The sequence below is a fragment of the Myotis nattereri genome (genome assembly GCF_964212035.1).
Source record: "Myotis nattereri genome assembly, chromosome: 9".
Lineage (NCBI taxonomy): Eukaryota > Metazoa > Chordata > Mammalia > Chiroptera > Vespertilionidae > Myotis > Myotis nattereri.
Window position 1 is genome coordinate 71,028,224 of NC_138084.1, and position 127,968 is coordinate 71,156,191.

Consider the following 127,968-nt stretch of genomic DNA (forward strand, 5'->3'; position numbering starts at 1 on the left):
AATTTTCTATAATAAATATGTTGAGGAAAATAAGACACTGCTTATATATTAAATAATTATGATTTTAGCCAGTTCCTAAATGTGTGAATATTGTGCTTGAGAATTGAGATTCTAGGTAAAGCCGGTCAGCCATGTTGACTAACTAGGAAGATAAAAATTCTTAAAATGTATCACTTATTCTTTTTGCTAATTGGAATATTTTTCTATTCTCTGAGATTTTAAAAAGAAAACCAGGAGAAGTTCTTTCTTTGCATCAGTCCCTTCGTTGCTTTTCTGCTTTGAAATAGCAACCTCCACTGTCAGTCAAGAATTGCCTGAGCAGTAAGGCCATTGTTCTTGCCAGGACATTAAGTCAACTCACAAAATGTTTTCCATGGAAGTGGGCAGAGAGTATGTTACTTCTCTTTGGACTGCCCATTTTCAGTGGCTGCCACATGCCTGGCTCCATCTGTGTAGTTTGTCTGCTCTTGAAGCCGAAGAGGAAATGTCAAGGTACAATCTTTCTGGCCTCCCTAAGGAAAAACAGTAAGCCAAAGGCAATACCAGATTCCTGAAGAGCTTGCAAGACATGAAGGATGCAAGGGTAGTGATTCATTTTTTCTTTTTTAATATATTTTTATTGATTTCAGAGTGGGAGGGAGGGAGGGAGAGAGAGAGAGAGAGAGAGAGAGAGAGAGAGAGAGAGAGAGAAACATCGATGATGAGAGAGAATCATCGATCGGCTGCCTCCTGCACACCCCCTACTGGGGATGGAGCCTGCGACCTAGGCATATGTCCTTGGCCAAAATCGAACCTGGGACCCTTCAGTCTGCAGGCTGACGCTCTATCCACTGAGCCAAACCAGCTAGGGCAAGGGTGGTGATTCTTACCATATGCTCATAAATTCACCGTTTGGGCTGGTGTAGAAAACATGGATCTTAGAGAATGTGGATTATTGTAAACTTAATCAGATGGTGACTGCAATTGCAGCTGCTATTTTTTTTTAATTAAAAAATGTTTAATTAAATGTTAAATAAAACCACTGCCACAGTGGTTTTATTTTGTCACTGACAAAAGGCACAACACTGTGATTGTGTCACTACTTTATTTGGTGTAAATATCACCTAACTATGCATTAAAAATATATGTTTACATTTAAGAAATGTAACATTAAAGAAGTCCTCTGGATACTAAATCCTCAATATATTTCCCAGTTTTGTTTCATACATAAATAACTTAATCTACAATGTCATAAATAAAACTATTAACTCTCATGGCCTAAAAGTATACACAAATTTTGGAGCTTGACAACAGTGTCTTATGATTTTATAAATAACAACATGCAGTTACTATTTATTATTATCAAATAAATGACTCATCATCACACATTCTTAATGTCTCCCAACCAGGTCCAATAATAGACCTTCCAGTGCACTTGGTAAAGATACCATGCATTTATTTATTTTATTTTTTTTAAATATATTTTATTGATTTTTTACAGACAGGAAGAGAGAGGGATAGAGAGTCAGAAACATTGACGAGAGAGAAACATTGATCAGCTGCCTCCTGCACACTCCCCACTGGGGATGTGCCTGCAACCAAGGTACATGCCCTTGACCAGAATCGAACCTGGGACCCTTCAGTCCCCAGGTCGACGGTCTATCCAGTGAGCCAAACTGGCTAGGGCGATACCATGCATTTAAAAATTCAAAATAGTCTAGATGTTTAAAATGGTACAGAAGGTGCCATTTAAATATTACTAAACCTTACTAAAATCACTTCAGTTTGTCTGAAGAATAAAAAATGCTGCTAAAAAGTAAATGTTTGCACTATCATTTAAATGGAAGCTAACAACATCTCAAATAAAACAGATTACGTTTGTATTAGTATTGGTGAAAATATTCCATTGAGACTTTGTTATAGAAACAGAATCAATACTATTTTAAATGTTCTTATATTTATTTTGAACCAAATTTTTATTAGTTAAAAGTTTCAGGGTAAAAATAATGACACAAAGATAATCTTAGACATTATGGAACATTTCATTATTTGGTTCTTCTTTAATGACTGGAAATCTTTACTCCTTCATAAAATAGTAACACATTTGTTGAATGACATCTGTTTAGTGCTTAAATAACCACTAGTTAGCTACTGAGTTATTAGATAAACTCTCAAGATATATTAGATAAGCACTTAAATTATTTTTATGTGATAAAAATGAAAATAATTAGGCATTATTTTTTCGGCTGTCATTTATAGAGTATAAAACTTAGAAAAACATTATTAGTATGCTCAAACTTAAATGATTCAAATGACAAATAATACTAAGTACTATCATTACTTTTGAAATCTGAGTTCATAAAAATTTAATTTTTCTATCAATTCAAAATTGACCTGGTTCACACTATTTACTGCCAGACAAACTTTATCTTTAAAAAACTATTCCTTGTTAACGAAGGTTTTTTATGCTCTTGTAAGAGACAAGATTCTGGCATACGTAATGAATCTAAATAAAAACTCACAAATGGTGGTTGAAATTCTGTCAACTCTGAGCCCAATGCAATATAAATCCAGTCATTTTGCATAAACGGTTCAAAATTAAAGTTTATAATGGAAACGTCAACACGTCACAACTAGTACATCACCACTGATGGGTTCCACTGTGCTGCAGCCAAACAGCAGATGTGCACAGCGACAGACAGACTGCTGAGAAAATTGGAGCTCTCGAGCTGCACATAGGAATGCATAACCATGAGCACTGCAGTGCCAAAGCATTAGCGCCTCTTAAAAAAGGAAGACGTGACGTAAACACGTCTGATAGTCCTCTCCGAAGGCTGCTTTTCATTCATCTGTAAAGCTGTGGTTTCATCGTTCTTTCAAAAAGGGAATTGTTGCTACACTGCTGGGGGCAGTAATTCCATGGGTCCTCTTGCTGAGCTCAACAGCTCATCAGTTCTCCAGAAAGGCGGCTTGTCATATTTCCGCAGCCTCGGGACCTTAATAACCGGCAGTAATGCTTCTGGATTAATTAATTCCTGCTCACAAAGCCATGCACAGTCTCCATATCCAAGCCAGGGTTCCACGTTCTTGAGACCTTGGGCAGAACGTTCATGGTCTGCCTCACCGCACTCAGATTCCGCGCAGCCACTACTGGTTTAGGTGTGGTTGAATTCCTTGGACAAATAACCCACCCCCCGGTACCTGGTTTGTAGCTGAATTAACTACCAACATACATTTCCAACTCGTTTTACTTGTTCATAGATTACTCTAGCTAAATACTGTATTCTTTGAGTAGCTCGAAATACTTAATTACTTCGCTCTTTAAATAACGAGGAGCAGGCCAGATTTTGAATTCTCTGTCTGTACTTGGATAAAAAGCTCAGTTCTTTCACACTGAAACTGTGATTTACTTGGCAAGCAGCAACCTCTCAAGGACTCACAGAAGGCACGACTTCATAACTAGGTATTCAAAAATCTTCCCAGCTTCTCCAGCTCTTATAATTATCCCCTGCCCTGAACTCCATACCACATACAGCCTGCACCTCAGAATTTATCACGGTGAATGATCTGCTTCGTGGTGTGCACAATCATTTCTTACATTTTAGGTCTACAAGTCCTGCTGATGACTGCTTCTAAACGTTTCACGCATTGATTTCTTCACCCCTGTCTTAAGCCTCACCTCTGACTTTCTTTTTTCTCTTTGAAATCTTTATTGTTCAAAGTATTACATATATCCCCTTTTTACCCCCATTGACCCCTTCTAGCCCACCCTCACCCGCTGCCCCAGACCTTCACCACCCTATTGTCTTTGTTCAGGGTTATGCATCTATGCACACAAGTTCTTTAGTTGATCTCTTCCCACCCACGCCTTCCCTCTGAGATTCTGATTTTCTGCACTGCTACCAAAGTGAGTTTCATGAAACTTGCAAATTGGTCTCCTTAACTGAATTTCATCCGTGACCTTCAGCAATGAAATCCAAACTCCTTAGAAGTGCGACTCTTTCAAACTGTTGTCTGCTAGTTCTCTCTCCTCAAACCTCTCTGCTCCCACCTCACACCCAGGGCTCCATCAATACCAAATTATTTGCTCCTTCTCGTGCATGCTTCACATTTTCGCTGTATTGATCTGTAACCACCTAACTTGAAAAGAAGATAATTATTTTTAGTACTCAGAAATTGGAGGCTTACTGGTGTCCCCCCTCCCTTCCTTCTAACAGATTAAAGATCTTTGGCACCTTTTAATTGTTTCAAATGCTTCTTACACATTCAGATAATTATACTTCAGAAAACAACAATAAATTTGAAAATTAAAGGTGAATTTTAAGTGTATTAGTTGATTTTTTAATTGTAAAAACTTACTAAGCTTTTCTTAAAGGGGGAGGGTATTCATGATTCTGAGTTCCATCCATCGTCTTTGTGGTGTTCAATGAACAATTTATCACAGTAGAGATAAAGGTTATTTCAGAAGCATTCCTGAATCTTAAACAGCACAGAAACTTGTTTGACTAACTGCCTTTGACAATGAAATGATAAGAAACTAAAGTGGTTGGGTAGCAATGGGAAGGAAAAGAAAGGAATGGTTATGAAAAGCCTCTGAAACAGCGGTTCTCAACCTGTGGGTTGCGACCCCTTTGGTGGTCGAATGACCCTTTCACAGGGGTCGCCTAAGACCATCCTGCATATCAGATATTTACATGACGATTCATAACAGTAGCAACATTACAGTTATGAAGTAGCAACAAAAATAATTTTATGGTTGGGTGACAACGTGAGGAACTGTATTTAAAGGGCCAGAAGGTTGAGAACCACTGCTATGAAAGAAGTCCAGATATTTGAAAGAGACGTTGGGTACCTAGAAAGATAAATCCAGTGTTAGTTACTCCACAGTTTGAGGTGCCACCCTCCCTTCCTCATTTCCACCTGTGCTCTTCTTCCTTCTTGGGTCAGATAGAGAAGTGAATTTTATTGCCCCATAGGGAAATAACCAGTTTTGTATCTAATTTAGCAATCTTATTTCAGCATTTCTTCCCTAACAGACTAAAATTTCCGTTGTTCACATGCTTCTGCAAGCAGCGGAGATATCTCGTCCTCCTGCTGGTTCTTTCATTAATGGGTTGAGTAAAACTTTGACATGTGCTAAAAAGTAATTTTGTCTGAGTATTTTGTATTATGGTGTCTAACTGTTGGTAAACCCAATCTGTAAGTATAATCACATTTGGAAGACCTGTTTGGTGTAAGCCAAGCTTTTGTTTATGAAGCAGAATCCATGGGTCATAAACATACCAAGGTGTTTGGCTGCTGCTGGGCTCCTACAGCTCACTGAATGACAGAAAGAAATTGCAAGCTATTGTCACCCTCCCCCCGCCCCTCCTGATCACCATGAGTGACGTCATTATTCTTCAATGCGAGCGCTGTGGAGGCAGGCAGGGAGCTTTCCAGTGGTTCTCTAACACAGGTAATTTTCTGAAGTCCTATTTCTTTCAGAGCGGCATTGTCCAATATGGTGGCCACTTAACCACATGTGGCTACTAAAATTTCATGAATTAAAATGAAATAAGCCCGAGCTGGTTTGGCTCAGTGGATAGAGTGTCAGTCTGTGGACTGAAGGGTTCTGGGTTCGATTCCAGTCAAGTGCACTTACTGGTTGTGGCTTGATTCCCTGCCCTGATAAGGGCACATGCGGGAGGCAACCAATCGATGTGTCTCTCTCACATCGGTGTTTCTGTCTCTCCTCCTCGTTTCCACTCTCTCTAAATATAAATGGAAAAATATCCTTGGGTGAGGATTAACAAAAAAAAAAAAGAAGAAGAAGATTTAAAATTCAGTTTCTCAGTTGGACCAGTAGCATGCAAGTGCTTGGCAGCCACATGTAGCTTTGGCTACCATTTTGGAGAGTGCAGATATGGAACATTTACATCGTTGCAAAAAGTTCTATTGGACGGTGCTGGTATAGGAAATTTCACCCTTAAGTGAAAAGGTACAATAAAGCAGGCTGTCCCAGTCCCAGGCGCACTTCTCCGGAATTCTGGCTTGAGGGATGACATATGTAAAAAGGCATCGCTATTCTACACCATGCCATGATGTGCTTTTCACATCCTCCCTCCTTTGGTAAGTGCTAGCCTTTCCAGGGGCACGGATTCATGAATGCAATTTGTCAGCTGCAGCATGAGCTCTGCATGTGCACCGGAACCACTTCATGTGAGCTGAGGCACTTTGAAGGGAAAATGTGCTATAACCTAGCAAATGGGATGGGGCTTCCTACTGATATGATTGTGCTTCTTACATTTATTCTACTTATTTTCTAGACATACACTGACACTGGAATGTACAGGTTTTTGTGGTCTGTGGGAAATAGCCCCAGAATAACTTAGGTGAAAGGAAAATAATGCGGACCTTTGGGTGTTCCTTCAAGATGGTAAGTCATGATGAAACATTAGCCAGAATTCGAGGAAATACGCAGAAGCCATAGTGAACTGGCAGCACTCAAACCTCTGCAGCCTAACCCTCCTAGCATATGGCTCTATATGGCACCATTGGTAGCTTTGGGGAGTTGCCCTTTTAGATTACAAACTGCCTGGGGAATGACCATGTTTACTTTGTGAGACATTTAGCACCTGATAAATGGCACTCAATTAACATAACCTAATATAAAGTAGAGAATTATAACAGTTGTTGCAGTTTCAGAACGATGAGGAGACTTGCTGCCACTCAGGGCCTCCTACTTGAGGTGGAAGGGATGCTGGTGATGACCATAGCCTAGGCTTTGGCTTCAGGTTTGCAGGTCCAGAGACTGAATTTTGATAGGGAGGCCAGAGTTGATCAGGAGCTCAGTGCCCAAGGTCGTAAGACAGTGATCAAGTCCCTTTGGTTCCTATATAATGGAGGACATTTCTTTCCAGAGACTAAACTTTAACAAAGGGTTCTGTAGAAACCATAGAATAAAATGCAAATGATGTCCCCTGGATTTGTGTCATGCGGCAGCCTGGGAATCCTAGCACAGATAATTGAAGAGTTTTGAGGTCGATATTTTTTACTCTGTGATAAGAATGGACAAAACAACAGATCACATCTCTCTGGTGATTGGCTTGTCAAAGTCTTCTCGGTGCTTCCCTCTTCGAGAATGTGGCCAGTGCTTGTTCTTAGCTTTTTCCTTTTCTAGGCTCCCCTAGACTGTTCACTTTCTAGCATATGATTTTTGCTCAGATGTAGTTCACCTCAGCCCCAAGCAGGGACACTTTTAAAAACCATAACATGCTTTGCCCTGTTGTTGTAAATAATCAAGATTGGACTCAAGTGGATGTAGATGTAGAAATATGAATACGTTTTGAACTATCTACCCCTACTTTCCATTTAACTCCCCAAATCATCTTTATCCAAGATTAAAAGGGCTTAATCAGTGCAAGAAATGTTTTTTTCTTAGATGTTCTATTAAAGTTACACTTAACATCACTGCTTTCTATTGTGAAGGGCAGTGGAAAATAAAACGTGGGTACTGATATTGTTGAAATCAGATTGCCTGGGGCTCTTAGGTAACTTAACCGCTCTGTATTGCCCGGCTGTAAAATGAGAATAACAGTGGTGCCTTTTTATAGGGTTATTGCAAGGACTGACTTGAAAGAACTATGGCATGTAAGTTGCTTAGAACAGTTCTTGGCAGGGACAACACACTTGGCAGATGTGAGCTTTTCTCCTCCCTCTCCCTGTCTTCATCCTCACTCTCCATCCTCTCTCAAAGTTTTGATTAACTATTTTAGTATAAAATTATTTTTACTATGAAGTACACAACGATGGCTCTGAAACATGTGAACACTGCATCGTGTTGTAATTGAATAAGTGTATTCTCAAATTTTTTCCTTTCTGTCTTTGTTCTCCTATTAGTGTTTGGTTACCATAACTACCTGCATGTTTAATGCCTCACTCCAAATTATACCCCACTTCCACCCTAATCCCAGCAAGATCTTGTTACCTGATGTGTAAGCTCACAATGACTGGCTCTTTAACAGATGCATGGGATTTTTCTATACTAAGCAGCTAATCAAAACATCTAAGCCGAGACTGACTGGCTCCGGCCACCAAACAGTCTTTTGTGATGCCTCCTCCTATGATTATAAGGCACAGTGCTTAGGGAAAGCAGACTCATTTTAATAAAATTACAGGCACAGCATAACTAGCAAAGTAAATCTGCTGGGAAAAATAATTGTGCTCCGAAGCATACGTGATTTAGGACAATGCTGCATAGAAATATGTCATTACTCCCTTCCACTACTATGGATAATTGAGTTGATTGCTACTTAAAACACAGTGAACTTTCTGCATCTAAAAACAGAAATTCGTAGTTTGTTATTCCCTACTTTCCTTGCTTAGAGAACTAAAAATCAGCCATCCCAAGTCCCGAACCAGTGAAAGCCTCAACTGGCAAAACAGTGGGGTCTCAAACCTAATGAAATGGGAGGAATCAATTATCTTTTTGTTTTAAAATTTTTTAATATATATATTTTATTTTAATCCTCACCCCAGGACATGCTTAGAGAATGGAGCAGAGATAGAAAAAGAGAGAAACACAGATCTGAGAGAAAAACACCGATTGGTTCCCTTCCTTACATTTCCCAACTGGGGATTGAACCCACAACCCAGGTATGTGCCCTGACCAGGAACCGAACTGGCAACCTTTTGGTGCACAGGATGACGCTCAACCAACTGAGCCATTCTGGCCGGGCAGATCAATTATCTTGACTCCTTGCCACACAACATATCAGTGTTTCTATTGAATGGGGAGTGCAAGTCAAATGCTTTCAAGAGCTGGGAGACACTAACAGGGGCAGAGGATATGGCTGCCTCCATGAAAAACCACACTGCTATCAAAATCAAGGAAGTTTAAGCAATTCTGCTCTGGTTAGGGCAGGTGTTACTATCCAAATGATTCAGGCCAAGGGGAGCATGGGGTTTTGTAGTAATCTGGTAGCAATCAGAATCATATAGGTTGGGAGGTCCTTTCAAAATAGTGCGAGAGATAACAAAAGCAGGGCCTCGCCCCAGGAAAGAAGCTGTCAGGTAGGGGAGATCCCAAAGCTCCCTTCCAACTGAGCTGGGGCGCAGGACCAGGTTTCAGCCTTACAATCCAGCCCCAGTTATACCCCAATGGAGGGAAAACTGGAGACAGGAGCGGACTAGTCATGTAGATAGACCACACAGAGTGGGATGTGAACGGAGAGCATCCACTGGGCTAGATTCAACCACAACCACCAGATGCTCTGTGAAACAGCGGTCACCTGATTCCTTAGTACACAAAGTGCTTCCAATATCCTCTTTTTATTTATTTAGCCTCACCTGAGGGTATTTTTAAAAAATATTTAGTATTTTGCCAAACCGGTTTGGCTCAGTGGATAGAGCGTCGGCCTGCAGACTGAAAGGTCCCAGGTTCGATTCCGGTCAAGGGCATGTACCTTGGTTGCGGGCACATCCCCAGTGGGAGGTGTGCAGGAGGCAGCTGGTCGATGTTTCTCTCTCATCGATGTTTCTAACTCTCTATCCCTCTCCCTTCCTCTCTGTAAAAAATCAATAAAATATATTTAAAAAAAAATTTAGTATTGAAAGTATTACATATGTCACCTTCTCCCCTCCCCCCATTGACTCCTTCTAGCCAGCCCCAGGCTTTCACTACCCTATTGTCTGTGTCCATGGTTTATGCATATACACATACAAATTCTTTGGTTGATCTTTTCCCACCCACCCATCCACCCACCTGCACCTTCCCTCTGAGATTCATCAGTCTGTTCTATGCTTCTATGTCTCTGGATCTATTTTGTTCATCAGTTTAAATTAGGTCATTAGATTCCACATATGAGTGAGATCCTGTGATACTTGTCTTTCTCTGACTGGCTTATTTCACTTAGCATGATACTCTCCAGGTCCCTCCATGCTGTCTCAAAGGGTAAGAGATCCATTGTTTTTACTGCTGCTTAGGATTCCATAGTGTAAATGTACCACAGCTTTTTTTATCCATTCATCTGCTGATGGGCACTTGGGCAGCTTCCAGATCTTAGCTATTATAAATTATGCTGCTATGAACATAGGAGTGAATACATTCTTTCTGATTGGTGTTTCAGGTTTCTTAGGACATAGTCCCAGAAGTGTGACCACTGGGTCAAATGGCAGTTCCATTTTTAATTTTTTCCCCCACATTGTTTTCCACAGTGGCTGCACCAGTTTGCATTCCCACCAGCAGTGTACTATTGTTCCCTTTTCTCCACATCCTTTCCAGCACTTGTCATTTGTTGATTTGTTGATCATAGCCATTTGACGTGTGTGGGGTGATACCTCATTGCCATTTTAATTTGCAACTCTTTGATGATCAGTGACTTTGGGCATTTTTTCATGTCTCTTGGACATCTCTATGTCCACTTTGGAGAAATGTCTATTTGGGTCCTTTGCCCCTTTTGAAATTGGATTGTTTGTTTTCCTTTTGTTAAGTTGTATGAGTTCCTATACATTTAGGATACTAACCCTTTATCAGATGTATCATTGCCAAATATGTTCTTTCATACAGTGTGTTCCCTTTTCATTTTCTTGATGGTTTCTTTTGCTGTGTAGAAGCTTTTAATTTTGATGCAGTCCCATTTATTTATTTTCTCCTTATTTTCCCTTGCCCTAGGAGATGTATCAGTAAACATATTGCTACAAGAGATGTCTGAGGGTTTGCTGCTTATGGTTTCTTCTAGGATTTTTATGGTTTCACATCTTACATTTAAGTCTTTTATCCATTTTGAGTTTATTCTTGTGTATTAAGTAAGTTGGTGGTCTAGTTTAATTTTTTTTTTTGCATGCATCTATCCAATTTTCCCCACACCATTTGTTGAAGAGACTATCTTGACTCCATTGTATGTTTTTGCCTCCTTTCTCAAATATTGAGTATAATGGCTTGGGTCAATTTCTGGGGTCTCTGTTCTGTTCCATTGATCTATATGCCCTTTTGTGCCAGTACCAGGATGTCTTGATTACAGTGGCTTTGTAGTATAACTTGATATCTGGTATTGTGATCTCTCCAAGTTTGTTCTTTTTTCTCAAAATTGCTGCAGCTATTCATGGTCTTGTTTGGTTGCATATAAATTTTTGGACTATTTGTTTTAGATCTTTGAAATATGCCATTGGTATTTTAATATGAATTGCATCAAATCTGTAGATTGCTTTGGACAGTATGGAGATTTTAATAAAGTTGATTCTACCAATCCATGAACATGGTATATTCTTCCACTTGTTTATATATTCCTCTATCTCATTTTTTTTTAAAAGTTATTTATTTATTTTTTATTGTCTAAAGTTTTACATATGTCTTCTTTTTCCCAATTGACCTCCCCCCCACCCTAGCCATTCCCACCCCGGGGATGCCACCACCACACCAGTGTCTGTGTCCATTGGTTATGCTAATATGCCTGCATACAAGTCCCTTGGTTGCTCTCTAACCACCCCCTCCCCTACCATTTGTCTATAAATCAATTCTTCATCAAATTATGTTGATCATTATACCCCACATATGAGTGAGATCATGTGATATTTATCTTTCTCTGCAACAAACTTGAACCAGCTACCTGCAGGCTCTTTATTACAATACCCCTCATTTAATTAAACCATGGATTTCTATCAGGTGTGGCCACATGCAAACTCGTCAAAACAACTTGCTGTTCCCCCATTTTTCTTGTCAACCTGTCTAGTTCCACTCCCTGACCCCAACATTTTTTTGTTGGTATTTTTATTGGTATTGCATTATATTTAGAAATTGATTTATGGGCAATTGTTTTGTTTTTTTTTTATGATGTTGAGCCTTCTTCAAGCACATGGTATATGTCTTCATTTGTTCTAGTCTTTTTGCCTTGAGTAGGATTTAAAAGTTTTTGTCATATAATTTTGCATATTGTGTTATAATTGTCATTTATTTTTGTTTGCCTCATAATAATTGATGCAAGGGGGCAACAGATATTTTTCTGAAACCCCCCCAAAACCTGAAAAAGATTTTTAATATCATTTGAGTTATGATAAAAATCAGTCAGTGTAGTTAGTGGATTAAATATTCCAAAGTCAACTAGTAAATTAAAATCCACTTTTCTATAACAAAAATGAGTACATTCTTATTTTATATATCAAACAAACAAAGATTACATGTTCAAGGTTAAGATTGCCATAGATTAGTGAGGCAGAAACTCCTGAGAAAGTTTTTCGTAAACACAAATTCAATTTTACAAAACCTGGAAAAAAAAAGTATATTTACCTAATCTGGATTTATCTTTATATTTTAATATCTTTAAGGTATCTACTTTCTAATTATTCTCCATCCTTCTTTACCTTTACGATTATAAATATAATCTCAAAGCCCTTGGTCAATATTTCAGAATGCCTTCGTAATGCAACTTAAAGTTTGGGAGACACGAACATTAAACCACGAATACTACACAAATAAATAGGTAATGCACACTGTAATGAAAAATGCTGGATGAATAAGTGTGAGCAAATAATATGAGGTCAGAGGGAAAAAATAGTGTAAAATTTATAACGGTTTAAATAGTTTAAATAAGCAGCGATAAATTAAGGAACGCAATGCAAAGTTCACATGACTTTCTCATATGGGATGTGTGCGTTGTGGGGAAGCCACCAAAGCAAAATAGTTAATCTTCCAAGTAATTGAGCCCCGCCGGCCACCTCTCAGGCCAGTCTCCCCGCAGCCCATTGCTCCAGCCGGGGAAGTTCTTTGGCGGAAAGGGCGCTTTTGTGGACAGGCTGAGAGATGTACGGACTGAACCTCTGTGAGTTTCTACCTTACTCGGGTGATTTTAAGAGGAAACAGGTGGGAAAGCTGTTGGCATCGTGCATGCAGCACAGTGACATTAATCCTGGTCCGGGGGACCCCAAGAAGCGAAGGAGGGCGGCTCCTCAGCGCAGTCGTCCCGTGCCCCCCGGAACCTGGGCTGGAGCACCCGTCGGCTAACGCAGGCGCACTCAGCCCCGCGCATGCTCTCTCGGCGGAGCACGCCCATTCCTTCCCAGGTAGGAAGTCCTGCTTGTGTATTAAATTACGACAGCCGTAAACCGAGATTTTGCGACGGCTTCCGAGCTTTACGACGTCAACAACGATGGCGGCTGCCGGAGGTCGGTTTGAAAGTGCGAGGAGTATCGAAGAGCGTAAGGAGCAGACCCGGATCGCCAGGGCCGAGGTGTTGCGCCAGGTACGTGGGTTTTGGGGCTTTTGGAACCATCTGGAGTGGAGGGAATGGCGGTCTCTGGGAGCGAGGCCCGGCCCTCCCCCTACTCTACCTCCTCTCACCGCCTGTGTCATCTATCTGGGCGGAAGGGGTTCTCCCTGTGGGACGCGCGAGCTTTTGGCACCTCCCGCGTCCTGGAAGCGCTGGCAGGTCCGGTTGCTCCTGTTCTCTCCGGGAAGCCCTGTGTCTGTCCTCTTGCGTGTCCTTCCCTTTTCCAGGGTTCTTCCTGGACGTGTCTGGCGCCAGGGACCCCGCTGCTAGGGACCAGCCTCCCCGGCGCATGTCCCCGCCCCAGCCCTCGCTCCTGCTGTGGGTGAAACGAACATTCCCATTTTCAGGAACACATGCGAGACGCATTGGGGTAAATTGTGTTTGGCCGTTTCATGCTGTCGCACTGTTGGTGTCAGTTCCTGGCGTGTCCTATACCCTTACTGACCCGAGCGAGGGCTGACAGCAGAGACCCAGGAAACTTAGAGGAACACTGTATTTCTCATTCAGGTGGAGAGAACGGAGGCAGTGAGTGGTATTGCATGATCTGAAAAGGGGTAAGAAGTGTGGCAATGAAGGGAAAATGAAGGGGAGATCATCATAGAGTACAAGTGAGGGTTTTCATTTTTATTTGTTTGGAGATAGAAGGTTTGAAAGGGCTTCCAGTGCTGATGAGAAGGAGCAGGTAGAGGAGACAGGAAGAGAAGGCATAATGACAGCCAGATTCGAAAGGGGGGGAAGAGTGGATGGTTAATCTTGGACAAGTGAAAGGCCAGTGTTCTTTGGTTTCAGCATATGTAACATGTACAAATTCTATACTAATAAGAGGGTAATATGCTAATTAGACCGGGAGACCTTCTGTACGGCTTTCCGGACAAAGCCATGGTGGTGGGGGAGGCAGAGGCAGTTAGAGGCGAGCAGGCCAGCTTGGGGGGGGGGCGGCAGTTGGGGTTGATCAGGCCGGCAGGCAGAGTGGTTAGGGGCAATCAGGCAGGCAGGCAGGTGAGCAGTTAGGAACCAGCAGTCCCGGATTGTGAGAGGGATGTCCGACTGCCGGTTTAGGGATGTCCTACACCCTCAGTCGGACATCCCTCAAGGGGGTCCGAGATTGGAGAGGGTACAGGCCAGGCTCTGGTATTTCAGACAGTTTTTGGAAGGAGTAGTGTTTGTAAGCTGTGATAAATTTTATAATAGAGAGATACTAGAGGTTGAAAGTCCCCAGCTTTGGACTTTGGGGAGAGAATCAAAGGGCAGGAACAACCTCCCAGGAAGAACTTACTTTGACTATTGTTGAAGGATGAATAAAAATTAGTAATCTGATCATTTGTTTTTAGAAAGATGATTCTTCCTGAAGTACTTTTTTGGGGTTGTGGCCAGAGGGTTATGGGCATTGCAGATGCGGTAGAAGTTGGGAGGTCAGTCACGTAGTGACAGAAGTCTCAGGCAGTAGCACTTGGATGGTGAAGGGGAAAGAGATGCGAGTCAGACTTTAGGTTGGGAGCTTAAGGAAAGGGAGGGTCTAGATTAGGTCCCAGGATTCTGTCTTTGATTGATGGCTCAATTCAGTAAAGATTGGTAATTTGATTGGTAATGTGGAAAGAGAGTTGTTTTTTTTTACCAAAATATTTTCTACATTTTGTTAGAAGCAAATTCCTGACAAGGGAAAGTTGATTCATGAGAACATGTATGAAAGTGAGAGAAGATTTTGTTTTTATGAGAAGCAGTTGACTCAGTGTTAATTCCCCCCCTCTCCCTCTCACTTTCCACTCCCCTCCATCATTTTAGGCTAAAGCCAATTTTGAGAAGGAAGAAAGGCGTAAAGAACTTAAACGACTTCGGGGTGAGGATACATGGATGCTACCTGATGTGAATGAGCGGATTGAACACTTCTCACAGGTGAATACTAACAGGTTTACATCAAGTACATGTCTGACTTTTTTTGCATTTACTCAAATTAATATTGGAGGAGCAGCTTTATAGACTATTTCAAAAGTTGCAGAATGAATATCACACAATGGGCATTACAGAATAGTTTTATCTCTTAATATTTTGGACATTATGACATTGGACAGATTTTGTTACTTGAATTGGCTGATAGAATGCTTAGCTTCAAATTTCTGACCCTCTTGTAGCAAGCTAACGCATTTTAAACTTAATTTCATGTGTTGTTGTTTTTTTTGTCTCAATACTTGTTTTCTCTTTCCATAATTTTAATTTATGCCATCTTGTTATATTTTAAATGGCCTAATAATCTTCTATAAATCTTTTGGAGCAGTAGAAGGATATATGCATACATATGCATACATAACATAGATATGTTTGCGTATATATGTTTATTTGATTATATCTGTCTGTGAAATGAATCTGCACATAAATTAAAACTTCACTTATTTTTGATAAGATATCTCAGCTTTATGATTTATTGGTAGTGCATATATTATAGAAGCATGTTAAGGTTTCTTTGACTATTTTATTCATTTTGTCATGTTTCTTGTCTCATTTTCTGAAAACTTAAAGTTTTTTAGAACATAGAATTTTTTTCCCTTAAAATACTTCCTTTTAAGGTAAGATAAAATTTAATTCCCTTCTTACTTTTTCAAAATGATTATTTATAGGAACACTCTGTGAAGAAAAAGAAGAAAAAAGACAAGCATTCAAAAAAAGTAAAGAAAGAGAAGAAAAAGAAGAGCAAGGAACAGAAGTATGAAAAAAACAATGAGTCATCTGATAGTTCATCAGTAAGTATATGCTAAAACTAAGCAGGCATCTACTTGAGAAAATTTTCTTTAAAGAAATAATATATGGAAACTTAAAATATATGAGAACTTAAAAAAAATACTACTAGTAAGGATATGAAAATGCCTGGGAAACATCTACGTGGAAATGTTCAGGAGATAGAAAGGTAAGAAGATGGAGATGAGGTTTGGGAGTCACTGCTTATTGAAGCCATTAGAATAAATGAATTGCCTACGGCCATGGTCGGCAAACCATGGCTCGCAAGCCACATGTGGCTTTTTGGCCCCTTCAGTGTGGCTCTTCCACAAAATACCACGTGCGGCCGTGCACGTTCAGTGTGATTGAAACTTTGTGGCCCACGCGCAGAAGTCGGTATTTTGTGGAAGAGCCGGTATCTTGTGGAAGAGCCACACTGAAGGGGCCAAAGAGCCGCATGTGGCTCGTGAGCCGCGGTTTGCTGAGCTGCGGTTTGCTGACCACTGGCCTAGGGAAACTGAAAAGAAAGAAGAACAGCACCGAGGAGCCAAGAAAGGACACTCAGCAGAAGCGGTGGGAACCAGGAGAAGCAGGGGAGTACTGGGCAAGTAAGGGAAGGCGTTCCGAGGCATTGAGAGTCTGTTATCCCTGTTTGTTTTTTCATGGAAGTTAATATTTAAGTCTTAAAAGTAGAATATGTTTATATATTTTCTTTGGGGCCAAAAGAAAGATAATGCTGGATCTACTCTGTCTCTAGCCAGTCCTGGATGACAGAGAGGACTCACAAAGGAAAGGAAAGCAGGCCAAACTCTTCACACTTGTTTTCAGGAAGAAAGAGGTATATTGTGCTTACAGAGATCATTAGAGATGATTGATCTCTTAGGAATGATCTTCACAGGTTAAACTCTGAGGTGAATCACCATATTTCAAAGTCTGGCCCTCTTGTAATTTCAGAAAGTAAATTTTTGGCAGTATACACTGAGATTAGAATTGGCTCATGAAATCCTATCTTACATGAGAATGAGGTACATTGCATAGTGAGAAATACAGCTGAATAGTTTTGTCAAGTAGCCAGTATATCCTATGTAATAAAGAGCTAATATGCAAATGGTCGTCACACCTTCATGCCGTCACGCCATAACAGCCTAGACACTCAACACTGAGGAGAGAGGAATGGGGACCAGCCAGGCTGCGGCCCGGGAGAGGGACAAGCCACCCGCGCCGCGGTCCCGGGTGCCAGCGGTTGTGCCTGCGGCCTGGGAGAGAGACAAGCCACACTCCCAAGGTCCCGGGTGCCAGAGGCTGGGGCTGCGGCTTGGGAGAGGGACAAGCCACCTCCCCGCAGTCCCCGGGTGCCTGTGGTTGCGGCCGGCCTGGGCGAAGCCGGCCCGGGTCCTGGGTGCCTGCGGCTGGCCAGAGGGAGGGAAGCCCGGGTCCTGGGTGCCTGTGACTGGCTGGAGGAGGGAAACCTGGGTCCCAGGTGTGGGGCGAGGCAGAGGTGGTTAGGGCTGATCAGGCCAGCAGGGGAGCGGCTAGGGGTGATCAGGCAAGCAGGCAGAGGTGGTTAGGGCTGATCAGGCCAGCAGGGGAGCAGTTAGGGGTGATCAGGCAAGCAGGCAGGCAGGCAGGCAAGCGAGCGATTAGGAGCCAGTGGTCCTGGATTGTGAGAGGCAGTTGGACATCCATCCCCTGAGGGGTCCCGGATTGAAGAGGGTGCAGGCCAGGCTGAGGAGACCCTCCCCCCTCCGTGCACGAATTTTGTGCACTGGGCCTCTCTGTGGTATATAAAAATGCCATCGATTTCTGGGTGTTAATTTGTATCCTGTTACGTTGCCAAATTCATTTATTAAATCTAGCAGCTTTTTGGTGGAGTCTTTAGGGTTTTCTATGTACAATATCATGTCATCGTCTGCGATTAGTGAGAGTTTTACTTCCTCCTTTCCAATTTGGATGCCTTTTTTTTCTTCTTGTCTGATTGCTGTGGCTAGGACTTCTAGTACTATGTTGAAGAAGAGTGATGAAAGCAGACATCCCTGTCTTTTTCTTGTTCTTAGAAGAATTGGTTTTAGTTTTTGTCCATTGATTGTGATGTTGACTGTAGGTGTGTCATATATGGCCTTTATTATGTTGAGATATGATCCCTCTATTCCAACTTTGCTGAGAGTTTTTAAGAAAAACGGGTGTTGTAATTTGTCTAATGCTTTTTCAGTGTCAATTGATTTGATCATGTGATTTTTGTCTTCCAATTTGTTTATGTTAAATTCTCTTTTTAATGGCTAACATGAAGTGGTAAGAACCAGGTCTTTCTAAATTGATTTGACAATATGAATATGAGTAGACCAGAAATATATTTATATTGGTTATCCTAAAACATGTAACTCTATCTATCTATCTATCTATCTATCTATCTATCTATCTATCTGTAAATAAGTAGTTTTGTGGTTTCTCTCTAAATCGAAAACAATACGTGAATGAATGAATAAATTAATAAAATCTGCTCTGCTTTGGTAAACATTTGGCAGTTGAAATGCCAGAGACAAATATGTGTGCACCATGTGGATTTTAGCTTTCACAAGACATATTTTTTCGTTCTCTAGTTAGGTAATTTTTAGGAACTTTGTGGAATGAAGGAATACTGGTTTCATTCAGGAAACCCACTGTTTCCTCGTTGGCTCCGAGTTTCTCTGCTGTGCACTAACAGGCGGTTTGCACGGGGTGATTTCTAGGATCTGTCCTACACTTGAGTTGTACAGTTCTGAAGAATGGATTCTAGAGCCAGACAGACCTACATTTCTATCTTGGTTTTCCTATTTGGATGCCATGGAACCTGGGAAAGTTATTTAATTTCTTGTCTGTAAAACCAAAATAATATTTCATGTTGGGTTGTTTTAAGGAGTTAAAATGATAACATATGTAAAACACTTATTCTGGCACTTAACATGGAAGAGTTGATGGATATATTTGTTGAAAACAAACCCCAAAACCTGTTGAGCACTTAGATTGTGTTGACTAAATGCCACTTAATTTAACAATCTGTTACTTACCCTCAGTAAGCAAAATGCTTTCCAGCCTAGCTGTTAACTGAGATCTGAGCATTTTTAGATCTAGAGAACTCTCAACAGTTGAGACTTTGAGGCAAACTCATTTAGTTGGGTGTTGTTTCCTTTGTTCTACTTAAGCAAAGATGTTAGTTCTACTTGATGTGGTAGGCACTGCAGTTCTGTGTTGAAGTGAGTTCTTTATCCAGCATTCTGATCTCTGTGTTTGGCTTTCCTTTGGCTTAATAATATACTACTAAGAACTTAGAAATGATCTGATTGGTGCTTCATGAGCACATTCCTAAATAGTTAACATGTTCTTTCTTCAAATTTTCAATGTAATTGTTCAAAGGGGAATTATAGTATATGAATTTTCTCTAGGAAACTGAATTTCTGCTATTTAACAGCACACAATTTTCATATGAAAGTGTGGACATTTGAAAATTTACTTATATGCTAAATATTCTTAGAGCTCTGAAGATGAGTGGGTTGAGGCTGTTCCACCCCAGACTTCTGGCAAGGAAAAGGCCTGGAAACTGAAAGGTGAAAAGTCAGAAAAAGAAGACAACCAAGGTATTCAGGTAAGCCACCTGATTTTAAACAAAGAAGTGTGAACTTGTAAGAATAGATTAGTATTAAATGAAAGATGATTATAATTTATTAAGTAGAAAAATTAGACTTTGAAAACCATATACTTTTATAAATACTTTTGGCAGTAATACTGTTTGCTGAGCCTTTAGACTCCCCTCCTCCTCCTGTGAGAAAGTAAGTGCTCATCTCTGTTCTAATTCCTCTAGAAAGTTTCTTGCCTCTGGTTCTCGATAGAGCAGGGGCTCTTTCTCCTGTGTACTGAGGCCTGTACTGTTATCTTTATCTGACCTTTCTACTGTGAGTAGAGTTTCATCAGTTTTCTTTTCCTTCTCCTCATGTCATAATTTTCATAGCAATACTTAGAATTGGCTAGTTCACAGATTTTGGGTTATTGTTCATTTGCTTGAGGAAGAAATGCTATTTATATACTATCAGCCACAGGGAAGAAAGAATGGTGAAAAGAAACTAATGTTGGAGTGTCTGTTATGTGTCAGACTCTGATCTGGATGCCTTAAACTTGTTTTCTTGTTTATTGAAAAGTAGGAGTTTTATTCTATTTTACAGGGGAGAGAATAAGGCTTAGAGAGACTAAGAAACTTGCTTTAAGTTAAATAGTCATGTAGGATTCAATAGGTTCAACTGTCTCTGTAGTGCTTACTCTTTCTACTAAGTGTTCAGTATTAACTTTTAATTAATTTAGATCAAAATGACTTTCTTTTTTTTTTAACAGAGGGATGAGTGGATGACTGTTGATTTTATGTCTGTTAAAACTGTGTCATCATCATCACTCAAAGCTGAAAAAGAAACAAAAAAGAAAATAGAGCAAGCAAAAACCCAAGCACTTGAACAGGTAAGATACTTAAAATACATTTACTTTCTAATTTGCCTCAATAAACCGATAAAATATTTATATGAATGCAGTTTTACTTGTAAGATATTATTTTTTTGTGGTATTTTATAAAAATTAGTGGGAACAACTGTGAATTATAAGTTCTTTTAAAATAAGTTTCCTGCGTCTATTGATAATGATCATGTGATTTTTTAAAAATATATTTTTATTGATTTCAGAGAGGAATTAATAGGGAAAGAGAGAGAAACATCAATGATGAGAGAGAATCATTGATTGTCTGCCTCCTGCATGCCCCCCACTCGGGATCAAGCCCGCAACCCAGGCATATGTCCTTGACTGAAATCGAACCTGGGACCCTTCAGTCTGCAGGCTGACACTCTATCCACCGAGCCAAACCGGCTAGGCGCAGCGGTTCTCAACCTGTGGGTCGCGAACAATGAAAATTCATCCTGCATATCAGATATTTACATTATGATTCATAACAGTAGCAAAATTACAGTTATGAAGTAGCAATGAAAATAATTTTATGGTTGGGGGTCACCACAACATGAGGAACTGTATTAAAGGGTCGAGGCATTAGGAAGGTTGAGAACCACTGGCTCTAGGGCAAACGTGATTTTTGTCTTTCAATCTGTTTATGTGACGCATTACGTTTATTTATTTATAAATATTGTACCATCCTTGCATCCTGGAATAAGTCCTACTTGTTTGTGGTATATGATATTTTTAATATATTGCTGGATCCGATTTGCTGATATTTTGTTAAGGATTTTAGTATCTATTTTCAGGAGGGATATTGGCCTGTAATTCTCTTTCTTTGTAGTGTCTCTATCTGATTTTGGAATTAGGATAATGCTGGCCTCATAAAAAGAGCTTAGAAGTATTCTTTCCTCTTGGATATTTTGGAATAGTTTGAGGAGTATAAGTGTTAGTTCTTTGAAGGTTTGGTAAAACTCCACTGTGAAGCCATCTGGATCAGAGCTTTTGTTTGCTGGGAGTTTTTTGATTGCTGCTTCTATTTTATCATTTTGTTATTGGCCTATTCAGGTTTTCTGCTTCTTCCTGATTCAATTTTAGGAATTTGATTATTTCATACACATTGTCCAGCTTGTTGGCATACAGTTGTTCATAGTATTTTCCTTTGTATTTCTGTGGTGTCAGTGGTGACTTGTCTGCTTTCATTTCTGATTTTATTTATTTGACTCCTCTTTGTTTCTTGATGAGTCTGGCTAATGGCTCATCACTCTTGTTTATCCTTTCAAAGAACCAGCTCTTGGTTTCATTTGTTGTGCTTATTGTACCAATTTTCCAGCTTTGAGCTTCAGGTTTTCTAAATTAACATACCCTTTCTTACAAATTCTTATATAAACTTTCCTGATTTAATTAAAGCATCTTCTGTTGATCTCATTTGCTGTGTACTTTTTGTCTTTTGCATCTGTGTCATCTTTTTACTTTCTGTTGCTACTGCTATTGTGTGAATGCCACTTTTTAGATGTATGTCTTCCTTCTGTGAGCCTCATTTATCTCATCCATACTGGAGTTGAGTTAATATCTGTAGTGAACTGAGGACAGTCCCTGGAACTAAGAACTGTTTAAGGTTAGATATTATGGTTCAGTCTCTAATTCACTCTTGCCTGGGCAATTACAATAATCTCTCTGTTTTCAGCATCCTACAGCTGATGTCAGGTTAATTTTTTCAAAGTACAGCTTTGATTATGGTATTCTTTTTAGAAGTCTTCAGGGATTCAGTTAAAGATTTGTCTTTGCCATTTCTAATGTTTCCTTCTGATGGAACAAGCTCCACTCGTGGTATTTCATGCCACCCCTTTTCTCATTCTGTCCTTGACAATAGGGAGTAAATGATCTGTTTTGAATTTGGGAAGAATAAACTGGCATACTTTGCTTAGTTCTACCTTTCCTGCTTATGGGACAGGCTGCCTACAGAGAACATGTAGGGATTGTTCAGTGCTGTCAATACTTGGGAAGTCTGCCGGGGTCAGTTAACAGGCCCATTTGGCTTTCTTTCACCAAGAGAAAATTCTCTTCCAATTTAGCCTTTATCAACAATAAAGGTAATTTTTTTTTATCTCCTTTGCTTTCTATTGTAATTTTTAACTTGCTTAGGGCCTGGATGGAAAAGAAAAAAAGGTGCTGCATTTTTTTTTTTGTTCTCTTTTAAAACCCTCCCCCAAAGCTGCCTGCAAATAGAGTCCAAACATATTAGTTTGAGCTTTCTCTTAGGTAATTTGTATCTCAACCAAACTAGGTTAATGACTTTCCTTCATTTCTCTGCAAATTCCTGTCTCTGAATTTTTGTTCATCTGATTCTTTCTGAGTGAATTCCCTCTGTCTCTGATTGTCTGCATCTTGTTTATCCTTCAGTATATACTATGAATTTCTTCCTATATCTCTTAACTGAAATCAGTTTCTTCTTTATGTTTCCATTGCACTGTATTTGTTCCTTTCTTTTGTAATATTGTTGTTTTCTGTAATTTAATAGCCTTAATCCTGTTTCCCTTCTGCTGTTCAATCAATTTGCATATTAGGGTTTTATTATATAGGACTAGAGGCCCGGTGCACAAAAATTTGTGCACTCTGCGGGGAGGGGTCCCTGAGCCCGGCCTGTGCCCTCTCGCAGTCTGGGACCCCTCGGGAGATAACGACCTGCTGGCTTAGGCCTGCTCACGGGTGGCAGAGGGCAGGCCCAATCCCTAGGTGCAGCCCCTGGTTGGGCTCAGAGCAGGGCCGACTGGGGAGTTGGGGCGCCGCCCAGTCATGCACAGAGCAGGGCAGATTGGGAGGTTGCGATGCCACCCTCAGTCACGCTCAGGGTAGGGCTGATTGGGGGGTTGGGGCACCGCCCCCTGTCACACTCAAGGCAGGGTCGATGGGGAGGTTGCGGCGCCACCCCCTGTCACACACAGAGCAGGGCCAATCAGGGGGTTGGGGCGCTGCCCCCTGTCACTCACAGAGCAGGGCCCATCAGGGGGGTTGGGGCTCCGTACCCTGTCACGCACAGAGCAGGGTCGATCAGGGGGTTGGGGAGCTCCCCCCTGTCATGCACAGAGCAGGGCCCATCAGGGGGTTGGGGAGCTCCCCCTGTCACGCACAGAGCAGGGCCGATCAGGGGGTTGGGGAGCTACCCCCTGTCACGAACAGAGCAGGGTGGATAGGGAGGTTGTGGCCCTGCCCCCTGTCACACACAGAGCCGCAGGGCGATCAAGGGGTTTGGGCGCTGCCCCCTGTCACACTGATCCCGGTGCCAGGAGGCCTCGCGGCTTCGCTGATCCCGGTGCTGAGAGGCATATTACCCTTTTACTATATAGAATAGAGGCCTGGTGCACGTGTGGGGGCCGGCTGGTTTGCCCTGAAGGGTGTCCTGGATCAGGGTGGGGGTCCCCACTGGGGTGCCTGGCCAGCCTGGGTGAGGGGATGATGGCTGTTTGCAGCTGGTTACACACCCTTCAGGGTTGTTTAAAGTATTACATAAGTCTCCTTTTTCCCCCACTGACCTTTCTCTGGCTGGCCCTCCCCCCCAACACATACCCCCCCCCCCCCCGCCTTTCTAATTGGGTTTCTGTTTTCTTGGGATATATTCCTAGAAGTGGGATTACTAGGTCAAATGGAATTTCCATTTTTAATTTTTTGAGGAAATGCCATACTGTTTTCCATAGTGGCTGTATCAGCAGTACAAGAGGGTTCCTTTTTCTTCCTGTCCTCTCCAGCACTTGTCATTTGTTGATTTGTTGATGATAGCCATTTTGACAGGTGTGAGATGCTACCTCTAATCTTGCCCTTCACTCTCTCCTCTGCTCTGAAATGAGTTTGCTCTCTGTGTAACAAAGCCAGTCTCCTTCATGGCTCACTGTTGCCCCAGCATAAAACCTTAATAGCAGTTTAAAATGGTCTATGTGGCCTAGTCCCTGATTATTGTACAACCTAATCTCTTAACCATTGTTTGTTTATGAGTCTCAATTTTAGTCAGTCTGAATTACTTTAAGTTCCCTCAAAGTGCTATATTTTCACTTTTCTCTGGGGTTTTGTGAGCATGCTGTTGTTCCTTTTATCTGGAGTGTCTCTGTGCCTTTTCCTCCCACAAAAGAAAATGTGGCTTATTTCTGCTCATCCTTAGTCTAAGATTGCACATATTAACTTACTAGGAAGTCTCTAATCCTTCATTGTGAGAGGTGTTTTAATTATGTGTGGCTTTAGTGCTCTGTATTTTTATCTTCAAAGCATTTGTCAGTTACTTGTTCATTGTCTGTATTCCTATTTTATAAGCTAGCAAGGGCAGGGTTAGGCATATTGATTGTTATATCTTCTGTTTCCAGCACAGTTGTAATTCATAGTAGGCTCTTTTTTTCATCCTCACCCAAGGATATGTTTTTATTGATTTTTAGACAGAGGAAGGGGCGGAGAGAGAGGAGAGAGAGAGAGAAACACCGATGAAAGAGAAACACTGACCAGTTGCTTCCAATACATGCATTGGTTGGGGATCAAACCTGCATCATTTTGCTGTATAGGATGATGCTCCAGCCAACTGAGCCACCCAATCAGGGCCAAAGGAGGCATTTAATAGTAGCATCGGGTGAATGTTACTTTAGACATTATTTCCTGAAAGTTGCAGAAGAGCGTCTTAAGAATGTTTTAAATATTTGTCCAGGGTTGCAACTGAGTCTCAGATATGTTATTTATGGTGGGATTATTTTTAAATTATGACCTCTGGAAATAATTTTGTTTTAGTCCAGACTGCTGGAAAGAGAATTGAATCCATACTGGAAGGATGGTGGGACCGGTCTTCCACCAGAAGACTGTACTACGTCATCAGTTACTAAAGGTATGTATATTTTTGTAATAGCCACACAGGCATTTCTTATAACTTGGTATTCCTGAAGCAGTGAACTGAGTTTGTTGGTAGGTTGGCAAAATGTATTATGAATTTCAAAAATGCTTAATAGTCCAAATCAGATTTTGAGATTTAGTAAATCTAAAGTTTGTAACGTTATTTTAATATTTTAGCTTGATGCTGTAATTTTGATCAAGTTCATAATTATCTGTTTTTGTTTATATTTGCATAACAACTCTAAGTGTATTGATTATCTGATGTGAAATTTGTATGGTTTCATATTATGAGCATCTATAGATTATTACTAAGTGTTCAGTTTACATATGACAAGCAATGATAAAATATTGCAGTCTTTTTGAGGCTTTATTTAAATTATTAGTAATTGGGAAGCTGATATATTTGGGAGCAAGCTGATTATGTTTTTATATTTATTAATGATTTCAAATTTGAGTTTTTATTTTGAATGGGTTGATACAAAGTATGATTCTGTGAGGAAATAATAATGCTTTGGTTTGCTACATTCTATAACAAAATATAAAAAGTATTAAATTTCATGAAAATAATGTGTAAATATTAAAGATGTGATTGCAGCCCAGCTGGTGTGATTCAGTGGTTGAACATCAACCTATGAACTACAGGGGTCCTCAAACTTTTTAAACAGGGGGCCAGTTCACTGTCCCTCAGACCGTTGGAGGGCTGGACTATAGTTTAAAAAAAAACTATGAACAAATTCCTATGCACATTGCACATATCTTATTTTGAAGTAAAAAAACAAAACGGGAACAAATACAATATTTGTATTTGCATGTGGCCCACGGGCCGTAGTTTGAGGACCCCTGAACTAGGAGGTCACGGTTCAATTCCTTTTCAGGGCACACGCCTGGGTAGTGGGTTCGATCCCCAGTGTGGGGCGTGCGGGAGGCAGCTGATCAATGATTATCTCATAAAGCTTTTAAAAGGTCTTTCTTTCCTCCCCTTCATAACATGCTTTCAACACTTCCCTCTTCCATATTGTACTTACTTAGAAAGGAAAGATGGCAGAAAACTATGTCTGTCAGAGGTTCAGATCCCAAAGTTGAAATTCAGTTTTAAGAAATGATCTGGCCCTAGCTGGTTTGGCTCAGTGGATAGAGCATCAGTCTGCACTGAAGGGTCCTGGGTTCGAATCCAGTCAAGGGCACATGCCTGGGTTGCGGTCTCAATCCCTAGTAGGGGGTGTGCAAGAGGCAGTTGATCAATGATTCTCTCTCATCATTGATGTCTCTCTCTCTCTCTCTGCCTTCCTCTCTGAAATCAGTATATATATACATATATATGTGTATGTATATATATACATATATACATATATACATACATATATATACACATACATACATACATATATATATATTTATTTATGAAATGATCTGCAGATTTTACTGCATATGCAGATAGTGTGGTCTTTCTGTTTAGACCAATGGTAGAGCTGAAATGGTTAGGCACCAAAAAGTTTATAAGTTTAGTATTGAGGTATGTAGAGGTCACATGCTATTATAGGTAAGGACTCAGACTTTGGAATTAGGGTTCTTGGGATTAGAACTGTGTATTTCCACGTACTAGTTTCATGAATTTGGGAAAATTTCCTGATCTCTCTGAGTCCATTGTACTCATGTGTAAGTACCTGTCATATGGTTATTGTGAGGATTAAATGAGAAAATCTGTTAGCATAGATTTAGTAATCTATTATTACTAAATAATAGTAATTACTCAATAATGACAATGTCAAATAGTACTTTTCTGTACAATTAAATGTTCTGGGAACATTTTATCAACAGTATTTTTGTAATGATTGAGGTGCCATATTTTTAATAATTAATGAGTTAATCTTTATTTCTTTTTTTGGACAAAATTAAGTGGAAAAGTATTTTTTTAAAACATTTTTTATTGATTTCAGAGAGGAAGGGAGAGGGGAAAGAGAGGAACATCAATGATGAGAGGGAATTATTGATTGGCTGCTTCCTGTACGCCCCCTACTGGGGATCGAGCCCTTAAGTGGAAAAATAAGTAAACTTTCAGTACCCGTACAATATTATTTTAAATCATATTTTAGTAACAGAAATATCTGTACATTTTAAAGTTTACATGGCACATTTACATATCAGCTTATTTTCATAGCAACGATGTGAAGATAGCAAAGTAGATGCTATTGCCCACTTCTGTAGTTCAGGGAACTAAAGCTTAAAGTGGCCAGGTTATTTGCTCTAGTTCTGTGAGTGGTAGTAGAACCCAGGTTTCTGATATCTAGTCCAGGGTTAGTTACTCTAGATTCTTCATTAGAAGACTATACTTGTTACTATGTAGTTAGTAGAAAACTAGCTTACAAAAACTTGCTTACAAAACTCCTGATATTTTCTGTTCTTATAGATTTCCTCCCTCTTTTTTTTTGGATTCTCTTTTAGAATCTTTTGAGTTGGAAAAAATGTCAAAGGTGGTTTAAATCAGCTGCCTTTATATTACAGAAAAAGAAACAAAGTTCCAAAGAAGATCTTGCTTAAGATCTTTAAACTAGTTAGTAGCAGCAGCAAGACTAAAAATCTAGATTCCCTTGATATTTAGTTTATTGCTATTTTAATATTATCCTGTCTTCTAAGAAAAATGGGGAATGCAGCACAGATTCATTTGGTTATATTTGGTCTATTATAATATAACTTAATTATGATGGAAGCATACATTTTTTCAGTCTTTTAATTTTTGACTTATAAAAATAATTTTATTTTTAAGTGATTTTAGAAGTAATAAATATTAATTCTGTTATACCACATGAAAAGTATAACTGACATTTAGTATTGAAATTTAGTTTCAGTAATAGAAGATGGTGGATTAAGCTGGCTAAGGAAGTCTTATCAAAGAATGAAGGAACAAGCTGAGAAACAGAACAGAAATTTTGAAGACATTGTAGCTGAAAGATATGGGGTGAGTATTCATATTAAGGAGATATGTGTTATTTTTAGAGTTATGTGGGAAATTAAGTTCTTTAACTTAGTCAGTGTTTTGTGCCATGAAACACTTTTGAATTGACTTAGTATTAAAGTTTAAATTTATATACTGTTGAAGCCATTTTCTGCTTTTCATTATTATATAAACTTATGTACCATTTTTATTGACATAATGAATATAAAACTTAAGTACTTAAAATTTAAGTGTGTGCGAGTTTAATGTAAAAATCACATTTTCTCATTATGAAGGAAAATGTAAATAATACAGGAAAGCCTCAATAGTATACCTTTGGAGATAACCATTGTTGAAATTTTGTTATATTTCAGTTTTCCCTCCTAGAGTTTTTACTATATTTCAGCATTTTGGAATACAACTGTTTTTTACAAGTATATACATATGTATATGTGTATGTATGTGTGTATACAGGGGTGGGCAAACATAGGTTTACAATTGTGAGTACATGAAACAGTTTATTCTTGTATTATTTTTAATTATGAATTGTTTTTCATAGGAACAACTGTCCTTTTTTCTTAATGTCCTTTTTCCTTAATTTCGGAAGAAAAGCAGGTTTAAATAGTTGTAAGAATTCGAAAATATAGGCTAGCAAAAAGAAAAATGGAGAGAAAAGTTATTCTTTGTTTAAAATAGGTAATCTTTGTTAATATTTTGACACATACCCTTTTTGAGATAAAATAAATTGTTTTATTAAATTAGGCTTATTGTTTTATTAAATAGCCTTATATATCCTGCTATTTTCTTTTTTTAAAAATATATTTTATTGATTTTTTTACAGAGAGGAAGGGAGAGGGATAGAGAGTTAGAAACATTGATGAGAGAGAAACATTGATCAGCTGCCTCCTGCACACCCCCCACTGGGGCCGTGCTCGCAACCAAGGTACATGCCCTTGACTGGAATTGAACCTGGGACCCTTATGTCCGCAGGCCGACGCTCTATCTGCTGAGCCAAACTGGTTAGGGCTATCCTGCTATTTTCACTTACTAATAAGACATAATTGGATGTCAGTAAATATATTCATTTTAATGACTTCTTAATTTTTAAATATATTTGAATGGTTTTACCTTATTTAATTGTCAGTGAAGAGACATATATATGTTTTTATTTTATTTTCTCCTATTAAATAGCACTGTGCTGACCATCTTTGTACAATCCATTTTATATACTTATCTGGATATCTTCTTAAGATGAATTACTGAAAATGAAATTGCTGTCCTTAAAGGATATAGACACTTAAAGTGAGATATAGGTAATTAATAGCCAAATTTCTCTGCCAAAAGATTGATCAAATTATACTTTTATTACATAAAAGTATAGTAAACATATTTCTCTTTGCTTTTATTTTTATACATTTATTAATGAATTGAAATATTTTAAAATATATTTTCTGGCCATTAGTATTTTTAAGTGAATTGATTATTGGTAGTATTTACCAATTTTGCCTTTAGCATTTAAAACCTTTAAAAATCTGTTTATATTTCTTTCTCTTAGTTTCATGTTTTTTTATGCATTTCTTTACTTTGATGTGATCTCTTTATAAGGCTAGTAGCCACCTGGTGCCATACATCGTTATTACAATACTAGAGGCCCGATGCACGAAATTCCTGCAAGAGCAGGCCTTTCTTCCCCCAGCTGCTGGCACCAGCTTCCCTCTGGTCCCCGGGACCCGGGCTTCCCTCGCAGCCCCGGCTTCGTCTGGTCTGATTAGCATATTACACTTTTGTTATTCTAGGTTGCTCACTGTATTCCCTATGCTGTACTTTACATCTCTGCGACTATTTTTATAACTGCCAATTTGTACTTCTTAATCCCTTTCCCTTTTTCACCCATCTGGCAACCATCAATTTGTTCTCTGTATCGATGAGTCTATTTTTGTTTTGTTTGTTCATTTATTTTGTGTTTAGATACTACACATAAGTTAAATCATATGGTATTTGTCTTTTTCTTTTTGGCTTATTTCACTTAGCATGATACCCTCTAGGGCAGTGATGGCGAACCTTTTGAGCTCGGCGTGTCAGCATTTTGAAAAACCCTAACTTAACTCTGATGCTGTGTCACATATAGAAATTTTTTGATATTTGCAACCACCGTAAAACAACGACTTGTATTTTTGATATTTATTTTATATATTTCAATGCCATTTAACAAAGAAAAATCAACCAAAAAAATGAGTTCGCGTGTCACCTCTGACACGCGTGTCATAGTTTCGCCATCGCTGCTCTAGGTCCACCCATGCTGTCAGAGATGGCAGGATTTCATTCTCCTGTTTGAGGGGGAGGGTCGGGGGGTGGAAGGAGCTATAGGAGCGTCTCTGGCCAGAGACTGAAGCCTCGCGCCGGAGCGAGGAGCAAAGTCTGAAGCCTCCAGCCGCAGCGAAGACTGTGTCCAGAGCGAAGATGGAAGGCGGTGGCCAGAGTGAAGGTCTGGGTCCCGGGTGCCAGAGGAAAACTGGTGCTGGCAGCCAGGGGAAAGAAGGCCTATTGCACGAATCTTAAAATAATTAAAAAATTAAAAATTAATAAAATATTAATTGAAATGTATCTGCATTACATGAAAAATCTCCTAATTGCTTCTAGCATAATTTATTAAATTGTGCTAAAATTTACAAGGGTTCAATTAAAAAATATCTTAATTCTAAACGATATAATAGAAAACATATAATAGTGCAGTTATAAGCACTTATCTGAAAATAAAAATTTAAAGAAGTGAATTTAAAGAAGGGATTAGCCAAAGAAAATATATGCACAACCCATGGACACAGACAACAGTATGGTGATGGCCAGAGAGAAGTGGGGGGCAAGAGCTGGGTAGAGGGGGCAAAAGGGGGGAAATAGGAACATCCTATAAAATAATAATAAAAGGCTAATATGCACATTGAACGGCAGAATGACTGGTTGCTATGATGCGCACTGGCCACCAGGGGGCAGACGCTCAATGCAGGAGCTGCCCCCTGGTGGTCAGTGCACTTCCACATGGGAGTGCCACTCAGCCAGAAGCTGGCTCATGGCTGGCCAGCGCAGTGGTGGTGGCAGGAGCCTCTCCCACCTCCGTGGCAGCACTAAGAATGTCCAACTAACAGTTTAGACCTGATCTCTTGGGGGCCTAAGCCTTTAGTTGGACATCCCCAGAGGGCTCCCTGGCTGCCAGAAGGATGTCTGACTGCAAGCTTAGGCCTGATCCCCCGGGGAGTGGGCCTAAGTCGACAGGTGGACATCCCCCAAGGGGTCCTGGACTGTGAATGGGCGCAGGCCGGGCTGAGGAACCCTCCTCCCCCCACCCCAGTGCACAAATTTTTGTGCACTGGGCCTCTAGTGTAATATAGTAAGCATTGGATAAATTGTGGTAATTGCTGTTTTGTTGTCTTTATTTATCATATTTTATTGACTCTAAGAAGCCACTAATTGTAGATGTCAATGAGGAGGAGCTTTCATTATGAAAACATTTCCCCCACCTTACTGCCAAAATTTCTATTCTGTTTATGTTGTCATTGAATTTAAGGAATAGGTTAAATCTGTATTTTAAAAATAATTAAAAAAAATGTTATGGATTATCTCTGCCTTGTGCAAGGTAATAACTGGACTATAGTTATTCCAATAACCTCTCAGACGTTATTGGAATAATTTGAAATTTTTATTCCAGTTTGTTATAAATTTAAAAATATGCACCTTATTCTTGACAATTGCATTAGACCTCACAACTACAAGAACAATTACTTTGACTACTCATTACATTCGCCATTTGGTTTATAGCATGCCTTCCTTTTTGCAGTGATTCTTCTTACCCTAATTCATTTATGGTTTAGCTTACTGATCCTGAGTAATTTCCCGCCCCCCGCCCCCCCCCCCCCAGTGATTTGCATTCTGATATTTTTGGCAGTTTTTGGAAATGATTTTTTTTTTTGGGGGGGTCAAAACAGGATAGGATAGTTTGTGAATTGAATTCTGTACATAGAATTATTGCCTTATAATTATTTTTAAAATTGATCTTTATTCCATTATTTATAGCATTTAGTTGTAGATGGGAAGTTAACAATCTTACTTTCTTTCCTTTGTAGGTAATGTGTTACTTGTTTACCTACTCCCATCTGTTTATATGCCTATGCTTACTCCTTCTTTCCTCTGTTCTAGTCTTTTTTAAGAATTCTTTTTTATGTGAATTTTGAGACTCGGGAATTAGGGTTTTTAATGCATGAGTCTTTTTTAAAAAAATTCACTTATTGTTGAAAGTATTACATATGTCCCCTTTCTCCCCCATGACCTCTCCCAGCCCGCCCCTGCCCCCCAATATAGGCCTTCACCCTCCTATTGTCTGTGCCCATTGGTTATGCTTACATGCAAGCGTACAAGTCCTTTGGTTGATTTCCTACCCGCCCCTACCCCTGCCTTCCCTCTGAGGTTTGATGGAATGCATGAGTCTTTTTATGCTTCACTTTCTTCCTTCACTATGGATATCGGATGAGCACTTTGGAACTGGAAAATTAGCTAGGGAAATTTTCTTTTATTATTACATTTTGTTAGTATTTTTTTCTATCTCTTTCTTTCTGCAAGTATTAGTACATGCATGTTAAATTACCTTAGAATTAAGTGTCCATGTTTCTTTTTCCCTTATAACGTATCTATTTACCATCTTCTCCTAACTGTAGAGAATTCCCAGGCTAGTGTTGAATTCACTAATTTGGATTCCATGCTTTCTATTTCTCCATGCACTGTATCTGCATGTTTATAGACACAGTTTTTATTTTCAAGTCTTTCTTGTTCTTGAACTCTGCTTTTCACATAGAGTTTGTATGTTTTAGCAGTGTAGCAACCTCTTGAATCTCAGTAACAGTTAGGAATTTTTAAAAAATTATTTCTTAACTATTTCCTGTATTATGTATTTTACTGACTCCTTTTCAGTTCCAAGATTTCTTTTTAATTTGGTAATTTTTCATTGATTAATTATATTTTAAAAGTATTTATTTTTGCGTAGTGTATTCGTTTGCTAAGACTGCCATAACAAAGTTCTGGATGACTTAAATAACAAGTTTATTTTCTCACAGTCTAGGACAGGGTTGAGGAATGTGCCGTCCGTGGGTCGCATAAGGCCCGTGAAATCATTTGGTCTGGCCCTGCCAAGGTATTAGGGATGAGTTAATTAAATGTTTGACCAAATATAGCAGGCTAATTTTTAAGCTGATAATTTTGTATGGCCCACGAATGACCTTATAAATATCCAAATGGTCCTTGGCAGAAAAAGTTTCCTTATCCTTGGTTTAGGTTGGAGCATGGAAGTCCAAGATGTACATGTCAGCAGGTTTGGTTTCTTCTGAGGCCTCTCCTCTTGGCATGTAAATGACTGCCTTCCAGCTGTATCTCACATAGTATTTTCTCTTTGTGTGCATCCTGGGTATCTCTGTGTGTCCACATTTCTTCTTATAAGGACATCAGTCATCTTGGATTAGGGCTTAACCTAATGACCTCATTTTTACTTAGTCATCTTTTTAAAGGCTGTTTTCCAGTGCGGTCAGATTCAGAGGTACTCTTGGTTAGAACTTCAACATGTGACTTTGGGGGGTGGTGGGGGAGGATACAATTTAGCCCACATCAGGTAGGATGACCATATTTTTTTTTTTTACCTCTTTGTTGGATTTTTCTTTCATTGTGCTAAATAACAGCGCATCATGGCCCAGTAGAATCTGGGGTACAAATCATTAAACCTTTTAAAATTTTATATATCTTGTTTACTTTTTCTCCTTTTTAGTCAATGGAAATATTTCAGTCGAAATTAGAAGAAGCTGAAAAAACTGCATCCACAAAAGAAGACTGTAGACGAGAACGCTGGAGGAAGCCAACGTATTCAGATAAAGCACTGAGTAGTCAAGAAAGTAGAAAATCAGACTTGACAAAATATAATAAAAGTTCAAGGGATAGACATAGTTCAACAGATATTACAAAACATAAAGATAAGTTTTATGGTGATGAAAAAAATAATAGATCTGGGTCTTCAGAAACATATAGAAGAGACTCCAATTCAAGGCAAAGTCAAGAGTTTTCTTCTCTTGGAAATTTGAGACCTAAATTTATAAGGCCCTCTGATGATGAACTGTCATTTCATCACATGGGCAGGAATGTTGAATCTAGTTCACCCTCAGCACTGGCCACTCAGGGTTCTGTGCGTTGTGGTTTTCGAAAACCGACAGAGAACAGCGAAGAAAATTTATCATCACGAAGTCGCTCTGATGAGAGAGAAGGAGAGAGGAAACATTCAAATCGAAATCCATTGGAAACCAATCACAGTGTTGACTATCGACATATCTCAGAAGATGGAAGAGAGAAATCACATGATGAAAGCTCGAGGGATGACTCTCCGAGAAAAGAACATCTACAGGACACAAAGTCTTCATTTTCAGGGTATTTTGTCATTTGTTTTTAAACCAATAAATTAATATAAAAGTCCAGAGGATTCAACAGACTGAACTGTATTTATAGAACATCAGTTATTCATTAGATGTGAGTTATGATCTTTTGTTTCTTAAATAAGATGGACAAGATATGTGCATTTAACAATTCAGTAGTTTCGTTTTATGAATTGCATTTCATTTCACAGTTTTATTTAACAAAAAAGCTGGAAGAATTCAGTAGCTATATTTGCTTAAAATTTGTTGCTTTTTTGCAACCGAATTAATCTTTTTAAATGGATATGCTACAGGAAATACTTCGGTGTATTTTGTTACTGTTTCCATATTACTTTCAAAGGAAATTATTCCATTGTTATGAATAATTATAATTCTAAATATCGCATGCCTACTGGAGGTCTGGGAGACTAAAGGAAAATATATTGCTTTAGCCCAAATAAGAAGTGACAAAGGAATATGAAAGATCCTGCACAGGGAAGCATGATTGTATGGTGGTGGTTTTGCAGAGGAAAAAAAAAAGAATCCACTTTTGATACTTGACAGGTTTTAATACAAATGTTAGAGTTTTCAGAGCGAAATATAGGTCAGATAGTGGTTGTATCTGTAATGATTAGGGAAATAGGTAGTATTTACTGGTTTTATTATTCTTGTACATATTATTATGCTTACATTTAGGGCTGGGTTAGTAGAATAGGAAACTCAGGTAGAGTGTAATCAGACCTAGGAAAACTTGATTTAGCATAGAGGTAGGCTTGTAGGAGATAACCATAAATAGAAAATGAATATCCAAGGTTAGTGACTTAATTATATACTCGAATGATCATCAAAATATGTTTTAAAATACCACCTAATGAATGTGACACGAAAGGAAGAGGTTTTAGACAATAAAGAATTCAGTGGTGGCAGTAGTAGGTTTAAGCATTGTGTTCAGGGTCATGAGTGGTAAATCATTTTTGTTAATGGAGGAAAGCAAACTACAGGATATAGAGTTCAAAAGCACAGTTATAAGGTTTTTCAAGAATTTTCTAGAAACCACCAATAAATTTAGTGAGACCCTCGAGGATATGAAAAAGGACCAACTAGAAATTAAGCCTACACTGACTGAAATAAAGAATAATACACAGAGATCCAACAGCTTGGGCGCTGGTTCAAGTTAGAGCTTTGCTCCCAGGAACCAAAGGAGGAATCTAGCTGTGTTGACTTTATAAACATGGCAGGGATAGAGAATGTCTAAGGTTGTGTTCATGTATAATTGTCCAGGCTTTTTTACTCCAGGTTCTCAAGGGGGTAGACTACTCCAGTTTTCAGTTGCTAAGAGGCGCATAAATGCGAAGATACTTATAAGTATAGGTAGTTAACTGTTATAGTATTTACGTGCAAGGAGTGATTGACTCTTCTGGGATCAGATTAGGAGGAATGGAGTCCCAGAAAGTTGTGTAGGGAAAGGTAGTGAGCTCTTGAAGGAAAACTCGTTAGGCAGTAAGTGGGAAAGGGCAACCAACATGGAGGTGGGGGTGGGGAAAACATGGACAGAGATGGAGTGGTATAGTTCAGGATTTGCAAATAGTATTTTGGAAGGTGGATGCAGTAGCTTCCTGAGAGGAGGGTATATCTCTTCGTAGTTTTTGCATCTTTAAATTCTGTTAGAGTGCTTAGCACATATTGGCCTCTCTATTGAATGAGAGGAAATGGTAAGCAGATATTGCAAATATTGCCTGTTTATCCTGTAAATGGCTCCAGAAGCATGTTTATGAATTAGGCAGTATCCTATAGTGATAGGGAAGAAGTATCTCAAGGATTTAAAATAGATCAGATTTGGATTTTAGAAAGATTCCAAGGTGGTGTGAAGGTTAGTTTGGGAAATGGAACAGATTTAAGGCTGATATACTGGTGAGGAGGCTGTGGCTGAGAGACAAGCAGTCATGAGCCAGAGGAGTGAATGTGGAGGAGAGGAGGAGTTTGACTCAGTGATGAAGCTTTTCATTCTGTGGCCTCTTGAAAAGACTTGGTTACTTATCTGTGCACTAGCTCTAGACAGTCTTTGTTAAACTGTTCTTGAAGAGACTTCACATTGGATTTGAAGCATGATGAACAAAGAACTGATGGGAGGATTCCTCTTTGACTCAGTGTTTGGCTTTCATTGGCAAAGGGACTAACCATTCTTGAGCACCAGTTTCAGTGCTGTGTTTGGACTGTTTGTTTCTTTTACTCATTCAAATTTGAAAGAAGTATCTGGTCTGAAGGGGAGGTTATTTTTGTATCCGAGATGTCCCTTGGAACTTAATTAGATAAATTTACAAATTTTTTCTGCTATTATATTTCTGTAATGATATTACTGCAGTTGCAGTAATTTATACATTATTGCATTTAATTCAATAATGTGAAGGTAAATATTAATCATTTTCTCAATCGATAGCCTCTGAGAGGTTAAGACACATGCATGATCATAAAGCTAGTAAATGGCAGAATCCATGTGAATCTGACTGCAGAACTTCTTTTCTCATAATACTAACAGGGATTTCTAATTTTTGAAGGGATGATGGTGCAAGATAATGATTAGTGTTGTAAAGAAAAAGTTTTTAGTGTTTCATGAAAAGCTTGCATTAGGAACTCTTAGAATTTAGTAATCTGTTTTTAGGTATTTAGACGTTTATTTTGACCCATATCTATTAGTAGGCATGAATCTGTTCACATTTGATATAGTTTTTTAACATCCTAAAATCTTTGTCTTCAAAAGGAGATGAACAGATGGATGCCTTTTGGCCTTCATTCTTCTGATCCTATCAAACACGCTTGCTTGGAGGATGGCTTATTTTTCGAAATAACTGAACTCATTAAGAAATCCTATATGTACTATGTCTAGATTATGTGAGCATATACTGGATTAACAGAAAGGGTTAGAGAAATATTGGGGAAACCACCCCCTTACTCATTTTATTTTTCCTCCTTTTTTTAAAAATAAATCTTTATTGTCCAGATTATTACAGTTGTCCCTCTTTTTCCCCCCATAGCTCCCCTCCACTCAGTTCCCACCCTACCCTCTGCCCTTACCCCCGACTGTCCTCATTCATAGGTGTACGATTTTTGTCCAGTCTCTTCCCACACCCCCCACACCCCTTTCTGCCCTGAGAATTGTCAGTCCACTCCCTTTCTATGCCCCTGATTCTATTATATTCACCAGTTTACTCTGTTCATCAGATTTTTTTATTCACTTGATTTTTAGATTCACTTGTTGATAGATATGTATTTGTTGTTCATAATATGTATCTTTACCTTTTTCTTCTTCCTCTTCTTAAAGAAGACCTTTCAGCATTTCATATAATACTGGTTTGGTGGTGATGAACTCCTTTAGCTTTTCTTATCAGTGAAGCTCTTTATCTGACCTTCAATTCTGAATGATAGCTTTGCTGGATAAAGTAATCTTGGTTGTAGGTTCTTGGTATTCATCACTTTGAATATTTCTTGCCACTCCCTTCTGGCCTGCATAGTTTCTGTTGAGAAAACAGCTGACAATCATATGGGTACTCCCTTGTAGGTAACTGACTTTTTTTCTCTTGCTGCTTTTAAGATTCTCTCTTTGTCTTTTGCCCTTGGCATTTTAATTATGATTTGTCTTGTTGTGGTCCTCTTTGGATTCCTTTTGTTTGGGGTTCTCTGCGCTTCCTGGACTTGGAAGTCTATTTCTTTCACCAGGTAGGGGAAGTTTTCTGTCATTATTTCTTCAAATAGGTTTTCAATATCTTGCTCTCTCTCTTCTTCTGGCACCCCTATCATTCGGATGTTGGTACGCTTGAAGTTGTCCCAGAGTCTCCTTACACTACCTTAATATTTTTGGATTATTTTTTCTTTTTGCTTTTCCGATTGGGTATTTTTTGCTTCTTCGTATTTCAAATCTTTGACTTGATTCTTGGGATTCTCTAGTCTTCTGTTGGATCTCTGTATATTATTCTTTATTTCAGTCAGTGTATGCTTAATTTCTAGTTGGTCCTTTTTCATATCCTCGAGGGTCTCAATAAATTTATTGGCGGTTTCTAGAAAATTCTTGAAAACCTTATAATCGTGGTTTTGAACTCTATATCCTGTAGTTTGCTTTCCTCAATTTCTGTAAGTTGTGATCTGTTTCTTTGTCTCCGCATTTTGGCTGCTTCCCTGTGTTGATAGAGTGGCTTTGTGTGCTAGGTGTCCTAAAGGGCCCAGTGGCTCAGCCTCCCCGATTACCTGAGGTGGACACTCTTGGTGCACCCCTTTGTGGGCTGTGTGCACAGTCTTGTTGTAGTTAAGCCTTGATTGTTGTTGGTATCACTGGGAGGAATTGACCTCCAGGCCAATTGTCTGTGAGACCATGGTGTCTACAGAGGGAGAACTTCTGTGCTGAAGACATCCTTCTGGGGCAAGACTTGCTACAGTGGGGCTTTGGTGCTCACTGAGTCTGCCCCCTGAGTGTGTCCCTTATGGATCTGAGGAGTTGTAATCTGGATGGCCCCACTCTGACCACTGGGTACACTGGCTCTTGGGTCTAAGGAGGTGCTAATTTAGCCTCTGCCTAAGGCTACCCAGTAAGAGCTATGGAGAGATCTGCAGATTCCTCTTCCTTGTTTGGGGTTTGGAGGTGCCCAGATGAGGCCCAGCTGTGAAGCAATGCAAGCTGCTGTGGGGCCTTGGGCCTTCTTTTGGATGTTCTGGGTCTCTCTGACCCAGCTGCATTTTTTAGGTAATTTTAGATTTCAAAGGGCCAGCCCATTCATATGCAAAAGTCTCTGCTAGCAGCTTGGGTGGGGCGGGATCTCAGGGAATCAACAGGGCGGAGCAAACAGCTATGGCTGATCCTCAGCCCTGCCCTAAGAGGCACCCGGGTCTCAGTGTCCTGTCTCAGTGTCCTGTGGTAATCGCTGCAAGCACCTCTGAGAGAAAGCTGCCCTCGCCCTCGAGTTCCAGCCACTGCCAGACAGTCCAGTTTCTCCCTGTATGAGTCTGGGTCCCCAGAGACTCACCCAGAACAGGAGTTCAGAGCAGTCAGGAGCTTGAGACCCCCTCCCGATTGAAAAAGACAACGATGTCCTCAGTTGCCAGCCCTTTCCACGTGCACCTCCGTACCTCTGCACTTTACTTCCGCACATCCTGAGTCTCAGTGTGCTTTTCTCTTTCCTTCTAGTTGTAGAATTTCCACTCAGCCAGCCTTCCTGTGGTTCTGGATGATGTCTGTTTTGTCTTTTATTGTAGTTTTGAAGTGGTTGTGCGAGGCAGCAATTTCAGGTGTTTATCTATGCCGCCATCTTGGTTTCTCTTTTCCTCCGTTTTTTTAATTTTCTCAGTTGGCTGGTGTTGAGATGAAAATTAGTGAACTAGAACATAACTTTGTAGGAAGAAAACAAAACAAAATACCTGGTCAGGTACTTAAACACTTTGCAGTGAATAAAGGCAGGAAAAAGGAGGAAAAACATCCAGGAAGTTTCTCACTTAGGAAGCTAGGCAGTTAAAGCAGATGCTGGAGCAAGCTGACTTCATGGGGGAATAATTGCACTGATACTCTTTAGAAAGGGAATGACTGTTATTTAATTTGTTTTATATTATAATACATGCAAAAATTTCAAGTTTCATAAAGGACAGCAATAATAAATTTTCAAAGCAGAGAATTTTAGAAAATTAATTGAATGGGAAAGAATTCAAATTGAGAAAACTGTTCATAAGTAAGTCAAAATTTTTATTGAAATATGATTGGGTTGCTTGAAATGCAAATAAATTAAATTCACAATACAATAGAAATGACTTGTACCTCAGAATTTAATTAAAAAAGTGATTGAAAACTTTTTTCCATACAAAAGGTACAACTAATAATACAAACAGTACCTCAGTCCACAGAAGCATATAAAAAGTGATAAAGTTCTTCTGCTTACACAATGTAGTGCCCCTGCTGTTTGTCTTAATTGCTTTTTGAAATGTAGACTGAAAGAACTTGAGGGGAACAAAAATATGTTATTTTCTAATGGTTATTTACGTGAAGTATTTTAGATTTCTTAGTCTAAGCACCAGAGTATTGCCTCTTTCCTTTCACCACTATGAGAAGAAATGGCTCATACAGGATTTCTGCAGAGATTAATGCCTTTAAAAAAACACAAAACCTCAAGTGTTTTCTATTAAAATACTTTATTTTTTACCCCAAGGGAATAATTTTTATATATGGTTGTTAGGTCAAGTTTTAACTTGGAGGTCTTTTCTATTACTTGTTCAGAGTGTATGTTGGAAGTTCAGGTTAATTTCAGTACAGTATGATGAAATCTAGGAATTTGGGGAAACTAGTAATCCATAGATATGCTTTTTATATTTGAGATTTATGACAGATATTTTTCTTTTTACATTTATTATCACAGCCCTTTGAGGGTTTTAAAAATAATTTTACTGAGGTATAATTGACATATATACTATAAAGTGTACGATTTGGTAAGTTTTGAAATAGTATATTCTAATGAAACCATCATTCTAAAAGGTTTCTTTCATAATCCCTCTCTCCCCATACCTCCCAACCCCCTTAGCCAACTATTCATCTTCTTTATTTCATTAAAGACTTGTTTGTATTTTCTGAAGTCTTATATACATGGTATCATTTGTTATGCACTCTTAGTTTTGTCTGTCTTTAAAAACAATATTTTTATTGATTTCAGAGAGGAAAGGAGAGGGAGAGAGAGAGAGATAGAAACATCAATGATTAGAGAATCATTGATCCGCTGCCTCCCATGCACCTTAGCTTTGAATAGAATATATCTTTAACTTACCTACCCTCTAGTGATATTAGACCACTCCTATATGGTATAGGAACTTTATAATAGTTTGTTTATATTTCTATTCTCCTGTCCTTTCTGTTACTGTTGTCATACATTTTATTTCATAACCTCATATATAATTACTTTTGTTTAAATAGTTATCTTAAGGACATTTAAGTAAGACGAAGAAAAGTATTAAATATCTACTCTTATAGTCATGATATCTGTTGCTCTTCCTTCCTTTGAGTTGATCCACATTTTAGTCTGGTATAATTTTTCTTCTGCCTGAGGCTTCTCTTTAACATTCTTTCAGCTTGTTATTTCTGAAAAAGTCTTTATTTCACTTTTGTTTTTGAAAGTTATTTTCACTTGACATAGAATTCTAGGTTGACAGTTTAAAGTACTTTAAAGATGTTGTTGCTGTCTTGCTTACATTGTTCCTGATGAGAAATCTGTTGTCATACGTACCGTTTTTAAAAAAATATATTTTTATTGATTTTTTATAAAGAGGAAGGGAGAGGGTTAGAGAGTTAGAAGCATCGATGAGAGAGAAACATCAATCAGCTGCCTCCTGCACACCCCCTACTGGGGATGTGCCCACAACAAGGTACATGCCCTTGACCGGAATTGAACCTGGGACCCTTCAGTCCGCAGGCCGATGCTCTATCCACTGAGCCAAACCGGTTAGGGCCGTACCTTTGTTTTTATGTGCATAAATTTGTCTGTTTTTCCCCCCTCTATGCCTGCTTTCAAAATGCTCTTTGTCACTAGTTTTGAACAATTTGACGTAGCTTTTTTTTTTTTTTTTTTTTATACTTGGGATACCTTGAGCTTCTTAGATATGTAAGTTTTTTTAATTTTTAACAAATTTGGTAAGTTTTGGCTATTGTTTCTCCTGTCTCCCATTCCTTTCTTTCAGAACATTAATGACATGGATATTAGGGCATTTAAAATTATCCCACAGCTCTCTGATGCTGTTTTCATTTTAAAATAGTTTTTTTCCTCTATGTGTTTCTAATGTTCAGGTGTACTAATTTTTAAAAAATATATATTTTTTAATTTATTTTTTACAGAGAGGAAGGGAGAGGGATAGAGAGTTAGAAACATCAATGAGAGAGAAACATCCATCAGCTGCCTCCTGCATGCCCCCCACTGGGGATGTGCCCGCAACCAAGGTACATGCCCTTGACCAGAATTGAACCTGGGACCTTTCAGTCCGCAGGCCGACGCTCTATCCCCTGAGCCAAACCGGTTGGGGCAGGTGGGCAGGTTTACTAATTTTTTCTTTTTCAGTCTAACGTTCCATTAATGTTATCCAGGGTATTTTTTAAAAATCTCAGACATTGTAATATTTATCCATAGAAATTCAGTTTAATCTATTTTACATCTTAGTTGTTTCTAACATTTTGAACATATGGAATAGTTATAACTTTAGTGCCCTTGTTTGCTGTTTCTTACATCTGTGTCAGTTCTTGGTTGATTTTGATTGATAGCTTTTTCTACTAATGATGAGTCTAATTTTCTGTCTTTGTATACCCGGCAATTTTGATTGGATACTAGATATTGTGAATTTTATTGTGTTGAGTGCTGATTATATTTGCATTTCTATAAACATTGTTGGGCTTTGTTTGGTGACATGGTGAAGTTAATTGGAAACAGTTTGGTCCTTTGATTCTTGCTTTAACATTTGTGAGGTGAGCCCGGTGCAGCCTATTCTAGGGCTTATTTTCCACTAATGAAGCAAAACCCTTCTCTTAATGCTCTACCTTGTGCTTTCTGAATTGTGAGTTTTTCCTAATCTGACTAGAGCGACCAGGCGTGCTTCCTCTAACCCTTCTGGATGATTCTTTTCTTGGCTGTGGGTAGCTTCTTGCTGAATACTTCAGGGGAACTCCCTGCAGCTCTCTCTTCTTTAGCTGTGTGGGAGTTCTTGGACTCGTAGCTATGTCTCCTTCACTGAAGAGTTAGACTCTTCCTGGGCTTCCCCTTCCTGCACTGTAGTTCAAATCTTTCTTAAGGTAGCAAGCCCAGGCAACTGTATGTGTCAGGAATCTGACATTGGCTTGAAATTTCTCTTCTGTGAAGCTTCCTTACTATAATTTCATACATAATATTATTTGTAAATTAGTTTAAGTTGTGTGACTAATTCTGGGTTGACTTTGCAAAAGAGCACATTATTATTGTTTTTATTCTTTCAATGCAGTTAAATATGTCATTTCCTTGGGTTATAAATAATACCACATTGAATGAAAACTTTCTTCAGATGTGTCGAATTATGGCCTGATTCTAGTGTTTTTATTAATTTTTGTTTCCTTATTTTAGAATGAGTATGGGAATAATAAATAATGAATAGTTGACTTCTATATTATTTTACCTCATTGTTAGTGGGACTTTATTATTTTTATAACTGCCATAGGCTATCATGGCAGTGTAACACAGAATCTTAAACCAGCGGTCGCCAACTTTCCGACCTCACCGACCACCAGTAGTCCACAGACCATCGGTTGGCGACCGCTGCTCCAAAGGTTTCCTTAAACCAGTGGTCGCCAACCTTTCAGACCTCACGGACCACCAGTGGCCCGCGGGCCACCTGTTGGCGACCACTGCCTTAAACTATTAATCTATGGTGTGACATTGATGTATATATATATATATATATATATATATATATATATATATACACACATTATGATCTATTTGTTGAAACTTTGGTGAGGTGTAACATTTGAGTCTTGATGCTGTTATTTGCAGTGTACCTATATGTCATATGCTCTTCATTTGCCTTGTTCAAACAGAAGTCGCCCCAAGGATGAGTCCATCCACATCCTGAGTGTTGATGAGAAGAACAAGTTGGGAGCCAAGATTATCAAGGCAGAGATGATGGGAAATATGGTAAGACTTATTCGTGGTTCTTTTGGAGAACAGTAATTAAATATGTAACTCCTGATGAGTAATTTTTATATGTTGTTCTTTTGGAGAATAGTAATTAAATATTTAACTTCTGATGAGTAAGTTTGGAATTTTCCTTAGCAAAAAGTGGACATAGCACATTTTGAGGATAACTGCTGCTTATTGATTCTTTAAAGAAATTGAACACTTTTAAAAACAGTACTGTTTGTCTACTTCTAAATAAATTACCTACTTTTCTGTCAGATTTCTGAAATTTAAGATCTTAGGAAACTAATGCTTTTTAATTTCTTTTCTACTTTGCTATGTACCTTATTCTTGCATTTCTAACTTACTGAGCTCAGATATTAGGGAAATAAAGATATCATTGACTTTTCCCTCTTTTTTAGTCATGCATTGTTAAGGACATTACTTACAGTTTTTTACATAGGAACCTAAAATATAAATGCTTCAAGAGGATGGTTAATTAATTTATTCAAATTTTAAGGCAATGTGTTTGTGCCTAATAGTGTTTTAGTTACTCTGTATAGGTTAGCTTATTTAACTCCTGTAATAATGTTGTGATTTAAGACTCATTTACCTCAAAATGGAATAGAAATAGGGATGATTTGGTAAGAGCTACATCTATCTATCTATCTATCTATCTATCTATCTATCTATTATATAGCCACATTTCTGTTATACTAATATATGTTATATTGCACATGGCAGATTAGCAAAGTTGGACTTTTTGTCTTGACAGAATAGATTCATGGTCATATGTATGTACTCATCTCAAACGCAAATATAAATAGTCTTTATGTTTATATATTTCCTTCATATTCTTGTTTTCCCTAAAATATGTCCTCGGTATACTATCAGTTCAGTACTCTGTAGTAGAACTAAAGGTGGTCAAACAAGACATATATTTTTATTCAGTTGTGTGTCTGATAAAAGGAATATCTTATGTATGCTGCTCTCCCACTTTGAATCTGGTCCTTGGTAGCACTGAACTTCAACTTGGAACTTTACCAGAAATTGGGAAAAGACAAACCAACAATAACAATAGCAAAAAAATAAAGTTTGAGTTCTGAAAGCACAAAGAATCAGTTAAAATAATGAAGGAGAGGTCACCAAGTTAGGAGGTTAACATGTTAAAGGAATTGTTCCTGTGTTTATGGAACCACTGCAACAGAGTGCTATTTTTTGCTTGTCATATAAATTTGTTTATTTCTTTGTGATTTATTGTTTTATATGTCAGCTATCTACATATATAAAAGCCTAAGCAACCGTTATGCCCAAATGACCAGAATGACAGTTGCTATGATGTGCACTGACCCCCAGGGGGCAGATGCTCAGCGCAGGAGCTGCCCCCTGGTGGTCATTGAGCTCCCACAGCCAGCCTCCTGTGGCGCCTCCCCCTGGCCATCTGGCCCCTCCCCGCCCCCATTAGCCAACCTCCTGCGACCTCTCTCCCTGGCCAGCCACCCTCCTGTGGCCCCTACCCCCAGCCAGCCGGCTCCCCCATCAGCCCTGAGCAGGGGGGGGCAGCCGGCTAACCTCCCACAGCCCCTACCCCTGGCCGGCCATCCTCTCATGTGGTCCCTCCCCCTGTGGAGGCCGTTCCTCCCATAGGCCCTGATCCAGGGGGCCGGCTGGCCAACCTCCTGGAGCCCCTCTCCCCGGCTGGCTGGCCCCCCTATAGGGCTCGATCGCTGGCTAGGCCGAGGGACTCCACCCATGCATGAATTCGTGCATTGGGCCTCTAGTTTTATATACATTTCTATATACTTTCTAGAGTAAAAATGAAATATATTCAGAGTTTTTATCTAAATTACTTTCAACAATAAAGTAGGTAATATTTCAAGTCTTGTGATGTCTCCCTTCTTACAAATAGCTGAGAGTTTGAGGATTGGAAGTTGATAATATATAAGAAACTATAAAATGTCATTCTTAAAGTTATGTATTTCCTTTATCTCCTGATCTTCCCTAAAATATATGTCCTTGTAATTATTTATTTTCAATGTATAAATGCTGCAGGTATTTGAGAAGTTTGTCATGGAGATTGATTTGTTTACGAGTAACGTACTGGGCTCTGGTTTGGTAACTGTTTTTGTTGGTGGCTACATGGCTGTTTACTATGCTGTTTTTCTTTCTATTGTATACATTTATTCACACGTATTTTTCTTGTTTTTCTGTTTGAAGGAGTTAGCTGAGCAACTTAAAGCCCAACTTGAAAAAGCAAATAAATTCAAAGAAACTATATCATCAAAAAAATCTGCGATAGAGGTAAGTATTAAAAGTTAGGTTTGTAGGTATCTGATATCTTGTATAATACTACTCAGCAGTGGTAATATTTTAATATAAAATGTATCTAACTGTGTCTGTGTTTCGTGTGTATGTGTGTGTGTGTGCGCGCGCCCGAGTGAATGCGTATGCTTGTTTCCTTGTTTTTAAAATTTATTTTCATATGAATTGCCTTACATTCTACTAGTGTGCCTGATGGACAAAAGGCTAGGCCAAGGAGACCTGGTTTTATGGTGGACTCTGTCGTTTACTGACTATTTGATTTTGTGCAAGTTACACTGGTTTTTAAATTCTTCCCCTAGAGAATGGGAGACATGAGTTTGGTGTCCATTTTATGTAAAACAAATTATTTTGTTCCATGATTCATTTGTCCATCTATTAGTGAACAAAACAGATAAAAACGCCTGCCTGCATGGAGTTTCATGTGGGTAGGGAGAGAGACAATAAACAATAAAAAAAATAAATTAGCATATAGAAAGTTATACATCCCAGGGAAAAGTGGAGGATCTTGAGTACCTGGTGTGCTGGTAGCTTGGGGTATACAGACAAAGTTCATTTGAAAAGTGACATCCATGCAGAGACTTAAGTGAAGCAGTGAATCTCTGTGTCTGAGTGCAGAGCATTTTGGGCATAAGGAATTTTTAAAGGTCCAAAGATGATAACGTGTCCGATGTGTAGGAAGAACAGGGAGACCAGTGTTGTTGGAGTTGAATGAATGAAAGTGAAGTAGGAGATCTAAATCAGAGAGACTATGGGAGGCCAGTTCATGTTAAACTTGAAAGTCAGAGTGAGTGAATGGCCTTTTATTCTAGGTGAAATGAAAGCTATTAAGGGTTTTGAGCAAATAATATATTTTGACAGGACCAACCTGGCTTCTTTGTTAAAAATAAATTGAAGGAGAATAAGGGCAGAAATTAGAGTCTAGTTCGCTTTTGCAATAATACACATAAGAAATTATACTGTCTTTGACCAGGATAGTAGCTGAGAAGATTGCTAGAAGTGATAAGATTTTTGCATATGCATAAATGTTTTCTATACATATTTTGAAAGGAGAGCTGACAGATTTATGATGGTTTTGATGGTTTTGGGGGAGTATGAGATAAAGGCATATCTTATTCATCTTTTTAGACATATGTATGCCTTTGGATTATATAATATAAAAATAATTCTGAATGTTACGGATTCATTGACTAAATAGAATGAAATGAATATTAAAAAATGAAAAGTCTGGTGTTTTTTTTTTTTATTTATTTTTATTTATTTATTTATTTATTTTTTTAATTTTTTTATTGCTTAAAGTATTACAAAGGGTATTACATATGTGTCCATTTTATCCCCCCGCCCTAGACAGTCCCTCAGCCTCCCCTATCCCCCAGTGTCTTATGTCCATTGAGTCTGGTGTTTTTTATTTGCTATTTATAGCAGTTATGGACATATCTTTTTAGATTGCTCACAGCTTCATTATTAAAGCCAGATAATCTTCAAAATATATTAAATTATCAGTTAAAATTTGGATTTTTTTGTTGGGTCCTTAATAAGATCCTCAAGCATTCTCAGTTAAAAGGTGGGCTAATTTTGTGTGTGTGTGTGTGTGTGTGTGTGTGTGTGAAAGATATTTTCCATAATTAAAAATCAGTTCACCAGTGAAAGAAGCATTGTCAACTTACTTTTTCCTTTCAGAAAGTGACAGTGTTTGGTAATTTTTTACTAATTCATTTTATTAGAGATATGGAGTAATAGGAGCATATAATGGAAAGAGTATATGGATAGAAATTGCATGCAGTTTTGAAGCCAAAGATCTAGAATTGGGCCTGGAGCTTTGTCACTTTTTGTATGTGATCCTTAGTATCCTCATTAGTAAAATGTGGCTTAATAATACATATGTTACAGGGTTGTTAAAATTAAATGAAGTATGTTTTAGAACTTTATACAATTATATCAATATTAACTTTAATCAGGAAAAATTATCTTGGTTTGTTTTTGATTAGGAAAAATATAAGGCAGTTTTTAGATTTCACTGCTATTGTATGAAGTCTATAACATTTGCTGTTCTTAAATTTATATATTTTGTATCTGTCAAAATAACTAATTTTTTTCACATCTGAATGAATTCTATTTATTTTTAAAAATATATTTTAATTTCAGAGAGGAAGGAAGAGGAAGGAGATAGAAACATCAATAATGAGAGAGAATCATTGGTTGGCTGCCTTCTGCAGGCTCCTCACTGGGGATCGAGCCCGCAACCTGGGCATGTGCCCTTAATGGGAATTGAACCTGGGACCCTTTAGTCTGGAGGTTGACACTCTATCCATTGAGCCGAACCGGCTAGGGTGAATTCTATTATTTTAATGTAAGAAAATTCTAAAATGTTAATCAACATTTAAAAAATTTTTAAACCTTCTCCTTGCCTCCGCCCACCCCCATCCTGGCAAATGCAGAAAAGCACCTGATTAGAAATATAATTTAGATTTATATTCTCATAGGTAGCTTCTATGTAAAGATTACAAAGAAGCATTGATGTAAGAAGAAAGAAGACTGAAGAACTGAATTGATTTTTCATATCATGCTAGAGCCAGATATTCTACTGGCTCTAGAAAATATCTGTTTCACAAAATTAAAATCTTTAGTGGCCCTGAATAATCCACTTTTAAAATTATGAAATAACTATAGTCTAGCCTTAAATATTACTCATAATTTTTAATAATTATCTTTACATGAATACTTAATTTTTTCAAGCTTGTACATGTTTCATATCCTGTCAGCAACTTTTTGAGAGAGAGGTTAGGCACGTTAGTATATGCCAATTTGACAAGAAATAAAACTGAGGCTAAAATGAATGTGTACCTTTATTTTAATTCTAGAGCATGCTGTAGAAGAATTTTAGGATTAACAAGATGACTTGAGCAACTTAAAAGATGTGGTTATGAAATATCAGTTTGCTTGGTGGTCTCTATAACCTAAAGAATTTGAAAAATTCTTGAGCAGCATTTCTGAGTTTATGAGTAGGGTAGGTACATTAATGCTTTGAGGCCTTCACTCTATGAAAACATAGCAATCACAGCCAAAATATAAAATGAACAATTTGGAAGAGATATAACATGGCTCAAAAATAAAGATACACTTCTCTGTCAATAGGAAACTGAACAGAAACATAAAGCAATAGGGATCTGGAGCTTGCAGGGATCCACCTTCAGAGCTAGGCAGCGTGGCTGAGAATTGAGCTCATCTGATGTGATAGAGCTTAAAAGATCCCCTCACATGGCGTCTCTGTATCTGCACCAGGTTTCAGGGTTCCTGTAAATGAGTCTGGGAAACACTTTGAATACTTGAGACGGTAGCTCATAGGAAATTGTTTTAAGATGGGAAGTATAGAGAAAGTGGACATAACCTTGCAGCCATGTGAAATATCCCCAATATCAGTGTGAAATATTGTAAGAACTGGGAATCCTGATAGGCTGAGTAGAGACAGTGTCAAAATGACCAGGTAGTGAGAGGTAAGAGTAGACAGAGACAGAAAGGAAGGGAAAACTCCCACGAGATAAGCTTGCATACCAGCATACCAGAAAACATTAGTTTTCCCTTAAAAAGATAGTAAAAAAATAATTGGGATATAAACACTCATTGCCAGTAAGTTTAAAAATGGTAGCACAATCTTAAAATAGTTTTCAAATTAATTATGTTTAGTAGCTGCAGTTATGAGAACATAATCATAAAAGGAATAAGATATTATGAAATAAAAGCAAGCAAAAATAAAACAAGAATAATGGATATGAAGTGAATATTCTACAAATTTTAGGGATGTGATGGGATAAATCCTTGGCAGGACTCAGTCAAAGAAAGAAAGAATTAATTAAATGAAAGGTAGCTAAAAATTAGAGCTAATATTTATCATTTACTTTTATACCTAGGCATTGTTCTAAATACTTGCCTGGTATTAGTTTATTTGATCCTGAAAACACCTTATTATTATGTTTATTTTACAGATGACGAAATTGAGGGATTGAATAACTTGCAAGGTTATAGAATGAAGCAGGATTGGAACATGGGCATTCTGCCTCTAGAGTGCTCACGAGCACACTGTGCTACCTGTGGTGTTAGCCAATAACACAGAAGAGAAAAGAGAAAATATTTCAAAGAGTAGATATGAGATATGATGGGTAGATAAAAGCTGAAATTACTGAGATAGAAAACCAAAAATAAGTGGAAGCGATAGAAAAAACAGCCACATTGAAGAGGTTTATTGTTGTTCTTTTAAAATCCTAATGAAATAGCTAAGCCTCTAAGACTGAACAGCGGAGGGGTAGGGGGAAGCGAGGAGTGGAAATAGAAGACAAAAAATGAACAGTATTAAGAATTGAAAAGAGGAGATATAACTAAAGCTGCTATGAGTCCTTCTGATGCCTTTATGTGATTAAGGTGCCACCTTTGAGCAGATATCTTGGTGTAAATAAAAAAAATAGCCTTGAATCAGGATATATATTTCATGTACCTTGGTGTTCAGTCAGCTCACTGCCCTGGCTGGCCATTTTTGTACATAATGAACACCCTTCTCTCTGTGGACATAACTAGATATTCAGTAGAGACGGTTAAAAAATTATGAAAATACTAAGAACAATATTTACTGCTTATTTCTTGAAATTTTAAAAGATGAAAATGGAAACAAATGCCATATGGCTTTCAATGATGACAAATTTGCAGAATACCAACTGGAGGGAAAATCTGATCTAGTGGAAGACTCTTAACTTCCAAAGTGCTAGAAACGAGAAAAGGCTTTCAAATAAACATTCAGAATTTTTGATACCAGTTTTGAATCAAAGTAATATAGGCTTTTCCCTTTCTTTTTCTTTTTAATCAATGTGTTAATGCAAATAGTGCTAACAGGCCTGTATCAGAGTAGCAATGGCTAGAGCTGTTTCCAGACTTTATCCGATCCTAGAGGCAGCCACTTTTAATTGTTAGCTGTTTATTTCTGGCTTTTACGTCTTTATTTCTAAGCAAATTTGTTTCTTGATTCTATAATAGACACTGCTAAGCCAAATTATATTATGATTGCCTTTATCTAGAAAAATTTTTGTTCTTAATTGGCATTAATATTTTCTTTGTTTGGTTTGCTTTTTTTGGCCTGATTGTTGATCCTGACACAGATTCCTAAATAACCTCCCATATTGTGTATTGACGTAGTAGCAAATATAGGACTTGCCTATTGTTTCTAGTCCTCTTAATGTCTTGGGTACCTAAAGTGGGAGAATTTTGTGTCCATTGTATTAGCATGCCTAAGGAGCAGAAAGTAGAAAAGTGGAAGACGAGGAAAGTTGAAGGGACAGTGGTTTACCTGTGGGAGCATAAGCAGTCTATCTGAGGCAGATAATTCCAATTCTCAAGCATTTGTTGACTCCCAACTGTGCCAGGTGCTGCAGATAACCAGATAGTATATTGCTTGGTCGTTGGCCTAGAAGAGTTGCAGAGACATATCATTATAAACAGATAATTAATTACTTGAAAGACTTATGTTCTAGCAATATAAGTATGCCTAAACTTATTTAAGAAGTAAAAAGTACAATGAATTAACGAAAAGTATGAAGAGCTAAAGAAAAAGTGAATTTGAAAAGGGTTTTAGTATTTGAATTTGAAGGCCTATGTACTATATTAAGGTGCTTGGCGTTTATTCCATTATCTAGTACAGTGTTTGTCAGAACTGTGGTGCAGGATCAGATGTTTTGTGCTTTTAAATTTTCAAGTCCATCGTGGACTAACAGTTTTGTAAAACAATAAATTTGTAGAAAAATTAAATAAAGATATAAAATATATGTCCACAATTTATTTGTATTAAACCAACATAAGATTACTCTTTAAGATTGTTGTAAAAGTTTTAAACACTCATTTTGTGTTTAATTCATTCTGGCTGGTAGTTCTCAGATTGGCACTGGTCAGTGGACCACACTTTGAGTGGTCTTGATTTCCTCGATGATACGGGGTCTTTGCAGGGTTTTCAACAAAGAATGGCATATTTATATTTGTGTTTAATATGTTTTTTTTTGACAGTATAAGTGATAATTAGTTTCAGGCTAGAGGGCTAGAAGCCAAGGAACCCTGGAATCATCCTCATTGAATGGTAGCTTGAAATGGAACAGAAAGTGAAATTTACTTTCTTTATATTGATAATTCATGTAGAGAATAATTCTTTCAAAATGCTATAAGCTTGTAGGCAGGGTCTATATTTCTTTTAGTTACTACATAAAGTAGGTACTTTTAAAAAATGAATGAATGGGTCAGAGAGGTAAGGCAGAATCAGGAAAGTAATGTTTAAAACTGTCATCTTTTAATATTGTCTAGATGAAAACTTTATTTGAAGTTCATTTCTATGATTGCTTTAAAAAACAATAAAATAAACTTTGGATATTTTTTCCCCACCATTTCCCAGTGAAGATTATGGTTATTTTATGTTATAAGGGGTAATGAAAGTCCAGGAGACTTAAGATAATCCATAATATTATGTGAAAACTAGAATTATTTTTATACTTTTATATCCTTGTTGTTATTAAATATAAGCATTCAAGACTCTTTGCAATAATTTTGAAAGTTATCTCTAAATCTTCCCATAGAATGAAGACCAGCAAGAAGTGATTCTTGTCAGAACAGATCAGTCTGGGAGAGTTTGGCCTGTGAACACACCAGAGAAGCCTCTGGAATCTAAAGGAGGAAGAAGGAAGAGACAGATGGTATGTTTCAGATATTTTTTAAAATTCAGGATTCCTTTTTTCCCCTTGGGGCTTTCTTTGCATCAGGCTACGTACTTCAAAATATTTTATGAAAGGTCTCTGTATAATGCAAATATTAGAAGGCAATAAATTATGTTATTACTCTTATTCTTACTTAAATCCCTTTGCCTTTTATAAAATGGAACCTAATTCAACTACAGTTTTCAAATAACTGGTGAACATTGACTGTTTAAGGGAATTTTAACTTCAGTGTACATTTCTTTGACGTTGTTTTTAGTTTCTTTTTATATACTTACCATAGCTTTTACTGGTAGGGAAAACCTTAGTCTCTCAGACCTGTTATCTGTATTAGCTAATTTGAGACCTGGTGGTGGGATATCCATGTCTTAATTATGTAGTTGCTGTGATCCTTTATAAACCTAATTTTCTTTTCCATCTTTTACTCTAGCTATTAGTTTTTAGCACTACATTGACGCGCTTGAGATGGCAAAAGCAATGTATCTAGTTTTCCCAAACTAGGTTTTTTGTTTTAAATTTGTAAGATCAGACAAGTGGTGATTTGGTCTGCAGAAGATTAGTTCATGCAGAATTTTTCTGTCAGGTGTTTATTATTTGCTTGTTGAGTGCCTATGATGCTAGAGGTAGTAATGGACTCATTCAACAAATAGGCCTGGAATAGATAGCTCTTCTAATGAAATGCGAGGTCTAGGGGTTTGAAGGGTTATGTGGCAGGAGAATAGCCAGGGTTTGAATTATATTGAAATGACAGGACTGGCTAGGGGTTCACAGATGCATTGCCAGATAGCATCAAGGGCTCTCTTTTTTTTTTAATATATTTTTTTGATTTTTCAGAGAGAGGGAGAGGGATAGAGAGTTAGAAATATCAATGAGAGAGAAACATAGATCAGCTGCCTCCTGCACACTCCCTACTGGGTATGTGCCCGCAACCAAGGTACATGCCCTTGACCGGAATCGAACCTGGGACCCTTGAGTCCACAGGCCGACGCTCTATCCATTGAGCAAACCAATTAGGACTCAAGGGCTCTTTTTGAGTTGCCTGCTACCAGGCAATCTAGGTATAGGAATAAAGAGGGTAGACATACTCATTCAGGACTGAGGTTTGCTTTTTGGGTATAATGAAAGGATATCAGAGTCAGAAATTAAGGGTCTGGAGCTAGAGAGTGACTGAAGTCATGGATATGAGATTTCAGCTACTGAATACAGGAATAGTTGGGAAAAAATATTGGGGATGTGGTTCCAAGATTTCAAAGAAGTTAAAGAGCAGGTTTTATTTGTATAAAGGAATGTGAAACTAGTATTGGAGAAGGGGGTTGATTTTGGAGGAAATGAATAGTCCTATTATTTTTCACATGTAGGTATAGAAACAACTGATAGGAAAAACTTGGGATTGATTTAGATAAGAATCAGAATACCAGCTTGTTTCTGATAGAGCTGTTTGCAGTGGGTTTGCTAATACCCCTATTTTAAATATGCTTACTTGCAATCTGGATAACTACAGACTCCCTCCACAGGGGTAGGTAGTTGCTACTACAGGGAGAAGAGCAGAGAGGAGAGAAGCGATAAAACAATTCTGCCTTTTCCCCCAAACTCAGAAATCAGAGAATGTCATGCCTCCATTCCTGGGGAAGAGGAAAGAAAAGGGGCAGAAAAGTAGGGATTATTTTTCTAATGGGAATTCTTCCACGTGGAGGCAAATAGACTAGGGATTAACTGGAAGGAAAGATTGTGACACAAAGTGGAATTTGTACATTTAATATGAGATTTATAAGTAATTTATTAAAGTGCTTGAGAAATTCATGTTTTCACTAAGTTAATAATGTTCATTTTGCCATAGGCTTCAACCCATGAGGAAAAAGAAAGGGTCAGATACTTCCATGATGATGATAATTTAAGTCTAAACGATTTAGTCAAGAATGAGAAGATGGGAACAGCAGAAAATCAGAACAGACTTTTTATGAGAATGGCATCTAAGGTAAGCTATATTCCTAGGATACCTTTGAATTTTGAGAAGCTGGTTACTCAGTAATGATCTACGTTTTAGGCAGAGCTGGTTCTTTCTAATCTTGATTTATTTTATTACATTAAAACCTGTGTAAGACATATTAGGGATATGCATTTTGGAATTGATTTGATTGGGAAATATATATTTAGGATTTAGTTTGTTTTTAATTAATAAACTCTGATTTAATTTTTTAATATATTCCCTAAAATGTTTAATTATATATTTGATCGACCATTTTAAGGGAAAGTTTTGGGCCAGAATTTTATGTTGATAGTGTGCAGCTAGCCTGTTTTATCTTAACGTTCCTCCAATTCTTCATAATTATTGCCAGAGGAGTATATTTGGTGTAATATATTATAGATTATAGAGAAGACATCTTGGAATAATTTTGTCTACTTATATGAAAATTTGATATTTACATGAAAATGTATATTAATATCTAATTATGGGTAGTAGGATAAATTTTTGTTTCAAATAGTGTTTTTTTGTTGCAATTTCTATTATAATTCTTACCAAGCACTACCATTAAAATTCTCATATAAAAGAGAAGCATAACCCTGGCTGGGTTGCTCAATTGGTTGGAGCACCATCCCATACACCAAAACATTTCTGGTTCGATTTACGGCCACGGTACATACTTAGGTTGTGGGTTCGCTCCCCATATCGGGGTGGGTGTGGGAGGAAGCCCATTGGTGTTTCTCTATCACATAGATATTTTCTTTTTCTCTCCCTTTTCCCCTCTCTTAAAAATTTTTTTAGTAACAGCATAGCCTCTGGTGAGGATTAAAAAATAAAGAGAGAAATATTTAAACTTAGCCCTATAACAAGGTTTGACCCCACTGGAAAAATTCAGTTCACTGCCTGTATTTGCAAATAAAGTTTTATTGTAACAACTATTCACATTTGTTTACATGTAGTCTATGTTTGTTTACACTCTATAATGGCCAGGTTGAATAGCTGTGACAGAGGCTTTAATAGACAACAAAGCTGATAATATTTACTATCTGGTCCTTTACAGAAAAAATTAGCTCATCCCTGCTTTATGATACCTGTGCTTACTATGTGACGGTAGAAGTTTGAACTAGGTATTTAAAGGACATGAGGGAGACTTTGTACTGTACCTTTTCAGACTTAAAAACAACAACAAAAAAAACGATTGAACATATTACCTGGTGAAAAAAAGTAACTTAATGAAAACTAGAGTGGAGGTGACCAAGGTATCTGAGTGTGTATGTGTCTGTGGCAGGGAGTAAAACAAACTTGGGTTTAAATAGAAATGGTCATTCTTCCCATTACATGAGGATTATTTTCTCTCTATTTTAGAGAAAGTACTAGAAATCGTATAGGGTCTGGAAATTCAATGTGTAAAGAAAGATATCATAAAACTAAAAGAATATTCAGTTCTAGAAAGGGACTTGACTAATCTTGCTAACCTTTCACATTTTACTGATGGTGAAAGTAAGACTCTGAGATAATGAAATGGCATATGCAAGGCTAAGTAACTTTTCCAAGTTCCCATAACTAATGATTTGCAAAAGCCAGCACCGTAAGCCTCAACTATTAACTCCAAGGTCAGCTTTTTTTCATTAAACAGCACTGCCTTTCAAATGACTCAGGCTAATGGATGGTTGTTGATTGTTGCCTAAATTTAATTGTTTTTGTATAATTTTCATGTGTCATTTGTTGGTATTTGGGAATAAGTGGTATGTGCTTTGCTCTTTCTTAAAATACATTCTACTGACTCCAACATTCTTTAAATATAAACTCTTCCATTTAAAATCTAAGACGTCAGTGTTCCCTTGGCAACGTAAACTTGGGCACATCTTTGTGAGATCTATATACATCTTTCCTCATTAATTTTGTTAGCACTGTGGGCAGTAATTTTATACTTTTTGTTCTGATAGTGCAGTAAAAATGGACTGGAGGGGAAGGAAATGGAAGGTACAAGAAAAGGAAGAGAAAGACTTAAAGTAATTAGGGTTTTATCTTGAATTGTAAGAAAACAAGATTTTATTTTCTAATAAAAGATGCTTGTATTTTTATTGATAGTTTTATTTTTCTGAATTTGTGTCATTCAAGGCTTGATATATTTTCTTATGGAAGTAGTCTTTAAAGTTTACAAGTAGATATTTTCATAAAGAACCTAAATCCTTTATTTTTTTATTTTCAATTAACTGAAATATTAATAACAAATCTTGAGATTAAGTGACACACCTTTCTTGAAAGCATGATTATACAAAGGTAAGGAACATCAAAATTGCCAGCTTCTTTCGTTGCTTCAGTTCTCTTATAACCATTCTATTCTCAGAATTTGAGGGGCTGGAATTAGAAGGAAAGTTTCAGTTTTGATAAAAATTTGATTAAAAAATCATAAAAGTTGAAATACTTTTGTAAGAATTAGACTACAATCTCTATCTCATTGTTGGCAATCTTTGTGTAATAATGCAATATTCCTTAAGTAGATTTATTACAAATAAATTGTTTCTGCATAATGCTAAAAAAGCTTTCAGTTTTCATATAATTTTTAAAAAAAAATATGTTTTTATTGATTTTTAGGGAGAGAGGAAGGGAGAGAGATAGAGAAAAACATTGATGAGGGAGAAACATCATTAATTAGCTGCCTCCTGCACACCCCCGTTTGGGGATTGAGCCCATAACCAAGACATGTGCCCTGACTGGGAATCATACCTTGATCTCTTGGTTCCTGGATCAACACTCAACCACTGAGCCACACCGGCTGGGCCAATTTTTCTTAGTATCATATTATCTATATAATAAAAGTCTTAGCAACTGTTACTGCTGAACAACCAGAACAACCAGTCGCACTGACCACCAGGGGGCAGATGCTCAACGCAGGACCTGCTCCCTGGTAGTCAGTGTGCTCCCACAGGGGGAGCACTGCTCAGCCAGAAGCTGAGCTCATGTCTGGTGAGTGCAGTGGGGGTGACAGGAGCCTCTTCTGCCTCTGTGGCAGCGCTAAGGAGCAGCAAGCTGAGTGGTAAGGAGCAGCGAGCAAGGGGTCCCGGACTGTGAGAGGGGTCCTGCCCCCCAGTGCATGAATTTCGTGCACCGGGCCTTTTTAACTCAGACATCAAAATAGGAAAACAAATTAGTTTTCATGGTTAGAAGACATTTAACATTTTTGTATACTTGGTATTTAACCATTAATTCACTAACATCTCCAGTTTCCAGGTTTAATTTGGAAACGTCTACATTAAACAGAATCAAAGTAATAATTTAACTCCCTAATTCACATGGATGGTCATTATAATGAATACAAAGAACTTTCCTTGCTGTGATAATGTGATCACAATCCCTCTGGAACAGTTTCTCAGCTGTGACATTATTGGCATTTTGGGCTGACTAACTCTGTTGTGGGAGGACTCTGTCTATTGTAGAATGTTTGGCAGCATCCTTGGCCTCTACCCAGTAGATGCCAATAGCATCCAAATCCACCCCACGTTGTAACAAACAAAAACGTCTCCAGGTATTTCCAGATGTCCCCCCAGTTGAGAATACTACTTTTGCAGAGAATAACTACTGTTTTTTGAGGTCTTGGTATATATCAGGCTCTTCACATACATTGATGCTTCTAATTATCTGACAGCGTTGGTATTAACCCCATTTAATAAACAAAAACTGATGCTCAGAGATATTCAGTAGTTTGCCTTATCCCTTTCCTGAACCTGGCTCATTTTCCAAGTTTTTCCTTTATCAGTAGATGGTGCTACTATCTAGCCTACATCAGAAAGTTAAGATTTTTCAGCGTTGCCTCTCTTGCCCTCATTTTCCACATCAAATCTGTCACCAATCTTGTCCTCTCCCTACACCTGGTCACTCTGCTTCTCTTCATTCCCACCGCTACACCAGGTCTATGAAAATAGCCTGGTAACTGGTTTGCTGGCATTTCTTATCTTTTTCCAGTTCTTTCTTAACTCTACCTCACTAAAGGCAGACTAAGTGCACCCCCCCCCCCCCCCAACAATGTATATCTGATCCTTTGGCCTCTATGTTAAGACATTTCAAATGGCATTTGGTTGCTATTAGGTTAAAGACCAGATTCTTGTTAATGGCCTAACAAGACCTGGAATGGTCTCTCTTCCTCTCCAGCCTCATCTTGAATCTTGTTTTCTTTGCTTTGCTTCCTCTGTTCCAGCCATGCTGACTTTCACTCAGTCCCTCAAATATGCTTTATTTTCCGCTGCCACAAACATGTTGCACATGCTGTTTCTGCTATACCACCTTCTGTCTACTTGACTCTTCATATATATATATATATTTATATTATATCACCTTTATTATTATTCTTTCAGGAAGGCTTTTTTCATCTCTGCATATTTCATTCCTCTATTAGGATCTCAAATTGCCATCACAGCTCTAACTCGACTTTTCTACTGAGCAACCTTTTAGTAAGTCTATCTTCCTACTACTGTATAGGTCAGTGATGGTGAACCTTTTGAGCTCAGTGTGTCAGCATTTTGAAAAACCCTAACTTAACTCTGGTGCCTTGTCACATATAGAAATTTTCTGATATTTGCAACCATAGTAAAACACTTATATTTTTGATATTTATTTTATATATTTAAATGCCATTTAACAAAGAAAAATCAACCAAAAAAATGAGTTCATGTGTCACCTCTGACACGCGTGTCATAGGTTCTCCATCACTGATATAGGTTCTATATTTTTGGGACTATGTCTGCTTTTGCTCACCATTGTATCTTAGCTATCCATTAGAGTCCTTAGCATATAAGAGCATTAAATAAATATTTGCTGTCCAAAAATCACATACTTGAGACTTGAAGTCGGAAACAAAATCACCTTTTTCACTACTATACTAACTTGCATAGAAAATTAAGATATTTTTTGTTTCTCTCAATACTCCCTGTTGTTTTGATTTTGCAACAATATTACTTTTAAAATGAGCACAATCTTTTACCTCTTAACATTGTTGACCTTTTAATTCTCAACCTTTTCCACATTTCTAGAAATATCAATGTGGTTATAACACTGAATTGCTGAGAAAAAATTATTTAGGTCTTATCAGAGGTATGGTCATAGGGATAGTCAGATGATGGGACAATGTTCCTGGAATGTGTGGTTGATTTATAGTACACAGAATCAAGAATGATATATATTTTTATAAATTTCAAAATTAGTGATGATATTTTTGGAAGCTCAAATGCTTAATAGCCTGATGAGACTATCCTATACAATAAAAGCCGAATGACTGAAACGGTGGAACAACCAGAACGACCACGGCCTCTCACCCCGGCCTGCTGCCCCCCAGCGAGCAGTTAAGGGCGATCAGGCAGGCAGGTGAGCAGTTAGGGGTGATCAGGGAGGCAGGCAGAGGCGGTTAGGGGTGATCAGGCAGGCAGAGTGGTTAGGGGCGATCAGGCAGGCAGAGGTGGTTGGGGTGATCAGGCAGGCAGGCAGAGGGGTTAGGGGCGAGATCAGGCAGGCAGGCTAGTGGTTAGGGGTGATCAGGCAGGCAGGCGATTAGGGGCAATCAGGCAGGCAAGCGATCAGTTAGGGGCATCTGGCAGGCAGGCAGAGTGGTTAGGGGCGATCAGGCAGGCAGAGGTGGTTGGGGTGATCAGGCAGGCAGGCAGAGTGGTTAGGGGCGATCAGGCAGGCAGAGGTGGTTGGGGTGATCAGGCAGGCAGGCAGAGGGGTTAGGGGCGATATCAGGCAGGCAGGCTAGTGGTTAGTGGTGATCAGGCAGGCAGGCGATCAGATAGGGGCATCTGGCAGGCAGGCAGAGTGGTTGGATCTAACCTCTAAGAGAAGGTAACAGGGAAAATGCAAATAATTAGAGGGTGAAGATTCAGTTACATATAAAAGTGCATATTCTTATACTAATATATTTTTAGATAAGATACATACCTATTAGATATTTATGCTCTCTTGGATAAGTATCTTAACACAATTTGGGTATGATTATGCTGGATGAAATTTAAGTTTTCTTCAGATTCTCTGTTCTGCTTCAAAGACTGTTTCAAAGTATACCCATGCTGTGTTTTAAAGTTGGATTTCTTAAGTGGGAGAGGCACGCTTCAGTTTCAGAATTAGATTCACCTATGTTTGGTTCCTCTCTCTATCCATTAATAGCTGTGTGACTTTGATTGTTACTTAGTCTCTCTCAAGCTCTGCTTTGTATGACAATACAAAGGAGAATGACAATTTCTCTGTTGCAGGGATATTTGGATGGGAGAGTACTCAAAGTTTTTATTAATACTTAGCACATAGTTGATCATTGTTATGAAAAAGATCAGTTCTGATATTTTTCATAATGTAGTATGTTATGGTAGAGATATAGTCTGAAGTTAAAATAATGATTTGTAAGTTAGGGCAGTTTACATAAATAGATAAACCTGAAAGAATAAAGAGACATACAAGTATTAATATGGAAAAAAAGAAGATAAAAATAAATTCCTATTATGGACAAGAAAGCTAATGTGCTTTGGGAAATACCTAACTAATAATTGTTTTACCTGATTCTCTCAATGACTTTTTAGAAATTTTCTTCAGTTTATATTTTGTTTCATTTTCTCTAGTTTTTAAGGTAGAAGTTGACATCATTGATTTGAGGCCTTTTTTTGTTTTCTAATATAGGTGTTTAGTGCTTTAATTGTCCCTGGGAATACTGCTTTAGCAATAGCCCACATATTCTCATATGTTGTATTTTTTTTTTCCAGTTTAAAATACTTTTTAGTTTTCTTTTTGTTGTTGTTGATCAACGGGTTATTCCGAGTGTGCTAGTGTCCAAATAGTTGGCAATTTTCCAAATATCTTGATGTTACGAATTCTAATTTAATTACATTGTGTTCAGTGTACATACTTTATGTTACTTGAATCCTTTTAAATTTATTGAGACTGTGTTACAGCCAGGAATGTCATTAGTCTTGGTAAATGTTCTTTGTGCACTTGAATGTGTATCCTGCTGATGTTGGATAGAATTTCTATCAATGTCAGGTTTATAGTTTATTGAAGTTGATAGTTTATTTAAGTCTTTTATATGCTTAGTGATTTTCTACTTGTTCTATAAATTTTTGAAACAGTGGTGTTTAAATTTCTAACCATAGTTATGGATTTTTCTATTTTTCCTGAAATTCTATCAAGTTTTGCTTCATATATTTCTAAACTCTGTTATTAGGTTCATGCACTTCAGGGTTCTTGTGTCCTCTTGATGGTCTGACTCTTTTATCACTATGAAATGCCTTTTATCCTTCACAATATTGTTTGCTTTTAAATCTACTTTCTCTGACATGAATAGAGCCACTTCAGCTTTCTTCAAATATTTTTTTTTTTTAGATATGTTTTTATTGATTTCAGAGAGAGGAAGGGAGTAGGAGAGAGAGAAACATCAGCTATGAGAGAGAATCATTGATCAGCTGTCTCCTGCACTCCCCCTACTGGGGATATAGCCTGAAACCCAGGCATGTGCCCTGACAGGGAATGGAATGGTGACCTCCAGGTTCATGGGTTGACACTCAACCACTGAGCCACACCGACCAGGCTCATATCTTTTAAAATATCTGCCGAGATCCAAGCATCTTGCAATTGCTTTGTAGCCAATAAAAGATGGTTCTCTTTTGTTACTTAGTAGACTGAGTAGAACTTAGAACTGAGTCTAAGGGAAGTAAAACCACAAGTTAATGAGCAATTATGATACAGTGTGGTCATCATAAGACTAATGGGAGTAGAGTATTGGAGTTGCTTAGAAGATCTAGGAAAGTTATTACATGGAGGTGACAACTACATATAAGCCTCAGATTGAAATATGAGTAGGAGTAGAATGGCAAAATTGGTCAGAGAGTGATCCGTGCAAAGCCTGAGCACAGCAGTACTGTGTGGACTGAAATTAGAGTGGCAGAACCTGAGTTTGTGTAGGGATGTAATCAGAGTGACTGGAGAAGTTATCAATTCCAGATCACAGAGGTTTGTAATGGTAATGGTGGCTCACTTTTATGAGTCTTTACTGTGTGCCAGGCATGTATTGTGAAGATTAAGTGAGATAAACCTATTAGATAGATAATCTATACTAATAAAAGGGTAATATGCTAATTAGACCAGGAGACCTTCTGAACGTCCTTCCAGACAAAGCCATTGTGGCAGGGCCTAGGCAGAGGTGGTTAGGAGCGATCACGCCAGCAGGGGAGGGCAGTTAGGGGCGAGCAGGCCCGGGGGGGGGGCAGTTGGGGGCAATCAATCTGGCAGGGGCGGGCAGTTAGGGGTGATCAGGCTGGAAGGGGGTGGCAGTTGGGGTTTATCAGGCCGGCAGCAGAGTGATTAGGGGCGATCAGGCAGGCAGGTGAGTGGTTAAGAGCCAGCAGTCCCGGATTGTGAGAGGGATGTCCGACTGCCAGTTTAGGCCCAGAGGGATCGGGCCTAAACTGGCAGTCGGACATCCCCCAAAGGGTCCCAGATTGGAGAGGGTGCAGGCTGGGCTGAGGGACACTCCCCCCTCCCCTGCACAAATTTTGTGCGCCGGGCCACTAGTATTATTAAAACCATTGTAAAATGAGGAAATAAAGCAGAGAGAGAGAGCACAGACAGGCAGTAGAATTTTACCATGATCATTCTGACTGTAGAGGTCAAGCTTTTATCCATTATGCCTTTCTGTGTTTATGATTTAGTACACCAAACCAGAGTTTGAACTTGATTTTGTTCACAGTGCAGAGCTCTTGGAGGATTTTAATCAGGGACATGGTAAAATTTGTGTTTTGTGTTAAAAGTATCACCCTGGGTACAGTTTATGTTAGGGGAGATGTGGCAAAGGCACCTAGAGATATGGTTGAAAAATATTTTATGTTCTGTATAGAGTATATGCTAATTTTAAAGTGAAAGTGGTTCTCTGTGGTTTAGTTTCTTCATTTATTAAATAGAAATGAGAATGGCCCCCTCTTCCTAGGAGTGTAAAACAGTCAAATTCATAGAATTGCACATAGTAATTACTCTTTAAACTTCAGCTGTGATGATGATATGATGTGATGATGAATTGACCCTTGAAGGTCAAGCTTACATTTTAATCATGTTTTCTTTTTCTCCTTTAAAAAAAAATGTAAGCGTTTTATCATAGAACTTACAAATATGATTTAAGTATGCTTCAGTACAATAAAATCTAACTACTACCTTCTACTTCCCACTACTGTTGTTTTGGTTTTTCAGTTTATGGGAAAGACAGATGGAGACTATTATACTCTGGATGACATGTTTGTCTCCAAAGCAGCTGAAAAAGAACATTTTGGTGAAGAAGCAGAAAACCAGAGGGAAAAAGCTATTGCTGAACACCGGAGTCTTGCTGCACAAATGGAAAGGTGTCTGTATTGTTTTGACAGCTCTCAGTTTCCCAAGCACCTTATTGTTGCAATAGGTATTAAGGTAAGAAATATACAATTTATTGTTCTAAGGAAATGATTTAGTGGTATATGTAGATTTGCCTCTTTCTTCATCCTATCTAATAAAAGAGAAACATGGTAATTAGCCATACCTCCGCTACCCTTCCCATTGGCTAATCAGGGCGATATGCAAATTAACTGCCAGCCAAGATGGTGGCCGGCAGCCAGGCAGCTTGAAGTGAACATGAGGCTTGCTTGCTTCAGTAACGGAGGACTCCAATGTTCCCCACCTGCCGCTGCCAGCCTCTGAGCTTGCAGTTTGAAACATTGTTACAAATATAGAAGCTAAACAAAACCCCAGAAACCTGCTTTTAGCCAGCCGGGATCTCAGAGCTGGAGTTGAAACAGTGTTTCGATTATAGAACCCAAACAAACCAGATACCTGCTTTCAGCAGCGGAGGCCTAAGAGCTGGAGCCAAGCCTCAGAGCTAAAGCTGGCCCAGAATAAAAAAGAAAAAAAAAAGAAAAAAAGGAGCAATTGGGAGCTTCAGTCACCTCCAGCCTGAAAACAGCCCTCAGGCCCTCACCCAGACTGGCCAGGCACCTCAGTGGGGACCCCCACCCTGAAGGGTGTGTGACCAGCTGCAAGCAGCCATCATCTCCTCACCCAGGCTGGCCAGGCACCCCAGTGGGGACCCCCATCCTGATCCAGGACACCCTTCAGGGCAAACCAGCCGGCCCCCACCCGTGCACCAGGCCTCTATGCTAATATAGTAAAAGGGTAATATGCTTCCCAGCACTGGGATCAGCGGAGCCGAGAGGCTTCTCGGCACCGGGATCAGCATGACAGGGGGCAGCGCCCAAACCCCCTGATCGCCCTGCGGCTCTGTGTGTGACAGGGGGCGGGGCCACAACCTCCCTATCTGCCCTGCTCTGTTCATGACAGGGGAAGGCGCCCCAACCCCCTGATCAGCCCTGCTCTGTGCCTGATAGGGGGGAGCTCCCCAACCCCCTGATCGGCCCTGCTCTGTGTGTGACAGGGTGCGGCACCCCAAACCCCCCCCCCCCCCCCGCCACGGGCCCTGCTCTGTGTGTGACGGGGTAGAGCCATAACCTCCCCATCGGCCCTGCCCTGAGTGTGACAGTGGTGGCTCCCCAACCCCCTGATTGGCCCTGCTCTGTGCGTGACGGGGTGGAATCTGTTTTCTCTTAGTCTGTGTTTCAGATATTTTTCTTTTCTAGGGTCCCATGACCCATGATTTTTAAAATCTTTTTTACAGTGAGTATAAATATTTAAGTGACATGGAGCTTGCATTTTGCATGATTCTGCTCTTTAGAGAGGCAGCATTGGGTAGTGGTTAAGGCCCTAGACCAGCCGTGGTCAAACTACGGCCCGCGGGCCGGATCCGGCCCGTTTGAAATGAATAAAACTATTGAAAAAAAGACCATACCCTTTTATGTAATGATGCTTACTTTGAATTTATATTAGTTCACACAAACACTCCATCCATGCTTTTGTTCCGGCCCTCCGGTCCAGTTTAAGAACCCATTGTGGCCCTCGAGTCAAAAAGTTTGCCCACCCCTGCCCTAGACTGTGGAGCCAGACTATGTGAATTCAAATTCTGGCTCTGCCATTATCCTGTGTCTGACCTTATTTTTATGATTGACACTTGATTCTCTGTATTAAAATCCACCTCAGAGATCATCTAAAGTAGCTTCTTCTTTCCTTACTTTCTCATAGAACCTATTTATTTCTTCATAGAATATCTCATCATTTGAAGAAGTTTACTGTATTGTGTTTTACTTGTTTATTGAATATCTTCCCCAAGAGTCTGTGGGTTCCATGAGGATGTAGATAATTTATTCATCATTGTATGCCACCCATGTCTCTTTACAGTCACTTATTTCAACAAATTTAATAGTCACTTATTTAATAAGAGTCGCTTATTTTAATAAATATTTGGTGGTTTAATTCTTATATTAAGTAAATCATTATCATGTCCCTGATATATGGATGCCAGACCCTAATTATTCATTTGGGAAAATTGAGACTCAGATATATTATAGAGCTTGTTTTTCTAGTGAAATTGGAAAGAAAATAAACAAAGTAATAATTTCCCTGATTTAAGAAAGTGTTGTCATATAGCAGATTGAGAAAATGGTATAAAATTATGGGAAGTATTTTTTGAGAAGGTAGTCTTAGAAGGCTTCTCTGAGGAGATATTTTGTGAAGATATGAAAGATGAGAAGGCGCAAGCAAAATGAATGCACATAAGAGTGAATACTGCTTCAGGAAGGGGCATCAGTGAGTGAAAGCTTTGCGGAAAAAATGAATTTCATGTTCATAAAACAGAAAGACTAGTGTAACTGCTGTGGAGTGAGTGAGAGAAGGCGATGGAGAGGAAGTTGAATGGATGAATGCTAGTTTTGGGAAATCCTAGTTTTGGGAACATACATATACATTTTTCTTAATTTAATTAATTTGTTTGTTTTGTAAACACACACACACACACACACACACACACACTCCTATGTATCCAATGGCTTTTCCATTCGAACTCTAGTCTTTAATATCTTTAGATCGTTAAGACAGTCAATGTATCCTTCTTTTTCTTCTCCTTTCTTTCCCTCCATACTTTATGGGAAAGGTAAATGTAAAAATTCCATTCAAACTTTAGTCAATTAAAAATATCCACTTTAACCAGTTACTGGTATTAATTTTTCTAAGTTCTTTTCCAGACTTTTACCTAAGCATTTACATTTTTTAATTATGACACTGTGTATAAATTTTTCATTCTTCTTTAGTCTTATCCCTACCTTAAAAAAATGTAAGCACAAATTAAACACAAAGTACCGTTTAAGTCCTTCCTGCAATGTTTTAGGGGAAGTTTGGGTTATTTTCAGTGACTTCATTTTCCCACTGCACGAAGACGGGCTGAGCCCAGGGAGGCACAGTGTGCAGACCTTAATAGTTACTTTGCTGTTAAGCAGAAATGCTAAATAGTATTTCAGAGCAATTCAGTAATTCTCACTCAGCTTGAATGTCTAATATTTAAAGTTAATGTCTTATATCCAAGTATATTAAGGAAACTATCTTGGTACTCTTAGAGTCAGACAGGTAACGATCTGGTCATCAGCTGTCCCTGCCATCTCTTTCCTTTTTGTAAAATAAAAGTCCTCTAGCCACCTTTCTGTCTTAACACTTTGCTTTACTTTTTAAAAATCGGCTTTATTTTTTTTATTTTACTTTTCTTTTTTGCAATTTTAGAGTGAAAATTTGCAATTTTCAGAGAAAAACTGAAAAGATAGTACAGAGTTCCATATGATTTATACCCAGTTTTCTCTGTTAATACAACTTATGTCAGTATAGTAAATTTGTTACAATTAATGAATCACTACAGATACTGTTTTTAATTGTGATATGGTCCTTTCTCAGCAAAGTTTTAAAAATTTGCATTATTTTATTGAATAAACAAAACAATAAAATTGTCTGCCATACAAAATATTTCTGGCTAAAGCCTAACAAAAAATAACAGAAAATATGATCAAGCAACTATGCAGAATATTATTGATGCTCTTCATGAATATCTTTTGCTCACTATTACACATACTGATTGACCTTTTATTTTTATTATTGTTTTTATTCTCACCTGAGGATCTGTTTATTGATTTTAGAGAGAGGGAGAGATAGACAGACATCAATGTGAGAGAGAAACATTGATCAGTTGCCTCCCGTACTAGGAATCAAACTCGCAACCTAGGTATGTGCCCTGATCAGGAATTGAACTTGCAACCTTTCTGGTGTATGGGGAACAATGCTCCAACCAACTGAGCCACTTGGCCGGGCCTATTAACCCTTTCTAAAAAAAGATAACTTACAATGGAAAAGTAGCTCCAGCTTGTAGCTAATACATGTATGTAAATAAATAGAACTTAGCCAGAGAAGTACAGCCACTCAGAGGCTATTTCCTTTCTCTCTTAGTTGGGTGAATTCTCTTTTCTCAGCCAGTGAGAGTAAGGTCTGAATTAATAAGTGTGAGTTGGACATTTCTGCTATTACCAGGCCGTGTATTTTCTTTTTTTTTATTCTTGCAAAATTATACCAAGGTCTTTGAAAGCAAATACCTTTTTCAGATCAAGGATAAAGTGTCTTTCATTCTGCTCTTGGGTAAGCTTAATCTTTGATGTGTAACAGTTAAAACTGAGACTTATGCTATTAATTTCCAGCTAATTAAAAGCTATCTTGCCATTTGTCTCAGTGATCCCACTTCTAGGAATATATCCTAAAAAATCCAAAACACCAATCAGAAAGAATATATGCACCCTCTGTTCATAGCAGCACAATTTATAATAGCTAATATCTGGAAATAGCCCAAGTGCTCATCAGTAGATGTGTGGATAAAAAAGCTGTGATACATTTATACTGTGGAATACTATGCAGCAGTAAAAAAAAAAAAAGGACAGCATGGAGGGACCTGGAGAGTATTAGCTAAGTGAAATAAGCCAGTCAGAGAAAAACAAGTATCACATGATCTCACTTATATATGGGATCTAATGAACAAAATAAACTGATGAACAAAATAGATCCTAAGACATAGAAGCATAGGACATACTGCAGAATCTCAGAGGGAAGGTGGGGAGTATGGGTGGGTGGGCACTGATCAACCAAAGAACTTGTATGCATATATGCATAACCCATGGACACAGACGTAGGGGGTGAAGGCCTGGGGTGGGGAGGGGGGAACAGGCTAGAAGGGGTCAGTGAAGGAAAAAAGTGGACATATAATACTTTCAACAATAAAGATTTAGTTTTAAAAACAAAAGCTATCTTTGTGGCTTTTAAAATATTTTAAAAATATTAAATGTTTTTATTTTTTCTTAATTAAATCTTTATTGTTCAGATTATTACATTTGTTCCTCTTTTTTCCCCCCATAACTCCCCTCCTCCCAGTTCCTGCCCCACCTTCCGCCCTCACTCCCCACCCACTGTCCTCATCCATAGGTGCACGATTTTTGTCCAGTCTCTTCCTGCATCTCCCACACCCCTTTCCCCCCCAAGAATAGTCAGTCCATTCCCTTTCTATGTCCCTGATTCTATTATGATCACAAGATTATTTATTCACTTGATTCTTAGATTCACTTGTTGATAGATGCATGTTTGTTGTTCATAATTTGTATCTTTACCTTTTTCTTCTTCTTCCTCTTCTTAAAGGATACCTTTCAGCATTTCATATAATACTGGTTTGGTGGTGATGAACTCCTTTAGCTTTTCCTTATCTGTGAAGCTCTTTATCTGACGTTCAGTTCTGAATGATAGCTTTGCTGGATAAAGTAATCTTGGTTGTAGGTTCTTGGTATTCATCACTTTGAATATTTCTTGTCATTCTCTTCTGGCCTGCAAAGTTTCTGTTGAGAAATCAGCTGACAGTCGTATGGGTATTCCCTTGTAGGTAACTGAGCTTCTTTCTCTTGCTGCTTTTAAGAGTCTCTCTTTGTCTTTTGCTCGTGGCATTTTAATTATGATGTGTCTTGGTGTGGTCCTCTTTGGATTCCTTTTGTTTGGGGTTCTCCGTGCTTCTTGGACTTGTAAGTCTATTTCTTTCACCAGGTGGGGGAAGTTTTCTGTCATTATTTCTTCAAATAGGTTTTCAATATCTTGCTCTCTCTCATCTTCTGGGACTCCTATAATTCTGATGTTGGTACGTTTGAAGCTGTCCCAGAGGATCCTTACACTATCTTCGTATTTTCGGATTCTTTTTTCATTTTGCTTTTCCAGTTGGGTGTTTTTAGCTTCTTCGCATTTCAAATCTTTGCCTTGATTCTTGCGGTCCTCTGGTCTGCTGTTAGGAGTCTGTATAATATTCGTTATCTCAGTCCGTGTATGTTTAATTTCTAGTTGGTTCTTTATCATAACATCGATGGTCTCATTAGATTTGTTGAGGATCTCATTAAGTTTATCAGCAGCTTCTAGACAGTTCTTGAGAGACCTTAAAAGTGTGGTTCTGAACTGAATATCCTCCATTGACAGTTTTGTCCTGTTTCTTTCTCTCCGCATTTTTTCTGCTTTCTTGGTGCACCCCCTAGTGGTCTTTGTGTGCAGTCCTCCTGTAGTTAAGCCTTGATTGTTGTAGTTAATACTAGGGGGATTTGACCTCCAGGCCAGCTGGCTGTCTAAAAATATTAAATGTTTTTAAAAACATTAAAATATATTGCTCATAGGCATGTATACATTATTAAATGTTAGCCGTATTCCCTAGTAAGGGTCCATCTGTTGCAACTGAGAATAGATAGCAATAACATTTCATGTTTGCAATTTTTCCCCCATAGGTTTATTTATGTTTACCCAACTTTCGATCTCTTACCGAGGGTCACTGCCTGATAGTCCCTCTGCAGCACCATAGAGCCGCTACCTTATTGGATGAAGACATCTGGGAGGAAATTCAGGTCAGCATGATAATGTTCATTATCATTGTAAAGCTTATGAACAATTTTTACAAACTATTCTGATAAATCTCAACAAGTTTTATACCTTCATCCAATGAATTTTAACTTTCTGAACTTGTATACATTTATATAGTTGTGCATATCTGTGGATCATGGTATTTTCACCATGATCCCTTATGTACTACATACTTTGGAAGCTTTTTACTTTCTTAAAATTTATTGATTGATTTTAGAGAGAGAGAGGAAGGGAAAGACAGAAAGAGAGGAACATCGATTTGTTCCATTTATTGATGCATTCATTAGTTGATTCTTGTATGAGCCCTGACCTGGGATCGAATCTGCAACCTGGTGTATTAGGATGGCACTCTAATCAACTGTGCTACCCAGCCAGGGCCATATTTTGAAAGTTAAAAAAAAAAAAAATTTTTTTAAATTGAGATACATTGACATATAACATATTAGTTTCAGGTGTTCAACTGAAAGCTTTTGTCTACTAAATAAAGTGTGACAAAGTAATTATTATTTTTATTTTAATAAAAGTGTAAGATTTTTAAAAAATATATATTTTATTGATTTTTTACAGAGAGGAAGGGAGAGGGATAGAGAGTTAGAAACATCGATGAGAGAGAAACATGTATCAGCTGCCTCCTGCACACCCCCTATTGGGGATGTGCCCGCAACCAAGGTACACGCCCTTGACCGGAATCGAACGGGGGACCCTTCAGTCTGCAGGCCAATGCTCTATCCACTGAGCCAAACCAGTTAGGGCCAGTGTAAGATTTTTAATCTGTGCATTTGTGAAACATGAGATAATCATGCTTATGGCAGTAAGCTAATAAGTTACAGCCAAAAGGAAAGATATTTTTAGATAATGAAAAATAAATTTTGGAAGTTAGATGTTTATATTCAGCAGTTGTTTTATTTTTCTGTAATGGAACTGGCTGTCTCTGCTGTTGTGATTTTGTGGGGTTTTGTTACCAGCTTTAATTTTTGCACTTTTCCCTTTATAACCTGGCTCATAGTTTGGATTCAGGGACTTTGTGTATGTGTCAGGGAGCTTTAAGAAATTGAAAGGCATAATAGTATGGTTGAAATTGCTGCTGAATTATTTCAAGACCTCATAATCACCAAGAAAGAAAGAATGAAAACTCTTGTTTTTTAAATACCTGACCACTGAATAGGGATACAGGGACTTCTACTTAGAAAAATGTGAAAATGGTTAGACTTCAAAAGAGACTATATACTAGTCTTTTCATGATGCCAGTAAAAATGCCAAAAGAGGAGCTATTTTAACTGCATTGAATGAAATTCAAGTCTCTTTCTCCCTGGAATATTTAAGTTTATGCTGGGAAAGTTAAAGGACAGACTGTTTTAATACATCTATGGCCAACCAAGGGTAAGAATGTGGACTAATATATTTGATGTGAAAATTTATTGTTTTTTTTCTAGTAGTGGATGTCAGTGCAATAAATAATTTCAAGTGAAAAGTATGCAAATTCAGTTTTCAGAATTATTTTGGGACTTTTCTGAAATGTTTCTAGAAAGTATATATACTTCCCAGCCTGTGTGGCTCAGGGGATTGAGCGTCGTCCCATGCACCAACAGGTTGCCGGTTCTATTCGTGGTCAGGGCGCATGCCCAGGTTATGGCCTCCATCCCCAGTGGGGCCTTATAGGAGGGAGCTCATGGATGTTTCTCTTTCATCGAAGTTTCTATCTCTCTCTCCATCTCCCTTCCTCTCTCTCTAAAATCAATTAAAAAAAAGAATGAAAAAAGTGGTACTCATATAAAACAAAAAATTTATATATCAAAACTGATTTTATTTAGAACAAAATACAGTGCCAGAAAGATTTTAGGTAACACAGGAATCAAGTCTGTGTGTTTTATATTTCTGTAAGAAATTAAGGTACTTTATGAAACACATTGAAGTAGATAAAGAAGGAATTTATTCAGTACAACATATATTGAATACATGAGTATAAGATAATCCAAGTGTCGTGAGAAATGCAGAGACAAACGCATTCATTAATTCTGCCCAAAGGTATGGCATATTCTAGTACAGGTTACATTATAGTTTAGCAGATTTTGTAAGCCATGTGAATTACAGAATATTGAGTGAGGGAAGAAAAACCAAATTGTTTCATAAAAATAATGGCATTATAGCTCTTACTTCCAAATATGTATAAAAACTCAAATTACACCCTGTTGAATATTCTTATGACCATTCACCTCTTTTAGAGAATATATTTAAAAAAATGATTAGACCTAGCAAAATATATTGTTTGCAGCCCAGCCTGCGTGACTCAGTGGTTGAGCGTCAACCTATGAACCAGGAGGTCTAGGTCTGATTCCCATGCCTGGGTTGTGGGCTCCATCCCCAGTGTGTGGTGTGAGGAGGCAACTGATCAATGATTCTCTCTCATCATTGATGTTTCTATCTCTCTCCCCCTTTCCCTTCCTCTCTGAAATCAATAAAAATATAAAATATATATATGTGTGTATATATATATATATATATATATATATATATATAGTTTGCAAATACAGGAGCCATTTCTTTCAAGTGACTTTTCCCCCATCCTCTAGTAACATTTAAATTTAATCTTAGATTTTATATTTAATAAAAATGCAAAGATAAGTTTCAGCAAAGCATATGGGAATAATTACAAATTTCGAATGAATAAAGTTCCAAATTTTAGTTTTATTAAATGCATAGTGAAATTCTGTCCCCTTTAAATTTATTTTTATCAGTTTGACAAATATGTTTGAACATATGTTATAGGTCCATTTTTTAAATATCCCAAATTGGCAGTTTGGTGGTAGACTCTTTGATTCTCATCTACAGTGGACTTCACTGTTGAGTGATATAATGGGGTCATTTCATTGGGAAACCTCCAGTGTGGGTACCTTTATGTCTTTTTCTTGGGGCCAATCAGAATCTCTAGAAAGACCCTTTTAATCTCTTTTTTTTTTTTTAATTTTTTTTTTTAATATATATTTTATTGAGTTTTTTTACAGAGAGGAAGGGAGAGAGATAGAGAGTTAGAAACATCGATGAGAGAGAAACATCGATCAGCTGCCTCCTGCACACCTCCTACTGGGGATGTGCCCGCAACCCAGGTACATGCCCTTGACCGGAATCGAACCCGGGACCTTTCAGTCCGCAGGCCGACGCTCTATCCACTGAGCCAAACCGGTTTCGGCCCTTTTAATCTCTTGCCCAGAGCATTTAAACCAGCTGGCTAGTGTTCTGGGAGCTGAGTCAGGGAAGAGGCTAGAGTGCCAAAATGTTGAACATTTAAGAACATTAAGTAACACTTCCTATAATGCCCCTGTTTTCAGACTGTAGAATCTCAACTCTCCCAGCCGCCTTCTACAAAGGATAATCCTACAGTATTCTGCTGGTGTGGAGGAGGGCCTCTGGGGTTTTAAAGACTTCCACCTATGCCATCTGGGGTTTTTGTTTGTTTGTTTTTAATCCTCCCTGGAGGATATGTTTATTGATTATCTGAGAGAAAGAGGAGGGGAAAGAGTGAGAGAGAAACATCAATTGGTTGCGTCTCTTACACGCCCTGACCAGGGATCAGACCCACAACCGAGGTATGCGCCCTGACTGGGATTCTTCAGAGAGATAGAGAAATCCGATGTTAAGGAGATAACATTAAATTTCCATATTCCTAGTAGAAAATACTTCACTTTTAAGGAACCCACAACCTTTTGGTGTATGGGACGCCACTCCAACCAACTGAGCCGCCTGGCCAGGGCACCGTCTGTTTTCACCACACCTTCCCTTCACTTCCACAATTACATGGTGCTGCCCGGTCCTGAGCCTTTTGAGGGTTCTGCAGCCTGGCCCTCTTCTTTACTGTCCCTGCTAAGCCCCGCCCCCTATGTCACCCAGGTGTGAACCCGCTTCTAGTGTTTAAGTCAGGTAATCCCTGGTGATCTGATCGTTAGTGTTTTCTCTCATTATTTGTTCTAGTAGTTTTGTGCTGTTTAAAAATTAATGTCATTTTTGAGGGGTCACTCACTCTGTGAAGGGTATAGAGTTAAATGTGTATGTTCTGTTCTATCTCATAACATTTATCTTTGGATAACTTTCCTTTAGAACTTTAAGTTCTATTAGAAAACTTGAATAAATAATAGGATTAATATTATATGATAGCTTTGATTTTTTTCATTTTCTTTTCAAAATTGTTTACTCATACCTACTTGATTTTTTTGTGATGTGACTTGATACATATTAAGAATTATAATGCCCTGTAGTATTGTTTACTTAAATGTGTTATAAGGAATTTTAGTTCAGGTGTGTTACCTAAACGAGGAATAGCAATTAGGTGAGTAATCATAGCTTAGAATTGTGGAAAATAGTGATTACCCAAAGGGTGAAGTATTTTCCACTAGGAATATGGAAATTTTATGTTATCCCCATGGGATCTCTATATCTCTCTGAAGCATAAAATAGTTTTGGTATCACAATGAACTAAAGAGCTTTCTTCACTGTTTAGTTTTCATATAACTATAAAAAATGAATATTATTTAAATATGTATAGTATATTCATTATATTGAACTCCGGGGGCGGAATCCTCTTTAATGGAATTGGTAACCTCAAAGTACACCATTAAACTCATATTTTAAAATTAAAGTCTTTTATATTCATAGAGCAGAAGTACTTACAATAGTATGTGTCCTCCTTGAAGCTATTAGCTTGATGTTTATATATTTTATAATATTGTACTATTCTTTTATCACTACTCATTCAGTACTTTTGAGTTTTCATTTATAATTTATGACATCTTGAGTCTAAATATGGCCCCACCTAAGCCCCAGAGAGGCTGGGAAATTTGGTTTTCTTGTGTGCCCAGGAAGAGGGAAGGTGGGGGGTAGGGGACGGGAATAGATTAACCAAAGAATGCATATGCATATATGCATAGCCCTTAGACAGACAGTAGTGTGGGGAAGGCCTGGAGAGGGGGTGGGAATGGGGTGGAGGGGGTCAGTGGGAGAAAGATGGGGGACATCTGTCATACTTTCAACAATAAAGATAAATTTAAAAAAGAGACTATGTTCAACTTAATTATATTGCTGCAGTCAGAAATGAAAAGTGAATCCCATGCTTGTTGCTACTAAGTACCTTTCTAGTTCACCTCAAATTATAATTATTTGATCCTTCCCTCCCTCCCTCCCTCCCTCCCCCCTCCCTCCCTCCCCCCCTCCCTTTTCTGCTTGCTCTTACTTCATAAAATGAGTGGAAGATGGAAAAGTGGTGAGTGACAATAGTAGATGAGCAGTGGATGCCTGGCTGGGACCAGATTGTTCATCCCCTACCCACAGTAATAAGTAGCCTCTTCGCTTTTCGGGTATCAACAGAGGCTGAGTGGGGAACTGCCGGGGTCCAACCCCAGCGGGTCCAGGGGTCCCCAAAGGTGTGGACGGAGTCAGCGAAGAAGGAATGACACGGAGACAGCGTTCAGTTGATCAGCAGCCTAGCCAGGATCTCCAGCCAAGTTCTGGTCTGGATCTCCAGCGAAGTTCTGTTTAGGATCTCCAGCCAGGTTCTGTGTCCATGGTCTCTTGCTAGGTTCTCCAGCCAGGTTCTCCAGGTTCTCCAGCCAGGTTCTGTGGCCATGTTCCCTCGCTAGGTTCTCCAGCCAGGTTCTGTAGCCAGGTTCTCCAGCCAGGTTCAGTCACCAGGTTCTAGTCAGGTTCTCTTGCCAATTTCTGTAGTCAGGTTCAGTCCAGGATCTTTTGCCATGTTCTCTTGCTAGGTTCTGTCTCTAGGTTCTGAGGCCAGTTTCTGTCCAGGATCTTTTGCCATGTTCTCTCCAGCGAAGTTCTGTCTCTAGAGAACGTTCTGTGTAGGTTCTGTGCCTAGGTTCTGTCTCTCTCTGTCTCCTAAGTTCTGTGTCTTGTTGTCTTGTTACAACTGTATTTATACCAGTTGATTCAATCCTATCAATCTCTATTACAAAGGTTAGGGTGTTTTTTATCTCCATTCCAGGGAGTAAAGATTATGTAGCTTAAGCATGATTGTTTGTAGTTAAAGTGATTAACTACCCGCCTGGCACTTAGTTAAGGAGTTTCATCCCCTCCCTGACTTCAGGGAAAATTCCTACCTGGGGAAACAACCTTTCTAGGAGAGGCATCCCCTCCCTGACTTCAGGGAAAAATTCCTACCTGGGGAAACAACCTTTCTAGGAGAGGTGACCTTGGTTAAAACACACAGCGCTAAGGGGAGCAAACATATTAAGAACAGTATGCCATATATGCCAGGTCCCTTGAAACAGCAAGGATGGACCGGCTCCCGGCAGGGAACTTGAACTTCTAGGCAGTGTCTCAGCAGCAACCTGGTCAAATCTCCAGAGAATTATGCTAAGTGAAAAACATCAACTCCAAAAGATTGTGTGATTCAATTTATATAATTTTCCTGAAATGACAGAATTAAAGAAAGTAGAACAAAGTGGTTGTTGCCAGGGCTTAAGAAAGGAGATGGGGGTTGGAGTGAGTGTGACTAGAAAAGGGCAGCAGGAGACATCCTCATAGTACTGGAGTCACTGTGTATCTTGGCTGCATCAATATTAGTATCTTGCTTGTCTGTGCTTTTGTAAAATGTTACCATGGGGGGAAGCTGGGTTAAGAGCACAAGGGATTGCTCTGTATTATTTCTACATGTGATCTATATCATAAGAAAATAACTTTAAGATATTTAAAAATTATAAATCAAGCTGATAAATCTAAATAAAAAGTGTTTCATTCCCTATTTGGACAAATATACTTGCATAACACTCTACTAGGCCAAGTTTGAATTTGTAATTCTCAGACCACCAGGGGTCTGCGCATGATGCTGTGGGGAGAGTTGGCTTCTGGTCTTCAGCCTAGTGCTCCCCTTTCTTCTTCTAATCCCTGCCCCCTCCTATACTATGAGGGGTGTCCTGTGAATCCATGTTAAAGCCGTGTACTCCATGTTTAAGCTCCTCTACAAACAACTGTCCCTCAGGTCAAGGAGTGTGAAATGTGAATAAAATAAATAAGTAAAAAATTAAAAAAAAATAGTGATTTTTGTAATAATGATGAGCTATTTGGGAAAAGAAAGTACTCTTTTCATCTTTAGTATATTTGATTTTCATATTCTTGGTAGGACTGGAAATAGGGGATTGCTTGAATACACAAGGTTACAAGTGAAGGGTCAGCAGACATGTAAGGGAACCAGCAAATGAAGATGCTGTGAGCATAGGGAAAAACTTAGAAGTGAATTCTGCTCGTCTTTTACTGAATTAAAGGATGCCTGCTTGCTCAGAGTACCTTTTTTGGCATATGGATGTTATTCTATATTTTACTGTAATTTCTGCATATTTTACCACCTGAATTTGATTTGATCTCTTTTGTTATTTTAGTTTATTGGAACCATTTCATATATACAAAAAACTATGCAGTGTGAATTTCAGTTTAAAAAAATGTTGCTTAAATATGTGAAATTATGTACTGGATGTAGAAAGTAAAGCAGCTACAAAGTAACATTACCAAGTTCAGATATAGTTTACAATTTGTCTTTTATTTTAAAGGCATTCATTGTACTTTTAATTATTTTCGTATTTTGAATCTTCTGTAAGTGCTTTCTTTACCTCTCTTTTTATTTCCCTTTCTTCAGATGTTTAGAAAATCATTGGTAAAGATGTTTGAAGATAAAGGGTTGGATTGCATCTTTTTAGAAACTAACATGAGCATGAAGAAACAATATCATATGGTTTATGAATGCATTCCTCTCCCAAAGGAAGTGGGTGATATGGCTCCCATCTATTTTAAGGTATTTATAGATAGTCTTTACATGTGTACTTGTATTTTGCTACAGTGCAGTTTTATGAATACAGTTATCTTTATTCTGTATTTTTTCTCCAGTGTACTTAAATAAAATTTTGTTATATAAAGACATAAAGTAAATAAAAAAAAATTCTTTATAAATTTCTATGGAAAGAAATTTTGGATTTTGGCCTTGAAAAGGATGCTTTTTTATAAGTGTGCATATAATATCAAATGATAATTTATAATTACTATTCCAATTTCTCATTTCTCAAATGAAAAATAGTTTTACCTTGAGTATTTCCAAGTCAAAATTATAGTCATAACTCTAGAAAACTTATCATTGAAATTCATGAGAGCCATAGACAGTTTTATACAAACAGTACAAATAGCAATTGCTAAAGCAAGTTATTGCTGTAAGTTTTAGTATTTCATACCTCATTATGCTATTTATAAAGAGAAACTAATATCTTATTTTGACATACATTTTTGAATATATAGTAAATACTACACTTCTTGGTTAAGTGTTATAATATTCAAGAAACTTACTAAATAGCATGTGTTTGATGCTGACCTGAATACAATGTAGTTTAATAGACTAATATAAATACATAAATATAGAACCATATATGAAATAGTAACATGCACAATAAAGAAAGGAGGTAATGTTTTGTGAGATACTGTTGGAAGACTTGCAAATGCAATGTTTAGACAGTATAGGATGGCAATGTAAATCCTATGTTAAAGAAAATCAGTTGAGAGATTATTATACTGTTCTTCAGTGGGTTTTGTTTGTTTGTTTGTTGTTTTGTACTTCCTAGGTATAGTCCTGATTGATTGTGACTATAGGCATTGAGGTATGGGCACACCATATGATCGTTAAAGATGCGTTTATTGGATTTGGTTTAAATTTTTGTTTTTGTTAATCCTCACCCGAGGATATTTTCCCATTGATTTTTAGGGAGAGTGGAAGATTGAGGGACAGAGAGAAACATAGATGTGAGAGAAACACATCGATTGGTTGCCTCCTACATGAGCCCTGACCAGGGCCTGGGCTGGGGAAGAGCCTACAACCAAGGTATGTGCCCTTGACTGGAATTGAACCGGGACTCTTTGGTTCACAGGCTGACCACTGAGCCAAATTGGGTAGAGTGGATTTGGCTTAAATTTTATAAAGAATGTGCTACATTATAGTGCCAACACACGTAACCCATGCCTTTTATTTTTATTTTTTAATGTATTTTTATTGATTTCAGAGGAAGAGAGAGGGAGAGAGAGGTAGAAACATCAATGATGAGAGAGAAACATTGAGTGCCTGCCTCCTGCACACCCCCCACTGAGGATGGAGCCTGACAACCCCCTCAGCCAAACCAGCTAGGGCAACCCATGCCTTTCAAATAGGGAGCAGCAGTATGTCTGATGTATTTAAATTGTGCTTATTTGAATGTTAATCTCATCATTAAAAGTTGCTTCATTAATTACAATCCTATATAATAAAAGGCTAATATGCAAATTGTCCCCTCGCCTGGGAATTTGACCCGGAGTTTGACCAGGGAGCGGGGCCAGCTGGCCAACCGCCTGTGGCTCTTACCCCTGGCTGGCAGGCCCAGCCTGAATCGCCCTGGTTGGGGCAGGCTGGCCAGACTCCACCTGTGCACAAATTCTAGTACTGTATAAAAAAGAGATTATTTTATACTCATCACCCTAGCCTTTCTTTCTATTAAGCATTTCTTTACCATAAATTTTAGTCTATTGCTTAGATTAGAAAGTATTATATTGCCATTTCTATGTTTTTTCCCTCCCTGCACTTTTACTTCTTTGTTATATGGCCAGAAATAGTTTTAACTACTTGGTTGCTAGAAGGCATAGAAATTACTCTTTTCATATTTGAAAGAAGAGCAATAAAACGAAATGTATTTAGATGTCTATGAATGGAGGAAGGAACTTGTGACCTTTTATGTCCACAATTTTGTGCAATAGTAAATTGGTTGGTTGTATTAAAGATGGTTTTTGTCATGTAAAGTTGAGCTGACCTTAACTTCAGTACAAGAGTTAAGAATGAGAAAACTATCTCTTGACTAAATATAGGACTTTTAAAAAAATCAAGAAGTTCCAATTTTAAGTAACACAAATTAAAGCCTGTCCACTCAAAATAATGACTTACCATGTATAATATGCCCTGTAATTCATTTACTGTATTTGAGTTTTTTAAACTGTGTTATTGTATTTGCATATATATTATTTTTCATTAACAAATGCCTGTTTCTTAGAAAGCCATAATGGAATCTGATGAGGAGTGGTCTATGAACAAGAAATTGATTGATCTGTCTTCCAAAGATATCAGAAAGTCTGTAAGTATTTTTTTTTCTAATATAAGAAATTACCCTAGTGTTAAGGATCTTCATTAATTTCCACATCTTATTTGAGAAAGGAACCGTTTGGCTGAGTGACCAAATGTGAAGTAACTGATTCTACAGGTGAAGAAGAAATTCCTTTCATTCTGCCTGATCTAGCAGATGCATATTTGTTCAGATCCTTATTGGAATGTTTATTCCTGCCCTTCCTGCCCTCTGCCATTGCAGTCAGCCATCAGACCCTGCCACAAGCGTTCCTGTCCTGGGCATCTTGGCCACAGTGGGACAGTGGTGAGCGAGGCTTTCTTGTCACAGAAATAGAATGAGAGACATTTTCCTAGAGGCTCTATTTTGAATTTGGAACTAGTTTTTTGTTATTGTTTTAAGTGATTTTTAGAGAGAGAGGAAGAGAGAGAAAGAGGAAGAGAGAGGAAGAGAGAGAGAGAGAGAGAGAGAGAGAGAGAGAGAGAGAGAGAGAAGAGGGGAGGGGAGGGGAGGGGAGTCAAAAATACGTATTTTGAAGTAGAAATTTTAAAAAAATATGTTTTATTCTCCATTTGCTACACAGCATATGCAGTTTTTGTGCTGGTAAACAGTCCCCTACTTCTTATGAGTTTGTTTTTAAAATTTAGATAAGTATTTAAATACCTAGAGGGTTTTTATATTTTAACTTAACCAATATGGAAAATAAGAAAAAGATACCCAATCCTTAGTAGTTGTGTATTCAACTTTGATATAGCACCAATTGCTTTTTCTAAGTCCTGCATAGTGCTGCATCTGAGAGTCACAGCGGGTGAGGAAGGAGCCAGATGAGTTTTTGAGGTCCATCTTAGCTTTAGGATTTAGTAATTATGTGATAGAATTGTGAATAGAACTTGAGTATAAGAATAATTCCAAAGCAGTTCAGTTATTAGGTTAACAAGCTTTCTAGTATCATTTTAAAATGATAAAAGTGTTTTGAGCATGAAGTGAATAATCTTGAGTTATTTTGACATTTTTATTCTGAAAACACACACATACACACACACACACACACACACACACAACCCTCATTATATGTGTTTTAAGAGCTTTTTGTCCTTGGTAGTTTCATAAAGTATTTGACCTGCCTTATTGGAGCTTTTATCCATTATTTGCCAACATATTCATGGCAAATGATGGACAATTGATTTTTTTTTCATAATTTGTATTTCTCTACCGATTAGTGACTTTGAGCCGTTTTTCATGTATCTCCTGGCCATTTGTATGTCCTCTTTGGAGAAATGTCTATTCAGGTATTTTGCCAATTTTTAAATTGGATTGTTCGTCTTCTTTTTGATTTGTATGAGTACTTTATAAATTTTGGATATTAACCACTTATCAGGTGTATTATTGGCAAATATGTTCTCCCATTCAGTGGGTTTCCTTTTCAATTTGATGGTGGTTTCTTTTGCTGTGCAGAAGCTTTTTATTTTGATGTAGTCCTATTTGTTTATTTTCTCCTTAGTTTCCTTTGCCCTAGAAGATGTATCTGTAAACATATTGCTACATAAGATGTCTGAGATTTTACAGCCTATGTTTTCTTATAAGATTTTTATGGTTTCATGCCTTACATTTAATTTAAGTCTTTTATCCACCCTGAATTACCTTGTGTATGGTGTAAGTTGGTGGTCTAGTTTCATCTGTTTTCAAGTGTCCAGTTTTCTCAGCACCATTTGTTGAAGAGACTGTCTTTACTACATTGTATGTTCTTGCCTCCTTTGCAAATGCCTTGACTGTAATGATGTGTCATTTCTGGGGTCTCTTTTCTGATCCATTGGTCTATATGCCTGTTCTTGTGCCAGTACACAGGCTGTTTTGGTTACAGTGACTTTGTAGAGCAGTTTGAGATCCAGTATTGTGTTCCCTCCTACTTTGTTCTTCTATCTCAAGGTTGCTGCAGCTATTCAGGGTCTTTTATGGTTTCATATATATTTTTGGAGTACTTGTTTTAACTCTGTGAAGTATGCCATTGGCGTTTTAATAGGTATTGCATTGAATTTGTAGATTGCTTTGGGTAGTATAGACATATTAATGATATTAATTCTTCCAATCCATGAACATGGTATATACACTTGCATTTCTTTGTATCTTCCTCTATTTCTGTTTTCAATGTCCTATAGTTTTCCAAGGACAGGTCTTTTACCTCATTGGTTAAGTTTATTCCTAGATATCTTACTTTTCTTTTGTTGCAATGGTAAATGGGATTGCTGTTTTTTTATATTTTAATATCTATATTTTTTTATTGATTTCAGAGAGGAAAGAAGGAGGAGAGAGATAGAAATATTAATGATGAGAGAGAATCATTGATCGGCTGCCTCCTGCACACCCCTTGTGGGGATTGAGCCTGCAACCGAGGCATGTGCCCTTTACCGGAATTAAACCCGGACCCTTCAGTCTCCAGGCCAATGCTCTATCCACTGAGCCAAACCAGCTAGGACAGTGGTCGGCAAACTCATTAGTCAACAGAGCCAAATATCAACAGTACAACGATTGAAAATTTCTTTTGAGAGCCAAATTTTTTAAACTTAAACTATATAGGTAGGTACATTGTTATTAACTTAATTAGGGTACTCCTAAGGCTTATAAAGAGCCACACTCAAGGGGCCAAAGAGCTGCATGTGGCTCGCGAGCCGCAGTTTGCCGACCACGGGTCTAGGGCAATGGGATTGCTGTTTTAGTTTCTCTTTCTGAGAGTTCTTTATTGGTGTATAAAAATGCCATAGATTTGTGGATGTTGATTTTGTATCCTGCTACCTTGCCGAATTCATTTATTAAGTGTAGTAGTTTCCTGGTGAAGACTTTAAGGTTAACTATGTGCAATATCATGTCATCTGCAAATAATGACAGTTTTATTTCCTCCTTTCCAGTTTGGATGCCTTTTATCTCTTCTTTTTGTCTGATTCCTGTGGCTAGGACTTCTAGTGCTATGTTGAATAAGAGTGGTGAAAGTGAGCATCTTTGTCTTGTGCCTGTTCTTAAGGGAAATGCTTTTAGTTTTTGCCCATTGAGTAATATGATGGCTGTAGGTTTTTCGTATATGACCTTTATTATGTTGAGGTATGGTCCCTCTATTCCCACTTTACTGAGAGTTTTTATCAAAAAATGGTGCTGTATTCTGTTGAATACTTTTTCTGAATTTCTTGATATGATCATGTGGTTTTTATCTTTCAATTTGTTTATATGATGTGTCACATTTATTGATTTGTGAGTATTTTACCAGCCTTGCATCCCTGGAATAAATCCCACTTGATCATGGTGTATGACCTTTTTAATACATTGCTGGATCTTATTTGTTAATATTTTGTTAAAGATTTTAGCATCTTTTTTCATCAGGGATATTGGCCTGTAATTTTATTTCTTTGTAGTGTCTTTATCTGGTTTGGAATTAGGATAATACTGGCCTCATAAAAAGAGCTTGGAAGTGTTCTTCTCTCTTGAATTTTTTGGAATAGTTTAAGGAGGATAGGTGTTAGTTGTTTTTGAATGTTTGGTAAAATTTATCTGTAAATCCATCCAGTCCAGGACTTTTGTTTGCTGGAAGTTTTTAAATTACTGCTTCAATTTCATCAGCTGTTATTGCCTATTCAGGTTTTCTGATTCTTCCTGATTGAGTTTTGGAAGAGTGTATGTTTCTAGGAATTTGTCCATTTCACCCAGATTATCCAGTTTGTTTACACACAATCCTTTTGTATTTCTGTGGTGTCCGTTGTTATATCACCTCTTTCATCTCTGTTTATATTTATTTGTTTCTTGATGAGTCTGGCTAGAGGTTCATCAATCTTGTTTATCTTTTCAAAGAACCAGCTCTTGTATTTATTGGTCTTTTGTACTGTTTTCTTAGTCTCTGTCATTTATTTCTGTTCTGATCTTTATTATTTCCTTCTACTTCCTATAGACTTTTCTTGCTGTTCTCGTTCTAGTTTATTTAGTTGTAGGATTAGATAGTTTATTAGTACTTTTTCTTGTTTCTTGAGATAGGCCTGAAGTGCTATGAACTTTTCTCTCAGGACTGCTTTTGCCATGTCCCAAAGGTTTTGGGTGGCTGTGTGTTCATTTTCACTTGTTTCCAGGAAGTTTTTTATTTCTTGCTTGATCTCATTGGTAACCCATTCATTGTTTAATAACATGCTATTAGCCTGCATGTGTTTGAATGTTTTTGAGTGTTTTTATTTTAGTTGATTTCTAAGTTCATACCATTGTGATCTGAGAAGATTCTTGGTATTATATCAGTCTTCTTGAATTTGTATAGACTTGTTTTATGCCCTAATATGTGGTCTATCTTTGAGAATGTTCCATGTGCACTTGAGAAGAACGTATATTCTATTGCTTTAGTGTAAAATGTTCTGTAAATATCACTTAGATCCATGTGATCTAGTGTTATTTAAGGTCCCTGTTCCCTTGTTAATTTTTTGTCTGGAAGATTTATCCAGTGATGTCAGTGGGTTGTTCAAGTCCCCCGTTATGACTCTATTGCTGTCAATCTCTCCTTTAAGGTCCATCAAGATTGTTTAATGTACTCGGGTGCTCCTATATTGGATGCATATATGTTTACAAGGGTTATATTTTCTTGTTGAATCATTACCTTTAGTATTATGAAGTGGCCTTCTTTGTCTCTTATGATGGTCTTCATTTTGAAGTCTATTTTGTCAGATACGAGTATGGCTACCCCAACTTTTTTTTCATTTCCGTTTGCCTGGGAAAATTTTTCCCCATCCCTTCACTCTCATCTTGTATGAGTATTTTGTTTTGAGGTGGGTCTCTTGTGGACAGCACATGTTTGTGACATGTTTTTGTATCCGTTCAGCTATTCTGTGTCTTTTGATTAGAGCATTTAATCCATTTCCATTTAAGATTATTATTGATAGGTACTTATTTATTGCCATTTTAATTCAATATACCTATGTTTCTCTCTATGTATTTTTTCTTCTCATTATAGCAGTTCCTTTAGCATTTCTTGCAGTGCTGGTTTAGTGGTAATAAACTCTGTTAGTTTTTTTTGTTTTTTGTTTTTTTTTTTACCTTGGAAGCTCTTTATTTCACCATCTATTTTGAATGATAGCCTTGCTGGATATAGTAATCTTGGTTTCAGAATCTTGCTTTTCATTACCTTGAACCCTTCATGCCATTCCCTTTTGGCTTGTAGAGTTTATGATAAAAGATAAGCTGACAGCCTTATGGGAGCTCCTTTGTAGGTAACAATTGTTTTTCTGTTGCTGCCTCTAAAATTCTATCTTTGTCTTTATTTATTTATTTATTTTTTCCAAGTAAAACTAACAAGATACACAATAGTTTACTTAGGAGCAAATGTTACATTTTAATAAAAGCACTGTAATTTCTATTATATTAGCTAATACATGAAAGAACAATTTAAAAAATGGATTATTCAAACTACTGGTTCTTACACCCACAAACATACGTCAGAATCACTTGTGAGGTTTTAAGTCCAGGTCTCACTCTTGGAGAAGGCTGTGACAGGGGTCAGGACCCAGGTATTTTTCAAAAGCTTTCCAGGCAGCTTGGGTGTTTCCTCCTGGCCAAGTCACTGACTTTAGGTTGGCTGGGGCACTTTGGGTTTTGGGGGCCACTGTTTGGGGGTGTGGGAAGCTTTTCTTGCAGATTTATTAGCTGTAGTGAAGAACTTGGCCTCTGGCTTTTTGGGCATCTGTCTTGGGTCTTTTTTCCCCAAAGGAGAGTTTCTTTGCTTCTCCACTTTTTCCTTGACTCTTGGCTTCTTCCCTGGGCCTTTACCTGGGGTCTTGGGCTCTGGTGCTTTCGGCATCTCCAAAGCTGGAAAGGCCTTTCTCTTCTTCCCACGAGGTGGGTTGGAGCCAGGACTCTTTACTGGAGACTTCTCTCCTGTGGCATGTTTCTGCATCTCTACATTTTCTTTGACAGGAGTTTTTCCTGTTGGGACCAGTAATGGAATTTCTTCTTCAGATTCAACTTGCACTTTATTTTCTGTTTTTATTCTGCAGGTCTCTTTCTTCTCAGGCTTAGGGGTCTCTTTCTTCTGGGGTCCAGGGCCCTTCACTGGAGAACAAGTTTTAGAGGCCATCTCCTCTGTAGGTAGGGCTGATGTAGACTTTCTACCCTGTTTCATAGGCTTTCTGTTTCTTTTCTTCTCCTTTCATCTCTTTTTTTGTTCTTTTTGTTTTGATATTTTCTTTGCTTCTTGTTTCTTCAGACTAGAAATGTTCACTCCTTTAGCTTCATCCCAACTGCTGACAAATAAAGAAAAGATAGGAAGGGCAACTGATCTCTCAGTTTTCACGTATAAGAGTTTCACTCTCCCACTTCTCTGGCAATTTCACCAACGCTGTTGGTGACTGGCCCTGAGTACCTTGTTTGGAGCTATCAGCAATGCACAGCTTGTGGCTCCTTCTGCTGGTGCTCAGTGCCTTTGAAAAGGACCAAGATGTGTGCCAAGGTCTGCTTTCCCTAGCTCCAGGCTGTGAATTAGATCAGGCAAGGACTAAAAACCACCAGAGAGCCACTTCTGCCTACAGTCTGATTGTTATTCAGTCTCAGTTAGCCTCAGGCTATCAACCACAGCAAGATGTAGATTCCACAGGGTGTGGTGAGTGGTTTTCCAACAGGGTGCGGTAGTTGCTGTCCCCACAGGCAAAGGTTGCCTGGATAATAAAGATCTACCTGAGCAGGATGTCCTCCGCAGCTTGAGGGAATGACTCAGCACAGGAATTCGGGGTGGCTGCCTTCCAATCTCTAAACCCAGGGCCCCCAACCTTAGAATTTCCTCACACAGCTCTAATTCTACCCTCTCTGTGTCAGAGCCCAAGGTGAGTGGCTGTACATGAAAATGTGCATTGGCTCTTTAAGAGGGTCCTTGCATTTCCAGCTGTCTCTCCCTGGCAGATAGCAACCCTGCTGCTTTTCACAGCCAGATGTTATGTGGGCATCTTTCTTTGTTCTGGTACCCTCTGCTAGGTGGCCCTAGTTCTCAGTGGGAACCCCTGCAGCTGAGATATCCCTCCAGAATTTCACCTGCTGCCTGTGGGAGTCCGGCCAGCCCTTTCACGCCTAACCCTTCCTACAGCCACGATGGGATCTCCACTTTCCATCCTTGGTTATCAGGATTCTTTCTAGCCAGTGTTCAGTTGATTATTCAGGATGGTTTTCCTGTATTTTAGTTGTATGCCAGTTTGGTCCTGGGAGAGTCACTGTAGTTTCCACTTACTCTGCCACCATTTTGGATTCCTAAAAAATAATTGGCCTAAACTGGTCTGGCTCAGTGGATAGAGCATCAGCCTGCGGACTGAAGGGTCCCGGGTTCGGTTCCGGTCAAGGGCATGTACCTGGGTTGCGGGCACATCCCCAGTGGGAGATGTGCAGGAGGCAGCTGATCGATGTTTCTCTCTCATCGGTGTTTCTAACTCTCTATCTCTCTCCCTTCTTCTCTGTAAAAAATCAATAAAATATATTTTAAAAAAATAAATAATTGGTTTTGATGAAATCGTTGGATTATGAAGAGCTATCTGGTTGAAAGGCTACCAAATGAAATGTGTTTCATAGAGTGTTAGGTCATTGCCTCAGTATTTCTAGATTAGAAATTCAACTTTTTAATTTTTTTACTTTTTCTTGAGGGATACTTAGTTACTGACATGCCAGACAGCAAAAAGAGGGGTTAAACATGACTTTCTGATTTCATGTTGCATTTACATGTGATTTATTTATTTATTTAGGTGCCTAAAGGCTTACCTTACTTCTCTGTGGATTTCGGTCTTCAAGGAGGGTTTGCTCATGTCATTGAAGATCAACACAAATTCCCTCATTACTTTGGAAAGGTATGCTCACTAATTTAATAACATTCGAGTGTTTAGCCATTTAGTAGCACTTTTCTTTTGAAGGGAAGTCAAAACTTTAGTCACGGTATACAGTGAGGTTGGTGAATACTGTTCCACCCAATTTTTAGAGGGACAACCTAGCATCTATTAATAACATTAATCCAAGATATTTGTTACAGTCAGGAATGTCACTTTGTAACCAAAGATTTGTTGTCAGTGTTAACAATGACTGTAGTGTTTTCCTGTGGAATCAGCCAGCCTCATGCTGAGAATGGTAGTTGCTAACATTTACTGGGGTTTACACTGACACAGGTGTTGTTCTGAGCACTCATTTAATTCTCACAATAACATTATTATATAGATATTGTTATTACTTTCATTTTATAGATGAAGAAACTGAGCTTCAGAGAGGTTATATAACTTGCCTAACATAATTTGCTAATAAGTGGCAGAACCAAGGGTACATGCACTCATCATTGAACTAGAGAGCAAATGATTTCACCTCTTCATTTATAAGTGCGCATTGTATATTTCAAGAATCATACATGCATGACTCATTTTATACATAGTTTCTGGGAAGATATTGGAGTGTAGATCTTCCATGGCCAGTAGGTTCTTTTCACTACTACAGATGCCTTCTAGGGGTGTAGTCCTCCCATGTGTCTGCTGAGATTCTGGGTGGTGGGTAAGCCAGTGTCAGGAATTAGAATAAAATTAACATAACCACTTAGGCAGTCTAAAGAAGTCCAGGCAGTAATAGCTCTACAAGTGACCTTTCACTGTAGGGTAGCTCCACCTTTCCTCTCAGATCGTCCTATAATTAGAGGAGCCTTGATGAATTCCCAGGGTTCTCTGTGCTCCCTCCCCACTTTATCTCCTATCAAAGACCATCTTCTACAATGAAGAAGGGACATGTCAAGAGGAATCTCAACCCCTGAGGTTTGGATTAGAAACTTTTTATGCTGCTGTCCTTAAAGGATTAACCAGGGTCCCAAAATCACATGCATCTTTGAACTGTTGAGATATATTACAGAAACTTGTTTGAGAATTTTCAAAATATTTTTTTTCCAGAGTTAATTAGAGAGAAATTTGTTTTCATTGTTCTGAAACATTCTGTTATTCAGTAATGACAGAATTTTGTCATTGAACATGACAAAATTTAGTTGTTTTTAAACTTCATTCTAGTGAAATTGAAGTAAATTATCATTTATTTTCTTATAAATGCTTAGAATTTTATTTTTTCCATCACTATTTATTCCCTCTATGCCCTCTTCCACCTCCACCTTCCCTCCTCCCTGCTGCAGTTGGTTTATACATACACGGGGTAGCAGAGAGAACATTAGCCTGAGATTCAACTACAGTTGAACAGCCAAGTTAATAATTATTAGATGTTGATTAGTTTTTCAAACCAGAGCAGCTAATAAGGATCAAATAAATTAAATTTCACTTTCTCTTCCTCCTTTTGCTGCTGTCTGGTAAATGTGCTAACAGGCAACAAAATGGACAAATTGCTTGACAGGGAGATTCCTAAGATTATAGGGTTTGCATAGTTAGAACTAATTGAAAACCAGATTTTTTTTTTACCTTGAAACTAATCTTTATGTAAAATTTGAATATTTTCACTGAAACTACTTAATGCTACATTTTGTAGCAGAATAAACAAGTCGTTTCATTCCTGCTTTCAGCATTTATACATACATGTGTCTGTATTTTTCTCATTCTTTAAAAGGAAATCATTGGTGGGATGCTGGATATAGAGCCACGACTTTGGAGGAAAGGGGTCCGAGAAAGCTTTGAGGATCAGAGGAAGAAAGCACTGCAATTTGCTCAGTGGTGGAAACCATTTGACTTCACCAAAAGTAAAACATGTTGAATCATACCTTCCAGTGTATTTCCTCTTCAGGTTCCTTTCAGTTTTATTTCCATTGTACCTAATAAGCAGCTGACCCTCAGGTCCCGGGGAAGTCATGCTCTGGGTCTCTGACCACAGTGCATCACTGGATCGTGTCGTGTCCTCCCCACCTGCTCCTGTGGACTTCATTGCTGTAACCCAGCGTAAGGCCAGCTGTGTCGGTGACCTGCCCACGTTCCTGTTCTGTGCTTACGCCTTGGTGTTCTGAATATTCTGTGCATATATGGAAAGACTTTTCTGAAGGATTAGCCAGGAAGCATAACAGATCATGGGTTCAGAAGGAATTGGGTCAACGTCAAGGTTAAGTCTATTGATTGACTTCTTTTGCACTTTTTAAATTAAGAGTTGGCATATTCAGTAATAATTGAAATTTCTTTTCATAGCATTTTATAGAAGATTTCTTAATTTTCTACCAGTAGCACATGTATCACATTGCTATTCTTTTTATTAAAGGGAAAAGAATGTTCCAAAGGTAATAAAGAATTAAATGAATTATAGCGTGCTCATAATTTGTTTGTTTTTATTTCTAGAATTTTTAAATAATGTCTTTGAATTTTGGTGAGTTTAAAAATAATTGTTCTAAGTAACACAATTTACAGTTTTGGGGATTTGTATGAAAGTTAAAAATTGTAGCCAAATAATCATTTTTGTGTTGTATTGGTTACTACAAACCTTAAGTAATGAGAGCATGCTAAATGTCAGGAGCACATTCCATCCTCCCCCACTTGATCTAAGGCTCTTCATTTTCCTTTGTTCTCATACTTGGTGTCAAGAGAAAGCTCTATGCTTATAAAATATGGCCATGGTGGAAAAGGTCTACTTTTTTAAAAATGGAAGATGTTGGTTTTTTTGGCGCTGAACTTTGACATTTTGTCATGAAATGTCAAATACCTAGGATTAGTGTGACATGTCCTCTAGATTAATTCATAATTCTACGTAGTTTTTATTATTATTATATAGTTATTTTTAATATTGACATGCTATTTCACTAGTATGTTACAAAAGAGAAATGTTTATGTTCTATCTCTAATTCTTAAATTTCACAATAATTTGAAGTTTAATGGGTTCAGTTTCTTAATATTTGCAATTTAAATATGTTTATCAAATAGATACTTGATAGTATTTTATTTATTGCAGTTTTCAAACTTCAGGCTTTGCTGTGATGTCTTAGAGGAGTTTACAGTATAACATTTATTTATTTTGTGTCGGTGAATTAACAAACAATTATTTGCAGGGCATTTTGCTACTTGCTGGTAATGGAAAAATAAAAAACTACTTACCTACTTTGAATAATTTTAGAGTTTAGTGGAGAAAGAGACATACTTATGAATAATCATAGCACATTGTACAAGTTCTAAAATGAGATATGCACCAAGTGTGTGCAAGGACAGTGCTAAAGGATTGTTCCCATCCCTCTGTTTTCATTCTTAGCTGATGACCTTGTCCTGTTTTCCTGAGGAAATACAACCAAACAGAAGGGAATTTGCATCATATCTACCAATAGACCGGCCTCTGTACCCATGTACTATACGTTCCCTCTTGCTAACTGTAGATAAGTTATTTTGTTACTCTTATTTAGGGCTAATCCACTCACTTATACACTGGATTTCATCCTTTTTCCTCTTCAATTGCCCCTGTTTTCTTGGTGGTGTTAGGTTTTTCCTCTATGTAAGATTACTTCTATTTAGCATACAAATCATTGTATAATATGTCAACACAAACCCTGGCATCCTATTCCCCTCAGCCATTTCTTGTCTCCAGTTGACAGCAAAACCCATTTTTAAAAATCTGTTTCTTCTACTAAAACTAATTATGTCAGGTGCTCGGTGAACTTTCTATAGGGGCAACTCGAGTAACTAATGCTCAGTGCTCGTGTTACTCTACCCATCAGCATCACTGACGTACTCGGTCACTCCCCTTCTTGAGACACTTTCTGTGCTTTGCTTCGCGAGCACCATCTGTTATTCATCCTCCTTCCTTGCTGGCTGCATCCTCTCAATTTCCTTGCTGGTTCCTCTAATCTTTTCCACCACTAAGTGTTGAAAATGCACATTCTCAAACCTATCTTTGCTCTAATTCACTCCTTCCCAAAGGAATCTCATCACTAAAAAGGTCTTAAATACCATTTTTAAGTTGGCTCATTTACTCAACAAATATTTAAGTGTCTGTTTCCATGTCAGTCACTGTTGTGCGTGCAGGGGATATGTTAGTGAATAAAACAAAAATCCTTTGTGGCGCTCACACTGTATTGGGGAAGACAGACAGAAGACATTAGACATAATAAATTATCTCGAAAATGTCAGAGGTGATAAGCACTACGGAAAAAGGAACAGTAGAACAGAACAGGAGATTCTCCCAAGTTCATATCTTCCCTCTGGACCTCTTCACCGAACTCCAGACCGTATATCCAGACACCAACATGACATCTCCACTGTGTGTGTGTCTGTAAAGGGATATCAAGACTGAACTCCATTTTTCCTGTTTGCTTTTCACAACAACCACTGTATCTCATGGTTTTAGGCCTGAGGAATTTGGTCGGGGCTCAGCTAGATGATTGGTCTGCTTCAGGATGTCTGGGGCCTCCGCTGGAGGGGCTCAAACATGTGGAATGACTGGGGCCATGTGTGTGGGTCCTCTGTTCACAGGTCTGGTGTCTGCGTGGGAATGACGAGCAGCTGGCATCAGGCTGATCGTACTCTTCTTTATGGACGTGCTGTGTGGCTTCTGGCTGCCTCCAGAGCAACCATCCCAAAGACAGTTCCAAGAGAGAAGTGGAAGGTGCCATTTTTTTTTTTTTAGGGCTGGGGCCTTTTTAGCAACGAGGCCCAGGAGTCAGCACATCTTCATTTCTGCTGTATTCTATTTGTTAGTTGTCACCTACAGTGTAGTTGTCAGAGCCCACCTACATTCAAGAAGAGGGGTCATAACCCGACCTGCCGATGGAGTAGTGTCAAATAATTTGTGGCCATCTACCTACCACAATCTACCCACTGGCCACACATTTACACTCTCCCTTCCCCACCCCATGGCATACATCCAGATCCTTCCAGAAGTCTGATCCCAGCAGGCATTACGTTGAGGCTCGGAATTTAGAATCCCATCTAAAGCAGCCCCTGCTAAGTGGTTCAATCTGAAGATCTGTGGATGTAAGAGACATTATCTGCAACACACACACACACACACACACACACACACCCACCCACCCACCCACCCACCCACCCCATACAATAAGAAGAAGCATACAACCAATGACAGTGGGCACATTCATTGAAAAAGACCAGAAACATAAGGCACATTGTATCACTCTTCACTAGTGATTCTAAAATTGAGTGGAGCCTATGTTGCCGGTTGCTTGATTAGGGTTGTAGCCCTTGAGAATGATTCTATGGGGCTCCTTGCTGTGGCCTGTCTACCCTTGGTTCAACTCTGAGTCAACTTTCCTTTTTCATAAGAAATAACTCAATACTTATGCTTCCACCTAAGGCAAAGTAGTCATATTATTATCCTGCTGACTAAAACAACCTAAATAGATAACATCTATGAAATGATGGTTTTCAAGACCTGGGACATCAGGCTAGAAAGTACAGTGATCCCTAAGAGATGGGAAATGACGAGATGAGCCCTGAGATTGCCCTGCCTTACTGTGTTCAGAGCATTCCCATCTTGTGTCAGGTGGTGGGGTCGGGCAGAGCCTATGCAACTAACTGAGTGGAGGAAATGGATCTGGGCAAGTCTGGGGAGATCAAGACAATGGGTCAGGTTACTGGGGAGAGGATCACCGCCCAGAGAGAGAACTCCAGAAGTCTTCAGAAGGTCCCTTCTGGTGTCTGCACTGACCAGTGCCCGCATGTGCAGAGACTACCTGAGAGGCAAAGTTCACCTATGCATGCCGAGCAGAGCTAACATTTCCCCACGGGTGGGAATGGGAAGGTCAGGATTGACCAGGAATTGGGGAGAGCACACAGAATGGTAGTGTGTAGTGAGAAAGAATCTAAAGACTTAACACTGATCTAGTCTTGACAAACCAATCTTAAAAGCAAGATGCAAAAGGGATCAAACTATTTCTAGCCTGGCTGGAGAGGCTCAATTGGTTGAGTGTCACACCGAAAGGTTGCCAGTTCGATTCCTGGTCAGGGCTCTTAATGGAAGGCAACCAATCGATGTTTCTCTCTCGTGTTGATCTCTCTCTCTCTCTCTCTCTCTCTCTCTCTCTCTCTCTCTCTCTCTCTCTTTCTCCCTCCCTCCCTCCCTCCCTCCCTTCCTCCCTCTCTCCCTCCCTCCCTAAGCATGTCCTTGGTGAGGATAAAAAAAAAAAAAGGAAGAAAAGACAGAAACAGAAACTGTTTCTAGTAACTTAAATGTATCCCAGAACAAAGCTCAAAAATATTTATAGGAATAAAAATACATCCAGTAGTCACAACATACAATTCAGTGTTTGGCATCCAGTTAAAATTGATCAAGCGTACAAAAAAGCACTGGAATGCTTGGGTAAATACTAGTATATGGGCTTTTTTTGTTGATTTCTTTAAAAGATATTTTACTATTTAAGCAAAAGACAATTAATGTGAACTTTATAACACATAAAAGCAAAATAAATGGCAATAATAACACGGAGGTGGGAAGGGAGAAATGAAAGTACATTATAAGGTGGTTACACTACACTTGAAGCAGTGTAATATAACTTGAATTTAGACTTGATAAACATGTATAGTTAAGAACTCTATAAAGCAAACCCTAACGTAAAAAAACAGGCACATAAAAATTTATAACAGCCAAGAAAAGATAAATTGGAACATAAAATAATCTCAATCCAAATGAAGGCAGAAACAGAGGAAAAGGGCAATAAAGTACAGATGGAACAAATAGAAAACACAACACAGATAAATGAGAGATATAAACCCAAATGTTATATTCATAATATTTTTTTTTATTGCTGCATGGCAACCACAAATGTGGTAGCCTAAAGCAACACACATTCCTTATCTCCCTACTTCTGTGGGTCCGAGGTCAGGTGCACCTTGCCTGGGTCCTTTGCTGAGGGTCTCACGGCTGTATCGAGGTGTCACCAGGGCAGGGATCTCATCTGGAGGCTGGTCTGGGGAAAGGTGCACTCCCCCACTTACGTTGTTCTTTGCAGCATTTAGTTCCTTTCAACTAGGACTAAAAGCTTCAAGGTTTTTTTGTTTTTTTTCCACCTGTTGGCCAGAGGCTGCCCTCTGGTCCTATTCGGCATCAGCACTTCCTTACCACACGGGGTTCCCCAGGGGAGGAGACTCCAGCAGGGTGGCCACTGAAATCTCTCACGGTGCAAGCACATAATCATACAAAATCACGTTCATCTGTTACCATTTACTATTGGTCAGAGACATGTCACAGGTCCTGCCCACACTCCAGGGGGTGGGGTCATGCAAGGATGTGAACACCAGGCTCAGAACATATGGAGACCACCTAAGAGTTTGTCCACCAAAAGTACGCCCCTTTCCATTGTAAGAACCTTAAAACTTGCTTTCCTGTCTCTGACCTTGTCCTTTGTTGTCCTACATTTCACTTCTGCATCCGAATTCACAAGAATACATTACTGTCATAGCTTTAAATACCTAATTCTATTTCAAAGCAATTTTTAATGAGAAAAAAATCTGTTGATTCAAATGCTTGCTGTTCCCAGTCCTCTGCATTCCTTTGAGCAGCTCCAGATTCACATTTGGCGTCACCTGCGTAAATGGGCACAAAGCCAGTCTGATTGTCAGCCTGGCCTATTCTGTTTGATGCTGTTCCTAATTTGTTAATTTATTGTGTAGTGATGTTGTTTGTTCAATTTTTGCTTGCTCATTTTTTATAGCTCAGTGATTGTCCAGATTCTTTTTTGTTAAATCATCTTGCTTCTGAGCTTTTGCTTATTACATTCAAATTTTCTTCACGTTCCTTAAGAAGCAATTTATAGAAATGTATTTCTTTTGTGTGAGTTTTCTTCAGATCATGATCTTTGTAGTTCGCATGCTTTGTCCCAGTTTATTTATATATTTACTCTTTCCTTCATTGGTTGTCACAGTGTATCTGCAATTACCAGGATTTTTTTTTTTTTTTCATCTTGCTCCTCCTTGGAGGTCTGTGCTCTGCATTCTATAAAAACTGGTATCACTTGACTTTCTTCACACTTTTTCTTGATCAGTTGTTTCCCAGTTAGTCCTATAGTTTGAGACCTGGATATTTTATAGTCTCTACTCTTTTTTTTTTTTTTTTTTGTAGATTTAGGGAATTGTGGGGCAAGGTGGAGAGTGGTGGTGTGGTTGAGATGGTTTCTTGTTTTGTGAGATTACTGATCTCTCAACTCTTTCTCTGAGATAGTAAATGTTTTGTGTCAGAGTTTATGCTATCTAGGAATCTTTCCCATGGGGGAAGACCCCTGGGGCTTAAATTATTTCCCAGTTCAGTGTCTAGCACTGCAACATTCACTTCAAAAGGTCGGTTCCATTGGTCACTTTTCATAGATTAGCCTGTTTTTCTCCAGTCATTTGCACTGTTTTCTCCAGTAGCTACTTATTTTGGGGAGCTACAATAGCTGTGTTGATCCAATTGCCCAATTCAAAGCAAATTAACCCAGAATACTTTTTCCCCCAGTCTTCATCTTAGTTGTTTTCTCTGTGGGAATGGGCATTGTTGAATGTTACTTGAAACTTCTTTTTTTTTTTTTTTTTTTTAAATATATTTTATTGATTTTTCACAGAGAGGAAGGGAGAGAGATAGAAAGTTAGAAACATCGATGAGAGAGAAACATCGATCAGCTGCCTCCTGCACATCTCCCACTGGGGATGTGCCCGCAACCCAGGTACATGCCCTTGACCGGAATCGAACCTGGGACCTTTCAGTCCGCAGGCCAACGCTCTATCCACTGAGCCAAACCGGTTTCGGCGAAACTTCTCTTCTTACTTCATTGGTAGTCTTGTCTCTATTTTCTTATTCTCTAGTTGTTTCTTACAGGTATCGTTTCTGGTTCCTTTTTCTTTGTGCACTCCTTAAATGACTTATCTACCTAAATACTCCATAAGGTACTTCAGAATCAACGTATCCCAAGGAAAACAAATTTTACTCTTCTCCAAATTTTTCTTCCTCCCACAGTTCCAGATTTGGTGAATGAATCCACCAGCCCATAAACTCAAAAGTTATCTTTTGCACATTTAGTCAGCAATCATGTCCCGAACAATATACTCTCTGAACATCTCTCACGTAGCCTCTTTATGTCCATTCAGTGTGACCTCTTCATCCCCCTTCTGGATTACTGTAATAGTTGTTTCCCTTCAGCTTTGCTCTCTCTTCCAACAACGTCAGAATTATTTCTCTAAAAGATCACGTCACACCTCTTCAAGGGTTCTCTACTGTAGGATGATGTCCTAGTTCCTCAACATGAGAGAAATGTTCTTCATAGCGTGACTCTATTCTATCTTTCTATTGTCACTTCTTCCTTTTTATGCCAATCTCACTCCTTCCAGGCAAATCATTAAATAAACCAGATAAAGAAGGTTTATTTGGTACAGAAGAATGCACAAGCAGTGTCGGTCTAGGAGAGATGAACATCAGAGAAGTCCGGCATTGGGTATCACCTCTGGGGTTACTCACTGATTCGAGAAGCCACGCAGCATTACATCTGCAGCATCTCTTTATTTAGGCAGCCACACAGGTCTCCCCGGATGCATGGGGAGGAGAAATAACTCCTTTTGCTAGGGGAATGGTAAGATACTAGAAGAGCATGCAAAATAAATGTTAGACACATTTTTGGAAAATACAATTTGTTATGGGAGGTAAAGGGAGCTAAGTTCAAAGTCTGCATTGAAGAAGACAAAGTACCCACTAACATTAGACTTTGACAAGTCAAGGATGCATGGTGTAATGGTAATTTAACAACTATAAGAACAGTTAAAGAGGGATAGATGGGGAATATTAAATAACAAAAGAAGATAAGAAAGGAGAGAGAAAACATAGAACTTAAATATACCAACAGGAAAGATTATCAACCTGTTTAAAAAGATCACATTTAACCGATTTTCTGTGAAATGTAGAGCTAAGAAGGAGGGTCATGGTTTCTGCTCTGCAATCTGGTCTTCCATTTCCCGCAGTTCATTAGTTAAATAAGGGTAGAGTCAAATTGGCAAGTATTTACTGAGTGCCTACTACAAACAACAAAATGTTTGGCACGGTGAAAATGTGGAAAAGAGTGAGATGGGCTTTTTATCTTCAAGGAGGTTAAAGTCTAAGCTGTTATAAAAAAGTTCAATCATGTTAAAATATTCAATTAATATTTTTATGCATTTATTTTTTAAATTCTTTATTGTTTAAAATATTACACGAGTCTCCTTTTTTCCTCCATTGACCTCTTCCCCACCACCCCTTCCCCCAAGCACAAGCCCTCACCGCCCCCCCCCACCCCCCCCACCCCCCCACTGTCTGCGTCCATTGGTTTTGCTCATATGCATGCATACAAGTCCTTCGGTTGATCTCTTACCCTCTCACCCTCCTATGCTCAATATTTGACAAAGGAGGCAAGAGCATACAATGGAGTCAAGACAGTCTCTTCAATAAATGGTGCTGGGAAAATTGGACAGATGCAAAAAAATGAAACAAGACCACCAACTTACACCATACACAAAAATAAACTCAAAATGGATAAAGGACTTAAACATAAGGCAGGAAACCATAAAAATCTTAGAAGACTCCATAGGCAGCAAAATATCAGACATATGTCGTAGCAATATCTTTATCAATTAATATTTTAAGACAACTGAAGAACTTGCAGACCACGTCAAAAGGATCTCAGAGGAATGAGAGGAATTCGGGATGGGACAATTTGACAAAACTATGGAATTTATAAGTCAATGGATAAGATTTGATCAGACAAAGTTGTTAGGACATCATGCTTTGGTTGGAACAGTGAGAGAAAAGCACAAAAGTGGTAAATACACAAACCACATTTGGAGGATAACAAGTCAAGTGTTTCTGCAAAAGCCATTTGGAGAATTCTTAGGAAGTGAAAATACCCTGAAGGTTTGGGGACAAATTTTGCAAAATCTCAGAGTCTAAGCAATTTTGGCTTTTCCCTGTCAGCATTGTGACATTTGTGCAGATTTTAGAAGGATGGTAACCTACTTGTAGTAGTGTATTAAGAAATTAATCTGGAAGAGAGTATAAAATGAAGGTCATTTTGAAGGCCTTACCGTTATCTTGTTATAACAAAATGAGGGCTGGAATGAGCGTTGCAATTTTGGTCAAACGTTCCACAGACATATCAATGTAAAGATGAAGGAACAATGCTTCCAGAGTACCAAAAGGAAAAGATTTATTGTACTGTCTTAGAGATACTGATCTACGCATCTTAGTTGATACATGCAACCTTCTCCCTGTTCAGGTAGAAAGGAATTGGGGCAGGCTTCTCTGGTCCCATGGTATTCATAAAGAGCAGCAGTTAAATGAAATGGTATCACTTACAGTTTTTCCTTCTTTTATCATTTGTATTTGTATATCATTAGAACAGGTCAATTTATAGTACTTGAGAGAAAATCCCTGAGCTATTGACCACAACACAACTGTGGAGTTAAATGAGTTATTTACCTAAATACTCCATAAAAAGTGGAGAGTCCGCTTTTGGATAGAGAAGGCGATTCTCCATCAAGATTCCAAACTCCTGGTCTCTTAAACATCTTGATAAAAGTTGATAAAACTTTGGAGTCTTGCAAATATCACAAACTCTACTAGCAAAAAGGGCATTTCTTTCTTGATGATTTATCTGTATCTCTGGGCTCCAGAGTGATCATCCTGAATTTCTCTCTATGAAATATGTGGTAACAGAATTTATTGCATAGTTAATGCTTTTCATCAATCTTATCTTTCAAATTAGTCTCGACTCAAACATTTTAATGATAAACAGTAAGACATGCCAACCTTCCTATTAGTTATCTTTTATGTGCTGCATATTAAGGTATTGCTCATCATTTACACAGCCGTCATATTTCATTATAGTCAGTGTTGTTTGGTGCAGCTCAATGTCAGACTGCCCACTGGGTGCTCTATACAAGTCAGCTATCATAATGAACTCGTGTATTTTTGGGTTTTAAATGAAAGTGTGTAGCAACAAAGTAAATGCAACTTGCTTCAGTTTATTTAGATTTTCCCACTAATATCTGATGTCTTATTTGGAATCATTGTAAAGAGCATGGATTTTTTTTTTTCTTTAGAATGTGTTTCTTTAGGCTTGTTTTTCTGCAGAGTGTAACTCAAGGGAGTGAGGAAGAAGGCATCATTGAGAAGTATTAAATTATAAGCTGGTATAATTTTTGAGGATTTCTGTGCAGCTATGCAAGGTGATCATAATATTCAAAGGAGCTTACTTTTCTAGAAAGTAGTTTTCTAGACCTTACTTGAATATTTCAAGCGATTCATTTTTAAACACTGTAAAGAAGATCCAAATGGGCCATATTGGCAAATCGGTGATCAGGGACTTTGAATGCCCATGGTAATATATTCTATTAGAAGACAAAATCTGTTTTTTCTCAAGGGGTTTACTATAATTAAATATTACGAACTGTTCTTTGAATTCAAAGACCTGCTCCTAATGAGGCATGTTATCTGAAGAGATTTGACATAGCAGTGATGAGAGTCTGCTCATCTAGCTGATCACTAATCTGACACTTGGACTTAAGTGTGCATGCCTCAGAAGGAACTAGACATACAGCAGACAATGACGAAAAGGCACAAAGGACTGGTGAACTGATTAGATTGGAGGAGACTAAAAAAAAGAAAAAATAATTAAATACTATGTGCATTTCCTGATTAGTTTCTGGATAAGAAAAAGAAAAGAAAACAACTATAAAGGAACAGTTGGCAAAATTTGGAGCAAATGGCAAAAGTTGAAAAGGGATTGTATCTTAGGTACTTGTTTTTTTTTTTTTTTAAATATTTTTTATTGATTAAGATATTACATATGTGTACCCTCTACCCCCCCTCTCCCCACTCACCCCCTCACCCCCCCGTTGTCCGTGTCCATTGGTTAGGCCTATATGCTTGCATATAAGTCCTTTGGTTGATCTTTCCCCCTTGCCCCCACCCTCCCCTACCTTCCCTCCAAGGCCCGACAGTCCAATCAATGCCTCTCCGTCTCTGGATCAGTCCTTGTTCATCAGTTTATGTTGTTCATTATATTCCACAAATAAGTGAGATCTTGTGGTATTTATCCGCTCTCCAGTTCCATCCATGCTGTGGCAAATGGTAAGAGTTCCTTTTTCTTCTTCCTCTTCTTAAAGAATACCTTTCAGCTTTTCATATAATGCTGGTTTGGTGGTGATGAACTCCTTTAGCTTATTCTTATCCGTGAAGCTCTTTATCTGACCTTCCATTCTGAATGATAGCTTTGCTGGATAAAGTAATCTTGGTTGCAGGTTCTTGCTATTCATCTCTTTGAATATTTCTTGCCACTCTCTTCTGGCCTGCATGGTTTCTGTTGAGAAATCAGCTGACAGTCGGATGGGTACTCCCTTGTAGGTAACTGACTGTCTTTCTCTTGCTGCTTTTAAGATTCTCTCTTTATCTTTTGCTCTTGGCATTTTAATTATGATGTGTCTTGGTGTGGTCCTCTTTGGATTCCTTTTGTTTGGGGTTCTCTGCGCTTCCTGGACTTGTAAGTCCATTTCTTTCACCAGGTGGGGGAAGTTTTCTGTCATTATTTCTTCAAAAAGGTTTTCAATATCTTGCCCTCTCTCTCCTTCTGGTACCCCTATAATTCTGATGTTGGTACGCTTGAAGTTGTCCCAGAGGTTCCTTACACTATCTTCATATTTTTTGAATCTCTTTTCTTTTTTCTTTTTCAGTTGGGTATTTTTTGTTTCTTTGCATTTCGAATCTTTGACTTGATTCTTGGGGTCCTCTTGTCTGCTGTTGGAGCTCTGTAAAGTATTCTTTATTTCAGTCAGTGTATGCATAATTTCTAATTGGTCCTTTTTCATGACCTCCATGGTCTCACCATACTCCTTGAGGGATTCATTAAATTTATCGGCGGTTTCCATAAAATTCTTGACAAACCTTATAAACGTGGCCTTGAACTCTATATCCAGTCGTCTGGCCTCCTCCGTTTCTGCCAATTGTGACCTGTTTCTTTGTCTCCGCATTTTGGCTGCTTCCCTGTGTTGATAGAGTGGCCTGCGCGCCAGGTGTCCTGTAGGGCCCAGTGGCTCAGCCTCCCCAGTTACCTGGGGTGGACACTCTTGGTGCACTCTTGGTGCCTTGGTTGATGTAGGATCACTGGGAGGAATTGACCTCCAGGCCAATTGGCTGTGGGAAGCAGCTGTGTCTGAAGTGGGAGAATGGTCCCCCTCTGACCACTGGGTACAGTGGCTCCTGGATCTAAGGAGGTGCTAATTCAGCCCCTGCCTGAGGCCACACAGCAGGAACTACGAAGAGGCTCAGCTGTGAAGCAATGCAAGCCGCTGTGGGGCCTTGGGCCTTCTCTTGGAAGTTCTGGGTCTGGCTGGCCCGGCTGCAGTTAGGTAATTATCAGGTTGCAAAGTTCTGGGGCATTCACATGCAAAAGCCTCTGCCGCAGCCCGGGTGGGGCGGGGTCTCAGGGAGGCAAAAGGCCGGAGAAAGAAGCTATGGCTGATTCTCCGCGCCCGGAGTCGCGCGTCTCAGTGTCCCGGCAATGGCTGCAAGCACCTCCGAGGAAAATCCGCCCCCAAGTTCGCCCGCTGCCGCCTGAGAGAGCAGCCTCTCCCCGTATGAGACCTGGGTCCCCAGAGACTTCCCGGAACCGGCGATCAGAGCAGTCGGGAGCTTGTGATTCAAAAAGACAGCCGCGTCCTCAGGTGCCACCCCCTTTCCGCGCGCGAGCCGCCGTGTACCTCTGCACTCAGCCTCCGCAGCTCCTCTGGCTCTCAGAGTGCTTTTCTTTTCTTCTAGTTGTAGAAATTACACTCAGCCAGCCTTCCTGTTGTTTTGGACGATGTTTGCTCCGTCCTTTGGGCTAATTTTCAATTGTTGTGGGAGGCGACTATTTCCCGGTGTTTATCTATGCCGCCATCTTAGTTTCTCCCTTAGGTACTTGTTTTTAATCCATGTTAAATTTCCTGAGTATAATCATTGCATCGAGTTATGGATGAGAATGCTTTTGTTCTTTGGAGATGCACGCTGAAGTAGTTAGGGATGAAGTGTCAGAGTCTGCAAGTAGTTTCAAATGGTTGATGGGGAAAGAGATAGATAGGAGAAAGCAAATGTTAAAACTGGTGAATCTAAGAGACTATCAAACAGGTATTTGATGTAGTAGTATTCTTACAAATCTTGAATGTGTGAATTTTTTTAAAATACAAAATTTGGAAATGCTGATACAAATCATAGAAAAATTTGATTGGTTTCCAGTTATCAAGCATATCATACCCAGTTCTCATTTTTATAATAAATACTAGAGGCCTGGTGCATGAATTCATGCATGGGTGGGGTCCGGCTGGCCTGCCTTGATGGGGGTTGATTGGGGCCAGGTCGGCAGGGGGTGGGGATATGGGAGGTTGGCTGGCCAGCCACGCCCCCAATAGGGGTGGGAGGGCCAATCGGGGGCTGGGCTGGTGGAGGGAGGGGACCTGGGAAGTTGCGGGGGGGGGGGGGGAGGGGCAATCAGGGCCCCAATCAGGCTGGTTGGCTGCCATAGTGTGTGTCATAGCGACCGGTCGTTCTGGTCATTCCGGTCGTTCCATCGTCTGGTCGCTTGGCTTTTATATATACAGATTTTAATGCCATCTTTACTATCTGGATGAAATTCATAATAAAACCTACTTAAACTTAAAAACTTAAAAATTGATAGAATGCCCTATTGTAACATAAAAGAGAATAAACGATCATGTTCTTCAATGGTTTAATTCTTGAGTACGGCTGCTGTTAGGATAATGTCCCCATAGGTTTCCAGAACCTCCCCTAGTGGGTGGTAGTGCCCCTGTTGTGAATAACTCAGCTAACTATTTGCTGGTGTAGCAGGGATACTACCTTGAGACATCACTGCGATAAATCATGACCATATGTGTTTACTAGTGGGTGAGAAGGCCCAGGAGACAGCGATCTGTATGCACTACTTTGCCTGAAGGTCTTGAGTTTTGGCTACACTGGGAAGGAGAGTCAGTGGGTGCCTGAGTTACAGGTGAAAGTACTGTAGGGTACTTGTTTTCCCGCTTGGTTCCCATAGATTATATTTAAGCTCCATGGAGGATTAGCATTCTATGTAAAGTTGAAGAAACTTTTTTATTTTTAAGTTTCTGGGGGAGAAGTAGGCACCAATGTGTAATTTGTGAATTGATACGTTTACAACACAGCTGAATGCAATTTCTTTTAGTCTCCCTTATTTTTTTTTAAATTTATACAAAGGAGGAGGTTTTTCCCATGCCCCGGGACGAAATTTGGGCAGGCTCCTGGTTTTCCTGAGTAGTGTGAGGTAATGTTACCAATTAGTAGGTAACTCTGAGTTGCCCTGATTCCATGGTTCAAAATGCTCAGCTTGATGTATTGGAACAGTCTTCATTCCAAGGTACAGACTTCCTACTCTCTAATTGGGGCCTGTAGTGGGTGGACCCCGACCCTCTCTGGAAGAGGATGTGGTTGAGGTCTTGATCTTTTCTCTCCCTCCTTTCTAGCCACTCTTACCACTGACAGCAGCTCCAGATGGAGTTGGAATGCTGAGTGGGGAGGGGAGGGAGACCGGAGAGTTGCACTAAGTCTTAGGTAACTTCGGGCTCCCTGGGTCTAGCGGATGTGGGCAGTTGACTAATCTGTGGCTGCACTCATGGCATTTTGAGGGTCTCCTGCTGGGCTGTGCTGACAGTCCTGTGATGGCCTCTCCTTCTTCATTGCCACTTGCTCTCAGCCCTAGTTTTTGGCAGCTCCAGTCTGGCTATCTGCCACTGGGGCCACTTCTGGTCCATGGAAAACATTCATGAGTCCTTTGACGCATAAAGCTGAGGAGGGCAGGGCAGCCCCAGCACAGCTGCCTCTACTTTGCTCTGACCATTGGACACCAGCTGGTCACACTGTAGTGGAGAAGCCATTAGATCTCTTAGGTGTGAGAGTTTAGTCCACTGCTTCTTCCAGACTTTAGAGGCTACCTGACAAGCCTTCCGAGTGACGACACTGAGAGTCGTCTCTGCAGACCAGAGGGCAGGAAGCAGAGATGCATTAGAAAGAAGCAGAACTGTGTTAGAAGGAAACAGAGCTGCATTAGAAGGAAGTGGAGCTGCATCTTTGCCCCACCCCTTTGGGGAATGGGTGGTTCTCATAGTACTCAGTTGCTTTTTTCAAATATTTTAATATATTTTTATTGATTTCAGAGAGGAAGGGAGAGGGAGAGAGAGATAGAAACATCAATGATGAGAGAGAATCATTGATCAGCTGCCTCCTGCACACCCCACACAGGGGATCGAGCCCACAACCCAGCCATTTGCCCTTGACCAGAATCGAACCTAGGACCCTTCAGTCTGTAGGCCGACGCTCTACCCATTGAACCAAACCAGCTAAGGCTCTCCAAATATTTCACAAATCTCTACTACACTCCACTACCTTGATTCTCTTATATCCTTGATGTGACTTCAGAGTTGTCCAGCCTCCTTTCAAAGTCTGCACCTTAGAACAAATCACTATGGAAGTTTGTGTCTAAGGTGGAGCCTCAGTGGAAACTCCCAGTTTAACATGTCACTCTCCTTAGGTTCCCAGGTGGGCAAGGGGGCAAATGTGGGTTAAATTTAAATTTGACTTTGGATTTCCCTACTAGCAAATTACATAACCTGTTTGTAAAATAAAGGCAATGTATTAATGGGACTGTTGTGGGAAGTAGATCATTTAGACTGGGCATAGTAAGTGCTTAATAGCATCACTATTATCCTCTCCATGTCTACATATAGCAAAGGGCTGCTCTGCTGCCTTCTGAGCTGGCAGAATTGGGAACATTATAATGATATTTTCTGGAAATGTATATCAGCATTCTTATGGTAGGCCACCCAGAGCAATGATGAGGTTCCCTCTGTGGTTTCATGGGCAGCAGGCACCAACCAGGGGGCCGGAGCAGTAGAAATGCTAGGCTGGACTATGAGTGTCTGTGAGACACCCTGGGAAGCGCCTTGGTATAACCCGGGTGAGATTCAGCAGGAACAGAAGCCCTGCATGACCTTTCTGTGGAAATTACAGTGAATCTGTTATTACTGATAAAGAGCCCATCAGCCAAGTGTCCCAAAGTAAAGAGCAGAGCTTATCAGGTGTACTTTTAAAAATTTTTATTAAATTTATTGGGGTGACATTGGTTGATAAGATTATATGTTTCAAGTGTGCAATTCTATAATACATCATCTCTATGTTCACACCCAAAGTCAAGTCTCTTTCTGTCACCATTTATCCTCCCTTTATCCTTTTCTACCTCCCCTCACCCCCTTTCCCTCTGGTAACCACCGCACTGTTATCTGTGTCTATGTTTTTTTGTTTATTTGTTGCTTTCTGTTTTAATCCCACATATGAGTGAAATCTGTGGTTCTTGATTTTTTTGTCTGTCTCATGTCACTTAGCGTGACATCAAATTTGTTAAGACATGGAATCATATTTTCTTTTGTTAAGAGACCAACACAGAAATAGTTAGAATGTGTTAGCTACAACTAGAATACCTAAGGGAAGTAAAACTTCATTTTCTCATATAACAGCAAGTCTGGGAGTGGGCAACAACTTGTGTTGGTCAGCTGACTCCAAATTCTCATGGCCAGCCATCTGCAATTCTTTAGCCTTCCATCCTGATCACAGGCTTTCTGCCTTTCCCAGCACCAGCCAGTTGAAGGCACCCCGAGGCTCACATATGACCCAGCTCCAGGGGCGTCATCGCATAGCCCAGGAGGCGGCACCCTGGAGCTGAGCAGTGCACACTTTGCACAGTTATCCTATTGGGAGTGTGCAGGGCTAACACTCAAGTTCTCATCTCTTTTGACTCCGGAGACCACGTGTTCTCCCTGCTATTCATATCATTGGGGTTGTGGGCCCAGCCAGAAGGAGCAAGCACAGCTCTTAACCCTAGAAAGGCAAGTTACCAAGTCTCAGCTTAGAATCTGAGAGGAGTTTGCATTTGAAAGGTACGGAGTGGGCCGGGGTCGTGCACCTCTGACATGAGGCCCTAATGTATCAAAGGGACTTTTATTCCAAGCGTCTGGGTGCAGTCGGGCTGAATCCGAAAAAAAGGAGTCAGCCTCGACTGAAGGGGAGGCTTTGGAGGCTTTTATCAGCTATTGCTGGCTGCAGGCAGTTTCCGCTGATGTGAGGGTCCAGTCCTTCGTTCTTCCTGTTGCCAGGTGTCCTCTGGTTATCTGAGCTATGCGGTGCTCAAGGCTGCAAGCTTTCTGCAAGATACCTGCTAAACACAGTCAGTTTCCTCTGCCCCGTTTTATGCTCTTTAACCCTTTCAGTATTATCTCAGATCTTCCGATTTGGAAGTGAAAATAATCACAGCCGTGCTTTTCCTGTGCTGCAGGTGCTGGTGAATACGCAAACACTTCCCCGCAGCCTTCAGAGCTGAACGCCAGGGCAGTAATCCAGGTGTGAGCGCTCAGGTGAATTCCTATAAACTCTCTGAGTTCATGACCCACGCGATGCCTGCTTAATCCCATGCTGTTGTTAAGAGACAAAGCCTAGAGAATGTCCCATGTTTGGTTTTCCAACAGTGGCAAATGCTAGGATTTTAAATCTGCGTCCTTCATATCAGCATCTTTGGTAGAAGACTGCTGAGCCTTGCGTCGACCTCGCATGCACTGTGCTGTGTTCTTAGTTATTACATTTCCTGCTTCGCTACCTAAATCTTTCGTGGTTTGACTTTCACATTTGACAAAATAGTTTACACCTTGCTAAACAGCACTCATTGTCTTTCAAAGCGAAGACTAGACAATAAATAGCCTGGCATTTTAATGGGATACTTGCCCGCGTGTGCATTTCAGCAACCATGTAGCAAAGCCGAATAAAGGTGACAGTTCGATCTGCCTTCAGGCACCCCCATCCCTCCGCCTGCATCAGGAAGGCGACAGGAGTGCAGGATGAGAACACCTCCAGCCGGAGCTCGCTGTGCCTTCCCACCGCTGTTCCGTTCACTCGATGGCTTTCTCTCCGTTCAGCAGCGCAGTGGTGCTCGTCAGCAGAGCACCCGCTATCCCGATAGAGTTGTTTTTAAGATGTTGCCATGAGGAGATGAGATTGGAGCAGCCCAGGTTGCCCCCCTCTCCCTCTCTGTTCTGTGTCTCCCACACCTGACAGGTGGGAGCTGAGCGCTGGGTCTGGGCTGCTCTTCTGGGAACCTGGGACTGGGAACGCTGCCCTCTCTCGGGGCGTGGAGCTGAAGAGAGGAATCCACAGGCTGCCTCAGTCAAACCAGGCCGACCATCCAACCGGATTGTTGACCCAAGAGGGCTAAACCGAGAGGGAGAATCTAGGTGGGAGACAATGGGTCGAAAAACGAGGCAGCCCAGGTAAACGCTAGAACTGGAAGCAAATGGTGGGGGCCAGAAACAGAAATGACTGAGGCCTCGCTGTGATCGGTCACATTACAGCAGCAGCGAGATGCGGTTCCTGTCCTCAGAAAAGCTTAGGTAACAAGAGAACTACAATCCGGGTGTTAGAAGAGGGGTGGGCACCAAGTACTAATACAGTGAAGGAAATTCAACTACCTGCAGTAGGTCGGAACAAGTGGAAGGCCACAGACCAGGTAATAGGGAAGAAGGTATGGGTGCTGGGCCTTGAAGGATGAATGGCATTTAAATACGCAGGAGATAAGGGAGAACATTCCAGAAAGGGACAACCTAGTGCAAACTCATCAAGTTGTCAAAGATTTCAGGACCGCTGTAACCCAAGGTGAGAATGGAGGAGACCCAGGAAATGATGCCGGTGGGTGGGAAGGAGCCAGGACTCACACGGACATTCCTTCTATACTCACAAGTTAGGGTTTTATCTCTGGGTCCTGGGAATTACTGAAGACTTTAAGGTGGCACAGAGAGGTGATCAGATTTATCATTTATAAATACCATGGAGGATGCCTCAGAAGGACCTGACACGAGAGAAAGGAGATTGGTTTATTGGCATTTGCAAGAGAGGAAAGGACGTGGACCAAGGAAGTGGCAGCAGCAGGTAAAGCTATATTTGAGAAATGTTTTGGAAATAGATTTTTACAAATGGGTTGTAGAAGGGAAGCAGATTTTGGATGGGTGGAGGGGACACAGGAGGAGGAACAGCTTAGCAAGTGGTCAGGGGAGATGAACCGAATGAAGTTGGTTTCAGGTTTTTTGAATGTTGAGAGCTCTAGGACATCCAGGAGGCTGCTTCCAAAAGCAGAAGAGATCCCAGGGCAGTGGCGACCCTGGAGGCAAGTCTGCGTGTCATCAGCTCACGGAGAGGAGTTGAACCCATGGCCTGGATGAGGCTAACCAAAGTGATGTGAGTACATTCTGGAGTCAGAATGCACAGCTTGATGACTACAGTGAAGAATGCTATCTTGTGTATTAGAAAGTTGCCTAGACAGTATATCTTAAAAGTTCTCATCACAAGAAAAAACTCATGACTGTTAGGTGATGGGTATTAACTAAACTTGTGGTGATCATTTTGCAATATGTACATAGTACATCAAATCATTATGCTGTGTACCTTAAACATATACAATGTTACATGTCAACTTAATAAAACTGGAAAAAATCAATACAAAATATAAAGGCCAAGGACAAAGCCATCGAGTTTTCAGTTTTGTCCAACGTGTCTGGGAGTAAGTGAAGGGTTGCCAAGCATGGTCAGATCTGACAACAGATCTGGTCTTGGACAGAGCATTTACGCGGAGGGTCAATTTTAAGTTGGGGAGAGGTGAAGAAGTCAAAACTGTGACCACTTCATTTTTCTAGAGGCTCAACGATGAAGGGAGAGAGAGAAAGATGTGTAATAGCTGGATGAGATAGGCAGGTTGGGTATTATCTTTAACAGATGACAAACCTGAAGCTCCGAGAGTTGTAAATTGCCCAGTGTTAACACTGGTCAGTAGCACAGCCAGCCACAATGAACTTCCTGGACTTCGGATGCTGAATTCAGATTCCTTTCAACTTGCCCACCCGGGTAACAAGGATCACCCAGTACAGTGAGGGACTTGATTATAATCAGTGTAAATGTGGTATTTCATCCAGCATTTTAAGTACTATAGTGCAGGGGTGGTAGGGAAGGGGAGAATTATTTTGGTCTGAACTTATGAAATATGGACAGAAAAACTTCATTTTAAGCCTCATTTGGCATGTTTTCTTGGCTGGGTATGAATGTTCCGGCGAACAAATCCTGTTTTCCTCCTTAGCTATGCCCTGACAGCCTTGTGCTCCTGTTGTGATTTCAATTTGTGACCTGGCCAAGGATGATAAAAAGTAAATTGCATTCCCAAGTATATTCATAGCACAGGCCAGTTACTTAGCTGCCTCATATACTCCATCACTTGGAAACATGCATCAGATGGAACCTTACTTCCTTGATTAAAGAAGTGCATTTTAGCTGGTGTTTTCTTTGGAAATGAAAGCAACTGTCCTTGCAATGATATGCAGCAGGCTGTTGGAGTCAGAACAGCCATCTGCACTAATGAGGATTACATAACGTTCCTGCTTTTGTGTGAAGATAAACTTCACATGCAGATGTGATGACACCAGGTTCTGTTCTGAACCCAGGCACTGGGGAGGGGTAACCACTCCGGCCTCCTCACCAGGGACCTGAAGTCCTAAAAGTAGCATTAGAGGCAGGGCTTGGAGACAACGTTCACCTGGGAAGATGGTATCCATCTAAGCCAATAGAGTGCATTCCCACATCTTGTGAATGAGCCTCGCCTAAAAATGGACTTTTGCTGTAATTACTCAAACCCAAATATTCCTCAAGCAGACAATTTGCCTCCTTCTTGTAAGAAGTAGCAAGTTAAGGAATGATATTCCTTGAAATAGATGCTAAGTTCATTTAAATATATATATATATATATATATATATATATATATATATATATATTTCTTTAAAGAGACAGGAAGGGCGAAGGATAGAGAGATAGAAATATAGTCATCATTGATCAACTGCTTCCTACATGCCCTCTACTGGATGGAGCCTGCAACCAGGACATGTGCTCTGATCAAGAACTGAACTGTGACCTTTTGGTTCCTGGGTAAGCTTCTTAAGAGTAGGAATTGTGTCTTCCACTTATTTCCTAATAATCCTATCTAATAATAGAGAAACATGGTAATTAACCATAACTTCGCTACCCTTCCCATTGGCTAATCAGTGAGATATGCAAATTAATCACCAGCCAAGATGGCGGTTAACCGCCAACAAAGATGGCGGCTAATTTGCATACTGCAGGCAGGGCGGGACAGCGCCATCCCGCCTGCCCCGCTGCCATCTGAGCCTGCTATTTGCGACCCGGGTGGCATGCTGCCCGTATGGGAACAGACGCAGGGTTGGTGTGGAACCCCAGCGATGGGCCACCAGCCACATCCACAAACAGCCCTCCAGCGGGGATCCCTGGACAGGTGCTAATGCACTGATCTGCCACTGGCCACGCCCACAAACGGCCCTCCAGGGGGATCCCCGGCTGACTGGTGCTAATGCACTGATCTTCCACTGGCCATGCCCACAAACAGCCCTTCGCTGGGATCCCAGGCTGGCAGGTGCTAATGCACTGATTTGCCAAAACGCACACCCGGGCAGCCTTTGCCCTGCACGAACTATGCAGCCAGGAGAGGGGAGTGGGGCAGCTGGGAGCAAGGCGGGAACTTCCCGGAGTCGGAGTCAGGCAGCTCAGAGCAGAGTGCGAACTATCCCTGCTGGTAGCTGCTTGCTCATTCACTTACTCCTCATTCATTCACTCATTCACTCACTCATTATTCACTCACTCAGCAAACCCTCTCAGGTCCATGGCACCAGGCCAGGCACTGAAGTTGAAGCAGGATAAGACAAAGCTGTGTCCTCAAGATGTTAGTAATTCAGTATGCAGCCAGGAGAGGGGCACCAGGCCGCTAGGAGCAGGGGGGAGCTTTCCCGGGTTGGGCTTCAGAGAGCCGGGAGTGGGGTGGGGCCCGAAATTCTACCATGTTGCCATGGCAACGCGTTCCCGCCCCTTAGCTGCTTGCTCATTCACTTACTCCTCATTCATTCACTCATTCACTCACTCATTATTCACTCACTCAGCAAACCCGCTCAGTCCCTGGCACCAGGCCAGGCACTGAAGGTGAAGCAGGATAAGACAGAGCTATGTCCTCAAGATGCTAGTAATTCAGTAGGGTGAAGCAGGCACATGAACGAGGCGGTTGTATGCACAGATGCAGTGTACTGGGTTCGGTGAGGGCTGTAACTAATGCCGACTTTGTTCACTTGATAAAATGGGGCCTCGGGAGCCAGGCTGCCCAAGTCTGTAGGCCTGTGCCTAGGCCAGGAGTGGCCGGGGTCCCGGAACATGACAGAGGGTGCAGGTCGGGCTGAGGGGTCTGGCCCCACTCCTCACCCTCACCCCCGAGTGCACAAATTTTTGTGCACCAGGCTACTAGTTATGTATAATTGCTATATCCCATAGATTAACAAATGTTATGAGCTAATACTTATTACTTATTTAACATATAGTGATGCCAGTAAATAACTGCTGATTGATTTTATCCCATTCTAGGTTTCCTTAGCAACTTAACTGCAATTTTTTAAGTCGAACTAATGCCCACTCAATCAATGAACCAGTACTAACAAACTTCAATAAAAGCTGCCTGCAGGGGTTACTTGCTATGCTGAATGTGATGCATCTAGGAAAAAAAAAACACAATAAAAATGTGACTGTTTTCTTCAACATTTTCTCTTTCTTTTTTTTTTTTTTTGGTCGGTTAATTGTATTTACTATCTAGTTACATCTTATCATAGGTGCAGCTAAAAGATAGCTAGGAGTTTTATTTATTTTATATCCAGTTATTAAATGCCTTTATGAAATAAAAGCTTAGCTATGGTAAGATTTTCTTCTCTCCTGCATCCTGAAGTTCAGTCCTCGCCTGTCTCAACAGTTGTTCCCCACCCCTTTATATTCCTACATATTAGGAGGACCTGAATCTAATATTAAAAGGCCCTATGTGGGGGTCCATCAGAGTTTGGTATTTTTTATGAGAGCAGAACTCTTCTTGAGCCAGAAGCTCTTCTCCCGTTCTCAGATTTGTGAAAAAATATTCCTATCGACAGTCTCACCAGCCAGCCTTCCGGCCTGACCCAGTTTGAGTAAACAAAGCTCGAGTTCACAGGCCACTGAGGCAAGATCCTAAGTCAGAGAAGGCGCTGGGCTGCTCGTGAAGGGAAAGCGCCCCAGAGTTTTTCCTAACTTCACGACGGTATTAAAACCAACCTCAAAATCTTCATAAGCTGCACATCCAGACAAGGAATACGAACTCACTAACACATTCATGGATCTCATTGTGCAACGTGGCTTGAATCCTGATTTTCACTCATTGCTGGGGAATGTAGGAAAGCTATAGCTTTGAAACAGTGGCAGCTTTTGCCACTTTAATGAACAAATCCAAAGACAATATTGAAATCTTAGCCTGGTAAATAGGACACAGAGCCTGATACTGTATCCGGCACATATCAGTGACCAGGAAATACTTGTCACTGTGTTTCCCATTTCCCCCACTCCACCCAACCAGATTTGTTTTTTAAATTTGCTGCATACAAAGAGACAAAGGGTATGCAGCTTTTTTTTTTTAAATATGTTTTTATTGATTTCAGAGAGAGGAAGAGAGAGAAATATTGATGAGAGAGAAACATCAATCGACTGCCTCCTGCACACCCCCTACTGGGCGTGCGTGTGCCCTGACTGGGAATCAAACCTGTGACCTCCTGGTGGGATGATGCTCAACCAACTGAGCCCCAGTGGCAGGGCACCCGACCAGATTTTTAACTTGGAAAGAAATGAATGCACTTGAGCATCATTCATGGCCTTCATTACTCCTTATTCAAATTTAGTTTTTGGAGGCTCTACTTAGCCAAAAAGTATCAAAGGAGAAAAGCAATGGGTCTACCTTTCCCTCTGCCTATATAATTAGTTTATAAACAAGTTCACGTCGGTTACTCACATATAGCAAAGGTAGAAAGGGATTTTTAGTATCAAGGCTCCATTCCTGGCTTCTTTTTTCTTCCCCGTTCTCTAAGGGAGATCATGACTATCCTCAAGGACTTCTGGACACCTGGTAACTAACGTAAGATGAAACCGAGAAAACGATTCCTCACTGTTGGAATGAACAGTCAAGGTCCGTTTCCAAATGTAATGGGCTGTTAAGTGGGACATATGCTATCGCCTCCGAATTTCAGCTCAAGCCTCAAAGCTGAAGATGACGGGGGAGGTTCACTCACACTTCCTAAGATGAGATGTTAGAGTCCCTCACACAAAGCCTGCAGAAAGACGGAAGAACGGTGGCCGCCACTCACCTCTGGTCCATAAGAGGAGTGACACTAGGAGTGCCAGTAAGATTTGCTGAGGGAATTTGCAAGAGTGAAGGATGCTCTGTCTGTTGTCCTCTTTCTCCGCTTCCAGCCAAGTGATAAAAGAGTCTAAGGAAATGGCTCGTAGCGATTAGGACTCGCAAGAGGGAAATACTGGAAATCACAAGAAGGGAAACGGTGTCTCACTCACTGGCTAAGAGGTTTACTTAGCTGTGGGAATTCCTGGGTCCATCCTGGGACGGCTGCCGATTGGAGCATGGCGAGAGTTTTTGGAAGGTGCTGAAATGGGTCCCCGTGAGCTTGAGGGCGCACCTGAACCAGAGACTAGCAATTGCCTCCTGTCTGGAGGACCTGGAAGACAGGAAGCGGCTGAAACTGCCTGTGCTGACAGCAGGACGCGAAAGCAGCCTGCGCGGGAAGGTCAGGAGGCTGCCTGGAAGACCCTGCCCTGCGGCTGAGGGCTGCAACCAGCCTGAGGGTCCCCAGCAGAAAGTGGCCGTGGGGGTGTCGCTGGGTGGCCTGCAGGTGGCCGACAAGGGTCAGAGTCCAGCAAGAGAAACATCCATATCCGGGAAGAGACAGCACAACCTTGCCCAAGGGGGCTCTGTTTTTGGAGAAGCTGCAGATGTGCCCCAGGAGAGGGCCGGCTTCCCATGTCGGTCATAAGGGGTCTCAGCAACCAGAATAGGACAGCCTGAGCCACTCAAATCTCGGCTCCTTTCGCTCTAACCCCCTTGTGCCTGCCCCTGCCCTGGGAAGAGCCTGAAGCATCAGAACTTGGGGTGGCCCAGGAAAGACAGTGACAAAAGCCAGGAGCATAGTCTAAGAGCCATTCCTCTTCCCTTCTCGACCCTCAGAGGCAGACCCGGGCTTACTGGGAAGGAACAATGTACAATAGGAAGAGAGATTTAGGTTTGATTTAGGTCAGTGATGGCGAACCTTTTGAGCTTGGCGTGTCAGCATTTTGAAAAACCCTACCTTAACTCTGGTGCCGTGTCACATATAGAGATTTTTTGATATTTGCAACCATAGTAAAACAAAGACTTATATTTTTGATATTTATTTTATATATTTAAATGCCACTTAACAGAGAAAAATCAACCAAAAAAATGAGTTCGCGTGTCATAGGTTCGCCATCACTGATTTAGGTGGACCTGCCGTTTTCATACCTGAAAATGAACTAGATCAGAGAGCTGTGCGCTCTGCCTGATCATAGAGACAGGAGGGGAGATCTGACCGCAGATGGATGGCAGCAGTGGGAGAAAGCCTTTTCTTTAGAAACCCTTCAAGTTAAGCAAACTGGTCACATAGAAAGTGAACGGTGAGAGCTTAGCGAAAACATTGGGTGGAAGCGGGGTGTGGTTGTGCTGGTGTAAGCAGGAGCAGCTAGAGAATGAGGCTTCCCTGTTTACTGGGCAAATCCCTCTATTTATTAGCAGCTTTGTTAGTATGTCAGCAGTTTTATGTAGAGCAGCATCTACTAGTGGCTAGTTACCAACGTGGCCTCTTTCCTCTTCCTTAATTAAAAAACCCTCAACCAGGGGACCAGGTCATACCTAATCTCATGCAACAAGTCCTGGCTGTAGGGTTAACTTCTTGACAATAAGAGTTAGTGGAACTTACTGGGAGGAAATTCTAGAAAAGCCTTTGTCATGTGAGAATTTTCCCCAGGACTTCAAAGCTAGGAATAAAAAAGTCTGCATATACCAATAGTCTAAATCCAGAGAACTGCCAAAATGGGCTGCAGCCATTTATCCATGTAGCTTACTGAAAAAATCCTAGTTCAGAGAATTGGCCTAGCATTGCCTCTCTGTTCCTCCAACTGCCTCCCCCCATCTCCCCCTTCTCATGCTTAATATACAGAGAGATCTGCCAGCAGGAGGCTGCCTTGGGGAAGTGTGATGCAGTTACCTGATGAGATTGTGTTTTCTCCCCTCAAGACTTGCAGGGTCTACAGAGAGGCGATGGTGGCAGAGGCATTGGTCCCTGCGGTGAAGGGAGAAGGGCCCCTTGTAAAGATGGGGTGAGGGGAAGGGAGAAAGGGGGACTGGCAGGTTATCCCCTGCTAACTTGCCTCTGTGTTACCACAGCAGGGCACAGAGAACGAAGGGCATTGCCCTGGGGAAGGAACTGCCAAACAAAGATGGAGCCACAGCTGGTTCTCTACATGGAGGCCAATAGAATGATTCCTCATGGGCTGATGGCGCCCAAGATGTGGCAACATCGCCCTAATGACACTGCGGCCTAGAGTCGCTGCTGGGAGAGGACAGGGCAGGACAGGTTGCAGGGACCACCAGCCCACAGGGAGCCCACGGTCTATGTCCTAGAACAGGGGCCCTGGATACAGCCGAAACCTCGCTCCTTCGAGGATGGAGATGACTGTTTTCTCCCTTCCCCTTGCCTGCTCTGCCTGGGAGGAGGGCGTGGAAGGAGGTGTGAGAGAGGCAGGCACGCCTCGTCCTCCGGCACAAGCTGCTAGGACCATAAGGCGAGCCTGAGTTAGGCTGGGGAGGGGACGAGGTAGGGAAAGAGCTTTGAATCATATGAAATTGAAGTTTAAAAACGAACAGAACTGATTCCTAGCCATTTTCCTAAGACATTTTTGAAACCCAAAGGTGACTAAAATGTTATGGAACCTAGTCAAGAGGAAAGATGGGTGTGGCCTCCTATCATTGGGTGGCAATTTTTTGGGGAAAAGGGTTTCTCTTTTTATCCCAACTATGAGACTCCTCAATAAACTGGTTGCAGCATTTGCCATTCATCTGCATGGGAAGGAGCATGACTTTCAGGGAAAAGCCACTCTCTAGCTGATCTTAGAAACAATTGCTAATGCGTGACAAGCTCTACTTTTCAGGGGACAGTCTTAAAAGGGTGCTCATTAGCAGTTGATATTTAATGTGAGCGCTTCCAGCATCACTTCAGTGAGAGCTATTTTTAGCTAATGAGCCTTGGGAGGCTGTAATGAAGCAACACACCCCTGTTGTTCTCACGTGTTTGCTGTGGCAGAGGAAAGTGGGAGCTTTGACACGGAGGCACGCTCCGCAAAGACATGGCACAAACGTGGCTGTGGGTCTTACCTAACCTCAGTAAAGAATTAGCAGTTTCAAAAATGGTGAATTTTGGAGAACTAGAGCTAGGCTGGAAGCTGGGTTGGTCCCACAGCCAAATATGTGAAGTGACGCCTTCCCTTCTCGCTCTCTCTTCTCCTGGCCGGTCTAAACCCCATCTCTTCTTTATTAGGCCAGCTCTTAGTCACTCAACGCGTCATCCCTAACCTAAAACAATGTTCTTTTCTCTTGCGTAAAGGAATCAACAGGTAGCCCGCTAAGCAGAAATATACAGGGTTCTCACTGAGAAAGGTTCTTCAAATACCTGGTATTTGAAGAGCACACAGGTCACTTGAAGTAGATCTTGTAATGCAAAGTGACACTTGGCTGCCTCAACCCACTTACGCAAATGTAAGTCAACTGGACCAGCTCGTGCTGAGAGTCTCTGTCCCTTCTGAAGGTTTGGAAGGAGGTGGTCACCTGCTTGGGAGGCAGATCTGAGAAGGCCTTACTGAACTGTGAGAGGCTGGAGAAAATGCCTCAGTGACTGCGGGTACTGCAGTTAGGGCCACACTGACCCCGTCACAGTGCGTAGAGTTAGTGGGCCCAGCTTGTCCCTAGGCTGTCAGGGTAACCTCTGAGCCCAAGCCTGAGTCCTGCCAGGGCTGTGCGGGGTCAACCTGGCATTGCTGTGGGGAGGAGCCCATGGGACTCCACCGGCCTTTGTGTGAGCTGAGCTGAGAAAGGCACGAGGAGAAAGCAGCTTCTTCTTTCACACGGCTGCCTTGAAGCAGATTCAGGGCAGCTTTCTCCTCTACTTCTGGGTGGTGCCTTGGGTAAATCCCATAGCTTTATCTAGCCATTTGCATGTATAATAGATAATTCCAATTTTCAGGTACTGAAAATTCAGACCAGTCTTAATATATAACTTTCAGCCTCATCCAATTCAGAGTTCCTTCCCTTTTCAAGCCAAGCCGCCCAGATGGGGGACCTGCAGTAGAAAGGAGGTCATGCGGATGCTGTAGTCACGCCCTTTCCCTGCTCAACTCACTGAGCTGCCTCTGGCTCCATCACAGTTGGAGCAGGAGAGAAAAGAGAGGTAAGGGGTAAAGCAAAACAACACAAAAAACCTCTTGTGACATGATATCAGGTCCCTGTGGGGGTGTCAGACATCCCAAAGCTGACCTTTTTCTGCAGTTCCCAGAAGATGGTTCGGGGGCTCTTCAGAGAATCCCCTTTGAGGTCTCCAGTCCAGGTTCTGCCCTTGGGAATGTCTGCGGTCTGTCCCACACAGACTTCTATTTGGGGGTCAAGATAGTCCTCTTGGCTGGGATTTTTTTTCAAAATGACCCAAATCCACCTATCTTTCAGAGGGTCCACATCTTGGGAAGTACTGATGAACCGTGGAAGCACAGGCCATTTCTGAAGCAGCCCTGGTTCTTTGCTTTGTCACTAAAGACTGGTCAGTCAGCTTCTTGCTCTTAGAATAGCTTTGTCCCTGCCTCCTCCAAGTTCCAGGAGAATTATGTCACCATCTCAGTGATTCCCTGAGGCCCTAAATGAATCCTCAACGTACAACCTCTAGTTCTACCACAAAGGGTCCCTCTTGTGTGTTGGGTCACATCTGCTGGACTGGGTTGTAGAGATAATCCTGATGAGTTTTGCAAACATTGGTACTTCTCTTTGGAATTGTGGGTACTTAATATCCCTTGTTCTTAGCTTTGTAATACTGGCCCTGACTGAGAAAACAGGAGAAGTTCCATTTTTAATGTCATCTTACACTAAGATGCATTGGCAGGAATCAACAGCAATTCTTGCCTACCCTCTTCACACTTCCCTGTGTGCCCCACCAGAGGACACATCTACTCTTTTGTTGCACCAACATTAGGAAGGTGTATCAGTAACTGGCCATCTGGTCGCCCTGCATATTGCTGATGTACCACCATCGCATAGGGTCCCTGTGGTCCAAGACTCTGCACCCAGCGCTGGGAATCTTTGTGAAGTCATGAACCCCAGTGCCTGTGGTCCAGTGGTTTCCTGGGAGATGTCCCTGTCTCTGTGGGTGCTGACGGCGAGCGGAATGTGTGCCATGCTCCTGTCCCTGATCCTGAGGAATGTGCCTCTTCTGCTGCTGCCTTCCTCTTGCTCGGAGTGTCTCCACATGACCTCCTCAGCAGGTCAGGCTGTAAGGAAACAAAGCAGAAGAAGGCCCAGTTTTCTTTGAGAAGCAGAGTAAGGGAAGTTTTAGATAGAAATAGACATACATTAGCATCTCACTACACTGTTATGCCTCACATGGGTGAAAATGTGTTTTAATAAGGGAGAAATATAGGGAGCTGGCTATATGAGCATAATGAGGGGACCGAATTTAACTTTAGGGTGGGGTAGGGCATCAGAGTGTCCCAGGCAAATGGACTGTGTTACTTTCCTTGGCTGCTGTAACAAATGATCACAAACTTGGTGGATTAAAACAACAGAAATTGCCCTAGCCAGTTTGACTCAGATTCAGCATCAGCCTTCGAACGGAAAGGTCCCAGGTTCGATTCAGATCAAGGGCACATACCTCGGTTGCAGGCTCCTCCCCAGCCCAGCCCCTGGTCAGGGCTAAGGCAGGAGGCAACCAATCAATGTGTTTATCTCACATGGACATTTCTCTCTGTCTTTCCTTCTCTCTAAAAATCAATGGAAAAATATCTTCGGTGAGGATTAAAACAAAAACAGCAATAATAAAAAAACAGCAGAAATTTATTCTCTCATAGTTATGGAGGCCAAAAGTATGAAATCAAGGTGTTGGCTGGCAGGACCACACCCCCTCCAAAGGTCGTACGGGAGATTTCCTTTTTCTCTCCCAGCCTGTGTGGGCTAGATCACTCTAGTCTCTGCCTCTGTCTTCATATCCTCTTCTCTCCTCTTCCTTTGTCTCTTATTAGGACGTTGTCATTGGGTTTAGGGCTCCCCCAGGTAATCCAGGACGATCTCACCTCAAGATCCTTAAGGTCACATTCACCGGTTCAGGTGTGCGGACATGTCTTTTGGGGACCACCATTCAGCCCTCCGCAGGGCCCAACAGACTGAGTCCCTGAAGTTTCCACCCTGAACTCCCAGAGCAGCTCATTTCTGTGTCACTGCTTTAACATGCTCTGTGCCGTTTGCATTATTGCCTTTGGTTTGGGAGATGTTTTCTGCCTCCAGAGCAGGCGTGTGTTGAAGGCAAGGACTTGTCTCTGCTAATGATGTGTCCCCCTCCCCCACCACCCTCTGACCTAGAGTTCAGCACAATCTGTGCACTCAAGGCACTGAACTCAGCTGCAGATTCAGCATCATGTCTACTCCAACTATTGGGGGACAAAGTAAGGAAATGACAGTTTTTGAAACTAAAATTAATAAATCATCATAAATGAATTAGACAGCCTATCTGTAGAAATCTCTGGGGGGAATGATTTTGGTGAGTGCTTCTGATAAAATCAGGGAACTGCTTAGTTCCCAGTCAGGGACCCAAGGTGCTTCCCCCCGAAAAGGCAGGCATCAATTTCGAGTGTAACTAATGAACGAGAGGCTGTCATCTTGGAAAGGGTGACATGTCTATCTTGAGGGTCTATAATAACAGAAGTCTCTGGTGGCCGTTTAGGGGCGTTGAAGAAGCGTTTGGGATGAATTTGTAATTGCTACTCTGTCATTGTCAGAGGCTCAGAGACATGGTAGTCATGGTGTCTGCGGTCGAGTGAAAGCTGCACCACCGAGTGGAGTTGGGATAAACCCCCGAACATCACCATATCTCTGTCTGTGATAGCATGCTTACCACAGACCTCATGGTGACATGTCAGTTTCCCAGGTAACTTGACAGCTGGAGGTGAGGTGACAGGGGTGAGGGAGGGCTGTGCCCTGCACACTGTCCATGAGTGTGCCAGTCACCAATAAGAGCTGCCTTCTGTCTAAATTATATCGGCCCTCTTTGCAGTGACTTATGACTTTGGACAGCATCAGTCTATTCAGAGTGTGACTGATCCTACAGCAACAGATAAAACCATCTGAACTTGGCAGACCTGAGGTAGGTTTCTCCTCTCTTGGTTGTCCCTCTGGGAGGGCGGTGTCCCACCTCTCTCTCCCTTACCGCTGAGGTTTGCTGTTAGGGAGCGATCGGGCAGCAAGGCCAGGGGAGGGAATAGCGGCCCATAGGCAGGATCTAGCTTTGACAATTGACTTGGCTGCTGAGGAAAGAGCTCAGTGGGGAGGAAGGAGAGAGAAGGGTGAGGGAAATCAGACACAAGATTTTATGTGGAAGGATGCTCGGATAAGGTGTCTAATGTTGCCTTCTTTTAAAAGCATGGAGAGCATCTGCAAATAAATCAGACCAGAGACAATAATTCAGCACAGACACCAGACTCCCAGATAAGCATCGATGGCAGCACCGTCCCAGGGTTCTCTTCAATTTTCTTTAAGATGCTGGGATGTCTGAGACCCATGGGCCCGAGTAGCAATAAGGAAAATGCTCTTGGATTGATAGCTGCACGTCATCTACTTAAACAGCCTAGGGAGAAATGTAAAAAGGAAGAAACCACGCTTGGCTCAATCACAGACACTCTGCTTTTAAGCAGATGCACATTCAATTGCAGACTTTGTTTTTCCTCCAATTAGTCTCCAAATGAGTAACTCACAGTTTCCATTTGCACGGTTCATTTTGTTTCCTAATGAGGTAAATGATTATTTCTTGGTTCAAAGAAAGTCTTTTCAAGGACACCAGACTGATAGTGTGTTAGTCCTTTAAAAATGAAAAACTTTTCCTTTTAGTAGTAAAAACAACATTTTGAACTGAGATTCCAAGGTATTTGCTATTTTCCCCTACCAGCCTTGGTGTGTGATGGGTGTCATGTGCCTCTCAGGAAACAGTGGGGAGACCAACGGATCCCCTCTCTGGTTACGTCTGACCCAAGGGTGTCAACCCACGGGCCTGTGAGCTGGCCTATGAGGTGGCCTGTGAGGTGGCTCAGTGATGAGCTCTGCTCAGCGGAAGGAGCTGGGCTGGCTGGACGCCCACTCTCTGGAACTCAAATGGGGAAATACAGAAACAATTAGGCGGCCGGTCGTAGAATCTGAAGCTGATGAGAAATAGGATAGAAAGAGGCCAGTCTGAGAGCCATGATGAGCCATGAATAAATAAGCCAAAGTTGCAAATACAAGTAATTCTATAGAAAAAGTCTATACAGGCGGAGGTGAACAAGCCCATTGGGAGTGGGAAAGCATGTGAAGAAGAGCTGAGTCATGTTCGGGGCAGACACCAGCAGGAAAAGTCATGATCTGGGAAACCACGTGGCGTTTCATTCCTGATTATCTTCCATTTTTGGCTTCAAGGGGCCCTGTGGCTCCAAAATGTAACCTGCCTCCTTTGCCTGAGGTCCAATCACTTTTCTTGGTCACCCATTTCCTTAGTTCCACGTCAAAGAGCCCCATGGTTAAGGCACCATTTTTGTTTATTTTTAATCATGAGTGGAACTTATTGGCTCGGGTACCCAGGGAGTCCCAAGTGGGGGGGGTTTCAGTGGGCATTTTCCATGGGAGCAGGACCGCTGCTACCTCTGAGAATTCTCACCTGGGACCCTTGTTAGGCTGCGTTCATGGTCGCACTGGCTTCCATTCCTTCTGGTGTGAGTGGCAGCAGCTCCTGGGGACTTCTCTCTTCTCTAATTGCTCAAAGGAATTCCTGGAGTTCACTCCAAGTTGCCAGCTAATGGACCGTACCTGTCTCAGCATGGGCCAGTTTCCCCTTTACTTGAGGGGAAATGGAATAACTGCTAAGGAGGAACTGCCGTGTTTACTCAGGTTTTCACTCACTGCACATTTTATGGGTTTGAAACCATCAACGGCTTCCCATAGCAATGAAAATAAAATAAAAATTTTCATCTTGGCTTGGGAGACCTGCGTGACCTGATTCACGCCTGATTCCGGGGCTGTGTCCTGAATCCTTCCTTCTCCTCCTCACTTTGCACTCCATCCACACTGGGTTTGTTTTCCTTATTTTTTCCATCACCATTTATTCCCCATGTACTCTCTAACAACCTCCCCCCACCCTCCCCATGCAATCACCACATTTTTGTCCTTGTTCATGAGGTTTTTTTTGCTCAATCCCTGCCCAGTTGCAATACCCGCTCTCCCCTGGCCCCCAACACCAGAGCTGTCAGCCTGTTCTCTATCTATGGGTCTGTCTCTATTTTGCTTGTTAGTTCAGTTTGCTCATCAACACTGAATTTTCAATTCCTCAAAAGGTCCAATATCATCCCCCCCTCAAGGGCATCACGCACGCTGCCGGAGCATGCTTTGCTTGGGACTCCCTTCACCTTCTGTTCATCCAGGTGTCAGTGAATAGCTTAGGCTTTAAGATGAGGACAGGGTCTTGAAGGAAAAGTAAGTAGAGTTTGAGAGAAACGAAGGGGAGGAGACCTGATCTCAATGAGGGAGAGGCAGACAGGAGGGCTCAGGAAAAGCCTGCTGAGCTGGTGAGTGAAGGCTGGCGACCTCTCATCTGTGTGGTACCTGATTCTCTCACTGGACAGCGCTCCAGGGGCATGCTTATGGGCTGGCTAAATGGGTATTCAACACAGCCCACCAGGCCAGCGTTATTGTTTCCGAACACCAATGAGAACGTCAAGACTGGGATGCGGACATGACTTGCCCAGTGTCATCAGGCCGAGTCCTCTAGGAAGTGACTCAGACAGGACTAGATCCCAACAGCAACCCCTGGCTCGTGTGCGCCACAGGGCCCCCCAAACAAGCTGTAAGTGGATTTGTGCTTCAGGTCCAAAAGGCGAAGAACACCCTGAGCTCCGCTCAAACTGGATGCTCTCCCACACCTGTCCTGAGCTTTCCACCCTGCGACTCTCCGCTTCTATTTGTTCCCCCTGGAAAGACTTGCCTTCTTGTCTGCCCAAACCCTGTTCCCTGTTCAGAGGCCACCTCAAATATAGCTTTAAACTCTGTTCGTACTTTTGCTACGATGCCACCATCTGCCTTAGGCTAGGATTATTTATGTACACCTCTCTCCTGTCAGTTCATTCCCTGGAGAGATGAGGTCATATCCTATTTGTATTCATCACCCTTAAAGCACTTAGCACAGTGCCTTGCGTATGCTCGTGAAAAATTACAAGCCTGGACTCTGAAGCCTCACCCCGTGCTCTCGTCCACAGTTGTGTTTCTCACTCAAAAGGCGGGGAGCTTGGCCATTCCTCTTGCTCACTGAACAGTGTGGACGAGAAAGCATCTTGCTTGACTTCCAGGCTCGCCTCTGCTGGGGACCAGCCAAGTTACTTAGTCCCTCAGCCCCACCCCCAGCCCCTTTAAAAATAAATTGGGAAACCTAAGAGGATATATATAAATATAAATTTAGATCCGCATGGACACAAGTATATAAATGTGAACTATTATAACGTTCCACTGTTGCCTCTTGGTGTCTTGGAGGTGTTGGCTGGTCAAACATGTTGATGAACCGACTTCCTGCTCTGATTGGCTTTCTCAGGTTGCTTTCTTTGTTCCAGCTCTTTAGCATTTAAGTGGATGCCTGGCTCATGGTTTGCCAAGTAAATAAGTGCCAGAGAAGGAAACAGAAAATGTACTCCCTTCCAGCACTCCCTATAGTGGTCTTACACCAAACTCTCATGATCCAGTCATCCACTCTGGTTCACCAGGCTGTACACCAAGAAGCCAGCTGGTGGGGACAGTCACCCATTTTTTGAGCTTGTCTCTTGGCAGAAAGCCCAGTGTACACACGGCCACGTCAGCACCATCAGGAGGGCCTGTCCGCCGTGTTAAATCCTGGTGACCTAATGCTCAGGCGCAGGCCTGCACTCTGCCTCGATGGCCTTGTTTTCTGTCGCCTGCTCTGCTCTGGGGAACTCTGTGTTTCTGGCGTGGCAAGGCAGGGCTCCGGAGTGAGGCTTCTCTTTGCCTTTCCAGACAGCAGTCTCCCTTCCCAGGCCACCTGGATGCCTGGCTGGGAAATGTCCTTACCGTAGTCATATGGTAACTCTAGAGGCAAATAGAAAGCATCATTAGCTCTTGAAAGGTAGTTTTCATGACACATATGCCTCAGGGCTTGTAAGGGACAATCTGGCCAAGCCTGTGAGTGAAAGAGAAAAAGCGCTTTGCAGATCCTGGGCACGTGGTTATGGGCCTTCGTTATACTTGTCATTGAGGAAAGAAAAGTCCCTGTGAAACTCCCATAATGAGTTTGAACGACTCATGTTCCTGCCTAACTATTAGAAAGCAGTTTCATAAACTTTTGTCTGGTCCTAACCTTCAACTTCAAATGCAGCAAGCCTGCCATCGTCAGGGAAGCAGTTTGCATCTGAGGATTCCGTGTGACGTTGTATCCACAGCTGACAATCTGATGAAGAGGCTGTGAACGGGAGTCATGAGGTGCCAACTCCAGCAAGCACTGAGGCCACTGCTCAGCCAAGGCGAGGCCCGCCTGTGGGGCAGTGAGGGTGGGGTGTGAGGGCAGGAAGGAGAAGAGGTCAAGGTCTGCCTCTCAGGACTTCCCCGCCCCACACCTATTGGTGTGTGGGAGGCAACCAATCGATGTGTCTCTTTCACATAGATGTTTCTCTCTCGCTGTCTCTCCCCTACCCTAACACTATCTCTCTAAAAAAAAAAATCAATGGAAAAAGTATCCTTGGATGAGAATTAACAACAAAAATTAATAAATAAATAAAACCAGAAGGTTGGATAGGTTTTCATGTGTGTTTTTTTTACCATTTAAAGTTTTCCTTTGTAATTTCCCCATTTACTGTATCTATATTAATGTATTTTAATAGATATCTAAAGAAATTTATGTTCTAATAAGGATATAGGTATTACACTTAGACATACACACACATACACACATGATTGTAGTTGCATGTCATATCTGTTACAAGTATTGCAATTGGTACTTTGGTTTTATTTTATTTATGGGAGATTTTAAAAATAAACTATTGAAAAATTTAAAAATTAGTTAAAACTATCAGTCTTTTTCCAGCTTTATTAAAATATAATTGATAAATAGAATTATAAGATATTTATTAGATTGTTTTTCTTTTGTGAAATACTTGGAAAGACTTCTTCCTTCAATCAAGATTATTTAAATATTAACCTATTCTTTTTATCCTAGTTCTTTGAAGTTTGCTTTCTTTTGCATTTAATTACATTTGGATTTATTTTGCTATAGTGTGAGGTAGGGCTTTTGCTGCATTGCTTCATAGATGCTCCAATACTATTAATTGCATAATTCAGAATTCTCCACATTATTCGAAATTCCACCTTTACTCATACTACATTTATATATATATATATATATATATATATATATATATATATATATATATGTTTCTATTTTACTGAATTGTATAGAGTTGGTTGGTTGTTGCTGAGTACTGTTATAAGTTGAAGAGAGGAA

The 127,968-nt window shown here is 40.1% G+C and overlaps 1 protein-coding gene and 1 pseudogene across 2 annotated transcripts; one reads left to right on the plus strand and one right to left on the minus strand.

The window, feature by feature from the left end:
• Window positions 1–12,485: 12,485 nt before the first annotated feature.
• CWF19L2 (CWF19 like cell cycle control factor 2) lies at window positions 12,486–91,515 on the plus strand. Its single transcript, XM_081098785.1, has 18 exons — window positions 12,486–13,193; window positions 15,003–15,113; window positions 15,833–15,955; window positions 19,438–19,548; window positions 20,289–20,408; window positions 25,152–25,245; window positions 28,091–28,206; window positions 33,986–34,635; window positions 44,194–44,290; window positions 46,490–46,573; window positions 53,194–53,310; window positions 55,166–55,303; window positions 64,508–64,720; window positions 71,005–71,121; window positions 78,771–78,926; window positions 81,190–81,270; window positions 88,995–89,096; window positions 90,826–91,515. The coding sequence occupies exons 1-18, from the start codon at window positions 13,101–13,103 to the stop codon at window positions 90,967–90,969; spliced, it is 2,667 nt and encodes an 888-aa protein (XP_080954911.1). The 5' UTR covers window positions 12,486–13,100; the 3' UTR covers window positions 90,970–91,515.
• On the minus strand, window positions 86,843–88,373 carry LOC308524704 (ribosomal L1 domain-containing protein 1-like; annotated as a pseudogene). Its single transcript has 2 exons — window positions 88,347–88,373; window positions 86,843–87,692 (listed from the first exon to the last, which is right to left on the minus strand). The product of its transcript is annotated as a ribosomal L1 domain-containing protein 1-like (transcript).
• Window positions 91,516–127,968: the final 36,453 nt, after the last annotated feature.

What these genes read in the sequence shown, in the direction of transcription:
- CWF19L2 (XM_081098785.1), top strand. Translation starts at nt 13,101, where the DNA reads ATGGCGGCTGCCGGAGGTCGGTTTGAAAGTGCGAGGAGTATCGAAGAG. An exon ending in TTATGAGAATGGCATCTAAG is followed by an intron (nt 55,304 to 64,507) that starts GTAAGCTATATT and finishes TTGGTTTTTCAG; the next exon opens with TTTATGGGAAAGACAGATGG. An exon ending in CCAAAGATATCAGAAAGTCT is followed by an intron (nt 81,271 to 88,994) that starts GTAAGTATTTTT and finishes TTATTTATTTAG; the next exon opens with GTGCCTAAAGGCTTACCTTA.